The sequence below is a fragment of the Macaca nemestrina genome, chromosome 20 (genome assembly GCF_043159975.1).
Source record: "Macaca nemestrina isolate mMacNem1 chromosome 20, mMacNem.hap1, whole genome shotgun sequence".
Classification (NCBI taxonomy): Eukaryota; Metazoa; Chordata; class Mammalia; order Primates; family Cercopithecidae; genus Macaca; species Macaca nemestrina.
In genome coordinates, this window is record NC_092144.1 from 30120880 (window position 1) to 30265058 (window position 144179).

Genomic DNA, 144179 nt, shown 5'->3' on the forward strand with positions numbered 1-144179 from the left:
GAGAAACTGCTTAGTGTTCTGTTAATTCATCTCACAGAGTTACATCTGTATTTCGTGGATCTCTTTGCTAGCCTTATTTCTGTGGAATCTGAGAACAGATATTTCGGATCCCATTGAAGACAATAGGGCCAAAGGAAATATCCTCCGATAACAAAGAGAAAGAAGCTTTCTGAGAAACTTCTTTGTGTTCTGTGAAATCATCTCACAGAGTTACAGCTTTCCCCTCAAGAAGCCTTTCGCTAAGACAGTTCTTGTGGAATTGGCAAAGTGATATTTGGAAGCCCATAGAGGGCTATGGTGAAAAAGGAAATATCCTCAGATGATATCTGGAAAGAAGCTTTCTGAGAAACTGCTTAGTGTTCTGTTAATTCATCTCACAGAGTTACATCTGTATTTCGTGGATCTCTTTGCTAGCCTTATTTCTGTGGAATCTGAGAACAGATATTTCGGATCCCATTGAAGCCTATAGGGCCAAAGGAAATATCCTCCGATAACAAAGAGAAAGAAGCTTTCTGAGAAACTTCTTTGTGTTCTGTGAAATCATCTCACAGAGTTACAGCTTTCCCGTCAAGAAGCCTTTCGCTAAGACAGTTCTTGTGGAATTGGCAAAGTGATATTTGGAAGCCCATAGAGGGCTATGGTGAAAAAGGAAATATCCTCAGATGAAATCTGGAAAGAAGCTTTCTGAGAAACTGCTTAGTGTTCTGTTAATTCATCTCACAGAGTTACATCCGTATTTCGTGGATCTCTTTGCTAGCCTTATTTCTGTGGAATCTGAGAACAGATATTTCGGATCCCATTGAAGACTATAGGGCCAAAGGAAATATCCTCCGATAACAAAGAGAAAGAAGCTTTCTGAGAAACTTCTTTGTGTTCTCTGAAATCATCTCACAGAGTTACAGCTTTCCCCTCAAGAAGCCTTTCGCTAAGACAGTTCTTGTGGAATTGGCAAAGTGATATTTGGAAGTCCATAGAGGGCTATGGTGAAAAAGGAAATATCCTCAGATGAAATCTGGAAAGAAGCTTTCTGAGAAACTTCTCTGTGATGTGTGACTTCCACTCACAGAGTTACATCTGTATTTCGTGGATCTCTTTCTAGCCGTATTTCTGAGGAATCTGAGAACAGATATTTCGGATCCCTTTGAAGACTATACAGCCAAAGGAAATATCCTCCGATAACAAAGAGAAAGAAGCTTTCTGAGAAACTTCTTTGTGTTCTGTGAAATCATCTCACAGAGTTACAGCTTTCCCCTCAAGAAGCCTTTCGCTAAGACAGTTCTTGTGGAATTGGCAAAGTGATATTTGGAAGCCCATAGAGGGCTATGGTGAAAAAGGAAATATCCTCAGATGAAATCTGGAAAGAAGCTTTCTGAGAAACTGCTGAGTGTTCTGTTAATTCATCTCACAGAGTTACATCTGTATTTCGTGGATCTCTTTGCTAGCCTTATTTCTGTGGAATCTGAGAACAGATATTTCGGATCCCAATGAAGACTATAGGGCCAAAGGAAATATCCTCCTATAACAAAGAGAAAGAAGCTTTCTGAGAAACTTCTATGTGTTCTGTGAAATCATATCACAGAGTTACAGCTTTCCCCTCAAGAAGCCTTTCCCTAAGACAGTTCTTGTGGAATTGGCAAAGTGATATTTGGAAGCCCATAGAGGGCTATGGTGAAAAAGGAAATATCCTCAGATGATATCTGGAAAGAAGCTTTCTGAGAAACTGCTTAGTGTTCTGTTAATTCATCTCACAGAGTTACATCTGTATTTCGTGGATCTCTTTGCTAGCCTTATTTCTGTGGAATCTGAGAACAGATATTTCGGATCCCATTGAAGCCTATAGGGCCAAAGGAAATATCCTCCGATAACAAAGAGAAAGAAGCTTTCTGAGAAACTTCTTTGTGTTCTGTGAAATCATCTCACAGAGTTACAGCTTTCCCGTCAAGAAGCCTTTCGCTAAGATAGTTCTTGTGGAATTGGCAAAGTGATATTTGGAAGCCCATAGAGGGCTATGGTGAAAAAGGAAATATCCTCAGATGAAATCTGGAAAGAAGCTTTCTGAGAAACTTCTCTGTGATGTGTGACTTCCACTCACAGAGTTACATCTGTATTTCGTGGATCTCTTTCTAGCCTTATTTCTGTGGAATCTGAGAACAGATATTTCGGATCCCTTTGAAGACTATACGGCCAAAGGAAATATCCTCCGATAACAAAGAGAAAGAAGCTTTCTGAGAAACTTCTTTGTGTTCTGTGAAATCATAACACAGAGTTACAGCTTTCCCCTCAAGAAGCCTTTTGCTGAGACAGTTCTTGTGGAATTGGCATAGTGATATTTGGAAGCCCATAGAGGGCTATGGTGAAAAAGGAAATATCCTCAGATGAAATCTGGAAAGAAGCTTTCTGAGAAACTGCTGAGTGTTTTGTTAATTCATCTCACAGAGTTACATCTGTAATTTGTGGATCTCTTTGCTAGCCTTATTTCTGTGGATTCTGAGAACAGATATTTCGTATCCCATTGAAGACTATAGGGCCAAAGGAAATATCCTCCGATAACAAAGAGAAAGAAGCTTTCTGAGAAACTTCTTTGTGTTCTGTGAAATCATCTCACAGAGTTACAGCTTTCCCCTCAAGAAGCCTTTCGCTCAGACAGTTCTTGTGGAATTGGCAAAGTGATATTTGGAAGCCCATAGAGGGCTATGGTGAAAAAGGAAATATCCTCAGATGAAATCTGGAAAGAAGCTTTCTGAGAAACTGCTTAGTGTTCTGTTAATTCATCTCACAGAGTTACATCTGTATTTCGTGGATCTCTTTGCTAGCCTTATTTCTGTGGAATCTGAGAACAGATATTTCGGATCCCATTGAAGACTATAGGGCCAAAGGAAATATCCTCCGATAACAAAGAGAAAGAAGCTTTCTGAGAAACTTCTTTGTGTTCTGTGAAATCATCTCTCAGAGTTACAGCTTTCCCCTCAAGAAGCCTTTCGCTGACACAGTTCTTGTGGAATTGGCAAAGTGATATTTGGAAGCCCATAGAGGGCTATGGTGAAAAAGGAAATATCCTCAGATGAAATCTGGAAAGAAGCTTTCTGAGAAACTGCTTAGTGTTCTGTTAATTCATCTCACAGAGTTACATCTGTATTTCGTGGATCTCTTTGCTAGCCTTATTTCTGTGGAATCTGAGAACAGATATTTCAGATCCCATTGAAGACTATAGGGCCAAAGGAAATATCCTCCGATAACAAAGAGAAAGAAGCTTTCTGAGAAACTTCTTTGTGTTCTCTGAAATCATCTCACAGAGTTACAGCTTTCCCCTCAAGAAGCCTTTCGCTAAGACAGTTCTTGTGGAATTGGCAAAGTGATATTTGGAAACCAATAGAGGGCTATGGTGAAAAAGGAAATATCCTCAGATGAAATCTGGAAAGAAGCTTTCTGAGAAACTTCTCTGTGATGTGTGACTTCCACTCACAGAGTTACATCTCTATTTCGTGGATCTCTTTCTAGCCTTATTTCTGTGGAATCTGAGAACAGATATTTCGGATCCCTTTGAAGACTATACGGCCAAAGGAAATATCCTCCGATAACAAAGAGAAAGAAGCTTTCTGAGAAACGTCTTTGTGTTCTGTGAAATCATCTCACAGAGTTACAGCTTTCCCCTCAAGAAGCCTTTCGCTAAGACAGTTCTTGTTGAATTGGCAAAGTGATATTTGGAAGCCCATAGAGGGCTATGGTGAAAAAGGAAATATCCTCAGATGAAATCTGGAAAGAAGCTTTCTGAGAAACTGCTGAGTGTTCTGTTAATTCATCTCACAGAGTTACATTTGTATTTCGTGGATCTCTTTGCTAGCCTTATTTCTGTGGAATCTGAGAACAGATATTTCGGATTCCATTGAAGACTATAGGGCCAAAGGAAATATCCTCCGATAACAAAGAGAAAGAAGTTTTCCGAGAAACTTCTTTGTGTTCTGTGAAATCATCTCACAGAGTTACAGCTTTCCCCTCAAGAAGCCTTTCGCTAAGACAGTTCTTGTGGAATTGGCAAAGTGATATTTGGAAGCCCATAGAGGGCTATGGTGAAAAAGGAAATATCCTCAGATGAAATCTGGAAAGAAGCTTTCTGAGAAACTTCTCTGTGATGTGTGACTTCCACTCACAGAGTTACATCTGTATTTCGTGGATCTCTTTCTAGCCGTATTTCTGAGGAATCTGAGAACAGATATTTCGGATCCCTTTGAAGACTATACAGCCAAAGGAAATATCCTCCGATAACAAAGAGAAAGAAGCTTTCTGAGAAACTTCTTTGTGTTCTGTGAAATCATCTCACAGAGTTACAGCTTTCCCCTCAAGAAGCCTTTCGCTGAGACAGTTCTTGTGGAATTGGCAAAGTGATATTTGGAAGCCCATAGAGGGCTATGGTGAAAAAGGAAATATCCTCAGATGAAATCTGGAAAGAAGCTTTCTGAGAATCTGCTGAGTGTTCTGTTAATCCATCTCACAGAGTTACATCTGTATTTTGTGGATCTCTTTGCTAGCCTTATTTCTGTGGAATCTGAGAACAGATATTTCGGATCCCATTGAAGACTATAGGGCCAAAGGAAATATCCTCCGATAACAAAGAGAAAGAAGCTTTCTGAGAAACTTCTTTGTGTTCTGTGAAATCATCTCACAGAGTTACAGCTTTCCCCTCAAGAAGCCTTTCGCTAAGACAGTTCTTGTGGAATTGGCAAAGTGATATTTGGAAGCCCTTAGAGGGCTATGGTGAAAAAGGAAATATCCTCAGATGAAATCTGGAAAGAAGCTTTCTGAGAAACTTCTCTGTGATGTGTGACTTCCACTCGCAGAGTTACATCTGTATTTCGTGGATCTCTTTCTAGCCTTATTTCTGTGGAATCTGAGAACAGATATTTCGGATCCCTTTGAAGACTATACGGCCAAAGGAAATATCCTCCGATAACAAAGAGAAAGAAGCTTTCTGAGAGACTTCTTTGTGTTCTGTGAAATCATATCACAGAGTTACAGCTTTCCCCTCAAGAAGCCTTTCGCTGAGACAGTTCTTGTGGAATTAGCAAAGTGATATTTGGAAGCCCATAGAGGGCTATGGTGAAAAAGGAAATATCCTCAGATGAAATCTGGAAAGAAGCTTTCTGAGAAACTGCTTAGTGTTCTGTTAATTCATCTCACGGAGTTACATCTGTATTTTGTGGATCTCTTTGCTAGCCTTATTTCTGTGGAATCTGAAGACAGATATTTCGGATCCCATTGAAGACTATAGGGCCAAAGGAAATATCCTCCGATAACAAAGAGAAAGAAGCTTTCTGAGAAACGTCTTTGTGTTCTGTGAAATCATCTCACAGAGTTACAGCTTTCCCCTCAAGAAGCCTTTCGCTAAGACAGTTCTTGTTGAATTGGCAAAGTGATATTTGGAAGCCCATAGAGGGCTATGGTGAAAAAGGAAATATCCTCAGATGAAATCTGGAAAGAAGCTTTCTGAGAAACTGCTGAGTGTTCTGTTAATTCATCTCACAGAGTTACATTTGTATTTCGTGGATCTCTTTGCTAGCCTTATTTCTGTGGAATCTGAGAACAGATATTTCGGATTCCATTGAAGACTAGAGGGCCAAAGGAAATATCCTCCGATAACAAAGAGAAAGAAGTTTTCCGAGAAACTTCTTTGTGTTCTGTGAAATCATCTCACAGAGTTACAGCTTTCCCCTCAAGAAGCCTCTCGCTAAGACAGTTCTTGTGGAATTGGCAAAGTGATATTTGGAAGCCCATAGAGGGCTATGGTGAAAAAGGAAATATCCTCAGATGAAATCTGGAAAGAAGCTTTCTGAGAAACTTCTCTGTGATGTGTGACTTCCACTCACAGAGTTACATCTGTATTTCGTGGATCTCTTTCTAGCCGTATTTCTGAGGAATCTGAGAACAGATATTTCGGATCCCTTTGAAGACTATACGGCCAAAGGAAATATCCTCCAATAACAAAGAGAAAGAAGCTTTCTGAGAAACTTCTTTGTGTTCTGTGAAATCATCTCACAGAGTTACAGCTTTCCCCTCAAGAAGCCTTTCGCTGAGACAGTTCTTGTGGAATTGGCAAAGTGATATTTGGAAGCCCATAGAGGGCTATGGTGAAAAAGGAAATATCCTCAGATGAAATCTGGAAAGAAGCTTTCTGAGAATCTGCTGAGTGTTCTGTTAATCCATCTCACAGAGTTACATCTGTATTTTGTGGATCTCTTTGCTAGCCTTATTTCTGTGGAATCTGAGAACAGATATTTCGGATCCCATTGAAGACTATAGGGCCAAAGGAAATATCCTCCGATAACAAAGAGAAAGAAGCTTTCTGAGAAACTTCTTTGTGTTCTGTGAAATCATCTCACAGAGTTACAGCTTTCCCCTCAAGAAGCCTTTCGCTAAGACAGTTCTTGTGGAATTGGCAAAGTGATATTTGGAAGCCCATAGAGGGCTATGGTGAAAAAGGAAATATCCTCAGATGAAATCTGGAAAGAAGCTTTCTGAGAAACTTCTCTGTGATGTGTGACTTCCACTCGCAGAGTTACATCTGTATTTCGTGGATCTCTTTCTAGCCTTATTTCTGTGGAATCTGAGAACAGATATTTCGGATCCCTTTGAAGACTATACGGCCAAAGGAAATATCCTCCGATAACAAAGAGAAAGAAGCTTTCTGAGAGACTTCTTTGTGTTCTGTGAAATCATCTCACAGAGTTACAGCTTTCCCCTCAAGAAGCCTTTCGCTGAGACAGTTCTTGTGGAATTGGCAAAGTGATATTTGGAAGCCCATAGAGGGCTATGGTGAAAAAGGAAATATCCTCAGATGAAATCTGGAAAGAAGCTTTCTGAGAAACTGCTTAGTGTTCTGTTAATTCATCTCACAGAGTTACATCTGTATTTTGTGGATCTCTTTGCTAGCCTTATTTCTGTGGAATCTGAAGACAGATATTTCGGATCCCATTGAAGACTATAGGGCCAAAGGAAATATCCTCCGATAACAAAGAGAAAGAAGCTTTCTGAGAAACTTCTTTGTGTTCTGTGAAATCATCTCACAGAGTTACAGCTTTCCCCTCAAGAAGCCTTTCGCTACGACAGTTCTTGTGGAATTGGCAAAGTGATATTTGGAAGCCCATAGAGGGCTATGGTGAAAAAGGAAATATCCTCAGATGAAATCTGGAAAGAAGCTTTCTGAGAAACTTCTCTGTGATGTGTGACTTCCATTCACAGAGTTACATCTGTATTTCGTGGATCTCTTTGCTAGCCTTATTTCTGTGGAATCTGAGAACAGATATTTCGGATCCCTTTGAAGACTATACGGCCAAAGGAAATATCCTCCGATAACAAAGAGAAAGAAGCTTTCTGAGAAACTTCTTTGTGTTCTGTGAAATCATAACACAGAGTTACGGCTTTCCCCTCAAGAAGCCTTTTGCTGAGACAGTTCTTGTGGAATTGGCAAAGTGATATTTGGAAGCCCATAGAGGGCTATGGTGAAAAAGGAAATATCCTCAGATGAAATCTGGAAAGAAGCTTTCTGAGAAACTACTGAGTGTTCTGTTAATTCATCTCACAGAGTTACATCTGTATTTCGTGGATCTCTTTGCTAGCCTTATTTCTGTGGAATCTGAGAACAGATATTTCGGATCCCATTGAAGACTAGAGGGCCAAAGGAAATATCCTCCGATAACAAAGAGAAAGAAGTTTTCCAAGAAACTTCTTTGTGTTCTGTGAAATCATCTCACAGAGTTACAGCTTTCCCCTCAAGAAGCCTTTCGCTAAGACAGTTCTTGTGGAATTGGCAAAGTGATATTTGGAAGCCCATAGAGGGCTATGGTGAAAAAGGAAATATCCTCAGATGAAATCTGGAAAGAAGCTTTCTGAGAAACTTCTCTGTGATGTGTGACTTCCACTCACAGAGTTACATCTGTATTTCGTGGATCTCTTTCTAGCCGTATTTCTGAGGAATCTGAGAACAGATATTTCGGATCCCTTTGAAGACTATACAGCCAAAGGAAATATCCTCCGATAAAAAAGAGAAAGAAGCTTTCTGAGAAACTTCTTTGTGTTCTGTGAAATCATCTCACAGAGTTACAGCTTTCCCCTCAAGAATCCTTTCGCTGAGACAGTTTTTGTGGAATTGGCAAAGTGATATTTGGAAGCCCATAGAGGGCTATGGTGAAAAAGGAAATATCCTCAGATGAAATCTGGAAAGAAGCTTTCTGAGAAAATGCTGAGTGTTCTGTTAATTCATCTCACAGAGTTACATCTGTAATTTGTGGATCTCTTTGCTAGCCTTATTTCTGTGGAATCTGAGAACAGATATTTCGGATCCCATTGAAGACTATAGGGCCAAAGGAAATATCCTCCGATAACAAAGAGAAAGAAGCTTTCTGAGAAACTTCTTTGTGTTCTGTGAAATCATCTCACAGAGTTACAGCTTTCCCCTCAAGAAGCCTTTCGCTAAGACACTTCTTGTGGAATTGGCAAAGTGATATTTGGAAGCCCATAGAGGGCTATGGTGAAAAAGGAAATATCCTCAGATGAAATCTGGAAAGAAGCTTTCTGAGAAACTGCTTAGTGTTCTGTTAATTCATTTCACAGAGTTACATCTGTATTTCGTGGATCTCTTTGCTAGCCTTATTTCTGTGGAATCTGAGAACAGATATTTCGGATCCCATTGAAGACTATAGGGCCAAAGGAAATATCCTCCGATAACAAAGAGAAAGAAGCTTTCTGAGAAACTTCTTTGTGTTCTGTGAAATCATCTCACAGAGTTACAGCTTTCCCCTCAAGAAGCCTTTCGCTAAGACAGTTCTTGAGGAATTGGCAAAGTGATATTTGGAAGCCCATAGAGGGCTATGGTGAAAAAGGAAATATCCTCAGATGATATCTGGAAAGAAGCTTTCTGAGAAACTGCTTAGTGTTCTGTTAATTCATCTCACAGAGTTACATCTGTATTTCGTGGATCTCTTTGCTAGCCTTATTTCTGTGGAATCTGAGAACAGATATTTCGGATCCCATTGAAGCCTATAGGGCCAAAGGAAATATCCTCCGATAACAAAGAGAAAGAAGCTTTCTGAGAAACTTCTTTGTGTTCTGTGAAATCATCTCACAGAGTTACAGCTTTCCCCTCAAGAAGCCTTTCGCTAAGACAGTTCTTGTGGAATTGGCAAAGTGATATTTGGAAGCCCATAGAGGGCTATGGTGAAAAAGGAAATATCCTCAGATGAAATCTGGAAAGAAGCTTTCTGAGAAACTGCTTAGTGTTCTGTTAATTCATCTCACAGAGTTACATCCGTATTTCGTGGATCTCTTTGCTAGCCTTATTTCTGTGGAATCTGAGAACAGATATTTCGGATCCCATTGAAGACTATAGGGCCAAAGGAAATATCCTCCGATAACAAAGAGAAAGAAGTTTTCCGAGAAACTTCTTTGTGTTCTGTGAAATCATCTCACAGAGTTACAGCTTTCCCCTCAAGAAGCCTTTCGCTAAGACAGTTCTTGTGGAATTGGCAAAGTGATATTTGGAAGCCCATAGAGGGCTATGGTGAAAAAGGAAATATCCTCAGATGAAATCTGGAAAGAAGCTTTCTGAGAAACTTCTCTGTGATGTGTGACTTCCACTCACAGAGTTACATCTGTATTTCGTGGATCTCTTTCTAGCCGTATTTCTGAGGAATCTGAGAACAGATATTTCGGATCCCTTTGAAGACTATACAGCCAAAGGAAATATCCTCCGATAACAAAGAGAAAGAAGCTTTCTGAGAAACTTCTTTGTGTTCTGTGAAATCATCTCACAGAGTTACAGCTTTCCCCTCAAGAAGCCTTTCGCTGAGACAGTTCTTGTGGAATTGGCAAAGTGATATTTGGAAGCCCATAGAGGGCTATGGTGAAAAAGGAAATATCCTCAGATGAAATCTGGAAAGAAGCTTTCTGAGAATCTGCTGAGTGTTCTGTTAATCCATATCACAGAGTTACATCTGTATTTTGTGGATCTCTTTGCTAGCCTTATTTCTGTGGAATCTGAGAACAGATATTTCGGATCCCATTGAAGACTATAGGGCCAAAGGAAATATCCTCCGATAACAAAGAGAAAGAAGCTTTCTGAGAAACTTCTTTGTGTTCTGTGAAATCATCTCACAGAGTTACAGCTTTCCCCTCAAGAAGCCTTTCGCTAAGACAGTTCTTGTGGAATTGGCAAAGTGATATTTGGAAGCCCATAGAGGGCTATGGTGAAAAAGGAAATATCCTCAGATGAAATCTGGAAAGAAGCTTTCTGAGAAACTTCTCTGTGATGTGTGACTTCCACTCGCAGAGTTACATCTGTATTTCGTGGATCTCTTTCTAGCCTTATTTCTGTGGAATCTGAGAACAGATATTTCGGATCCCTTTGAAGACTATACGGCCAAAGGAAATATCCTCCGATAACAAAGAGAAAGAAGCTTTCTGAGAGACTTCTTTGTGTTCTGTGAAATCATCTCACAGAGTTACAGCTTTCCCCTCAAGAAGCCTTTCGCTGAGACAGTTCTTGTGGAATTGGCAAAGTGATATTTGGAAGCCCATAGAGGGCTATGGTGAAAAAGGAAATATCCTCAGATGAAATCTGGAAAGAAGCTTTCTGAGAAACTGCTTAGTGTTCTGTTAATTCATCTCACAGAGTTACATCTGTATTTTGTGGATCTCTTTGCTAGCCTTATTTCTGTGGAATCTGAAGACAGATATTTCGGATCCCATTGAAGACTATAGGGCCAAAGGAAATATCCTCCGATAACAAAGAGAAAGAAGCTTTCTGAGAAACTTCTTTGTGTTCTGTGAAATCATCTCACAGAGTTACAGCTTTCCCCTCAAGAAGCCTTTCGCTACGACAGTTCTTGTGGAATTGGCAAAGTGATATTTGGAAGCCCATAGAGGGCTATGGTGAAAAAGGAAATATCCTCAGATGAAATCTGGAAAGAAGCTTTCTGAGAAACTTCTCTGTGATGTGTGACTTCCATTCACAGAGTTACATCTGTATTTCGTGGATCTCTTTGCTAGCCTTATTTCTGTGGAATCTGAGAACAGATATTTCGGATCCCTTTGAAGACTATACGGCCAAAGGAAATATCCTCCGATAACAAAGAGAAAGAAGCTTTCTGAGAAACTTCTTTGTGTTCTGTGAAATCATAACACAGAGTTACGGCTTTCCCCTCAAGAAGCCTTTCGCTGAGACAGTTCTTGTGGAATTGGCAAAGTGATATTTGGAAGCCCATAGAGGGCTATGGTGAAAAAGGAAATATCCTCAGATGAAATCTGGAAAGAAGCTTTCTGAGAAACTACTGAGTGTTCTGTTAATTCATCTCACAGAGTTACATCTGTATTTCGTGGATCTCTTTGCTAGCCTTATTTCTGTGGAATCTGAGAACAGATATTTCGGATCCCATTGAAGACTATAGGGCCAAAGGAAATATCCTCCGATAACAAAGAGAAAGAAGTTTTCCAAGAAACTTCTTTGTGTTCTGTGAAATCATCTCACAGAGTTACAGCTTTCCCCTCAAGAAGCCTTTCGCTAAGACAGTTCTTGTGGAATTGGCAAAGTGATATTTGGAAGCCCATAGAGGGCTATGGTGAAAAAGGAAATATCCTCAGATGAAATCTGGAAAGAAGCTTTCTGAGAAACTTCTCTGTGATGTGTGACTTCCACTCACAGAGTTACATCTGTATTTCGTGGATCTCTTTCTAGCCGTATTTCTGAGGAATCTGAGAACAGATATTTCGGATCCCTTTGAAGACTATACAGCCAAAGGAAATATCCTCCGATAAAAAAGAGAAAGAAGCTTTCTGAGAAACTTCTTTGTGTTCTGTGAAATCATCTCACAGAGTTACAGCTTTCCCCTCAAGAATCCTTTCGCTGAGACAGTTCTTGTGGAATTGGCAAAGTGATATTTGGAAGCCCATAGAGGGCTATGGTGAAAAAGGAAATATCCTCAGATGAAATCTGGAAAGAAGCTTTCTGAGAAAATGCTGAGTGTTCTGTTAATTCATCTCACAGAGTTACATCTGTAATTTGTGGATCTCTTTGCTAGCCTTATTTCTGTGGAATCTGAGAACAGATATTTCGGATCCCTTTGAAGACTATAGGGCCAAAGGAAATATCCTCTGATAACAAAGAGAAAGAAGCTTTCTGAGAAACTTCTTTGTGTTCTGTGAAATCATATCACAGAGTTACAGCTTTCCCCTCAAGAAGCCTTTCGCTAAGACACTTCTTGTGGAATTGGCAAAGTGATATTTGGAAGCCCATAGAGGGCTATGGTGAAAAAGGAAATATCCTCAGATGAAATCTGGAAAGAAGCTTTCTGAGAAACTGCTTAGTGTTCTGTTAATTCATTTCACAGAGTTACATCTGTATTTCGTGGATCTCTTTGCTAGCCTTATTTCTCTAGAATCTGAGAACAGATATTTCGGATCCCATTGAAGACTATAGGGCCAAAGGAAATATCCTCCGATAACAAAGAGAAAGAAGCTTTCTGAGAAACTTCTTTGTGTTCTGTGAAATCATCTCACAGAGTTACAGCTTTCCCCTCAAGAAGCCTTTCGCTAAGACAGTTCTTGTGGAATTGGCAAAGCGATATTTGGAAGCCCATAGAGGGCTATGGTGAAAAAGGAAATATCCTCAGATGATATCTGGAAAGAAGCTTTCTGAGAAACTGCTTAGTGTTCTGTTAATTCATCTCACAGAGTTACATCTGTATTTCGTGGATCTCTTTGCTAGCCTTATTTCTGTGGAATCTGAGAACAGATATTTCGGATCCCTTTGAAGCCTATAGGGCCAAAGGAAATATCCTCCGATAACAAAGAGAAAGAAGCTTTCTGAGAAACTTCTTTGTGTTCTGTGAAATCATCTCACAGAGTTACAGCTTTCCCCTCAAGAAGCCTTTCGCTAAGACAGTTCTTGTGGAATTGGCAAAGTGATATTTGGAAGCCCATAGAGGGCTATGGTGAAAAAGGAAATATCCTCAGATGAAATCTGGAAAGAAGCTTTCTGAGAAACTGCTTAGTGTTCTGTTAATTCATCTCACAGAGTTACATCCGTATTTCGTGGATCTCTTTGCTAGCCTTATTTCTGTGGAATCTGAGAACAGATATTTCGGATCCCATTGAAGACTATAGGGCCAAAGGAAATATCCTCCGATAACAAAGAGAAAGAAGCTTTCTGAGAAACTTCTTTGTGTTCTCTGAAATCATCTCACAGAGTTACAGCTTTCCCCTCAAGAAGCCTTTCGCTAAGACAGTTCTTGTGGAATTGGCAAAGTGATATTTGGAAGTCCATAGAGGGCTATGGTGAAAAAGGAAATATCCTCAGATGAAATCTGGAAAGAAGCTTTCTGAGAAACTTCTCTGTGATGTGTGACTTCCACTCACAGAGTTACATCTGTATTTCGTGGATCTCTTTCTAGCCGTATTTCTGAGGAATCTGAGAACAGATATTTCGGATCCCTTTGAAGACTATACAGCCAAAGGAAATATCCTCCGATAACAAAGAGAAAGAAGCTTTCTGAGAAACTTCTTTGTGTTCTGTGAAATCATCTCACAGAGTTACAGCTTTCCCCTCAAGAAGCCTTTCGCTGAGACAGTTCTTGTGGAATTGGCAAAGTGATATTTGGAAGCCCATAGAGGGCTATGGTGAAAAAGGAAATATCCTCAGATGAAATCTGGAAAGAAGCTTTCTGAGAAACTGCTGAGTGTTCTGTTAATTCATCTCACAGAGTTACATCTGTATTTCGTGGATCTCTTTGCTAGCCTTATTTCTGTGGAATCTGAGAACAGATATTTCGGATCCCAATGAAGACTATAGGGCCAAAGGAAATATCCTCCTATAACAAAGAGAAAGAAGCTTTCTGAGAAACTTCTATGTGTTCTGTGAAATCATATCACAGAGTTACAGCTTTCCCCTCAAGAAGCCTTTCCCTAAGACAGTTCTTGTGGAATTGGCAAAGTGATATTTGGAAGCCCATAGAGGGCTATGGTGAAAAAGGAAATATCCTCAGATGATATCTGGAAAGAAGCTTTCTGAGAAACTGCTTAGTGTTCTGTTAATTCATCTCACAGAGTTACATCTGTATTTCGTGGATCTCTTTGCTAGCCTTATTTCTGTGGAATCTGAGAACAGATATTTCGGATCCCATTGAAGCCTATAGGGCCAAAGGAAATATCCTCCGATAACAAAGAGAAAGAAGCTTTCTGAGAAACTTCTTTGTGTTCTGTGAAATCATCTCACAGAGTTACAGCTTTCCCGTCAAGAAGCCTTTCGCTAAGATAGTTCTTGTGGAATTGGCAAAGTGATATTTGGAAGCCCATAGAGGGCTATGGTGAAAAAGGAAATATCCTCAGATGAAATCTGGAAAGAAGCTTTCTGAGAAACTTCTCTGTGATGTGTGACTTCCACTCACAGAGTTACATCTGTATTTCGTGGATCTCTTTCTAGCCTTATTTCTGTGGAATCTGAGAACAGATATTTCGGATCCCTTTGAAGACTATACGGCCAAAGGAAATATCCTCCGATAACAAAGAGAAAGAAGCTTTCTGAGAAACTTCTTTGTGTTCTGTGAAATCATAACACAGAGTTACAGCTTTCCCCTCAAGAAGCCTTTTGCTGAGACAGTTCTTGTGGAATTGGCATAGTGATATTTGGAAGCCCATAGAGGGCTATGGTGAAAAAGGAAATATCCTCAGATGAAATCTGGAAAGAAGCTTTCTGAGAAACTGCTGAGTGTTTTGTTAATTCATCTCACAGAGTTACATCTGTAATTTGTGGATCTCTTTGCTAGCCTTATTTCTGTGGATTCTGAGAACAGATATTTCGTATCCCATTGAAGACTATAGGGCCAAAGGAAATATCCTCCGATAACAAAGAGAAAGAAGCTTTCTGAGAAACTTCTTTGTGTTCTGTGAAATCATCTCACAGAGTTACAGCTTTCCCCTCAAGAAGCCTTTCGCTCAGACAGTTCTTGTGGAATTGGCAAAGTGATATTTGGAAGCCCATAGAGGGCTATGGTGAAAAAGGAAATATCCTCAGATGAAATCTGGAAAGAAGCTTTCTGAGAAACTGCTTAGTGTTCTGTTAATTCATCTCACAGAGTTACATCTGTATTTCGTGGATCTCTTTGCTAGCCTTATTTCTGTGGAATCTGAGAACAGATATTTCGGATCCCATTGAAGACTATAGGGCCAAAGGAAATATCCTCCGATAACAAAGAGAAAGAAGCTTTCTGAGAAACTTCTTTGTGTTCTGTGAAATCATCTCACAGAGTTACAGCTTTGCCCTCAAGAAGCCTTTCGCTAAGACAGTTCTTGTGGAATTGGCAAAGTGATATTTGGAAGCCCATAGAGGGCTATGGTGAAAAAGGAAATATCCTCAGATGAAATCTGGAAAGAAGCTTTCTGAGAAACTGCTTAGTGTTCTGTTAATTCATCTCACAGAGTTACATCTGTATTTCGTGGATCTCTTTGCTAGCCTTATTTCTGTGGAATCTGAGAACAGATATTTCGGATCCCATTGAAGACTATAGGGCCAAAGGAAATATCCTCCGATAACAAAGAGAAAGAAGCTTTCTGAGAAACTTCTTTGTGTTCTGTGAAATCATCTCTCAGAGTTACAGCTTTCCCCTCAAGAAGCCTTTCGCTGACACAGTTCTTGTGGAATTGGCAAAGTGATATTTGGAAGCCCATAGAGGGCTATGGTGAAAAAGGAAATATCCTCAGATGAAATCTGGAAAGAAGCTTTCTGAGAAACTGCTTAGTGTTCTGTTAATTCATCTCACAGAGTTACATCTGTATTTCGTGGATCTCTTTGCTAGCCTTATTTCTGTGGAATCTGAGAACAGATATTTCGGATCCCAATGAAGACTATAGGGCCAAAGGAAATATCCTCCGATAACAAAGAGAAAGAAGCTTTCTGAGAAACTTCTTTGTGTTCTCTGAAATCATCTCACAGAGTTACAGCTTTCCCCTCAAGAAGCCTTTCGCTAAGACAGTTCTTGTGGAATTGGCAAAGTGATATTTGGAAACCAATAGAGGGCTATGGTGAAAAAGGAAATATCCTCAGATGAAATCTGGAAAGAAGCTTTCTGAGAAACTTCTCTGTGATGTGTGACTTCCACTCACAGAGTTACATCTCTATTTCGTGGATCTCTTTCTAGCCTTATTTCTGTGGAATCTGAGAACAGATATTTCGGATCCCTTTGAAGACTATACGGCCAAAGGAAATATCCTCCGATAACAAAGAGAAAGAAGCTTTCTGAGAAACGTCTTTGTGTTCTGTGAAATCATCTCACAGAGTTACAGCTTTCCCCTCAAGAAGCCTTTCGCTAAGACAGTTCTTGTTGAATTGGCAAAGTGATATTTGGAAGCCCATAGAGGGCTATGGTGAAAAAGGAAATATCCTCAGATGAAATCTGGAAAGAAGCTTTCTGAGAAACTGCTGAGTGTTCTGTTAATTCATCTCACAGAGTTACATTTGTATTTCGTGGATCTCTTTGCTAGCCTTATTTCTGTGGAATCTGAGAACAGATATTTCGGATTCCATTGAAGACTATAGGGCCAAAGGAAATATCCTCCGATAACAAAGAGAAAGAAGTTTTCCGAGAAACTTCTTTGTGTTCTGTGAAATCATCTCACAGAGTTACAGCTTTCCCCTCAAGAAGCCTTTCGCTAAGACAGTTCTTGTGGAATTGGCAAAGTGATATTTGGAAGCCCATAGAGGGCTATGGTGAAAAAGGAAATATCCTCAGATGAAATCTGGAAAGAAGCTTTCTGAGAAACTGCTTAGTGTTCTGTTAATTCATCTCACGGAGTTACATCTGTATTTTGTGGATCTCTTTGCTAGCCTTATTTCTGTGGAATCTGAAGACAGATATTTCGGATCCCATTGAAGACTATAGGGCCAAAGGAAATATCCTCCGATAACAAAGAGAAAGAAGCTTTCTGAGAAACGTCTTTGTGTTCTGTGAAATCATCTCACAGAGTTACAGCTTTCCCCTCAAGAAGCCTTTCGCTAAGACAGTTCTTGTTGAATTGGCAAAGTGATATTTGGAAGCCCATAGAGGGCTATGGTGAAAAAGGAAATATCCTCAGATGAAATCTGGAAAGAAGCTTTCTGAGAAACTGCTGAGTGTTCTGTTAATTCATCTCACAGAGTTACATTTGTATTTCGTGGATCTCTTTGCTAGCCTTATTTCTGTGGAATCTGAGAACAGATATTTCGGATTCCATTGAAGACTAGAGGGCCAAAGGAAATATCCTCCGATAACAAAGAGAAAGAAGTTTTCCGAGAAACTTCTTTGTGTTCTGTGAAATCATCTCACAGAGTTACAGCTTTCCCCTCAAGAAGCCTTTCGCTAAGACAGTTCTTGTGGAATTGGCAAAGTGATATTTGGAAGCCCATAGAGGGCTATGGTGAAAAAGGAAATATCCTCAGATGAAATCTGGAAAGAAGCTTTCTGAGAAACTTCTCTGTGATGTGTGACTTCCACTCACAGAGTTACATCTGTATTTCGTGGATCTCTTTCTAGCCGTATTTCTGAGGAATCTGAGAACAGATATTTCGGATCCCTTTGAAGACTATACAGCCAAAGGAAATATCCTCCGATAACAAAGAGAAAGAAGCTTTCTGAGAAACTTCTTTGTGTTCTGTGAAATCATCTCACAGAGTTACAGCTTTCCCCTCAAGAAGCCTTTCGCTAAGACAGTTCTTGTGGAATTGGCAAAGTGATATTTGGAAGCCCATAGAGGGCTATGGTGAAAAAGGAAATATCCTCAGATGAAATCTGGAAAGAAGCTTTCTGAGAATCTGCTGAGTGTTCTGTTAATCCATCTCACAGAGTTACATCTGTATTTTGTGGATCTCTTTGCTAGCCTTATTTCTGTGGAATCTGAGAACAGATATTTCGGATCCCATTGAAGACTATAGGGCCAAAGGAAATATCCTCCGATAACAAAGAGAAAGAAGCTTTCTGAGAAACTTCTTTGTGTTCTGTGAAATCATCTCACAGAGTTACAGCTTTCCCCTCAAGAAGCCTTTCGCTAAGACAGTTCTTGTGGAATTGGCAAAGTGATATTTGGAAGCCCATAGAGGGCTATGGTGAAAAAGGAAATATCCTCAGATGAAATCTGGAAAGAAGCTTTCTGAGAAACTTCTCTGTGATGTGTGACTTCCACTCGCAGAGTTACATCTGTATTTCGTGGATCTCTTTCTAGCCTTATTTCTGTGGAATCTGAGAACAGATATTTCGGATCCCTTTGAAGACTATACGGCCAAAGGAAATATCCTCCGATAACAAAGAGAAAGAAGCTTTCTGAGAGACTTCTTTGTGTTCTGTGAAATCATATCACAGAGTTACAGCTTTCCCCTCAAGAAGCCTTTCGCTGAGACAGTTCTTGTGGAATTGGCAAAGTGATATTTGGAAGCCCATAGAGGGCTATGGTGAAAAAGGAAATATCCTCAGATGAAATCTGGAAAGAAGCTTTCTGAGAAACTGCTTAGTGTTCTGTTAATTCATCTCACAGAGTTACATCTGTATTTTGTGGATCTCTTTGCTAGCCTTATTTCTGTGGAATCTGAAGACAGATATTTCGGATCCCATTGAAGACTATAGGGCCAAAGGAAATATCCTCCGATAACAAAGAGAAAGAAGCTTTCTGAGAAACTTCTTTGTGTTCTGTGAAATCATCTCACAGAGTTACAGCTTTCCCCTCAAGAAGCCTTTCGCTACGACAGTTCTTGTGGAATTGGCAAAGTGATATTTGGAAGCCCATAGAGGGCTATGGTGAAAAAGGAAATATCCTCAGATGAAATCTGGAAAGAAGCTTTCTGAGAAACTTCTCTGTGATGTGTGACTTCCATTCACAGAGTTACATCTGTATTTCGTGGATCTCTTTCTAGCCTTATTTCTGTGGAATCTGAGAACAGATATTTCGGATCCCTTTGAAGACTATACGGCCAAAGGAAATATCCTCCGATAACAAAGAGAAAGAAGCTTTCTGAGAAACTTCTTTGTGTTCTGTGAAATCATAACACAGAGTTACGGCTTTCCCCTCAAGAAGCCTTTTGCTGAGACAGTTCTTGTGGAATTGGCAAAGTGATATTTGGAAGCCCATAGAGGGCTATGGTGAAAAAGGAAATATCCTCAGATGAAATCTGGAAAGAAGCTTTCTGAGAAACTACTGAGTGTTCTGTTAATTCATCTCACAGAGTTACATCTGTATTTCGTGGATCTCTTTGCTAGCCTTATTTCTGTGGAATCTGAGAACAGATATTTCGGATCCCATTGAAGACTATAGGGCCAAAGGAAATATCCTCCGATAACAAAGAGAAAGAAGTTTTCCAAGAAACTTCTTTGTGTTCTGTGAAATCATCTCACAGAGTTACAGCTTTCCCCTCAAGAAGCCTTTCGCTAAGACAGTTCTTGTGGAATTGGCAAAGTGATATTTGGAAGCCCATAGAGGGCTATGGTGAAAAAGGAAATATCCTCAGATGAAATCTGGAAAGAAGCTTTCTGAGAAACTTCTCTGTGATGTGTGACTTCCACTCACAGAGTTACATCTGTATTTCGTGGATCTCTTTCTAGCCGTATTTCTGAGGAATCTGAGAACAGATATTTCGGATCCCTTTGAAGACTATACAGCCAAAGGAAATATCCTCCGATAAAAAAGAGAAAGAAGCTTTCTGAGAAACTTCTTTGTGTTCTGTGAAATCATCTCACAGAGTTACAGCTTTCCCCTCAAGAATCCTTTCGCTGAGACAGTTCTTGTGGAATTGGCAAAGTGATATTTGGAAGCCCATAGAGGGCTATGGTGAAAAAGGAAATATCCTCAGATGAAATCTGGAAAGAAGCTTTCTGAGAAAATGCTGAGTGTTCTGTTAATTCATCTCACAGAGTTACATCTGTAATTTGTGGATCTCTTTGCTAGCCTTATTTCTGTGGAATCTGAGAACAGATATTTCGGATCCCATTGAAGACTATAGGGCCAAAGGAAATATCCTCCGATAACAAAGAGAAAGAAGCTTTCTGAGAAACTTCTTTGTGTTCTGTGAAATCATATCACAGAGTTACAGCTTTCCCCTCAAGAAGCCTTTCGCTAAGACACTTCTTGTGGAATTGGCAAAGTGATATTTGGAAGCCCATAGAGGGCTATGGTGAAAAAGGAAATATCCTCAGATGAAATCTGGAAAGAAGCTTTCTGAGAAACTGCTTAGTGTTCTGTTAATTCATTTCACAGAGTTACATCTGTATTTCGTGGATCTCTTTGCTAGCCTTATTTCTGTGGAATCTGAGAACAGATATTTCGGATCCCATTGAAGACTATAGGGCCAAAGGAAATATCCTCCGATAACAAAGAGAAAGAAGCTTTCTGAGAAACTTCTTTGTGTTCTGTGAAATCATCTCACAGAGATACAGCTTTCCCCTCAAGAAGCCTTTCGCTAAGACAGTTCTTGAGGAATTGGCAAAGTGATATTTGGAAGCCCATAGAGGGCTATGGTGAAAAAGGAAATATCCTCAGATGATATCTGGAAAGAAGCTTTCTGAGAAACTGCTTAGTGTTCTGTTAATTCATCTCACAGAGTTACATCTGTATTTCGTGGATCTCTTTGCTAGCCTTATTTCTGTGGAATCTGAGAACAGATATTTCGGATCCCATTGAAGCCTATAGGGCCAAAGGAAATATCCTCCGATAACAAAGAGAAAGAAGCTTTCTGAGAAACTTCTTTGTGTTCTGTGAAATCATCTCACAGAGTTACAGCTTTCCCCTCAAGAAGCCTTTCGCTAAGACAGTTCTTGTGGAATTGGCAAAGTGATATTTGGAAGCCCATAGAGGGCTATGGTGAAAAAGGAAATATCCTCAGATGAAATCTGGAAAGAAGCTTTCTGAGAAACTGCTTAGTGTTCTGTTAATTCATCTCACAGAGTTACATCCGTATTTCGTGGATCTCTTTGCTAGCCTTATTTCTGTGGAATCTGAGAACAGATATTTCGGATCCCATTGAAGCCTATAGGGCCAAAGGAAATATCCTCCGATAACAAAGAGAAAGAAGCTTTCTGAGAAACTTCTTTGTGTTCTGTGAAATCATCTCACAGAGTTACAGCTTTCCCCTCAAGAAGCCTTTCGCTAAGACAGTTCTTGTGGAATTGGCAAAGTGATATTTGGAAGCCCATAGAGGGCTATGGTGAAAAAGGAAATATCCTCAGATGAAATCTGGAAAGAAGCTTTCTGAGAAACTGCTTAGTGTTCTGTTAATTCATCTCACAGAGTTACATCCGTATTTCGTGGATCTCTTTGCTAGCCTTATTTCTGTGGAATCTGAGAACAGATATTTCGGATCCCATTGAAGACTATAGGGCCAAAGGAAATATCCTCCGATAACAAAGAGAAAGAAGCTTTCTGAGAAACTTCTTTGTGTTCTGTGAAATCATCTCACAGAGTTACAGCTTTCCCCTCAAGAAGCCTTTCGCTAAGACAGTTCTTGTGGAATTGGCAAAGTGATATTTGGAAGCCCATAGAGGGCTATGGTGAAAAAGGAAATATCCTCAGATGAAATCTGGAAAGAAGCTTTCTGAGAAACTTCTCTGTGATGTGTGACTTCCACTCACAGAGTTACATCTGTATTTCGTGGATCTCTTTCTAGGGGTATTTCTGAGGAATCTGAGAACAGATATTTCGGATCCCTTTGAAGACTATACAGCCAAAGGAAATATCCTCCGATAACAAAGAGAAAGAAGCTTTCTGAGAAACTTCTTTGTGTTCTGTGAAATCATCTCACAGAGTTACAGCTTTCCCCTCAAGAAGCCTTTCGCTGAGACAGTTCTTGTGGAATTGGCAAAGTGATATTTGGAAGCCCATAGAGGGCTATGGTGAAAAAGGAAATATCCTCAGATGAAATCTGGAAAGAAGCTTTCTGAGAATCTGCTGAGTGTTCTGTTAATTCATCTCACAGAGTTACATCTGTATTTTGTGGATCTCTTTGCTAGCCTTATTTCTGTGGAATCTGAGAACAGATATTTCGTATCCCATTGAAGACTATAGGGCCAAAGGAAATATCCTCCGATAACAAAGAGAAAGAAGCTTTCTGAGAAACTTCTTTGTGTTCTGTGAAATCATCTCACAGAGTTACAGCTTTCCCCTCAAGAAGCCTTTCGCTAAGACAGTTCTTGTGGAATTGGCAAAGTGATATTTGGAAGCCCATAGAGGGCTATGGTGAAAAAGGAAATATCCTCAGATGAAATCTGGAAAGAAGCTTTCTGAGAAACTTCTCTGTGATGTGTGACTTCCACTCGCAGAGTTACATCTGTATTTCGTGGATCTCTTTCTAGCCTTATTTCTGTGGAATCTGAGAACAGATATTTCGGATCCCTTTGAAGACTATACGGCCAAAGGAAATATCCTCCGATAACAAAGAGTAAGAAGCTTTCTGAGAGACTTCTTTGTGTTCTGTGAAATCATATCACAGAGTTACAGCTTTCCCCTCAAGAAGCCTTTCGCTGAGACAGTTCTTGTGGAATTGGCAAAGTGATATTTGGAAGCCCATAGAGGGCTATGGTGAAAAAGGAAATATCCTCAGATGAAATCTGGAAAGAAGCTTTCTGAGAAACTTCTCTGTGATGTGTGACTTCCACTCACAGAGTTACATCTGTATTTCGTGGATCTCTTTCTAGCCGTATTTCTGAGGAATCTGAGAACAGATATTTCGGATCCCTTTGAAGACTATAAAGCCAAAGGAAATATCCTCCGATAACAAAGAGAAAGAAGCTTTCTGAGAAACTTCTTTGTGTTCTGTGAAATCATCTCACAGAGTTACAGCTTTCCCCTCAAGAAGCCTTTCGCTGAGACAGTTTTTGTGGAATTGGCAAAGTGATATTTGGAAGCCCATAGAGGGCTATGGTGAAAAAGGAAATATCCTCAGATGATATCTGGAAAGAAGCTTTCTGAGAAACTGCTTAGTGTTCTGTTAATTCATCTCACAGAGTTACATCTGTATTTCGTGGATCTCTTTGCTAGCCTTATTTCTGTGGAATCTGAGAACAGATATTTCGGATCCCATTGAAGACAATAGGGCCAAAGGAAATATCCTCCGATAACAAAGAGAAAGAAGCTTTCTGAGAAACTTCTTTGTGTTCTGTGAAATCATCTCACAGAGTTACAGCTTTCCCCTCAAGAAGCCTTTCGCTAAGACAGTTCTTGTGGAATTGGCAAAGTGATATTTGGAAGCCCATAGAGGGCTACGGTGAAAAAGGTAATATCCTCAGATGATATCTGGAAAGAAGCTTTCTGAGAAACTGCTTAGTGTTCTGTTAATTCATCTCACAGAGTTACGTCTGTATTTCGTGGATCTCTTTGCTAGCCTTATTTCTGTGGAATCTGAGAACAGATATTTCGGATCCCATTGAAGACTATAGGGCCAAAGGAAATATCCTCCGATAACAAAGAGAAAGAAGCTTTCTGAGAAACTTCTTTGTGTTCTGTGAAATCATCTCACAGAGTTACAGCTTTCCCCTCAAGAAGCCTTTCGCTAAGACAGTTCTTGTGGAATTGGCAAAGTGATATTTGGAAGCCCATAGAGGGCTATGGTGAAAAAGGAAATATCCTCAGATGAAATCTGGAAAGAAGCTTTCTGAGAAACTGCTTAGTGTTCTGTTAATTCATCTCACAGAGTTACATCCGTATTTCGTGGATCTCTTTGCTAGCCTTATTTCTCTAGAATCTGAGAACAGATATTTCGGATCCCATTGAAGACTATAGGGCCAAAGGAAATATCCTCCGATAACAAAGAGAAAGAAGCTTTCTGAGAAACTTCTTTGTTTTCTCTGAAATCATCTCACAGAGTTACAGCTTTCCCCTCAAGAAGCCTTTCGGTAAGACAGTTCTTGTGGAATTGGCAAAGTGATATTTGGAAGCCCATAGAGGGCTATGGTGAAAAAGGAAATATCCTCAGATGAAATCTGGAAAGAAGCTTTCTGAGAAACTGCTTAGTGTTCTGTTAATTCATCTCCCAGAATTACATCTGTATTTTGTGGATCTCTTTGCTAGCCTTATTTCTGTGAAATCTGAGAACAGATATTTCCTATCCCATTGAAGACTATAGAGCCAAAGGAAATATCCTCCGATAACAAAGAGAAAGAAGCTTTCTGAGAAACGTCTTTGTGTTCTGTGAAATCATCTCACAGAGTTACAGCTTTCCCCTCAAGAAGCCTTTCGCTAAGACAGTTCTTGTGGAATTGGCAAAGTGATATTTGGAAGCCCATAGAGGGCTATGGTGAAAAAGGAAATATCCTCAGATGAAATCTGGAAAGAAGCTTTCTGAGAAACTGCTGAGTGTTCTGTTAATTCATCTCACAGAGTTACATCTGTATTTCATGGATATCTTTGCTAGCCTTATTTCTGTGGAATGTGAGAACAGATATTTCGGATCCCATTGAAGACTATAGGGCCAAAGGAAATATCCTCCGATAACAAAGAGAAAGAAGTTTTCCGAGAAACTTCTTTGTGTTCTGTGAAATCATCTCACAGAGTTACAGCTTTCCCCTCAAGAAGCCTTTCGCTAGGACAGTTCTTGTGGAATTGGCAAAGTGATATTTGGAAGCCCATAGAGGGCTATGGTGAAAAAGGAAATATCCTCAGATGAAATCTGGAAAGAAGCTTTCTGAGAAACTTCTCTGTGATGTGTGACTTCCACTCACAGAGTTACATCTGTATTTTGTGGATCTCTTTCTAGTCGTATTTCTGAGGAATCTGAGAACAGATATTTCGGATCCCATTGAAGACAATAGGGCCAAAGGAAATATCCTCTGATAACAAAGAGAAAGAAGCTTTCTGAGAAACTTCTTTGTGTTCTGTGAAATCATCTCACAGAGTTACAGCTTTCCCCTCAAGAAGCCTTTCGCTGAGACAGTTCTTGTGGAATTGGCAAAGTGATATTTGGAAGCCCATCGAGGGCTATGGTGAAAAAGGAAATATCCTCAGATGAAATCTGGAAAGAAGCTTTCTGAGAAACTGCTGAGTGTTCTGTTAATTCACCTCACAGAGTTACATCTGTATTTTGTGGATCTCTTTGCTAGCCTTATTTTTGTGGAATCTGAGAACAGATATTTCGGATCCCATTGAAGACTATAGGGCCAAAGGAAATATCCTCCGATAACAAAGAGAAAGAAGCTTTCTGAGAAACTTCTTTGTGTTCTGTGAAATCATCTCACAGAGTTACAGCTTTCCCCTCTAGAAACCTTTCGCTAAGACAGTTCTTGTGGAATTGGCAAAGTGATATTTGGAAGCCCATTGAGGGGTATGGTGAAAAAGGAAATATCCTCAGATGATATCTGGAAAGAAGCTTTCTGAGAAACTGCTTAGTGTTCTGTTAATTCATCTCACAGAGTTACATCTGTATTTCGTGGATCTGTTTGCTAGCCTTATTTCTGTGGAATCTGAGAACAGATATTTCAGATCCCATTGAAGACAATAGGGCCAAAGGAAATATCCTCCGATAACAAAGAGAAAGAAGCTTTCTGAGAAACTTCTTTGTGTTCTGTGAAATCATCTCACAGAGTTACAGCTTTCCCCTCAAGAAGCCTTTCGCTGAGACAGTTCTTGTGGAATTGGCAAAGTGATATTTGGAAGCCCATAGAGGGCTATGGTGAAAAAGGAAATATCCTCAGATGAAATCTGGAAAGAAGCTTTCTGAGAAACTGCTTAGTGTTCTGTTAATTCATCTCACAGAGTTACATCTGTATTTCGTGGATCTCTTTGCTAGCCTTATTTCTGTGGAATCTGAGAACAGATATTTCGGATCCCATTGAAGACTATAGGGCCAAAGGAAATATCCTCCGATAACAAAGAGAAAGAAGCTTTCTGAGAAACTTCTTTGTGTTCTCTGAAATCATCTCACAGAGTTACAGCTTTCCCCTCAAGAAGCCTTTCGCTAAGACAGTTCTTGTGGAATTGGCAAAGTGATATTTGGAAACCAATAGAGGGCTATGGTGAAAAAGGAAATATCCTCAGATGAAATCTGGAAAGAAGCTTTCTGAGAAAATTCTCTGTGATGTGTGACTTCCACTCACAGAGTTACATCTCTATTTCGTGGATCTCTTTCTAGCCTTATTTCTGTGGAATCTGAGAACAGATATTTCGGATCCCTTTGAAGACTATACGGCCAAAGGAAATATCCTCCGATAACAAAGAGAAAGAAGCTTTCTGAGAAACGTCTTTGTGTTCTGTGAAATCATCTCACAGAGTTACAGCTTTCCCCTCAAGAAGCCTTTCGCTAAGACAGTTCTTGTTGAATTGGCAAAGTGATATTTGGAAGCCCATAGAGGGCTATGGTGAAAAAGGAAATATCCTCAGATGAAATCTGGAAAGAAGCTTTCTGAGAAACTGCTGAGTGTTCTGTTAATTCATCTCACAGAGTTACATTTGTATTTCGTGGATCTCTTTGCTAGCCTTATTTCTGTGGAATCTGAGAACAGATATTTCGGATCCCATTGAAGACTATAGGGCCAAAGGAAATATCCTCCGATAACAAAGAGAAAGAAGTTTTCCGAGAAACTTCTTTGTGTTCTGTGAAATCATCTCACAGAGTTACAGCTTTCCCCTCAAGAAGCCTTTCGCTAAGACAGTTCTTGTGGAATTGGCAAAGTGATATTTGGAAGCCCATTGAGGGGTATGGTGAAAAAGGAAATATCCTCAGATGATATCTGGAAAGAAGCTTTCTGAGAAACTGCTGAGTGTTCTGTTAATTCATCTCACAGAGTTACATCTGTATTTCGTGGATCTGTTTGCTAGCCTTATTTCTGTGGAATCTGAGAACAGATATTTCAGATCCCATTGAAGACAATAGGGCCAAAGGAAATATCCTCCGATAACAAAGAGAAAGAAGCTTTCTGAGAAACTTCTTTGTGTTCTGTGAAATCATCTCACAGAGTTACAGCTTTCCCCTCAAGAAGCCTTTCGCTAAGACAGTTCTTGTGGAATTGGCAAAGTGATATTTGGAAGCCCATAGAGGGCTACGGTGAAAAAGGTAATATCCTCAGATGATATCTGGAAAGAAGCTTTCTGAGAAACTGCTTAGTGTTCTGTTAATTCATCTCACAGAGTTACGTCTGTATTTCGTGGATCTCTTTGCTAGCCTTATTTCTGTGGAATCTGAGAACAGATATTTCGGATCCCATTGAAGACTATAGGGCCAAAGGAAATATCCTCCGATAACAAAGAGAAAGAAGCTTTCTGAGAAACTTCTTTGTGTTCTGTGAAATCATCTCACAGAGTTACAGCTTTCCCCTCAAGAAGCCTTTCGCTAAGACAGTTCTTGTGGAATTGGCAAAGTGATATTTGGAAGCCCATAGAGGGCTATGGTGAAAAAGGAAATATCCTCAGATGAAATCTGGAAAGAAGCTTTCTGAGAAACTGCTGAGTGTTCTGTTAATTCATCTCACAGAGTTACATCTGTATTTCGTGGATATCTTTGCTAGCCTTATTTCTGTGGAATGTGAGAACAGATATTTCGGATCCCATTGAAGACTATAGGGCCAAAGGAAATATCCTCCGATAACAAAGAGAAAGAAGTTTTCCGAGAAACTTCTTTGTGTTCTGTGAAATCATCTCACAGAGTTACAGCTTTCCCCTCAAGAAGCCTTTCGCTAGGACAGTTCTTGTGGAATTGGCAAAGTGATATTTGGAAGCCCATAGAGGGCTATGGTGAAAAAGGAAATATCCTCAGATGAAATCTGGAAAGAAGCTTTCTGAGAAACTTCTCTGTGATGTGTGACTTCCACTCACAGAGTTACATCTGTATTTTGTGGATCTCTTTCTAGTCGTATTTCTGAGGAATCTGAGAACAGATATTTCGGATCCCATTGAAGACAATAGGGCCAAAGGAAATATCCTCTGATAACAAAGAGAAAGAAGCTTTCTGAGAAACTTCTTTGTGTTCTGTGAAATCATCTCACAGAGTTACAGCTTTCCCCTCAAGAAGCCTTTCGCTGAGACAGTTCTTGTGGAATTGGCAAAGTGATATTTGGAAGCCCATCGAGGGCTATGGTGAAAAAGGAAATATCCTCAGATGAAATCTGGAAAGAAGCTTTCTGAGAAACTGCTGAGTGTTCTGTTAATTCACCTCACAGAGTTACATCTGTATTTTGTGGATCTCTTTGCTAGCCTTATTTCTGTGGAATCTGAGAACAGATATTTCGGATCCCATTGAAGACTATAGGGCCAAAGGAAATATCCTCCGATAACAAAGAGAAAGAAGCTTTCTGAGAAACGTCTTTGTGTTCTGTGAAATCATCTCACAGAGTTACAGCTTTCCCCTCAAGAAGCCTTTCGCTAAGACAGTTCTTGTGGAATTGGCAAAGTGATATTTGGAAGCCCATAGAGGGCTATGGTGAAAAAGGAAATATCCTCAGATGAAATCTGGAAAGAAGCTTTCTGAGAAACTGCTGAGTGTTCTGTTAATTCATCTCACAGAGTTACATCTGTATTTCATGGATATCTTTGCTAGCCTTATTTCTGTGGAATGTGAGAACAGATATTTCGGATCCCATTGAAGACTATAGGGCCAAAGGAAATATCCTCCGATAACAAAGAGAAAGAAGTTTTCCGAGAAACTTCTTTGTGTTCTGTGAAATCATCTCACAGAGTTACAGCTTTCCCCTCAAGAAGCCTTTCGCTAGGACAGTTCTTGTGGAATTGGCAAAGTGATATTTGGAAGCCCATAGAGGGCTATGGTGAAAAAGGAAATATCCTCAGATGAAATCTGGAAAGAAGCTTTCTGAGAAACTTCTCTGTGATGTGTGACTTCCACTCACAGAGTTACATCTGTATTTTGTGGATCTCTTTCTAGTCGTATTTCTGAGGAATCTGAGAACAGATATTTCGGATCCCATTGAAGACAATAGGGCCAAAGGAAATATCCTCTGATAACAAAGAGAAAGAAGCTTTCTGAGAAACTTCTTTGTGTTCTGTGAAATCATCTCACAGAGTTACAGCTTTCCCCTCAAGAAGCCTTTCGCTGAGACAGTTCTTGTGGAATTGGCAAAGTGATATTTGGAAGCCCATCGAGGGCTATGGTGAAAAAGGAAATATCCTCAGATGAAATCTGGAAAGAAGCTTTCTGAGAAACTGCTGAGTGTTCTGTTAATTCACCTCACAGAGTTACATCTGTATTTTGTGGATCTCTTTGCTAGCCTTATTTTTGTGGAATCTGAGAACAGATATTTCGGATCCCATTGAAGACTATAGGGCCAAAGGAAATATCCTCCGATAACAAAGAGAAAGAAGCTTTCTGAGAAACTTCTTTGTGTTCTGTGAAATCATCTCACAGAGTTACAGCTTTCCCCTCTAGAAACCTTTCGCTAAGACAGTTCTTGTGGAATTGGCAAAGTGATATTTGGAAGCCCATTGAGGGGTATGGTGAAAAAGGAAATATCCTCAGATGATATCTGGAAAGAAGCTTTCTGAGAAACTGCTTAGTGTTCTGTTAATTCATCTCACAGAGTTACATCTGTATTTCGTGGATCTGTTTGCTAGCCTTATTTCTGTGGAATCTGAGAACAGATATTTCAGATCCCATTGAAGACAATAGGGCCAAAGGAAATATCCTCCGATAACAAAGAGAAAGAAGCTTTCTGAGAAACTTCTTTGTGTTCTGTGAAATCATCTCACAGAGTTACAGCTTTCCCCTCAAGAAGCCTTTCGCTGAGACAGTTCTTGTGGAATTGGCAAAGTGATATTTGGAAGCCCATAGAGGGCTATGGTGAAAAAGGAAATATCCTCAGATGAAATCTGGAAAGAAGCTTTCTGAGAAACTGCTTAGTGTTCTGTTAATTCATCTCACAGAGTTACATCTGTATTTCGTGGATCTCTTTGCTAGCCTTATTTCTGTGGAATCTGAGAACAGATATTTCGGATCCCATTGAAGACTATAGGGCCAAAGGAAATATCCTCCGATAACAAAGAGAAAGAAGCTTTCTGAGAAACTTCTTTGTGTTCTCTGAAATCATCTCACAGAGTTACAGCTTTCCCCTCAAGAAGCCTTTCGCTAAGACAGTTCTTGTGGAATTGGCAAAGTGATATTTGGAAACCAATAGAGGGCTATGGTGAAAAAGGAAATATCCTCAGATGAAATCTGGAAAGAAGCTTTCTGAGAAAATTCTCTGTGATGTGTGACTTCCACTCACAGAGTTACATCTCTATTTCGTGGATCTCTTTCTAGCCTTATTTCTGTGGAATCTGAGAACAGATATTTCGGATCCCTTTGAAGACTATACGGCCAAAGGAAATATCCTCCGATAACAAAGAGAAAGAAGCTTTCTGAGAAACGTCTTTGTGTTCTGTGAAATCATCTCACAGAGTTACAGCTTTCCCCTCAAGAAGCCTTTCGCTAAGACAGTTCTTGTTGAATTGGCAAAGTGATATTTGGAAGCCCATAGAGGGCTATGGTGAAAAAGGAAATATCCTCAGATGAAATCTGGAAAGAAGCTTTCTGAGAAACTGCTGAGTGTTCTGTTAATTCATCTCACAGAGTTACATTTGTATTTCGTGGATCTCTTTGCTAGCCTTATTTCTGTGGAATCTGAGAACAGATATTTCGGATCCCATTGAAGACTATAGGGCCAAAGGAAATATCCTCCGATAACAAAGAGAAAGAAGTTTTCCGAGAAACTTCTTTGTGTTCTGTGAAATCATCTCACAGAGTTACAGCTTTCCCCTCAAGAAGCCTTTCGCTAAGACAGTTCTTGTGGAATTGGCAAAGTGATATTTGGAAGCCCATTGAGGGGTATGGTGAAAAAGGAAATATCCTCAGATGATATCTGGAAAGAAGCTTTCTGAGAAACTGCTGAGTGTTCTGTTAATTCATCTCACAGAGTTACATCTGTATTTCGTGGATCTGTTTGCTAGCCTTATTTCTGTGGAATCTGAGAACAGATATTTCAGATCCCATTGAAGACAATAGGGCCAAAGGAAATATCCTCCGATAACAAAGAGAAAGAAGCTTTCTGAGAAACTTCTTTGTGTTCTGTGAAATCATCTCACAGAGTTACAGCTTTCCCCTCAAGAAGCCTTTCGCTAAGACAGTTCTTGTGGAATTGGCAAAGTGATATTTGGAAGCCCATAGAGGGCTACGGTGAAAAAGGTAATATCCTCAGATGATATCTGGAAAGAAGCTTTCTGAGAAACTGCTTAGTGTTCTGTTAATTCATCTCACAGAGTTACGTCTGTATTTCGTGGATCTCTTTGCTAGCCTTATTTCTGTGGAATCTGAGAACAGATATTTCGGATCCCATTGAAGACTATAGGGCCAAAGGAAATATCCTCCGATAACAAAGAGAAAGAAGCTTTCTGAGAAACTTCTTTGTGTTCTGTGAAATCATCTCACAGAGTTACAGCTTTCCCCTCAAGAAGCCTTTCGCTAAGACAGTTCTTGTGGAATTGGCAAAGTGATATTTGGAAGCCCATAGAGGGCTATGGTGAAAAAGGAAATATCCTCAGATGAAATCTGGAAAGAAGCTTTCTGAGAAACTGCTGAGTGTTCTGTTAATTCATCTCACAGAGTTACATCTGTATTTCGTGGATATCTTTGCTAGCCTTATTTCTGTGGAATGTGAGAACAGATATTTCGGATCCCATTGAAGACTATAGGGCCAAAGGAAATATCCTCCGATAACAAAGAGAAAGAAGTTTTCCGAGAAACTTCTTTGTGTTCTGTGAAATCATCTCACAGAGTTACAGCTTTCCCCTCAAGAAGCCTTTCGCTAGGACAGTTCTTGTGGAATTGGCAAAGTGATATTTGGAAGCCCATAGAGGGCTATGGTGAAAAAGGAAATATCCTCAGATGAAATCTGGAAAGAAGCTTTCTGAGAAACTTCTCTGTGATGTGTGACTTCCACTCACAGAGTTACATCTGTATTTTGTGGATCTCTTTCTAGTCGTATTTCTGAGGAATCTGAGAACAGATATTTCGGATCCCATTGAAGACAATAGGGCCAAAGGAAATATCCTCTGATAACAAAGAGAAAGAAGCTTTCTGAGAAACTTCTTTGTGTTCTGTGAAATCATCTCACAGAGTTACAGCTTTCCCCTCAAGAAGCCTTTCGCTGAGACAGTTCTTGTGGAATTGGCAAAGTGATATTTGGAAGCCCATCGAGGGCTATGGTGAAAAAGGAAATATCCTCAGATGAAATCTGGAAAGAAGCTTTCTGAGAAACTGCTGAGTGTTCTGTTAATTCACCTCACAGAGTTACATCTGTATTTTGTGGATCTCTTTGCTAGCCTTATTTCTGTGGAATCTGAGAACAGATATTTCGGATCCCATTGAAGACTATAGGGCCAAAGGAAATATCCTCCGATAACAAAGAGAAAGAAGCTTTCTGAGAAACTTCTTTGTGTTCTGTGAAATCATCTCACAGAGTTACAGCTTTCCCCTCTAGAAGCCTTTCGCTAAGACAGTTCTTGTGGAATTGGCAAAGTGATATTTGGAAGCCCATTGAGGGGTATGGTGAAAAAGGAAATATCCTCAGATGATATCTGGAAAGAAGCTTTCTGAGAAACTGCTTAGTGTTCTGTTAATTCATCTCACAGAGTTACATCTGTATTTCGTGGATCTGTTTGCTAGCCTTATTTCTGTGGAATCTGAGAACAGATATTTCAGATCCCATTGAAGACAATAGGGCCAAAGGAAATATCCTCCGATAACAAAGAGAAAGAAGCTTTCTGAGAAACTTCTTTGTGTTCTGTGAAATCATCTCACAGAGTTACAGCTTTCCCCTCAAGAAGCCTTTCGCTGAGACAGTTCTTGTGGAATTGGCAAAGTGATATTTGGAAGCCCATAGAGGGCTATGGTGAAAAAGGAAATATCCTCAGATGAAATCTGGAAAGAAGCTTTCTGAGAAACTGCTTAGTGTTCTGTTAATTCATCTCACAGAGTTACATCTGTATTTCGTGGATCTCTTTGCTAGCCTTATTTCTGTGGAATCTGAGAACAGATATTTCGGATCCCATTGAAGACTATAGGGCCAAAGGAAATATCCTCCGATAACAAAGAGAAAGAAGCTTTCTGAGAAACTTCTTTGTGTTCTGTGAAATCATCTCACAGAGTTACAGCTTTCCCCTCAAGAAGCCTTTCGCTAAGACAGTTCTTGTGGAATTGGCAAAGTGATATTTGGAAGCCCATAGAGGGCTATGGTGAAAAAGGAAATATCCTCAGATGAAATCTGGAAAGAAGCTTTCTGAGAAACTGCTTAGTGTTCTGTTAATTCTTCTCACAGAGTTACATCCGTATTTCGTGGATCTCTTTGCTAGCCTTATTTCTGTGGAATCTGAGAACAGATATTTCGGATCCCATTGAAGACTATAGGGCCAAAGGAAATATCCTCCGATAACAAAGAGAAAGAAGCTTTCTGAGAAACTTCTTTGTGTTCTCTGAAATCATCTCACAGAGTTACAGCTTTCCCCTCAAGAAGCCTTTCGCTAAGACAGTTCTTGTGGAATTGGCAAAGTGATATTTGGAAACCAATAGAGGGCTATGGTGAAAAAGGAAATATCCTCAGATGAAATATGGAAAGAAGCTTTCTGAGAAAATTCTCTGTGATGTGTGACTTCCACTCACAGAGTTACATCTCTATTTCGTGGATCTCTTTCTAGCCTTATTTCTGTGGAATCTGAGAACAGATATTTCGGATCCCTTTGAAGACTATACGGCCAAAGGAAATATCCTCCGATAACAAAGAGAAAGAAGCTTTCTGAGAAACGTCTTTGTGTTCTGTGAAATCATCTCACAGAGTTACAGCTTTCCCCTCAAGAAGCCTTTCGCTAAGACAGTTCTTGTTGAATTGGCAAAGTGATATTTGGAAGCCCATAGAGGGCTATGGTGAAAAAGGAAATATCCTCAGATGAAATCTGGAAAGAAGCTTTCTGAGAAACTGCTGAGTGTTCTGTTAATTCATCTCACAGAGTTACATTTGTATTTCGTGGATCTCTTTGCTAGCCTTATTTCTGTGGAATCTGAGAACAGATATTTCGGATCCCATTGAAGACTATAGGGCCAAAGGAAATATCCTCCGATAACAAAGAGAAAGAAGTTTTCCGAGAAACTTCTTTGTGTTCTGTGAAATCATCTCACAGAGTTACAGCTTTCCCCTCAAGAAGCCTTTCGCTAAGACAGTTCTTGTGGAATTGGCAAAGTGATATTTGGAAGCCCATTGAGGGGTATGGTGAAAAAGGAAATATCCTCAGATGATATCTGGAAAGAAGCTTTCTGAGAAACTGCTTAGTGTTCTGTTAATTCATCTCACAGAGTTACATCTGTATTTCGTGGATCTGTTTGCTAGCCTTATTTCTGTGGAATCTGAGAACAGATATTTCAGATCCCATTGAAGACAATAGGGCCAAAGGAAATATCCTCCGATAACAAAGAGAAAGAAGCTTTCTGAGAAACTTCTTTGTGTTCTGTGAAATCATCTCACAGAGTTACAGCTTTCCCCTCAAGAAGCCTTTCGCTGAGACAGTTCTTGTGGAATTGGCAAAGTGATATTTGGAAGCCCATAGAGGGCTATGGTGAAAAAGGAAATATCCTCAGATGAAATCTGGAAAGAAGCTTTCTGAGAAACTGCTTAGTGTTCTGTTAATTCATCTCACAGAGTTACATCTGTATTTCGTGGATCTCTTTGCTAGCCTTATTTCTGTGGAATCTGAGAACAGATATTTCGGATCCCATTGAAGACTATAGGGCCAAAGGAAATATCCTCCGATAACAAAGAGAAAGAAGCTTTCTGAGAAACTTCTTTGTGTTCTGTGAAATCATCTCACAGAGTTACAGCTTTCCCCTCAAGAAGCCTTTCGCTAAGACAGTTCTTGTGGAATTGGCAAAGTGATATTTGGAAGCCCATAGAGGGCTATGGTGAAAAAGGAAATATCCTCAGATGAAATCTGGAAAGAAGCTTTCTGAGAAACTGCTTAGTGTTCTGTTAATTCTTCTCACAGAGTTACATCCGTATTTCGTGGATCTCTTTGCTAGCCTTATTTCTGTGGAATCTGAGAACAGATATTTCGGATCCCATTGAAGACTATAGGGCCAAAGGAAATATCCTCCGATAACAAAGAGAAAGAAGCTTTCTGAGAAACTTCTTTGTGTTCTCTGAAATCATCTCACAGAGTTACAGCTTTCCCCTCAAGAAGCCTTTCGCTAAGACAGTTCTTGTGGAATTGGCAAAGTGATATTTGGAAACCAATAGAGGGCTATGGTGAAAAAGGAAATATCCTCAGATGAAATCTGGAAAGAAGCTTTCTGAGAAAATTCTCTGTGATGTGTGACTTCCACTCACAGAGTTACATCTCTATTTCGTGGATCTCTTTCTAGCCTTATTTCTGTGGAATCTGAGAACAGATATTTCGGATCCCTTTGAAGACTATACGGCCAAAGGAAATATCCTCCGATAACAAAGAGAAAGAAGCTTTCTGAGAAACGTCTTTGTGTTCTGTGAAATCATCTCACAGAGTTACAGCTTTCCCCTCAAGAAGCCTTTCGCTAAGACAGTTCTTGTTGAATTGGCAAAGTGATATTTGGAAGCCCATAGAGGGCTATGGTGAAAAAGGAAATATCCTCAGATGAAATCTGGAAAGAAGCTTTCTGAGAAACTGCTGAGTGTTCTGTTAATTCATCTCACAGAGTTACATTTGTATTTCGTGGATCTCTTTGCTAGCCTTATTTCTGTGGAATCTGAGAACAGATATTTCGGATCCCATTGAAGACTATAGGGCCAAAGGAAATATCCTCCGATAACAAAGAGAAAGAAGTTTTCCGAGAAACTTCTTTGTGTTCTGTGAAATCATCTCACAGAGTTACAGCTTTCCCCTCAAGAAGCCTTTCGCTAAGACAGTTCTTGTGGAATTGGCAAAGTGATATTTGGAAGCCCTTAGAGGGCTATGGTGAAAAAGGAAATATCCTCAGATGAAATCTGGAAAGAAGCTTTCTGAGAAACTTCTCTGTGATGTGTGACTTCCACTCAAAGAGTTACATCTGTATTTCGTGGATCTCTTTCTAGCCGTATTTCTGAGGAATCTGAGAACAGATATTTCGGATCCCTTTGAAGACTATACAGCCAAAGGAAATATCCTCCGATAACAAAGAGAAAGAACCTTTCTGAGAAACTTCTTTGTGTTCTGTGAAATCATCTCACAGAGTTACAGCTTTCCCCTCAAGAAGCCTTTCGCTGAGACAGTTCTTGTGGAATTGGCAAAGTGATATTTGGAAGCCCATAGAGGGCTATGGTGAAAAAGGAAATATCCTCAGATGAAATCTGGAAAGAAGCTTTCTGAGAATCTGCTGAGTGTTCTGTTAATTCATCTCACAGAGTTACATCTGTATTTTGTGGATCTCTTTGCTAGCCTTATTTCTGTGGAATCTGAGAACAGATATTTCGTATCCCATTGAAGACTATAGGGCCAAAGGAAATATCCTCCGATAACAAAGAGAAAGAAGCTTTCTGAGAAACTTCTTTGTGTTCTGTGAAATCATCTCACAGAGTTACAGCTTTCCCCTCAAGAAGCCTTTCGCTAAGACAGTTCTTGTGGAATTGGCAAAGTGATATTTGGAAGCCCATAGAGGGCTATGGTGAAAAAGGAAATATCCTCAGATGAAATCTGGAAAGAAGCTTTCTGAGAAACTTCTCTGTGATGTGTGACTTCCACTCGCAGAGTTACATCTGTATTTCGTGGATCTCTTTCTAGCCTTATTTCTGTGGAATCTGAGAACAGATATTTCGGATCCCTTTGAAGACTATACGGCCAAAGGAAATATCCTCCGATAACAAAGAGAAAGAAGCTTTCTGAGAGACTTCTTTGTGTTCTGTGAAATCATATCACAGAGTTACAGCTTTCCCCTCAAGAAGCCTTTCGCTGAGACAGTTCTTGTGGAATTGGCAAAGTGATATTTGGAAGCCCATAGAGGGCTATGGTGAAAAAGGAAATATCCTCAGATGAAATCTGGAAAGAAGCTTTCTGAGAAACTGCTGAGTGTTCTGTTAATTCATCTCACAGAGTTACATCTGTATTTTGTGGATCTCTTTGCTAGCCTTAATTCTGTGGAATCTGAGGACAGATATTTCGGATCCCATTGAAGACTATAGGGCCAAAGGAAATATCCTCCGATAACAAAGAGAAAGAAGCTTTCTGAGAAACTTCTTTGTGTTCTGTGAAATCATCTCACAGAGTTACAGCTTTCCCCTCAAGAAGCCTTTCGCTAAGACAGTTCTTGTGGAATTGGCAAAGTGATATTTGGAAGCCCATAGAGGGCTATAGTGAAAAAGGAAATATCCTCAGATGAAATCTGGAAAGAAGCTTTCTGAGAAACTGCTTAGTGTTCTGTTAATTCATCTCACAGAGTTACATCTGTATTTCGTGGATCTCTTTGCTAGCCTTATTTCTGTGGAATCTGAGAACAGATATTTCGGATCCCTTTGAAGACTATAGGGCCAGGAAATATCCTCCGATAACAAAGAGAAAGAAGCTTTCTGAGAAACTTGTTTGTGTTCTGTGAAATCATCTCACAGAGTTACAGCTTTCCCCTCAAGAAGCCTTTCGCTAAGACAGTTCTTGTGGAATTGGAAATCTGATATTTGGAAGCCCATAGAGGGCTATGGTGAAAAAGGAAATATCCTCAGATGAAATCTGGAAAGAAGCTTTCTGAGAAACTTCTCTGTGATGTGTGACTTCCATTCACAGAGTTACATCTGTATTTCATGGATCTCTTTCTAGCCTTATTTCTGTGGAATCTGAGAACAGATATTTCGGATCCCTTTGAAGACTATACGGCCAAAGGAAATATCCTCCGATAACAAAGAGAAAGAAGCTTTCTGAGAAACTACTTTGTGTTCTGTGAAATCATAACACAGAGTTACAGCTTTCCCCTCAAGAAGCCTTTTGCTGAGACAGTTCTTGTGGAATTGGCATAGTGATATTTGGAAGCCCATAGAGGGCTATGGTGAAAAAGGAAATATCCTCAGATGAAATCTGGAAAGAAGCTTTCTGAGAAACTGCTGAGTGTTCTGTTAATTCATCTCACAGAGTTACATCTGTATTTCGTGGATCTCTTTGCTAGCCTTATTTCTGTGGAATCTGAGAACAGATATTTCGGATCCCATTGAAGACTATAGGGCCAAAGGAAATATCCTCCGATAACAAAGAGAAAGAAGTTTTCCGAGAAACTTCTTTGTGTTCTGTGAAATCATCTCACAGAGTTACAGCTTTCCCCTCAAGAAGCCTTTCGCTAAGACAGTTCTTGGGGAATTGGCAAAGTGATATTTGGAAGCCCATAGAGGGCTATGGTGAAAAAGGAAATATCCTCAGATGAAATCTGGAAAGAAGCTTTCTGAGAAACTTCTCTGTGATGTGTGACTTCCACTCACAGAGTTACATCTGTATTTCGTGGATCTCTTTCTAGCCGTGTTTCTGAGTAATCTGAGAACAGATATTTCGGATCCCTTTGAAGACTATAAAGCCAAAGGAAATATCCTCCGATAACAAAGAGAAAGAAGCTTTCTGAGAAACTTCTTTGTGTTCTGTGAAATCATCTCACAGAGTTACAGCTTTCCCCTCAAGAAGCCTTTCGCTGAGACACTTCTTGTGGAATTGGCAAAGTGATATTTGGAAGCCCATAGAGGGCTATGGTGAAAAAGGAAATATCCTCAGATGATATCTGGAAAGAAGCTTTCTGAGAAACTGCTTAGTGTTCTGTTAATTCATCTCACAGAGTTACATCTGTATTTCGTGGATCTCTTTGCTAGCCTTATTTCTGTGGAATCTGAGAACAGATATTTCGGATCCCATTGAAGACAATAGGGCCAAAGGAAATATCCTCCGATAACAAAGAGAAAGAAGCTTTCTGAGAAACTTCTTTGTGTTCTGTGAAATCATCTCACAGAGTTACAGCTTTCCCCTCAAGAAGCCTTTCGCTAAGACAGTTCTTGTGGAATTGGCAAAGTGATATTTGGAAGTCCATAGAGGGCTACGGTGAAAAAGGTAATATCCTCAGATGATATCTGGAAAGAAGCTTTCTGAGAAACTGCTTAGTGTTCTGTTAATTCATCTCACAGAGTTACATCTGTATTTCGTGGATCTCTTTGCTAGCCTTATTTCTGTGGAATCTGAGAACAGATATTTCGGATCCCATTGAAGACTATAGGGCCAAAGGAAATATCCTCCGATAACAAAGAGAAAGAAGCTTTCTGAGAAACTTCTTTGTGTTCTGTGAAATCATCTCACAGAGTTACAGCTTTCCACTCAAGAAGCCTTTCGCTAAGACAGTTCTTGTGGAAATGGCAAAGTGATATTTGGAAGCCCATAGAGGGCTATGGTGAAAAAGGAAATATCCTCAGATGAAATCTGGAAAGAAGCTTTCTGAGAAACTGCTTAGTGTTCTGTTAATTCATCTCACAGAGTTACATCCGTATTTCGTGGATCTCTTTGCTAGCCTTATTTCTCTAGAATCTGAGAACAGATATTTCGGATCCCATTGAAGACTATAGGGCCAAAGGAAATATCCTCTGATAACAAAGAGAAAGAAGCTTTCTGAGAAACTTCTTTGTTTTCTCTGAAATCATCTCACAGAGTTACAGCTTTCCCCTCAAGAAGCCTTTCGGTAAGACAGTTCTTGTGGAATTGGCAAAGTGATATTTGGAAGCCCTTAGAGGGCTATGGTGAAAAAGGAAATATCCTCAGATGAAATCTGGAAAGAAGCTTTCTGAGAAAATTCTCTGTGATGTGTGACTTCCACTCACAGAGTTACATCTCTATTTCGTGGATCTTTTTCTAGCCTTATTTCTGTGGAATCTGAGAACAGATATTTCGGATCCCTTTGAAGACTATACGGCCAAAGGAAATATCCTCCGATAACAAAGAGAAAGAAGCTTTCTGAGAAACGTCTTTGTGTTCTGTGAAATCATCTCACAGAGTTACAGCTTTCCCCTCAAGAAGCCTTTCGCTAAGACAGTTCTTGTTGAATTGGCAAAGTGATATTTGGAAGCCCATAGAGGGCTATGGTGAAAAAGGAAATATCCTCAGATGAAATCTGGAAAGAAGCTTTCTGAGAAACTGCTGAGTGTTTTGTTAATTCATCTCACAGAGTTACATTTGTATTTCGTGGATCTCTTTGCTAGCCTTATTTCTGTGGAATCTGAGAACAGATATTTCGGATCCCTTTGAAGACTATAGGGCCAAAGGAAATATCCTCCGATAACAAAGAGAAAGAAGTTTTCCGAGAAACTTCTTTGTGTTCTGTGAAATCATCTCACAGAGTTACAGCTTTCCCCTCAAGAAGCCTTTCGCTAAGACAGTTCTTGTGGAATTGGCAAAGTGATATTTGGAAGCCCATAGAGGGCTATGGTGAAAAAGGAAATATCCTCAGATGAAATCTGGAAAGAAGCTTTCTGAGAAACTTCTCTGTGATGTGTGACTTCCACTCACAGAGTTACATCTGTATTTCGTGGATCTCTTTCAACCGTATTTCTGAGGAATCTGAGAACAGATATTTCGGATCCCTTTGAAGACTATACAGCCAAAGGAAATATCCTCCGATAACAAAGAGAAAGAAGCTTTCTGAGAAACTTCTTTGTGTTCTGTGAAATCATCTCACAGAGTTACAGCTTTCCCCTCAAGAAGCCTTTCGCTGAGACAGTTCTTGTGGAATTGGCAAAGTGATATTTGGAAGCCCATAGAGGGCTATGGTGAAAAAGGAAATATCCTCAGATGATATCTGGAAAGAAGCTTTCTGAGAAACTGCTTAGTGTTCTGTTAATTCATCTCACAGAGTTACATCTGTATTTCGTGGATCTCTTTGCTAGCCTTATTTCTGTGGAATCTGAGAACAGATATTTCGGATCCCATTGAAGACAATAGGGCCAAAGGAAATATCCTCCGATAACAAAGAGAAAGAAGCTTTCTGAGAAACTTCTTTGTGTTCTGTGAAATCATCTCACAGAGTTACAGCTTTCCCGTCAAGAAGCCTTTCGCTAAGACAGTTCTTGTGGAATTGGCAAAGTGATATTTGGAAGCCCATAGAGGGCTATGGTGAAAAAGGAAATATCCTCAGATGAAATCTGGAAAGAAGCTTTCTGAGAAACTGCTTAGTGTTCTGTTAATTCATCTCACAGAGTTACATCTGTATTTCGTGGATCTCTTTGCTAGCCTTATTTCTGTGGAATCTGAGAACAGATATTTCGGATCCCATTGAAGACAATAGGGCCAAAGGAAATATCCTCCGATAACAAAGAGAAAGAAGCTTTCTGAGAAACTTCTTTGTGTTCTCTGAAATCATCTCACAGAGTTACAGCTTTCCCCTCAAGAAGCCTTTCGCTAAGACAGTTCTTGTGGAATTGGCAAAGTGATATTTGGAAGCCCATAGAGGGCTATGGTGAAAAAGGAAATATCCTCAGATGAAATCTGGAAAGAAGCTTTCTGAGAAACTGCTTAGTGTTCTGTTAATTCATCTCACAGAGTTACATCCGTATTTCGTGGATCTCTTTGCTAGCCTTATTTCTGTGGAATCTGAGAACAGATATTTCGGATCCCATTGAAGACTATAGGGCCAAAGGAAATATCCTCCGATAACAAAGAGAAAGAAGCTTTCTGAGAAACTTCTTTGTGTTCTCTGAAATCATCTCACAGAGTTACAGCTTTCCCCTCAAGAAGCCTTTCGCTAAGACAGTTCTTGTGGAATTGGCAAGGTGATATTTGGAAACCAATAGAGGGCTATGGTGAAAAAGGAAATATCCTCAGATGAAATCTGGAAAGAAGCTTTCTGAGAAACTTCTCTGTGATGTGTGACTTCCACTCACAGAGTTACATCTCTATTTCGTGGATCTCTTTCTAGCCTTATTTCTGTGGAATCTGAGAACAGATATTTCGGATCCCTTTGAAGACTATACGGCCAAAGGAAATATCCTCCGATAACAAAGAGAAAGAAGCTTTCTGAGAAACGTCTTTGTGTTCTGTGAAATCATCTCACAGAGTTACAGCTTTCCCCTCAAGAAGCCTTTCGCTAAGACAGTTCTTGTTGAATTGGCAAAGTGATATTTGGAAGCCCATAGAGGGCTATGGTGAAAAAGGAAATATCCTCAGATGATATCTGGAAAGAAGCTTTCTGAGAAACTGCTGAGTGTTCTGTTAATTCATCTCACAGAGTTACATTTGTATTTCGTGGATCTCTTTGCTAGCCTTATTTCTGTGGAATCTGAGAACAGATATTTCGGATCCCATTGAAGACTATAGGGCCAAAGGAAATATCCTCCGATAACAAAGAGAAAGAAGCTTTCTGAGAAACTTCTTTGTGTTCTGTGAAATCATCTCACAGAGTTACAGCTTTCCCCTCAAGAAGCCTTTCGCTAAGACAGTTCTTGGGGAATTGGCAAAGTGATATTTGGAAGCCCATAGAGGGCTATGGTGAAAAAGGAAATATCCTCAGATGAAATCTGGAAAGAAGCTTTCTGAGAAACTTCTCTGTGATGTGTGACTTCCACTCACAGAGTTACATCTGTATTTCGTGGATCTCTTTCTAGCCGTATTTCTGAGGAATCTGAGAACAGATATTTCGGATCCCTTTGAAGACTATACAGCCAAAGGAAATATCCTCAGATAACAAAGAGAAAGAAGCTTTCTGAGAAACTTCTTTGTGTTCTGTGAAATCATCTCACAGAGTTACAGCTTTCCCCTCAAGAAGCCTTTCGCTGAGACAGTTCTTGTGGAATTGGCAAAGTGATATTTGGAAGCCCATAGAGGGCTATGGTGAAAAAGGAAATATCCTCAGATGAAATCTGGAAAGAAGCTTTCTGAGAATCTGCTGAGTGTTCTGTTAATTCATCTCACAGAGTTACATCTGTATTTTGTGGATCTCTTTGCTGGCCTTATTTCTGTGGAATCTGAGAACAGATATTTCGGATCCCATTGAAGACTATAGGGCCAAAGGAAATATCCTCCGATAACAAACAGAAAGAAGCTTTCTGAGAAACTTCTTTGTGTTCTGTGAAATCATCTCACAGAGTTACAGCTTTCCCAACAAGAAGCCTTTCGCTAAGACAGTTCTTGTGGAATTGGCAAAGTGATATTTGGAAGCCCATAGAGGGCTATGGTGAAAAAGGAAATATCCTCAGATGAAATCTGGAAAGAAGCTTTCTGAGAAACTTCTCTGTGATGTGTGACTTCCACTCACAGAGTTACATCTGTATTTCGTGGATCTCTTTCTAGCCTTATTTCTGTGGAATCTGAGAACAGATATTTCGGATCCCATTGAAGACTATAGGGCCAAAGGAAATATCCTCCGATAACAAAGAGAAAGACTTTCTGAGAAACTTCTTTGTGTTCTGTGAAATCATCTCCCAGAGTTACAGCTTTCCCCTCAAGAAGCCTTTCGCTAAGACAGTTCTTGTGGAATTGGCAAAGTGATATTTGGAAGCCCATAGAGGGCTATAGTGAAAAAGGAAATATCCTCAGATGAAATATGGAAAGAAGCTTTCTGAGAAACTGCTTAGTGTTCTGTTAATTCATCTCGCAGAGTTACATCTGTATTTCCTGGATCTCTTTGCTAGCCTTATGTCTGTGGAATCTGAGAACAGATATTTCGGATCCCATTGAAGACTATAGGGCCAAAGGAAATATCCTCCGATAACAAAGAGAAAGAAGCTTTCTGAGAAACTTCTTTGTGTTCTGTGAAATCATCTCACAGAGTTACAGCTTTCCCCTCAAGAAGCCTTTCGCTAAGACAGTTCTTGTGGAATTGGCAAAGTGATATTTGGAAGCCCATAGAGGGCAATGGTGAAAAAGGAAATATCCTCAGATGAAATCTGGAAAGCTTTCTGAGAAACTGCTTAGTGTTCTGTTAATTCATCTCACAGAGTTACATCCGTATTTCATGGATCTCTTTGGTAGCCTTATTTCTGTGGAATCTGAGAACCGATATTTCGGATCCCATTGAAGACTATAGGGCCAAAGGAAATATCCTCCGATAACAAAGAGAAAGACTTTCTGAGAAACTTCTTTGTGTTCTGTGAAATCATCTCACAGAGTTACAGCTTTCCCCTCAAGAAGCCTTTCGCTAAGACAGTTCTTGTGGAATTGGCAAAGTGATATTTGGAAGCCCATAGAGGGCTATGGTGAAAAAGGAAATATCCTCAGATGAAATCTGGAAAGAAGCTTTCTGAGAAAATTCTCTGTGATGTGTGACTTCCACTCACAGAGTTACATCTGTATTTCGTGGATCTCTTTCTAGCCTTATTTCTGTGGAATCTGAGAACAGATATTTCGGATCCCTTTGAAGACTATACGGCCAAAGGAAATATCCTCCGATAACAAAGAGAAAGAAGCTTTCTGAGAAACTTCTTTGTGTTCTGTGAAATCATCTCACAGAGTTACAGCTTTCCCCTCAAGAAGCCTTTCGCTGAGACAGTTCTTGTGGAATTGGCATAGTGATATTTGGAAGCCCATAGAGGGCTATGGTGAAAAAGGAAATATCCTCAGATGAAATCTGGAAAGAAGCTTTCTGAGAAATTGCTTAGTGTTCTGTTAATTCATCTCACAGAGTTACATCTGTATTTTGTGGATCTCTTTGCTAGCCTTATTTCTGTGGAATCTGAGAACAGATATTTCGAATCCCATTGAAGACTATAGGGCCAAAGGAAATATCCTCCGATAACAAAGAGAAAGAAGCTTTCTGAGAAACTTCTTTGTGTTCTGTAAAATCATCTCACAGAGTTACAGCTTTCCCCTCAAGAAGCCTTTCGCTAAGACAGTTCTTGTGGAATTGGCAAAGTGATATTTGGAAGCCCATAGAGGGCTATGGTGAAAAAGGAAATATCCTCAGATGAAATCTGGAAAGAAGCTTTCTGAGAAACTGCTTAGTGTTCTGTTAATTCATCTCACAGAGTTACATCTGTATTTCGTGGATCTCTTTGCTAGCCTTATTTCTGTGGAATCTGAGAACAGATATTTCGGATCCCATTGAAGACTATAGGGCCAAAGGAAATATCCTCCGATAACAAAGAGAAAGAAGTTTTCCGAGAAACTTCTTTGTGTTCTGTGAAATCATCTCACAGAGTTACAGCTTTCCCCTCAAGAAGCCTTTCGCTAAGACAGTTCTTGTGGAATTGGCAAAGTGATATTTGGAAGCCCATAGAGGGCTATGGTGAAAAAGGAAATATCCTCAGATGAAATCTGGAAAGAAGCTTTCTGAGAAACTGCTCTGTGATGTGTGACTTCCACTCACAGAGTTACATCTGTATTTCGTGGATCTCTTTGCTAGCCTTATTTCTGTGTAATCTGAGAACAGATATTTCGGATCCCTTTGAAGAGTATACAGCCAAAGGAAATCTCCTACGATAACAAAGAGAAAGAAGCTTTCTGAGAAACTTCTTTGTGTTCTGTGAAATCATCTCACAGAGTTACAGCTTTCCCCTCAAGAAGCCTTTCACTGAGACAGTTCTTGTGGAATTGGCAAAGTGATATTTGGAAGCCCATAGAGGGCTACGGTGAAAAAGGAAATATCCTCAGATGAAATCTGGAAAGAAGCTTTCTGAGAAACTGCTGAGTGTTCTGTTAATTCATCTCACAGAGTTACATCCGTAATTTATGGATCTCTTTGCTAGCCTTATTTCTGTGGAATCTGAAAACAGATATTTCGGATCCCTTTGAAGACTATAGGGCCAAAGGAAATATCCTCCGATAACAAAGAGAAAGAAGCTTTCTGAGAAACTTCTTTGTGTTCTGTAAAATCATCTCACAGAGTTACAGCGTTCCCCTCAAGAAGCCTTTCGCTAAGACAGTTCTTGTGGAATTGGCAAAGTGATATTTGGAAGCCCATAGAGGGCTACGGTGAAAAAGGAAATATCCTCAGAAGATAGCTGGAAAGAAGCTTTCTGAGAAACTGCTTAGTGTTCCGTTAATTCATCTCACAGAGTTACATCTGTATTTCGTGGATCTCTTTGCTAGCCTTATTTCTGTGGAATCTGAGAACAGATATTTCGGATCCCTTTGAAGACTATACAGCCAAAGGAAATATCCTCCGATAACTAAGAGAAAGAAGCTTTCTGAGAAACTTCATTGTGTTCTCTGAAATCATATCACAGAGTTACTGCTTTCCCCTCAAGAAGCCTTTCGCTGAGACAGTTCTTGTGGAATTGGCATAGTGATATTTGGAAGCCCATAGAGGGCTATGGTGAAAAAGGAAATATCCTCAGATGAAATCTGGAAAGAAGCTTTCTGAGAAACTGCTTAGTGTTCTGTTAATTCATCTCACAGAGTTACATCCGTATTTCGTGGATCTCTTTGCTAGCCTTATTTCTGTGGAATCTGAGAACCGATATTTCGGATCCCATTGAAGACTATAGGGCCAAAGGAAATATCCTCCGATAACAAAGAGAAAGACTTTCTGAGAAACTTCTTTGTGTTCTGTGAAATCATCTCACAGAGTTACAGCTTTCCCCTCAAGAAGCCTTTCGCTAAGACAGTTCTTGTGGAATTGGCAAAGTGATATTTGGAAGCCCATAGAGGGCTATGGTGAAAAAGGAAATATCCTCAGATGAAATCTGGAAAGAAGCTTTCTGAGAATCTTCTCTGTGATGTGTGACTTCCACTCACAGAGTTACATCTGTATTTCGTGGATCTCTTTCTAGCCTTATTTCTGTGGAATCTGAGAACAGATATTTCGGATCCCTTTGAAGACTATACGGCCAAAGGAAATATCCTCCGATAACAAAGAGAAAGAAGCTTTCTGAGAAACTTCTTTGTGTTCTGTGAAATCATATCACAGAGTTACAGCTTTCCCCTCAAGAAGCCTTTCGCTGAGACAGTTCTTGTGGAATTGGCATAGTGATATTTGGAAGCCCATAGAGGGCTATGGTGAAAAAGGAAATATCCTCAGATGAAATCTGGAAAGAAGCTTTCTGAGAAACTGCTTAGTGTTCTGTGAATTCATCTCACAGAGTTACATCTGTATTTTGTGGATCTCTTTGCTAGCCTTATTTCTGTGAAATCTGAGAACAGATATTTCGGATCCCATTGAAGACTATAGGGCCAAAGGAAATATCCTCCGATAACAAAGAGAAAGAATCTTTCAGAGAAACGTCTTTGTGTTCTGTGAAATCATCTCACAGAGTTACAGCTTTCCCCTCAAGAAGACTTTCGCTAAGACAGTTCTTGTGGAATTGGCAAATTGATATTTGGAAGCCCTTAGAGGGCTATGGTGAAAAAGGAAATATCCTCAGATGAAATCTGGAAAGAAGCCTTCTGAGAAACTCCTTAGTGTTCTGTTAATTCATCTCACAGAGTTACATCTGTATTTCGTGGATCTCTTTGCTAGCCTTATTTCTGTGGAATCTGAGAACAGATATTTCGGATCCCATTGAAGACTATAGGGCCAAAGGAAATATCCTCCGATAACAAAGAGAAAGAGGCTTACTGAGAACCTTCTTTGTGTTCTGTGAAATCATCTCACAGAGTTACAGCTTTCCCCTCAAGAAGCCTTTCGCTACGACAGTTCTTGTGGAATTGGCAAAGTGATATTTGGTAGCCCATAGAGGGCTATGGTGAAAAAGGAAATATCCTCAGATGAAATCTGGAAAGAAGCTTTCTGAGAAACTGCTTAGTGTTCTGTTAATTCATCTCGCAGAGTTACATCTGTATTTCTGGATCTCTTTGCTAGCCTTATTTCTGTGGAATCTGAGAACAGATATTTCGGATCCCATTGAAGACTATAGGGCCAAAGGAAATATCCTCTGATAACAAAGAGAAAGAAGCTTTCTGAGAAACTTCTTTGTGTTCTGTAAAATCATCTCACAGAGTTACAGCTTTCCCCTCAAGAAGCCTTTCGCTAAGACAGTTCTTGTGGAATTGGCAAAGTGATATTTGGAAGCCCATAGAGGGCTATGGTGAAAAAGGAAATATCCTCAGATGAAATCTGGAAAGAAGCTTTCTGAGAAACTGCTCTGTGATTTGTGACTTCCACTCACAGAGTTACATCTGTCTTTCGTGGATCTCTTTGCTAGCCTTATTTCTGTGTAAACTGAGAACAGATATTTCGGATCCCTTTGAAGACTATACGGCCAAAGGAAATATCCTCCGATAACAAAGAGAAAGAAGCTTTCTGAGAAACTTCTTTGTGTTCTCTGAAATCATCTCACAGAGTTACAGCTTTCCCCTCAAGAAGCCTTTCGCTGAGACAGTTCTTGTGGAATTGGCATAGTGATATTTGGAAGCCCATAGAGGGCTATGGTGAAAAAGGAAATATCCTCAGATGAAATCTGGAAAGAAGCTTTCTGAGAAATTGCTTAGTGTTCTGTTAATTCATCTCACAGAGTTACATCTGTATTTTGTGGATCTCTTTGCTAGCCTTATTTCTGTGGAATCTGAGAACAGATATTTCGAATCCCATTGAAGACTATAGGGCCAAAGGAAATATCCTCCGATAACAAAGAGAAAGAAGCTTTCTGAGAAACTTCTTTGTGTTCTGTAAAATCATCTCACAGAGTTACAGCTTTCCCCTCAAGAAGCCTTTCGCTAAGACACTTCTTGTGGAATTGGCAAAGTGATATTTGGAAGCCCATAGAGGGCTATGGTGAAAAAGGAAATATCCTCAGATGAAATCTGGAAAGAAGCTTTCTGAGAAACTGCTTAGTGTTCTGTTAATTCATCTCACAGAGTTACATCTGTATTTCGTGGATCTCTTTGCTAGCCTTATTTCTGTGGAATCTGAGAACAGATATTTCGGATCCCATTGAAGACTATAGGGCCAAAGGAAATATCCTCCGATAACAAAGAGAAAGAAGTTTTCCGAGAAACTTCTTTGTGTTCTGTGAAATCATCTCACAGAGTTACAGCTTTCCCCTCAAGAAGCCTTTCGCTAAGACAGTTCTTGTGGAATTGGCAAAGTGATATTTGGAAGCCCATAGAGGGCTATGGTGAAAAAGGAAATATCCTCAGATGAAATCTGGAAAGAAGCTTTCTGAGAAACTGCTCTGTGATGTGTGACTTCCACTCACAGAGTTACATCTGTATTTCGTGGATCTCTTTGCTAGCCTTATTTCTGTGTAATCTGAGAACAGATATTTCGGATCCCTTTGAAGACTATACGGCCAAAGGAAATCTCCTCCGATAACAAAGAGAAAGAAGCTTTCTGAGAAACTTCTTTGTGTTCTCTGAAATCATATCACAGAGTTACAGCTTTCCCCTCAAGAAGCCTTTCGCTGAGACAGTTCTTGTGGAATTGGCATAGTGATATTTGGAAGCCCATAGAGGGCTATGGTGAAAAAGGAAATATCCTCAGATGAAATCTGGAAAGAAGCTTTCTGAGAAATTGCTTAGTGTTCTGTTAATTCATCTCACAGAGTTACATCTGTATTTTGTGGATCTCTTTGCTAGCCTTATTTCTGTGGAATCTGAGAACAGATATTTCGAATCCCATTGAAGACTATAGGGCCAAAGGAAATATCCTCCGATAACAAAGAGAAAGAAGCTTTCTGAGAAACTTCTTTGTGTTCTGTGAAATCATCTCACAGAGTTACAGCTTTCCCCTCAAAAAGCCTTTCGCTAAGACAGTTCTTGTGGAATTGGCAAAGTGATATTTGGAAGCCCATAGAGGGCTATGGTGAAAAAGGAAATATCCTCAGATGAAATCTGGAAAGAAGCTTTCTGAGAAACTGCTTAGTGTTCTGTTAATTCATCTCACAGAGTTACATCTGTGTTTCCTGGATCTCTTTGCTAGCCTTATTTTTGTGGAATCTGAGAACAGATATTTCGGATCCATTTGAAGACTATAGGGCCCAAGGAAATATCCTCCGATAACAAAGAGAAAGAAGCTTTCTGAGAAACTTCTTTGTGTTCTGTGAAATCATCCACAGAGTTACAGATTTCCCCTCAAGAAGCTTTTCGCTAAGACAGTTCTTGTGCAATTGGCAAAGTGATATTTGGAAGCCCATACAGGGCTAGGTGAAAAAGGAAATATTCTCATCTGAAATCTGGAAAGAAGCTTTCTGAGAAACTGCTTAGTGTTCTGTTAATTCATCTCACAGAGTTACATCCGTATTTCGTGGATCTCTTTGCTAGCCTTATTTCTGTGGAATCTGAGAACAGATATTTCGGTTCCCATTGAAGACTATAGGGCCAAAGGAAATATCCTCCGATAACAAAGAGAAAGAAGCTTTCTGAGAAACTTCTTTGTGTTCTGTGAAATCATCTCACAGAGTTACAGCTTTCCCCTCAAGAAGTCTTTCGCTAAGACAGTTCTTGTGGAATTGGCAAAGTGATATTTGGAAGCCCATCGAGGGCTACGGTGAAAAAGGAAATATCCTCAGATGAAATCTGGAAAGAAGCTTTCTGAGAAACTTCTCTGTGATGTGTGACTTCCACTCACAGAGTTATATCTGTATTTCGTGGATCTCTTTCTAGCCTTATTTCTGCGGAATCTGAAAACAGATATTTCGGATCCCATTGAAGACTATAGGGCCAAAGGAAACACCCTCCGATAACAAAGAGAAAGAAGCTTTCTGAGAAACTTCTTTGTGTTCTGTAAAATCATCTCACAGAGTTACAGCTTTCCCCTCAAGAAGCCTTTCGCTAAGACAGTTCTTGTGGAATTGGCAAAGTGATATTTGGAAGCCCATAGAGGGCTACGGTGAAAAAGTAAATATCCTCAGATGAAATCTGGAAAGAAGCTTTCTGAGAAACTTCTCTGTGATGTGTTACTTCCACTCACAGAGTTACATCTGTATTTCGTGGATCTCTTTGCTAGCCTTATTTCTGTGGAATCTGAGAACAGATATTTCGGATCCCATTGAAGACTATAGGGCCAAAGGAAATATCCTCCGATAACAAAGAGAAAGAAGCTTTCTGAGAAACTTCTTTGTGTTCTGTGAAATCATCTCACAGAGTTACAGCTTTCCCCTCAAGAAGCCTTTCGCTAAGACAGTTCTTGTGGAATTGGCAAAGTGATATTTGGAAGCCCATAGAGGGCTATGGTGAAAAAGGAAATATCCTCAGATGAAATCTGGAAAGAAGCTTTCTGAGAAACTGCTTAGTGTTCTGTTAATTCATCTCACAGAGTTACATCTGTATTTCGTGGATCTCTTTGCTAGCCTTTTTTCTGTGGAATCTGAGAACAGATATTTCGGATCCCATTGAAGACTATAGGGCCAAAGGAAATATCCTCCGATAACAAAGAGAAAGAAGCTTTCTGAGAAACTTCTTTGTGTTCTGTGAAATCATCTCACAGAGTTACAGCTTTCCCCTCAAGAAGCCTTTCGCTAAGACAGTTCTTGTGGAATTGGCAAAGTGATATTTGGAAGCCCATAGAGGGCTATGGTGAAAAAGGAAATATCCTCAGATGAAATCTGGAAAGAAGCTTTCTGAGAAACTTCTCTGTGATGTGTGACTTCCACTCACAGAGTTACATCTGTATTTCGTGGATCTCTTTCTAGCCGTATTTCTGAGGAATCTGAGAACAGATACTTCGGATCCCTTTGAAGACTATACAGCCAAAGGAAATATCCTCCGATAACAAAGAGAAAGAAGCTTTCTGAGAAACTTCTTTGTGTTCTGTGAAATCATCTCACAGAGTTACAGCTTTCCCCTCAAGAAGCCTTTCGCTAAGACAGTTCTTGTGGAATTGGCAAAGTGATATTTGGAAGCCCATAGAGGGCTATGGTGAAAAAGGAAATATCCTCAGATGATATCTGGAAAGAAGCTTTCTGAGAAACTGCTTAGTGTTCTGTTAATTCATCTCACAGAGTTACATCTGTATTTCGTGGATCTCTTTGCTAGCCTTATTTCTGTGGAATCTGAGAACAGATATTTCGGATCCCATTGAAGACTATAGGGCCAAAGGAAATATCCTCCGATAACAAAGAGAAAGAAGCTTTCTGAGAAACTTCTTTGTGTTCTGTGAAATCATCTCACAGAGTTACAGCTTTCCCCTCAAGAAGCCTTTCGCTAAGACAGTTCTTGTGGAATTGGCAAAGTGATATTTGGAAGCCCATAGAGGGCTATGGTGAAAAAGGAAATATCCTCAGATGAAATCTGGAAAGAAGCTTTCTGAGAAACTGCTTAGTGTTCTGTTAATTCATCTCACAGAGTTACATCCGTATTTCGTGGATCTCTTTGCTAGCCTTATTTCTGTGGAATCCGAGAACAGATATTTCGAATCCCATTGAAGACTATAGGGCCAAAGGAAATATCCTCCGATAACAAAGAGAAAGAAGCTTTCTGTGAAACTTCTTTGTGTTCTGTGAAATCATCTCACAGAGTTACAGCTTTCCCCTCAAGAAGCCTTTCGCTAAGACAGTTCTTGTGGAATTGGCAAAGTGATATTAGGAAGCCCATAGTGGGCTATGGTGAAAAAGGAAATATCCTCAGATGAAATCTGGAAAGAAGCTTTCTGAGAAACTTCTCTGTGATGTGTGACTTCCACTCACAGAGTTACATCTGTATTTCCTGGATCTCTTTCTAGCCTTATTTCTGCGGAATCTGAGAACAGATATTTCGGATCCCATTGAAGACTATAGGGCCAAAGGAAATATCCTCCGATAACAAAGAGAAAGAACCTTTCTGAGAAACTTCTTTGTGTTCTGTGAAATCATCTCACAGAGTTACAGCTTTCCCCTCAAGAAGCCTTTCGCTAAGACAGTTCTTGTGGAATTGGCAAAGTGATATTTGGAAGCCCATAGAGGGCTATGGTGAAAAAGGAAATATCCTCAGATGAAATCTGGAAAGAAGCTTTCTGAGAAACTTCTCTGTGATGTGTGACTTCCACTCACAGAGTTACATCTGTATTTCGTGGATCTCTTTGCTAGCCTTATTTCTGTGGAATATGAGAACAGATATTTCGGATCCCTTTGAAGACTATACGGCCAAAGGAAATATCCTCCGATAACAAAGAGAAAGAAGCTTTCTGAGAAACTTCTTCGTGTTCTCTGAAATCATATCACAGAGTTACAGCTTTCCCCTCAAGATGCCTTTCGCTGAGACAGTTCTTGTGGAATTGGTATAGTGATATTTGGAAGCCCATAGAGGGCTATGGTGAAAAAGGAAATATCCTCAGATGAAATCTGGAAAGAAGCTTTCTGAGAAATTGCTTAGTGTTCTGTTAATTCATCTCACAGAGTTACATCTGTATTTTGTGGATCTCTTTGCTAGCCTTATTTCTGTGGAATCTGAGAACAGATATTTCGGATCCCATTGAAGACTATAGGGCCAAAGGAAATATCCTCCGATAACAAAGAGAAAGAAGCTTTCTGAGAAACTTCTTTGTGTTCTCTGAAATCATCTCACAGAGTTACAGCTTTCCGCTCAAGAAGCCTTTCGCTAAGACAGTTCTTGTGGAATTGGCAAAGTGATATTTGGAAGCCCATAGAGGGCTATGGTGAAAAAGGAATTATCCTCAGATGAAATCTGGAAAGAAGCCTTCTGAGAAACTGCTTAGTGTTCTGTTAATTCATCTCACAGAGTTACATCCGTATTTCGTGGATCTCTTTGCTAGCCTTATTTCTGTGGAATCTGAGAACAGATATTTCGGATCCCTTTGAAGACTATAGGGCCAAAGGAAATATCCTCCGATAACAAAGAGAAAGAAGCTTTCTGAGAAACTTCTTTGTGTTCTGTGAAATCATCTCACAGAGTTACAGCTTTCCCCTCAAGAAGCCTTTCGCTAAGACAGTTCTTGTGGAATTGGCAAAGTGATATTTGGAAGCCCATAGAGGGCTATGTTGAAAAAGGAAATATCCTCAGATGATATCTGGAAAGAAGCTTTCTGAGAAACTGCTTAGTGTTCTGTTAATTCATCTCACAGAGTTACATCTGTATTTCGTGGATCTCTTTGCTAGCCTTATTTCTGTGGAATCTGAGAACAGATATTTCGGATCCCATTGAAGACTATAGGGCCAAAGGAAATATCCTCCGATAACAAAGAGAAAGAAGCTTTCTGAGAAACTTCTTTGTGTTCTGTGAAATCATCTCACAGAGTTACAGCTTTCCCCTCAAGAAGCCTTTCGCTAAGACAGTTCTTGTGGAATTGGCAAAGTGATATTTGGAAGCCCATAGAGGGCTATGGTGAAAAAGGAAATATCCTCAGATGAAATCTGGAAAGAAGCTTTCTGAGAAACTGCTTAGTGTTCTGTTAATTCATCTCACAGAGTTACATCCGTATTTCGTGGATCTCTTTGCTAGCCTTATTTCTGTGGAATCTGAGAACAGATATTTCGGATCCCATTGAAGACTATAGGGCCAAAGGAAATATCCTCCGATAACAAAGAGAAAGAAGCTTTCTGTGAAACTTCTTTGTGTTCTGTGAAATCATCTCACAGAGTTACAGCTTTCCCCTCAAGAAGCCTTTCGCTAAGACAGTTCTTGTGGAATTGGCAAAGTGATATTAGGAAGCCCATAGTGGGCTATGGTGAAAAAGGAAATATCCTCAGATGAAATCTGGAAAGAAGCTTTCTGAGAAACTTCTCTGTGATGTGTGACTTCCACTCACAGAGTTACATCTGTATTTCCTGGATCTCTTTCTAGCCTTATTTCTGCGGAATCTGAGAACAGATATTTCGGATCCCATTGAAGACTATAGGGCCAAAGGAAATATCCTCCGATAACAAAGAGAAAGAAGCTTTCTGAGAACCTTCTTTGTGTTCTGTGAAATCATCTCACAGAGTTACAGCTTTCCCCTCAAGAAGCCTTTCGCTAAGACAGTTCTTGTGGAATTGGCAAAGTGATATTTGGAAGCCCATAGAGGGCTATGGTGAAAAAGGAAATATCCTCAGATGAAATCTGGAAAGAAGCTTTCTGAGAAACTTCTCTGTGATGTGTGACTTCCACTCACAGAGTTACATCTGTATTTCGTGGATCTCTTTGCTAGCCTTATTTCTGTGGAATCTGAGAACAGATATTTCGGATCCCTTTGAAGACTATACGGCCAAAGGAAATATCCTCCGATAACAAAGAGAAAGAAGCTTTCTGAGAAACTTCTTCGTGTTCTCTGAAATCATATCACAGAGTTACAGCTTTCCCCTCAAGATGCCTTTCGCTGAGACAGTTCTTGTGGAATTGGCATAGTGATATTTGGAAGCCCATAGAGGGCTATGGTGAAAAAGGAAATATCCTCAGATGAAATCTGGAAAGAAGCTTTCTGAGAAATTGCTTAGTGTTCTGTTAATTCATCTCACAGAGTTACATCTGTATTTTGTGGATCTCTTTGCTAGCCTTATTTCTGTGGAATCTGAGAACAGATATTTCGGATCCCATTGAAGACTATAGGGCCAAAGGAAATATCCTCCGATAACAAAGAGAAAGAAGCTTTCTGAGAAACTTCTTTGTGTTCTGTGAAATCATCTCACAGAGTTACAGCTTTCCGCTCAAGAAGCCTTTCGCTAAGACAGTTCTTGTGGAATTGGCAAAGTGATATTTGGAAGCCCATAGAGGGCTATGGTGAAAAAGGAATTATCCTCAGATGAAATCTGGAAAGAAGCCTTCTGAGAAACTGCTTAGTGTTCTGTTAATTCATCTCACAGAGTTACATCCGTATTTCGTGGATCTCTTTGCTAGCCTTATTTCTGTGGAATCTGAGAACAGATATTTCGGATCCCTTTGAAGACTATAGGGCCAAAGGAAATATCCTCCGATAACAAAGAGAAAGAAGCTTTCTGAGAAACTTCTTTGTGTTCTGTGAAATCATCTCACAGAGTTACAGCTTTCCCCTCAAGAAGCCTTTCGCTAAGACAGTTCTTGTGGAATTGGCAAAGTGATATTTGGAAGCCCATAGAGGGCTATGTTGAAAAAGGAAATATCCTCAGATGATATCTGGAAAGAAGCTTTCTGAGAAACTGCTTAGTGTTCTGTTAATTCATCTCACAGAGTTACATCTGTATTTCGTGGATCTCTTTGCTAGCCTTATTTCTGTGGAATCTGAGAACAGATATTTCGGATCCCATTGAAGACTATAGGGCCAAAGGAAATATCCTCCGATAACAAAGAGAAAGAAGCTTTCTGAGAAACTTCTTTGTGTTCTGTGAAATCATCTCACAGAGTTACAGCTTTCCCCTCAAGAAGCCTTTCGCTAAGACAGTTCTTGTGGAATTGGCAAAGTGATATTTGGAAGCCCATAGAGGGCTATGGTGAAAAAGGAAATATCCTCAGATGAAATCTGGAAAGAAGCTTTCTGAGAAACTGCTTAGTGTTCTGTTAATTCATCTCACAGAGTTACATCCGTATTTCGTGGATCTCTTTGCTAGCCTTATTTCTGTGGAATCTGAGAACAGATATTTCGGATCCCATTGAAGACTATAGGGCCAAAGGAAATATCCTCCGATAACAAAGAGAAAGAAGCTTTCTGTGAAACTTCTTTGTGTTCTGTGAAATCATCTCACAGAGTTACAGCTTTCCCCTCAAGAAGCCTTTCGCTAAGACAGTTCTTGTGGAATTGGCAAAGTGATATTAGGAAGCCCATAGTGGGCTATGGTGAAAAAGGAAATATCCTCAGATGAAATCTGGAAAGAAGCTTTCTGAGAAACTTCTCTGTGATGTGTGACTTCCACTCACAGAGTTACATCTGTATTTCCTGGATCTCTTTCTAGCCTTATTTCTGCGGAATCTGAGAACAGATATTTCGGATCCCATTGAAGACTATAGTGCCAAAGGAAATATCCTCCGATAACAAAGAGAAAGAAGCTTTCTGAGAACCTTCTTTGTGTTCTGTGAAATCATCTCACAGAGTTACAGCTTTCCCCTCAAGAAGCCTTTCGCTAAGACAGTTCTTGTGGAATTGGCAAAGTGATATTTGGAAGCCCATAGAGGGCTATGGTGAAAAAGGAAATATCCTCAGATGAAATCTGGAAAGAAGCTTTCTGAGAAACTTCTCTGTGATGTGTGACTTCCACTCACAGAGTTACATCTGTATTTCGTGGATCTCTTTGCTAGCCTTATTTCTGTGGAATCTGAGAACAGATATTTCGGATCCCTTTGAAGACTATACGGCCAAAGGAAATATCCTCCGATAACAAAGAGAAAGAAGCTTTCTGAGAAACTTCTTCGTGTTCTCTGAAATCATATCACAGAGTTACAGCTTTCCCCTCAAGATGCCTTTCGCTGAGACAGTTCTTGTGGAATTGGCAAAGTGATATTTGGAAGCCCATAGAGGGCTATGGTGAAAAAGGAAATATCCTCAGATGAAATCTGGAAAGAAGCTTTCTGAGAAACTGCTTAGTGTTCTGTTAATTCATCTCACAGAGTTACATCTGTATTTCGTGGATCTCATTGCTAGCCTTATTTCTGTGGAATCTGAGAACAGATATTTCGGATCCCACTGAAGACTATAGGGCCAATGGAAATATCCTCCGATAACAATGAGAAAGAAGCTTTCTGAGAAACGTCTTTGTGTTCTGTGAAATCATCTCACAGAGTTACAGCTTTCCCCTCAAGAAGCCTTTCGCTAAGACAGTTCTTGTGGAATTGGCAAAGTGATATTTGGAAGCCCATAGAGGGCTACGGAGAAAAAGGAAATATCCTCAGATGAAATCTGGAAAGAAGCTTTCTGAGAAACTGCTTAGTGTTCTGTTAATTCATCTCACAGAGTTACATCCGTATTTCGTGGATCTGTTTGCTAGCCTTATTTCTGTGGAATCTGAGAACAGATATTTCGGATCCCATTGAAGACTATAGGGCCAAAGGAAATATCCTCCGATAACAAAGAGAAAGAAGCTTTCTGAGAAACTTCTTTGTGTTCTGTGAAATCATCTCACAGAGTTACAGCTTTACCCTCAAGAAGCCTTTCGCTAAGACAGTTCTTGTGGAATTGGCAAAGTGATATTTGGAAGCCCATAGAGGGCTATGGTGAAAAAGGAAATATCCTCAGATGAAATCTGGAAAGAAGCTTTCTGAGAAACTGCTTAGTGTTCTGTTAATTCATCTCACAGAGTTACATATGTGTTTCGTGGATCTCTTTGCTAGCCTTATTTTTGTGGAATCTGAGAACAGATATTTCGGATCCATTTGAAGACTATAGGGCCAAGGGACATATCCTCCGATAACAAAGAGAAAGAAGCTTTCAGAGAAACTTCTTTGTGTTCTGTGAAATCATCTCACAGAGTTACAGCTTTCCCCTCAAGAAGCCTTTCGCTAAGACAGTTCTTGTGCAATTGGCAAAGTGATATTTGGAAGCCCATACAGGGCTAGGTGAAAAAGGAAATATCCTCATCTGAAATCTTGAAAGAAGCTTTCTGAGAAACTGCTTAGTGTTCTGTTAATTCATCTCACAGAGTTACATCTGTATTTCGTGGATCTCTTTGCTAGCCTTATTTCTGTGGAATCTGAGAACAGATATTTCGGATCCCATTGAAGACTATAGGGCCAAAGGAAATATCCTCCGATAACAAAGAGAAAGAAGTTTTCCGAGAAACTTCTTTGTGTTCTGTGAAATCATCTCACAGAGTTACAGCTTTCCCCTCAAGAAGCCTTTCGCTAAGACAGTTCTTGTGGAATTGGCAAAGTGATATTTGGAAGCCCATAGAGGGCTATGGTGAAAAAAGAAATATCCTCAGATGAAATCTGGAAAGAAGCTTTCTGAGAAACTTCTCTGTGATGTGTGACTTCCACTCACAGAGTTACATCTGTATTTCGTGGATCTCTTTCTAGCCGTATTTCTGAGGAAACTGAGAACAGATATTTCGGATCCCTTTGAAGACTATACAGCCAATGGAAATATCCTCTGATAACAAAAAGAAAGAAGCTTTCTGAGAAACTTCTTTGTGTTCTGTGAAATCATCTCACAGAGTTACAGCTTTCCCCTCAAGAAGCCTTTTCCTGAGACAGTTCTTGTGGAATTGGCAAAGTGATATTTGGAAGCCCATAGAGGGCTATGGTGAAAAAGGAAATATTCTCAGATGAAATCTGGAAAGAAGCTTTCTGAGAAACTGCTAAGTGTTCTGTTAATTCATCTCACAGAGTTACATCTGTATTTTGTGGATCTCTTTGCTAGCCTTATTTCTGTGGAATCTGAGAGCATATATTTCGGATCCCATTGAAGACTATAGGGCCAAAGGAAATATCCTCCGATAACAAAGAGAAAGAAACTTTCTGAGAAACTTCTTTGTGTTCTGTGAAATCATCTCACAGAGTTACAGCTTTCCCCTCAAGAAGCCTTTCGCTAAGACAGTTCTTGTGGAATTGGCAAAGTGATATTTGGAAGCCCATTGAGGGCTATGGTGAAAAAGGAAATATCCTCAGATTATATCCCGAAAGAAGCTTTCTGAGAAACTGCTTAGTGTTCTGTTAATTCATCTCACAGAGTTACATCTGTATTTCGTGGATCTCTTTGCTAGCCTTATTTCTGTGGAATCTGAGAACAGATATTTCGGATCCCATTGAAGAAAATAGGGCCAAATTAAATATCCTCCGATAACAAAGAGAAAGAAGCTTTCTGAGAAACTTCTTTGTGCTCTGTGAAATCATCTCACAGAGTTACCGCTTTCCACTCAAGAAGCCTTTCGCTACGACAGTTCTTGTGGAATTGGCAAAGTGATATTTGGAAGCCCATAGAGGGCTATGGTGAAAAAGGAAATATCCTCAGATGAAATCTGGAAAGAAGCTTTCTGAGAAACTTCTCTGTGATGTGTGACTTCCACTCACAGAGTTACATCTGTATTTCGTGGATCTCTTTCTAGCCGTATTTCTGAGGAATCTGAGAACAGATATTTCGGATCCCTTTGAAGACTATACAGCCAAAGGAAATATCCTCCGATAACAAAGAGAAAGAAGCTTTCTGAGAAACTTCTTTGTGTTCTGTGAAATCATCTCACAGAGTTACAGCTTTCCGCTCAAGAAGCCTTTCGCTGAGACAGTTCTTGTGGAATTGGCAAAGTGATATTTGGAAGCCCATAGAGGGCTATGGTGAAAAAGGAAATATCCTCAGATGAAATCTGGAAAGAAGCTTTCTGAGAAACTTCTCTGTGATGTGTGACTTCCACTCACAGAGTTACATCTGTATTTCATGGATCTATTTCTAGCCTTATTTCTGTGGAATCTGAGAACAGATATTTCGGATCCCTTTGAAGACTATACGGCCAAAGGAAATATCCTCCGATAACAAAGAGAAAGAAGCTTTCTGAGAAACTTCTTTGTGTTCTGTGAAATCATATCACAGAGTTACAGCTTTCCCCTCAAGAAGCCTTTCGCTGAGACAGTTCTTGTGGAATTGGCATAGTGATATTTGGAAGCCCATAGAGGGCTATGGTGAAAAAGGAAATATCCTCAGATGAAATCTGGAAAGAAGCTTTCTGAGAAACTGCTTAGTGTTCTGTTAATTCATCTCACAGAGTTACATCTGTATTTTGTGGATCTCTTTGCTAGCTTTATTTCTGTGGAATCTGAGAACAGATATTTCGGATCCCATTGAAGACTATAGGGCCAAAGGAAATATCCTCCGATAACAAAGAGAAAGAAGCTTTCTGAGAAACTTCTTTGTGTTCTGTGAAATCATCTCACAGAGTTACAGCTTTCCCCTCAAGAAGCCTTTCGCTAAGACAGTTATTGTGGAATTGGCAAAGTGATATTTGGAAGCCCATAGAGGGCTATGGTGAAAAAGGAAATATCCTCAGATGAAATCTGGAAAGAAGCTTTCTGAGAAACTGCTTAGTGTTCTGTTAATTCATCTCACAGAGTTACATCTGTATTTCGTGGATCTCTTTGCTAGCCTTTTTTCTGCGGAATCTGAGAACAGATATTTCGGATCCCATTTAAGACTATAGGGCCAAAGGAAATATCCTCCCATAACAAAGAGAAAGAAGCTTTCTGAGAAACTTCTTTGTGTTCTGTGAAATCATCTCAAAGAGTTACACCTTTCCCCTCAAGAAGCCTTTCGCTAAGACAGTTCTTGTGGAATTGGCAAAGTGATATTTGGAAGCCCATAGAGGGCTATGGTGAAAAAGGAAATATCCTCAGATGAAATCTGGAAAGAAGCTTTCTGAGAAACAGCTTAGTGTTCTGTTAATTCATCTCACAGAGTTACATCTGTATTTCGTGGATCTCTTTGCTAGCCTTATTTCTGTGGAATCTGAGAACAGATATTTCGGATCCCATTGAAGACTATAGGGCCAAAGGAAATATCCTCCGATAACAAAGAGAAAGAAGCTTTCTGAGAAACTTCTTTGTGTTCTGTGAAATCATCTCACAGAGTTACAGCTTTCCCCTCAAGAAGCCTTTCTCTAAGACAGTTCTTGTGGAATTGGCAAAGTGATATTTGGAAGCCCATAGAGGGCTATGGTGAAAAAGGAAATATCCTCAGATGAAATCTGGAAAGAAGCTTTCTGAGAAACTGCTTAGTGTTCTGTTAATTCATCCCACAGAGTGACATCCGTATTTCGTGGATCTCTTTGCTAGCCTTATTTCTGTGGAATCTGAGAACAGATATTTCGGATCCCTTTGAAGACTGTAGGGCCAAAGGAAATATCCTCCGATAACAAAGTGAAAGAAGCTTTCTGAGAAACTTCTTTGTGTTCTCTGAAATCATCTCACAGAGTTACAGCTTTCCTCTCAAGAAGCCTTTCGCTAAGACAGTTTTTGTGGAATTGGCAAAGTGATATTTTGAAGCCCATAGAGGGCTATGGTGAAAAAGGAAATATCCTCAGATGAAATCTGGAAAGAAGCTTTCTGAGAAACTGCTTAGTGTTCTGTTAATTCATCTCACAGAGTTACACCTGTATTTCGTGGATCTCTTTGCTAGCCTTATTTCTGTGGAATCTGAGAACAGATATTTCGGATTCCATTGAAGACTATAGGGCCAAAGGAAATATCCTCCGATAACAAAGAGAAAGAAGCTTTCTGAGAAACTTCTCTGTGATGTGTGACTTCCACTCACAGAGTTACATCTGTATTTCGTGGATCTCTTTGCTATCCTTATTTCTGTGGAATCTGAGAACAGATATTTCGGATCCCTTTGAAGACTATAGGGCCAAAGGAAATATCCTCCGATAACAAAGAGAAAGAAGCTTTCTGAGAAACTTCTTTGTGTTCTGTGAAATCATCTCACAGAGTTACAGCTTTGCCCTCAAGAAGCCTTTCGCTACGACAGTTCTTGTGGAATTGGCAAAGTGATATTTGGGAGCCCATAGAGGGCTATGTTGAAAAAGGAAATATCCTCAGATGAAATCTGGAAAGAAGCTTTCTGAGAAACTGCTTAGTGTTCTGCTAATTCATCTCACAGAGTTACATCTGTATTTCGTGGATCTCTTTGCTAGCCTTATTTCTGTGGAATCTGAGAACAGATATTTCGGATCCCATTGAAGACTATAGGGCCAAAGGAAATATCCTCCGATAACAAAGAGAAAGAAGCTTTCTGAGAAACTTCTTTGTGTTCTGTAAAATCATCTCACAGAGTTACAGCTTTCCCCTCAAGAAGCCTTTCGCTAAGACAGTTCTTGTGGAATTGGCAAAGTGATATTTGGAAGCCCATAGAGGGCTATGGTGAAAAAGGAAATATCCTCAGATGAAATCTGGAAAGAAGCTTTCTGAGAAACTGCTTAGTGTTCTGTTAATTCATCTCACAGAGTTACATCCGTATTTCGTGGATCTCTTTGCTAGCCTTATTTCTGTGGAATCTGAGAACAGATATTTCGGATCCCATTGAAGACTATAGGGCCAAAGGAAATATCCTCCGATAACAAAGAGAAAGAAGCTTTCTGAGAAACTTCTTTGTATTCTGTGAAATCATCTCGCAGAGTTACAGCTTTCCCCTCGAGAAGCCTTTCGCTGAGACAGTTCTTGTGGAATTGGCAAAGTGATATTTGGAAGCCCATAGAGGGCTATGGTGAAAAAGGAAATATCCTCAGATGAAATCTGGAAAGAAGCTTTCTGAGAAACTGCTGAGTGTTCTGTTAATTCATCTCACAGAGTTATATCTGTATTTTGTGGATCTCTTTGCTAGCCTTATTTCTGTGGAATCTGAGAACAGATATTTCGGATCCCATTGAAGACTATAGGGCCAAAGGAAATATCCTCCGATAACAAAGAGAAAGAAGCTTTCTGAGAAACTTCTTTGTGTTCTGTGAAATCATCTCACAGAGTTACAGCTTTCCCCTCAAGAAGCCTTTCGCTAAGACAGTTCTTGTGGAATTGGCAAAGTGATATTTGGAAGCCCATAGAGGGCTATGGTGAAAAGGGAAATATCCTCAGATGAAATCTGGAAAGAAGCTTTCTGAGAAACTGCTGAGTGTTCTGATAATTCATCTCACAGAGTTACATCTGTATTTCGTGGATCTCTTTGCTAGCCTTATATCTGTGGAATCTGAGAACAGATATTTCGGATCCCATTGAAGACTATAGGGCCAAAGGAAATATCCTCCGATAACAAAGAGAAAGAAGTTTTCCGAGAAACTTCTTTGTGTTCTGTGAAATCATCTCACAGAGTTACAGCTTTCCCCTCAAGAAGCCTTTCGCTAAGACAGTTCTTGTGGAATTGGCAAAGTGATATTTGGAAGCCCTTAGAGGGCTATGGTGAAAAAGGAAATATCCTCAGATGAAATCTGGAAAGAAGCTTTCTGAGAATCTTCTCTGTGATGTGTGACTTCCACTCACAGAGTTACATCTGTATTTCGTGGATCTCTTTCTAGCCGTATTTCTGAGGAATCTGAGAACAGATATTTCGGATCCCTTTGAAGACTACACAGCCAAAGGAAATATCCTCCGATAACAAAGAGAAAGAAGCTTTCTGAGAAACTTCTTTGTGTTCTGTGAAATCATCTCACAGAGTTACAGCTTTCCCCTCAAGAAGCCTTTCGCTGAGACAGTTCTTGTGGAATTGGCAAAGTGATATTTGGAAGCCCATACAGGGCTATGGTGAAAAAGGAAATATCCTCAGATGAAATCTGGAAAGAAGCTTTCTGAGAAACTTCTCTGTGATGTGTGACTTCCACTCACAGAGTTACATCTGTATTTCATGGATCTCTTTCTAGCCTTATTTCTGTGGAATCTGAGAACAGATATTTCGGATCCCTTTGAAGACTATACGGCCAAAGGAAATATCCTCCGATAACAAAGAGAAAGAAGCTTTCTGAGAAACTTCTTTGTGTTCTGTGAAATCATATCACAGAGTTACAGCTTTCCCCTCAAGAAGCCTTTCGCTGAGACAGTTCTTGTGGAATTGGCATAGTGATATTTGGAAGCCCATAGAGGGCTATGGTGAAAAAGGAAATATCCTCAGATGAAATCTGGAAAGAAGCTTTCTGAGAAACTGCTTAGTGTTCTGTTAATTCATCTCACAGAGTTACATCTGTATTTTGTGGATCTCTTTGCTAGCTTTATTTCTGTGGAATCTGAGAACAGATATTTCGGATCCCATTGAAGACTAGAGGGCCAAAGGAAATATCCTCCGATAACAAAGAGAAAGAAGCTTTCTGAGAAACTTCTTTGTGTTCTGTAAAATCATCTCACAGAGTTACAGCTTTCCCCTCAAGAAGCCTTTCGCTAAGACAGTTCTTGTGGAATTGGCAAAGTGATATTTGGAAGCCCATAGAGGGCTATGGTGAAAAAGGAAATATCCTCAGATGAAATCTGGAAAGAAGCTTTCTGAGAAACTGCTTAGTGTTCTGTTAATTCATCTCACAGAGTTACATCCGTATTTCGTGGATCTCTTTGCTAGCCTTATTTCTGTGGAATCTGAGAACAGATATTTCGGATCCCATTGAAGACTATAGGGCCAAAGGAAATATCCTCCGATAACAAAGAGAAAGAAGCTTTCTGAGAAACTTCTTTGTATTCTGTGAAATCATCTCGCAGAGTTACAGCTTTCCCCTCAAGAAGCCTTTCGCTGAGACAGTTCTTGTGGAATTGGCAAAGTGATATTTGGAAGCCCATAGAGGGCTATGGTGAAAAAGGAAATATCCTCAGATGAAATCTGGAAAGAAGCTTTCTGAGAAACTGCTGAGTGTTCTGTTAATTCATCTCACAGAGTTACATCTGTATTTTGTGGATCTCTTTGCTAGCCTTATTTCTGTGGAATCTGAGAACAGATATTTCGGATCCCATTGAAGACTATAGGGCCAAAGGAAATATCCTCCGATAACAAAGAGAAAGAAGCTTTCTGAGAAACTTCTTTGTGTTCTGTGAAATCATCTCACAGAGTTACAGCTTTCCCCTCAAGAAGCCTTTCGCTAAGACAGTTCTTGTGGAATTGGCAAAGTGATATTTGGAAGCCCATAGAGGGCTATGGTGAAAAAGGAAATATCCTCAGATGAAATCTGGAAAGAAGCTTTCTGAGAATCTTCTCTGTGATGTGTGACTTCCACTCACAGAGTTACATCTGTATTTCGTGGATCTCTTTCTAGCCGTATTTCTGAGGAATCTGAGAACAGATATTTCGGATCCCTTTGAAGACTATACAGCCAAAGGAAATATCCTCCGATAACAAAGAGAAAGAAGTTTTCCGAGAAACTTCTTTGTGTTCTGTGAAATCATCTCACAGAGTTACAGCTTTCCCCTCAAGAAGCCTTTCGCTAAGACAGTTCTTGTGGAATTGGCAAAGTGATATTTGGAAGCCCATAGAGGGCTATGGTGAAAAAGGAAATATCCTCAGATGAAATCTGGAAAGAAGCTTTCTGAGAAACTTCTCTGTGATGTGTGACTTCCACTCACAGAGTTACATCTGTATTTCGTGGATCTCTTTCTAGCCGTATTTCTGAGGAATCTGAGAACAGATATTTCGGATCCCTTTGAAGACTATACAGCCAAAGGAAATATCCTCCGATAACAAAGAGAAAGAAGCTTTCTGAGAAACTTCTTTGTGTTCTGTGAAATCATCTCACAGAGTTACAGCTTTCCCCTCAAGAAGCCTTTCGCTGAGACAGTTCTTGTGGAATTGGCAAAGTGATATTTGGAAGCCCATAGAGGGCTATGGTGAAAAAGGAAATAACCTCAGATGAAATCTGGAAAGAAGCTTTCTGAGAAACTGCTTAGTGTTCTGTTAATTCATCTCGCAGAGTTACATCTGTATTTCGTGGATCTCTTTGCTAGCCTTATTTCTGTGGAATCTGAGAACAGATATTTCGGATCCCTTTGAAGACTATAGGGCCAAAGGAAATATCCTCCGATAACAAAGAGAAAGAAGCTTTCTGAGAAACTTCTTTGTGTTCTGTAAAATCATCTCACAGAGTTACAGCTTTCCCCTCAAGAAGCCTTTCGCTAAGACAGTTCTTGTGGAATTGGCAAAGTGATATTTGGAAGCCCATAGAGGGCTATGGTGAAAAAGGAAATATCCTCAGATGAAATCTGGAAAGAAGCTTTCTGAGAAACTTCTCTGTCATGTGTGACTTCCACTCACAGAGTTACATCTGTATTTCGTGGATCTCTTTGCTAGCCTTATTTCTGTGGAATCTGAGAACAGATATTTCGGATCCCATTGAAGACTATAGGGCCAAAGGAAATATCCTCCGATAACAAAGAGAAAGAAGTTTTCCGAGAAACTTCTTTGTGTTCTGTGAAATCATCTCACAGAGTTACAGCTTTCCCGTCAAGAATCCTTTCGCTGAGACAGTTCTTGTGGAATTGGCAAAGTGATATTTGGAAGCCCATAGAGGGCTATGGTGAAAAAGGAAATATCCTCAGATGAAATCTGGAAAGAAGCTTTCTGAGAAACTTCTCTGTGATGTGTGACTTCCACTCACAGAGTTACATCTGTATTTCATGGATCTCTTTCTAGCCTTATTTCTGTGGAATCTGAGAACAGATATTTCGGATCCCTTTGAAGACTATACGGCCAAAGGAAATATCCTCCGATAACAAAGAGAAAGAAGCTTTCTGAGAAACTTCTTTGTGTTCTGTGAAATCATATCACAGAGTTACAGCGTTCCCCTCAAGAAGCCTTTCGCTGAGACAGTTCTTGTGGAATTGGCATGGTGATATTTGGAAGCCCATAGAGGGCTATGGTGAAAAAGGAAATATCCTCAGATGAAATCTGGAAAGAAGCTTTCTGAGAAACTGCTTAGTGTTCTGTTAATTCATCTCGCAGAGTTACATCTGTATTTCGTGGATCTCTTTGCTAGCCTTATTTCTGTGGAATCTGAGAACAGATATTTCGGATCCCATTGAAGACTATAGGGCCAAAGGAAATATCCTCCGATAACAAAGAGAAAGAAGCTTTCTGAGAAACTTCTTTGTGTTCTGTAAAATCATCTCACAGAGTTACAGCTTTCCCCTCAAGAAGCCTTTCGCTAAGACAGTTCTTGTGGAATTGGCAAAGTGATATTTGGAAGCCCATAGAGGGCTATGGTGAAAAAGGAAATATCCTCAGATGAAATCTGGAAAGAAGCTTTCTGAGAAACTGCTTAGTGTTCTGTTAATTCATCTCACAGAGTTACATCCGTATTTCGTGGATCTCTTTGCTAGCCTTATTTCTGTGGAATCTGAGAACAGATATTTCGGATTCCATTGAAGACTATAGGGCCAAAGGAAATATCCTCCGATAACAAAGAGAAAGAAGCTTTCTGAGAAACTTCTTTGTATTCTGTGAAATCATCTCGCAGAGTTACAGCTTTCCCCTCAAGAAGCCTTTCGCTGAGACAGTTGTTGTGGAATTGGCAAAGTGATATTTGGAAGCCCATAGAGGGCTATGGTGAAAAAGGAAATATCCTCAGATGAAATCTGGAAAGAAGCTTTCTGAGAAACTGCTTAGTGTTCTGTTAATTCATCTCACAGAGTTACATCTGTATTTTGTGGATCTCTTTGCTAGCCTTATTTCTGTGGAATCTGAGAACAGATATTTCGGATCCCATTGAAGACTATAGGGCCAAAGGAAATATCCTCCGATAACAAAGAGAAAGAAGCTTTCTGAGAAACGTCTTTGTGTTCTGTGAAATCATCTCACAGAGTTACAGCTTTCCCCTCAAGAAGCCTTTCGCTAAGACAGTTCTTGTGGAATTGGCAAAGTGATATTTGGAAGCCCATAGAGGGCTATGGTGAAAAAGGAAATATCCTCAGATGAAATCTGGAAAGAAGCTTTCTGAGAATCTTCTCTGTGATGTGTGACTTCCACTCACAGAGTTACATCTGTATTTCGTGGATCTCTTTCTAGCCGTATTTCTGAGGAATCTGAGAACAGATATTTCGGATCCCTTTGAAGACTATACAGCCAAAGGAAATATCCTCCGATAACAAAGAGAAAGAAGTTTTCCGAGAAACTTCTTTGTGTTCTGTGAAATCATCTCACAGAGTTACAGCTTTCCCCTCAAGAAGCCTTTCGCTAAGACAGTTCTTGTGGAATTGGCAAAGTGATATTTGGAAGCCCATAGAGGGCTATGGTGAAAAAGGAAATATCCTCAGATGAAATCTGGAAAGAAGCTTTCTGAGAAACTTCTCTGTGATGTGTGACTTCCACTCACAGAGTTACATCTGTATTTCGTGGATCTCTTTCTAGCCGTATTTCTGAGGAATCTGAGAACAGATATTTCGGATCCCTTTGAAGACTATACAGCCAAAGGAAATATCCTCCGATAACAAAGAGAAAGAAGCTTTCTGAGAAACTTCTTTGTGTTCTGTGAAATCATCTCACAGAGTTACAGCTTTCCCCTCAAGAAGCCTTTCGCTGAGACAGTTCTTGTGGAATTGGCAAAGTGATATTTGGAAGCCCATAGAGGGCTATGGTGAAAAAGGAAATAACCTCAGATGAAATCTGGAAAGAAGCTTTCTGAGAAACTGCTTAGTGTTCTGTTAATTCATCTCGCAGAGTTACATCTGTATTTCGTGGATCTCTTTGCTAGCATTATTTCTGTGGAATCTGAGAACAGATATTTCGGATCCCTTTGAAGACTATAGGGCCAAAGGAAATATCCTCCGATAACAAAGAGAAAGAAGCTTTCTGAGAAACTTCTTTGTGTTCTGTAAAATCATCTCACAGAGTTACAGCTTTCCCCTCAAGAAGCCTTTCGCTAAGACAGTTCTTGTGGAATTGGCAAAGTGATATTTGGAAGCCCATAGAGGGCTATGGTGAAAAAGGAAATATCCTCAGATGAAATCTGGAAAGAAGCTTTCTGAGAAACTTCTCTGTCATGTGTGACTTCCACTCACAGAGTTACATCTGTATTTCGTGGATCTCTTTGCTAGCCTTATTTCTGTGGAATCTGAGAACAGATATTTCGGATCCCATTGAAGACTATAGGGCCAAAGGAAATATCCTCCGATAACAAAGAGAAAGAAGTTTTCCGAGAAACTTCTTTGTGTTCTGTGAAATCATCTCACAGAGTTACAGCTTTCCCCTCAAGAAGCCTTTCGCTGAGACAGTTCTTGTGGAATTGGCAAAGTGATATTTGGAAGCCCATAGAGGGCTATGGTGAAAAAGGAAATATCCTCAGATGAAATCTGGAAAGAAGCTTTCTGAGAAACTTCTCTGTGATGTGTGACTTCCACTCACAGAGTTACATCTGTATTTCATGGATCTCTTTCTAGCCTTATTTCTGTGGAATCTGAGAACAGATATTTCGGATCCCTTTGAAGACTATACGGCCAAAGGAAATATCCTCCGATAACAAAGAGAAAGAAGCTTTCTGAGAAACTTCTTTGTGTTCTGTGAAATCATATCACAGAGTTACAGCGTTCCCCTCAAGAAGCCTTTCGCTGAGACAGTTCTTGTGGAATTGGCATAGTGATATTTGGAAGCCCATAGAGGGCTATGGTGAAAAAGGAAATATCCTCAGATGAAATCTGGAAAGAAGCTTTCTGAGAAACTGCTTAGTGTTCTGTTAATTCATCTCGCAGAGTTACATCTGTATTTCGTGGATCTCTTTGCTAGCCTTATTTCTGTGGAATCTGAGAACAGATATTTCGGATCCCATTGAAGACTATAGGGCCAAAGGAAATATCCTCCGATAACAAAGAGAAAGAAGCTTTCTGAGAAACTTCTTTGTGTTCTGTAAAATCATCTCACAGAGTTACAGCTTTCCCCTCAAGAAGCCTTTCGCTAAGACAGTTCTTGTGGAATTGGCAAAGTGATATTTGGAAGCCCATAGAGGGCTATGGTGAAAAAGGAAATATCCTCAGATGAAATCTGGAAAGAAGCTTTCTGAGAAACTGCTTAGTGTTCTGTTAATTCATCTCACAGAGTTACATCCGTATTTCGTGGATCTCTTTGCTAGCCTTATTTCTGTGGAATCTGAGAACAGATATTTCGGATCCCATTGAAGACTATAGGGCCAAAGGAAATATCCTCCGATAACAAAGAGAAAGAAGCTTTCTGAGAAACTTCTTTGTATTCTGTGAAATCATCTCGCAGAGTTACAGCTTTCCCCTCAAGAAGCCTTTCGCTGAGACAGTTGTTGTGGAATTGGCAAAGTGATATTTGGAAGCCCATAGAGGGCTATGGTGAAAAAGGAAATATCCTCAGATGAAATCTGGAAAGAAGCTTTCTGAGAAACTGCTTAGTGTTCTGTTAATTCATCTCACAGAGTTACATCTGTATTTTGTGGATCTCTTTGCTAGCCTTATTTCTGTGGAATCTGAGAACAGATATTTCGGATCCCATTGAAGACTATAGGGCCAAAGGAAATATCCTCCGATAACAAAGAGAAAGAAGCTTTCTGAGAAACTTCTTTGTGTTCTGTGAAATCATCTCACAGAGTTACAGCTTTCACCTCAAGAAGCCTTTCGCTAAGACAGTTCTTGTGGAATTGGCAAAGTGATATTTGGAAGCCCATTGAGGGCTATGGTGAAAAAGGAAATAGCCTCAGATGATATCTGGAAAGAAGCTTTCTGAGAAACTGCTTAGTGTTCTGTTAATTCATCTCACAGAGTTACATCTGTATTTCGTGGATCTCTTTGCTAGCCTTATTTCTGTGGAATCTGAGAACAGATATTTCGGATCCCATTGAAGACAATAGGGCCAAAGGAAATATCCTCCGATAACAAAGAGAAAGAAGCTTTCTGAGAAACTTCTTTGTGTTCTGTGAAATTATCTCACAGAGTTACAGCTTTCCCCTCAAGAAGCCTTTCGCTAAGACAGTTCTTGTGGAATTGGCAAAGTGATATTTGGAAGCCCATAGAGGGCTATGGTGAAAAGGGAAATATCCTCAGATGAAATCTGGAAAGAAGCTTTCTGAGAAACTTCTGAGTGTTCTGATAATTCATCTCACAGAGTTACATCTGTATTTCGTGGATCTCTTTGCTAGCATTATTTCTGTGGAATCTGAGAACAGATATTTCGGATCCCTTTGAAGACTATACGGCCAAAGGAAATATCCTCCGATAACAAAGAGAAAGAAGCTTTCTGAGAAACTTCTTTGTGTTCTGTGAAATCATCTCACAGAGTTACAGCTTTCCCCTCAAGAAGCCTTTCGCTAAGACAGTTCTTGTGGAATTGGCAAAGTGATATTTGGAAGCCCATAGAGGGCTATGGTGAAAAAGGAAATATCCTCAGATGAAATCTGGAAAGAAGCTTTCTGAGAAACTTCTCTGTGATGTGTGACTTCCACTCACAGAGTTACATCTGTATTTCGTGGATCTCTTTGCTAGCCTTATTTCTGTGGAATCTGAGAACAGATATTTCGGATCCCATTGAAGACTATAGGGCCAAAGGAAATATCCTCCGATAACAAAGAGAAAGAAGTTTTCCGAGAAACTTCTTTGTGTTCTGTGAAATCATCTCACAGAGTTACAGCTTTCCCCTCAAGAAGCCTTTCGCTAAGACAGTTCTTGTGGAATTGGCAAAGTGATATTTGGAAGCCCATAGAGGGCTATGGTGAAAAAGGAAATATCCTCAGATGAAATCTGGAAAGAAGCTTTCTGAGAAACTTCTCTGTGATGTGTGACTTCCACTCACAGAGTTACATCTGTATTTCGTGGATCTCTTTCTAGCCGTATTTCTGAGGAATCTGAGAACAGATATTTCGGATCCCTTTGAAGACTATACAGCCAAAGGAAATATCCTCCGATAACAAAGAGAAAGAAGCTTTCTGAGAAACTTCTTTGTGTTCTGTGAAATCATCTCACAGAGTTACAGCTTTCCCCTCAAGAAGCCTTTCGCTGAGACAGTTCTTGTGGAATTGGCAAAGTGATATTTGGAAGCCCATAGAGGGCTATGGTGAAAAAGGAAATAACCTCAGATGAAATCTGGAAAGAAGCTTTCTGAGAAACTGCTTAGTGTTCTGTTAATTCATCTCGCAGAGTTACATCTGTATTTCGTGGATCTCTTTGCTAGCATTATTTCTGTGGAATCTGAGAACAGATATTTCGGTTCCCTTTGAAGACTATAGGGCCAAAGGAAATATCCTCCGATAACAAAGAGAAAGAAGCTTTCTGAGAAACTTCTTTGTGTTCTGTAAAATCATCTCACAGAGTTACAGCTTTCCCCTCAAGAAGCCTTTCGCTAAGACAGTTCTTGTGGAATTGGCAAAGTGATATTTGGAAGCCCATAGAGGGCTATGGTGAAAAAGGAAATATCCTCAGATGAAATCTGGAAAGAAGCTTTCTGAGAAACTGCTTAGTGTTCTGTTAATTCATCTCACAGAGTTACATCCGTATTTCGTGGATCTCTTTGCTAGCCTTATTTCTGTGGAATCTGAGAACAGATATTTCGGATCCCATTGAAGACTATAGGGCCAAAGGAAATATCCTCCGATAACAAAGAGAAAGAAGCTTTCTGAGAAACTTCTTTGTATTCTGTGAAATCATCTCGCAGAGTTACAGCTTTCCCCTCAAGAAGCCTTTCGCTGAGACAGTTGTTGTGGAATTGGCAAAGTGATATTTGGAAGCCCATAGAGGGCTATGGTGAAAAAGGAAATATCCTCAGATGAAATCTGGAAAGAAGCTTTCTGAGAAACTGCTTAGTGTTCTGTTAATTCATCTCACAGAGTTACATCTGTATTTTGTGGATCTCTTTGCTAGCCTTATTTCTGTGGAATCTGAGAACAGATATTTCGGATCCCATTGAAGACTATAGGGCCAAAGGAAATATCCTCCGATAACAAAGAGAAAGAAGCTTTCTGAGAAACTTCTTTGTGTTCTGTGAAATCATCTCACAGAGTTACAGCTTTCACCTCAAGAAGCCTTTCGCTAAGACAGTTCTTGTGGAATTGGCAAAGTGATATTTGGAAGCCCATTGAGGGCTATGGTGAAAAAGGAAATAGCCTCAGATGATATCTGGAAAGAAGCTTTCTGAGAAACTGCTTAGTGTTCTGTTAATTCATCTCACAGAGTTACATCTGTATTTCGTGGATCTCTTTGCTAGCCTTATTTCTGTGGAATCTGAGAACAGATATTTCGGATCCCATTGAAGACAATAGGGCCAAAGGAAATATCCTCCGATAACAAAGAGAAAGAAGCTTTCTGAGAAACTTCTTTGTGTTCTGTGAAATTATCTCACAGAGTTACAGCTTTCCCCTCAAGAAGCCTTTCGCTAAGACAGTTCTTGTGGAATTGGCAAAGTGATATTTGGAAGCCCATAGAGGGCTATGGTGAAAAGGGAAATATCCTCAGATGAAATCTGGAAAGAAGCTTTCTGAGAAACTTCTGAGTGTTCTGATAATTCATCTCACAGAGTTACATCTGTATTTCGTGGATCTCTTTGCTAGCATTATTTCTGTGGAATCTGAGAACAGATATTTCGGATCCCTTTGAAGACTATACGGCCAAAGGAAATATCCTCCGATAACAAAGAGAAAGAAGCTTTCTGAGAAACTTCTTTGTGTTCTGTGAAATCATCTCACAGAGTTACAGCTTTCCCCTCAAGAAGCCTTTCGCTAAGACAGTTCTTGTGGAATTGGCAAAGTGATATTTGGAAGCCCATAGAGGGCTATGGTGAAAAAGGAAATATCCTCAGATGAAATCTGGAAAGAAGCTTTCTGAGAAACTTCTCTGTGATGTGTGACTTCCACTCACAGAGTTACATCTGTATTTCGTGGATCTCTTTGCTAGCCTTATTTCTGTGGAATCTGAGAACAGATATTTCGGATCCCATTGAAGACTATAGGGCCAAAGGAAATATCCTCCGATAACAAAGAGAAAGAAGTTTTCTGAGAAACTTCTTTGTGTTCTGTGAAATCATATCACAGAGTTACAGCGTTCCCCTCAAGAAGCCTTTCGCTGAGACAGTGTTTGTGGAATTGGCATAGTGATATTTGGAAGCCCATAGAGGGCTATGGTGAAAAAGGAAATATCCTCAGATGAAATCTGGAAAGAAGCTTTCTGAGAAACTGCTTAGTGTTCTGTTAATTCATCTCACAGAGTTACATCTGTATTTTGTGGATCTCTTTGCTAGCTTTATTTCTGTGGAATCTGAGAACAGATATTTCGGATCCCATTGAAGACTATAGGGCCAAAGGAAATATCCTCCGATAACAAAGAGAAAGAAGCTTTCTGAGAATCTTCCTTGTGTTCTGTGAAATCATCTCACAGAGTTACAGCTTTCCCCTCAAAAAGCCTTTCGCTAAGACAGTTATTGTGGAATTGGCAAAGTGATATTTGGAAGCCCATAGAGGGCTATGGTGAAAAAGGAAATATCCTCAGATGAAATCTGGAAAGAAGCTTTCTGAGAAACTGCTTAGTGTTCTGTTAATTCATCTCACAGAGTTACATCTGTATTTCGTGGATCTCTTTGCTAGCCTTTTTTCTGTGGAATCTCAGAACAGATATTTCGGATCCCATTGAAGACTATAGGGCCAAAGGAAATATCCTCCCATAACAAAGAGAAAGAAGCTTTCTGAGAAACTTCTTTGTGTTCTGTGAAATCATCTCACAGAGTTACAACTTTCCCCTCAAGAAGCCTTTCGCTAAGACAGTTCTTGTGGAATTGGCAAAGTGATATTTGGAAGCCCATAGAGGGCTATGGTGAAAAAGGAAATATCCTCAGATGAAATCTGGAAAGAAGCTTTCTGAGAAACAGCTTAGTGTTCTGTTAATTCATCTCACAGAGTTACATCTGTATTTCGTGGATCTCTTTGCTAGCCTTATTTCTGTGGAATCTGAGAACAGATATTTCGGATCCCATTGAAGACTATAGGGCCAAAGGAAATATCCTCCGATAACAAAGAGAAAGAAGCTTTCTGAGAAACTTCTTTGTGTTCTGTGAAATCATCTCACAGAGTTACAGCTTTCCCCTCAAGAAGCCTTTCGCTAAGACAGTTCTTGTGGCATTGGCAAAGTGATATTTGGAAGCCCATAGAGGGCTATGGTGAAAAAGGAAATATCCTCAGATGAAATCTGGAAAGAAGCTTTCTGAGAAACTGCTTAGTGTTCTGTTAATTCATCCCACAGAGTGACATCCGTATTTCGTGGATCTCTTTGCTAGCCTTATTTCTGTGGAATCTGAGAACAGATATTTCGGATCCCTTTGAAGACTATAGGGCCAAAGGAAATATCCTCCGATAACAAAGAGAAAGAAGCTTTCTGAGAAACTTCTTTGTGTTCTCTGAAATCATCTCACAGAGTTCCAGCTTTCCTCTCAAGAAGCCTTTCGCTAAGACAGTTCTTGTGGAATTGGCAAAGTGATATTTTGAAGCCCATAGAGGGCTATGGTGAAAAAGGAAATATCCTCAGATGAAATCTGGAAAGAAGCTTTCTGAGAAACTGCTTAGTGTTCTGTTAATTCATCTCACAGAGTTACACCTGTATTTCGCGGATCTCTTTGCTAGCCTTATTTCTGTGGAATCTGAGAACAGATATTTCGGATCCCATTGAAGACTATAGGGCCAAAGGAAATATCCTCCGATAACAAAGAGAAAGAAGCTTTCTGAGAAACTTCTTTGTGTTCTGTGAAATCATATCACAGAGTTACAGCTTTCCCCTCAAGAAGCCTTTCGCTGAGACAGTTCTTGTGGAATTGGCATAGTGATATTTGGAAGCCCATAGAGGGCTATGGTGAAAAAGGAAATATCCTCAGATGAAATCTGGAAAGAAGCTTTCTGAGAAACTGCTTAGTGTTCTGTTAATTCATCTCACAGAGTTACATCTGTATTTTGTGGATCTCTTTGCTAGCTTTATTTCTGTGGAATCTGAGAACAGATATTTCGGATCCCATTGAAGACTAGAGGGCCAAAGGAAATATCCTCCGATAACAAAGAGAAAGAAGCTTTCTGAGAAACTTCTTTGTGTTCTGTGAAATCATCTCACAGAGTTACAGCTTTCCCGTCAAGAAGCCTTTCGCTAAGACAGTTCTTGTGGAATTGGCAAAGTGATATTTGGAAGCCCATAGAGGGCTATGGTGAAAAAGGAAATATCCTCAGATGAAATCTGGAAAGAAGCTTTCTGAGAAACTGCTTAGTGTTCTGTTAATTCATCTCACAGAGTTACATCTGTATTTCGTGGATCTCTTTGCTAGCCTTATTTCTGTGGAATCTGAGAACAGATATTTCGGATCCCATTGAAGACTATAGGGCCAAAGGAAATATCCTCCGATAACAAAGAGAAAGAAGTTTTCCGAGAAACTTCTTTGTGTTCTGTGAAATCATCTCACAGAGTTACAGCTTTCCCGTCAAGAAGCCTTTCGCTAAGACAGTTCTTGTGGAATTGGCAAAGTGATATTTGGAAGCCCATAGAGGGCTATGGTGAAAAAGGAAATATCCTCAGATGAAATCTGGAAAGAAGCTTTCTGAGAAACTTCTCTGGATGTGTGACTTCCACTCACAGAGTTACATCTGTATTTCGTGGATCTCTTTCTAGCCGTATTTCTGAGGAATCTGAGAACAGATATTTCGGATCCCTTTGAAGACTATACAGCCAAAGGAAATATCCTCCGATAACAAAGAGAAAGAAGCTTTCTGAGAAACTTCTTTGTGTTCTGTGAAATCATCTCACAGAGTTACAGCTTTCCCCTCAAGAAGCCTTTCGCTGAGACAGTTCTTGTGGAATTGGCAAAGTGATATTTGGAAGCCCATAGAGGGCTATGGTGAAAAAGGAAATATCCTCAGATGAAATCTGGAAAGAAGCTTTCTCAGAAACTTCTCTGTGATGTGTGACTTCCACTCACAGAGTTACATCTGTATTTCATGGATCTCTTTCTAGCCTTATTTCTGTGGAATCTGAGAACAGATATTTCGGATCCCTTTGAAGACTATACGGCCAAAGGAAATATCCTCCGATAACAAAGAGAAAGAAGCTTTCTGAGAAACTTCTTTGTGTTCTGTGAAATCATATCACAGAGTTACAGCTTTCCCCTCAAGAAGCCTTTCGCTGAGACAGTTCTTGTGGAATTGGCATAGTGATATTTGGAAGCCCATAGAGGGCTATGGTGAAAAAGGAAATATCCTCAGATGAAATCTGGAAAGAAGCTTTCTGAGAAACTGCTTAGTGTTCTGTTAATTCATCTCACAGAGTTACATCTGTATTTTGTGGATCTCTTTGCTAGCTTTATTTCTGTGGAATCTGAGAACAGATATTTCGGATCCCATTGAAGACTAGAGGGCCAAAGGAAATATCCTCCGATAACAAAGAGAAAGAAGCTTTCTGAGAAACTTCTTTGTGTTCTGTGAAATCATCTCACAGAGTTACAGCTTTCCCGTCAAGAAGCCTTTCGCTAAGACAGTTCTTGTGAAATTGGCAAAGTGATATTTGGAAGCCCATAGAGGGCTATGGTGAAAAAGGAAATATCCTCAGATGAAATCTGGAAAGAAGCTTTCTGAGAAACTGCTTAGTGTTCTGTTAATTCATCTCACAGAGTTACATCTGTATTTCGTGGATCTCTTTGCTAGCATTATTTCTGTGGAATCTGAGAACAGATATTTCGGATCCCTTTGAAGACTATACGGCCAAAGGAAATATCCTCCGATAACAAAGAGAAAGAAGCTTTCTGAGAAACTTCTTTGTGTTCTGTGAAATCATCTCACAGAGTTACAGCTTTCCCCTCAAGAAGCCTTTCGCTAAGACAGTTCTTGTGGAATTGGCAAAGTGATATTTGGAAGCCCATAGAGGGCTATGGTGAAAAAGGAAATATCCTCAGATGAAATCTGGAAAGAAGCTTTCTGAGAAACTTCTCTGTGATGTGTGACTTCCACTCACAGAGTTACATCTGTATTTCGTGGATCTCTTTGCTAGCCTTATTTCTGTGGAATCTGAGAACAGATATTTCGGATCCCTTTGAAGACTATAGGGCCAAAGGAAATATCCTCCGATAACAAAGAGAAAGAAGTTTTCCGAGAAACTTCTTTGTGTTCTGTGAAATCATCTCACAGAGTTACAGCTTTCCCCTAAAGAAGCCTTTCGCTAAGACAGTTCTTGTGGAATTGGCAAAGTGATATTTGGAAGCCCATAGAGGGCTATGGTGAAAAAGGAAATATCCTCAGATGAAATCTGGAAAGAAGCTTTCTGAGAAACTTCTCTGTGATGTGTGACTTCCACTCACAGAGTTACATCTGTATTTCGTGGATCTCTTTCTAGCCGTATTTCTGAGGAATCTGAGAACAGATATTTCGGATCCCTTTGAAGACTATACAGCCAAAGGAAATATCCTCCGATAACAAAGAGAAAGAAGCTTTCTGAGAAACTTCTTTGTGTTCTGTGAAATCATCTCACAGAGTTACAGCTTTCCCCTCAAGAAGCCTTTCGCTGAGACAGTTCTTGTGGAATTGGCAAAGTGATATTTGGAAGCCCATAGAGGGCTATGGTGAAAAAGGAAATATCCTCAGATGAAATCTGGAAAGAAGCTTTCTGAGAAACTTCTCTGTGATGTGTGACTTCCACTCACAGAGTTACATCTGTATTTCATGGATCTCTTTCTAGCCTTATTTCTGTGGAATCTGAGAACAGATATTTCGGATCCCTTTGAAGACTATACGGCCAAAGGAAATATCTTCCGATAACAAAGAGAAAGAAGCTTTCTGAGAAACTTCTTTGTGTTCTGTGAAATCATATCACAGAGTTACAGCGTTCCCCTCAAGAAGCCTTTCGCTGAGACAGTTCTTGTGGAATTGGCATAGTGATATTTGGAAGCCCATAGAGGGCTATGGTGAAAAAGGAAATATCCTCAGATGAAATCTGGAAAGAAGCTTTCTGAGAAACTGCTTAGTGTTCTGTTAATTCATCTCGCAGAGTTACATCTGTATTTTGTGGATCTCTTTGCTAGCTTTATTTCTGTGGAATCTGAGAACAGATATTTCGGATCCCATTGAAGACTATAGGGCCAAAGGAAATATCCTCCGATAACAAAGAGAAAGAAGCTTTCTGAGAAACTTCTTTGTGTTCTGTGAAATCATCTCACAGAGTTACAGCTTTCCCCTCAAGAAGCCTTTCGCTAAGACAGTTCTTGTGGAATTGGCAAAGTGATATTTGGAAGCCCATAGAGGGCTATGGTGAAAAAGGAAATATCCTCAGATGAAATCTGGAAAGAAGCTTTCTGAGAAACTGCTTAGTGTTCTGTTAATTCATCTCACAGAGTTACATCTGTATTTCGTGGATCTCTTTGCTAGCCTTTTTTCTGTGGAATCTGAGAACAGATATTTCGGATCCCATTGAAGACTATAGGGCCAAAGGAAATATCCTCCCATAACAAAGAGAAAGAAGCTTTCTGAGAAACTTCTTTGTGTTCTGTAAAATCATCTCACAGAGTTACAGCTTTCCCCTCAAGAAGCCTTTCGCTAAGACAGTTCTTGTGGAATTGGCAAAGTGATATTTGGAAGCCCATAGAGGGCTATGGTGAAAAAGGAAATATCCTCAGATGAAATCTGGAAAGAAGCTTTCTGAGAAACAGCTTAGTGTTCTGTTAATTCATCTCACAGAGTTACATCTGTATTTCGTGGATCTCTTTGCTAGCCTTATTTCTGTGGAATCTGAGAACAGATATTTCGGATCCCTTTGAAGACTATAGGGCCAAAGGAAATATCCTCCGATAACAAAGAGAAAGAAGCTTTCTGAGAAACTTCTTTGTGTTCTGTGAAATCATCTCACAGAGTTACAGCTTTCCCCTCAAGAAGCCTTTCGCTAAGACAGTTCTTGTGGAATTGGCAAAGTGATATTTGGAAGCCCATAGAGGGCTATGGTGAAAAAGGAAATATCCTCAGATGAAATCTGGAAAGAAGCTTTCTGAGAAACTGCTTAGTGTTCTGTTAATTCATCCCACAGAGTGACATCCGTATTTCGTGGATCTCTTTGCTAGCCTTATTTCTGTGGAATCTGAGAACAGATATTTCGGATCCATTTGAAGACTATAGGGCCAAAGGAAATATCCTCCGATAACAAAGAGAAAGAAGCTTTCTGAGAAACTTCTTTGTGTTCTCTGAAATCATCTCACAGAGTTACAGCTTTCCTCTCAAGAAGCCTTTCGCTAAGACAGTTCTTGTGGAATTGGCAAAGTGATATTTTGAAGCCCATAGAGGGCTATGGTGAAAAAGGAAATATCCTCAGATGAAATCTGGAAAGAAGCTTTCTGAGAAACTGCTTAGTGTTCTGTTAATTCATCTCACAGAGTTACACCTGTATTTCGTGGATCTCTTTGCTAGCCTTATTTCTGTGGAATCTGAGAACAGATATTTCGGATCCCATTGAAGACTATAGGGCCAAAGGAAATATCCTCCGATAACAAAGAGAAAGAAGCTTTCTGAGAAACTTCTTTGTGTTCTGTGAAATCATCTCACAGAGTTACAGCTTTCCCCTCAAGAAGCCTTTCGCTAAGACAGTTCTTGTGGAATTGGCAAAGTGATATTTGGAAGCCCATTGAGGGCTATGGTGAAAAAGGAAATAGCCTCAGATGATATCTGGAAAGAAGCTTTCTGAGAAACTGCTTAGTGTTCTGTTAATTCATCTCCCAGAGTTACATCTGTATTTCGTGGATCTCTTTGCTAGCCTTATTTCTGTGGAATCTGAGAACAGATATTTCGGATCCCATTGAAGACAATAGGGCCAAAGGAAATATCCTCCGATAACAAAGAGAAAGAAGCTTTCTGAGAAACTTCTTTGTGTTCTGTGAAATTATCTCACAGAGTTACAGCTTTCCCCTCAAGAAGCCTTTCGCTAAGACAGTTCTTGTGGAATTGGCAAAGTGATATTTGGAAGCCCATAGAGGGCTATGGTGAAAAGGGAAATATCCTCAGATGAAATCTGGAAAGAAGCTTTCTGAGAAACTGCTGAGTGTTCTGATAATTCATCTCACAGAGTTACATCTGTATTTCGTGGATCTCTTTGCTAGCCTTATATCTGTGGAATCTGAGAACAGATATTTCGGATCCCATTGAAGACTATAGGGCCAAAGGAAATATCCTCCGATAACAAAGAGAAAGAAGTTTTCCGAGAAACTTCTTTGTGTTCTGTGAAATCATCTCACAGAGTTACAGCTTTCCCCTCAAGAAGCCTTTCGCTGAGACAGTTCTTGTGGAATTGGCAAAGTGATATTTGGAAGCCCATAGAGGGCTATGGTGAAAAAGGAAATATCCTCAGATGAAATCTGGAAAGAAGCTTTCTGAGAAACTTCTCTGTGATGTGTGACTTCCACTCACAGAGTTACATCTGTATTTCATGGATCTCTTTCTAGCCTTATTTCTGTGGAATCTGAGAACAGATATTTCGGATCCCTTTGAAGACTATACGGCCAAAGGAAATATCCTCCGATAACAAAGAGAAAGAAGCTTTCTGAGAAACTTCTTTGTGTTCTGTGAAATCATATCACAGAGTTACAGCTTTTCCCTCAAGAAGCCTTTCGCTGAGACAGTTCTTGTGGAATTGGCATAGTGATATTTGGAAGCCCATAGAGGGCTATGGTGAAAAAGGAAATTTCCTCAGATGAAATCTGGAAAGAAGCTTTCTGAGAAACTGCTTAGTGTTCTGTTAATTCATCTCACAGAGTTACATCTGTATTTTGTGGATCTCTTTGCTAGCTTTATTTCTGTGGAATCTGAGAATAGATATTTCGGATCCCATTGAAGACTAGAGGGCCAAAGGAAATATCCTCCGATAAGAAAGAGAAAGAAGCTTTCTGAGAAACTTCTTTGTGTTCTGTGAAATCATCTCACAGAGTTACAGCTTTCCCGTCAAGAAGCCTTTCGCTAAGACAGTTCTTGTGGAATTGGCAAAGTGATATTTGGAAGCCCATAGAGGGCTATGGTGAAAAAGGAAATATCCTCAGATGAAATCTGGAAAGAAGCTTTCTGAGAAACTGCTTAGTGTTCTGTTCATTCATCTCACAGAGTTACATCTGTATTTCGTGGATCTCTTTGCTAGCATTATTTCTGTGGAATCTGAGAACAGATATTTCGCATCTCTTTGAAGACTATACGGCCAAAGGAAATATCCTCCGATAACAAAGAGAAAGAAGCTTTCTGAGAAACTTCTTTGTGTTCTGTGAAATCATCTCACAGAGTTACAGCTTTCCCCTCAAGAAGCCTTTCGCTAAGACAGTTCTTGTGGAATTGGCAAAGTGATATTTGGAAGCCCATAGAGGGCTATGGTGAAAAAGGAAATATCCTCAGATGAAATCTGGAAAGAAGCTTTCTGAGAAACTTCTCTGTGATGTGTGACTTCCACTCACAGAGTTACATCTGTATTTCGTGGATCTCTTTGCTAGCCTTATTTCTGTGGAATCTGAGAACAGATATTTCGGATCCCATTGAAGACTATAGGGCCAAAGGAAATATCCTCCGATAACAAAGAGAAAGAAGTTTTCCGAGAAACTTCTTTGTGTTCTGTGAAATCATCTCACAGAGTTACAGCTTTCCCCTCAAGAAGCCTTTCGCTAAGACAGTTCTTGTGGAATTGGCAAAGTGATATTTGGAAGCCCATAGAGGGCTATGGTGAAAAAGGAAATATCCTCAGATGAAATCTGGAAAGAAGCTTTCTGAGAAACTTCTCTGTGATGTGTGACTTCCACTCACAGAGTTACATCTGTATTTCGTGGATCTCTTTCTGGCCGTATTTCTGAGGAATCTGAGAACAGATATTTCAGATCCCTTTGAAGACTCTACAGCCAAAGGAAATATCCTCCGATAACAAAGAGAAAGAAGCTTTCTGAGAAACTTCTTTGTGTTCTGTGAAATCATCTCACAGAGTTACAGCTTTCCCCTCAAGAAGCCTTTCGCTGAGACAGTTCTTGTGGAATTGGTAAAGTGATATTTGGAAGCCCATAGAGGGCTATGGTGAAAAAGGAAATATCCTCAGATGAAATCTGGAAAGAAGCTTTCTGAGAAACTTCTCTGTGATGTGTGACTTCCACTCACAGAGTTACATCTGTATTTCATGGATCTCTTTCTAGCCTTATTTCTGTGGAATCTGAGAACAGATATTTCGGATCCCTTTGAAGACTATACGGCCAAAGGAAATATCCTCCGATAACAAAGAGAAAGAAGCTTTCTGAGAAACTTCTTTTTGTTCTGTGAAATCATATCACAGAGTTACAGCGTTCCCCTCAAGAAGCCTTTCGCTGATACAGTTCTTGTGGAATTGGCATAGTGATATTTGGAAGCCCATAGAGGGCTATGAGGAAAAAGGAAATATCCTCAGATGAAATCTGGAAAGAAGCTTTCTGAGAAACTGCTTAGTGTTCTGTTAATTCATCTCACAGAGTTACATCTGTATTTTGTGGATCTCTTTGCTAGCTTTATTTCTGTGGAATCTGAGAACAGATATTTCGGATCCCATTGAAGACTATACGGCCAAAGGAAATATCCTCTGATAACAAAGAGAAAGAAGCTTTCTGAGAAACTTCTTTGTGTTCTGTGAAATCATATCACAGAGTTACAGCGTTCCCCTCAAGAAGCCTTTCGCTGAGACAGTTCTTGTGGAATTGGCATAGTGATATTTGGAAGCCCATAGAGGGCTATGGTGAAAAAGGAAATATCCTCAGATGAAATCTGGAAAGAAGCTTTCTGAGAAACTGCTTAGTGTTCTGTTAATTCATCTCGCAGAGTTACATCTGTATTTCGTGGATCTCTTTGCTAGCCTTATTTCTGTGGAATCTGACAACAGATATTTCGGATCCCATTGAAGACTATAGGGCCAAAGGAAATATCCTCCGATAACAAAGAGAAAGAAGCTTTCTGAGAAACTTCTTTGTGTTCTGTAAAATCATCTCACAGAGTTACAGCTTTCCCCTCAAGAAGCCTTTCGCTAAGACAGTTCTTGTGGAATTGGCAAAGTGATATTTGGAAGCCCATAGAGGGCTATGGTGAAAAAGGAAATATCCTCAGATGAAATCTGGAAAGAAGCTTTCTGAGAAACAGCTTAGTGTTCTGTTAATTCATCTCACAGAGTTACATCCGTATTTCGTGGATCTCTTTGCTAGCCTTATTTCTGTGGAATCTGAGAACAGATATTTCGGATCCCATTGAAGACTACAGGGCCAAAGGAAATATCCTCCGATAACAAAGAGAAAGAAGCTTTCTGAGAAACTTCTTTGTATTCTGTGAAATCATCTCGCAGAGTTACAGCTTTCCCCTCAAGAAGCCTTTCGCTGAGACAGTTGTTGTGGAATTGGCAAAGTGATATTTGGAAGCCCATTGAGGGCTATGGTGAAAAAGGAAATAGCCTCAGATGATATCTGGAAAGAAGCTTTCTGAGAAACTGCTTAGTGTTCTGTTAATTCATCTCACAGAGTTACATCTGTATTTCGTGGATCTCTTTGCTAGCCTAATTCTGTGGAATCTGAGAACAGATATTTCGGATCCCATTGAAGACAATAGGGCCAAAGGAAATATCCTCCGATAACAAAGAGAAAGAAGCTTTTTGAGAAACTTCTTTGTGTTCTGTGAAATTATCTCACAGAGTTACAGCTTTCCCCTCAAGAAGCCTTTCGCTAAGACAGTTCTTGTGGAATTGGCAAAGTGATATTTGGAAGCCCATACAGGGCTATGGTGAAAAGGGAAATATCCTCAGATGAAATCTGGAAAGAAGCTTTCTGAGAAACTGCTGAGTGTTCTGATAATTCATCTCACAGAGTTACATCTGTATTTCGTGGATCTCTTTGCTAGCCTTATATCTGTGGAATCTGAGAACAGATATTTCGGATCCCATTGAAGACTATAGGGCCAAAGGAAATATCCTCCGATAACAAAGAGAAAGAAGTTTTCCGAGAAACTTCTTTGTGTTCTGTGAAATCATCTCACAGAGTTACAGCTTTCCCGTCAAGAAGCCTTTCGCTAAGACAGTTCTTGTGGAATTGGCAAAGTGATATTTGGAAGCCCATAGAGGGCTATGGTGAAAAAGGAAATATCCTCAGATGAAATCTGGAAAGAAGCTTTCTGAGAATCTTCTCTGTGATGTGTGACTTCCACTCACAGAGTTACATCTGTATTTCGTGGATCTCTTTCTAGCCGTACTTCTGAGGAATCTGAGAACAGATATTTCGGATCCCTTTGAAGAGTATACAGCCAAAGGAAATATCCTCCGATAACAAAGAGAAAGAAGCTTTCTGAGAAACTTCTTTGTGTTCTGTGAAATCATCTCACAGAGTTACAGCTTTCCCCTCAAGAAGCCTTTCGCTGAGACAGTTCTTGTGGAATTGGCAAAATGATATTTGGAAGCCCATAGAGGGCTATGGTAAAAAAGGAAATATCCTCAGATGAAATCTGGAAAGAAGCTTTCTGAGAAACTTCTCTGTGATGTGTGACTTCCACTCACAGAATTACATCTGTACTTCATGGATCTCTTTCTAGCCTTATTTCTGTGGAATCTGAGAACAGATATTTCGGATCCCTTTGAAGACTATACGGCCAAAGGAAATATCCTCCGATAACAAAGAGAAAGAAGCTTTCTGAGAAACTTCTTTGTGTTCTGTGAAATCATATCACAGAGTTACAGCTTTCCCCTCAAGAAGCCTTTCGCTGAGACAGTTCTTGTGGAATTGGCATAGTGATATTTGGAAGCCCATAGGGGGCTATGGTGAAAAAGGAAATATCCTCAGATGAAATCTGGAAAGAAGCTTTCTGAGAAACTGCTTAGTGTTCTGTTAATTCATCTCACAGAGTTACATCTGTATTTTGTGGATCTCTTTGCTAGCTTTATTTCTGTGGAATCTGAGAACAGATATTTCGGATCCCATTGAAGACTAGAGGGCCAAAGGAAATATCCTCCGATAACAAAGAGAAAGAAGCTTTCTGAGAAACTTCTTTGTGTTCTGTGAAATCATCTCACAGAGTTACAGCTTTCCCGTCAAGAAGCCTTTCGCTAAGACAGTTCTTGTGGAATTGGCAAAGTGATATTTGGAAGCCCATAGAGGGCTATGGTGAAAAAGGAAATATCCTCAGATGAAATCTGGAAAGAAGCTTTCTGAGAAACTGCTTAGTGTTCTGTTAATTCATCTCACAGAGTTACATCTGTATTTCGTGGATCTCTTTGCTAGCATTATTTCTGTGGAATCTGAGAACAGATATTTCGGATCCCTTTGAAGACTATACGGCCAAAGGAAATATCCTCCGATAACAAAGAGAAAGAAGCTTTCTGAGAAACTTCTTTGTGTTCTGTGAAATCATCTCACAGAGTTACAGCTTTCCCCTCAAGAAGCCTTTCGCTAAGACAGTTCTTGTGGAATTGGCAAAGTGATATTTGGAAGCCCATAGAGGGCTATGGTGAAAAAGGAAATATCCTCAGATGAAATCTGGAAAGAAGCTTTCTGAGAAACTTCTCTGTGATGTGTGACTTCCACTCACAGAGTTACATCTGTATTTCGTGGATCTCTTTGCTAGCCTTATTTCTGTGGAATCTGAGAACAGATATTTCGGATCCCATTGAAGACTATAGGGCCAAAGGAAATATCCTCCGATAACAAAGAGAAAGAAGTTTTCCGAGAAACTTCTTTGTGTTCTGTGAAATCATCTCACAGAGTTACAGCTTTCCCCTCAAGAATCCTTTCGCTAAGACAGTTCTTGTGGAATTGGCAAAGTGATATTTGGAAGCCCATAGAGGGCTATGGTGAAAAAGGAAATATCCTCAGATGAAATCTGGAAAGAAGCTTTCTGAGAAACTTCTCTGTGATGTGTGACTTCCACTCACAGAGTTACATCTGTATTTCGTGGATCTCTTTCTAGCCGTATTTCTGAGGAATCTGAGAACTGATATTTCGGATCCCTTTGAAGACTATACAGCCAAAGGAAATATCCTCCGATAACAAAGAGAAAGAAGCTTTCTGAGAAACTTCTTTGTGTTTTGTGAAATCATCTCACAGAGTTACAGCTTTCCCCTCAAGAAGCCTTTCGCTAAGACAGTTCTTGTTGAATTGGCAAAGTGATATTTGGAAGCCCATAGAGGACTATGGTGAAAAAGGAAATATCCTCAGATGAAATCTGGAAAGAAGCTTTCTGAGAAACTTCTCTGTGATGTGTGACTTCCACTCACAGAGTTACATCTGTATTTCGTGGATCTCTTTGCTAGCCTTATTTCTGTGGAATCTGAGAACAGATATTTCGGATCCCATTGAAGACTATAGGGCCAAAGGAAATATCCTCCGATAACAAAGAGAAAGAAGTTTTCCGAGAAACTTCTTTGTGTTCTGTGAAATCATCTCACAGAGTTACAGCTTTCCCCTCAAGAAGCCTTTCGCTAAGACAGTTCTTGTGGAATTGGCAAAGTGATATTTGGAAGCCCATAGAGGGCTATGGTGAAAAAGGAAATATCCTCAGATGAAATCTGGAAAGAAGCTTTCTGAGAAACTGCTCTGTGATGTGTGACTTCCACTCACAGAGTTACATCTGTATTTCGTGGATCTCTTTGCTAGCCTTATTTCTGTGTAATCTGAGAACAGATATTTCGGATCCCTTTGAAGACTATACGGCCAAAGGAAATCTCCTCCGATAACAAAGAGAAAGAAGCTTTCTGAGAAACTTCTTTGTGTTCTCTGAAATCATATCACAGAGTTACAGCTTTCCCCTCAAGAAGCCTTTCGCTGAGACAGTTCTTGTGGAATTGGCATAGTGATATTTGGAAGCCCATAGAGGGCTATGGTGAAAAAGGAAATATCCTCAGATGAAATCTGGAAAGAAGCTTTCTGAGAAACTGCTTAGTGTTCTGTTAATTCATCTCACAGAGTTACATCTGTATTTCGTGGATCTCTTTGCTAGCCTTTTTTCTGTGGAATCTGAGAACAGATATTTCGGATCCCATTGAAGACTATAGGGCCAAAGGAAATATCCTCCCATAACAAAGAGAAAGAAGCTTTCTGAGAAACTTCTTTGTGTTCTGTAAAATCATCTCACAGAGTTACAGCTTTCCCCTCAAGAAGCCTTTCGCTAAGACAGTTCTTGTGGAATTGGCAAAGTGATATTTGGAAGCCCATAGAGGGCTATGGTGAAAAAGGAAATATCCTCAGATGAAATCTGGAAAGAAGCTTTCTGAGAAACAGCTTAGTGTTCTGTTAATTCATCTCACAGAGTTACATCTGTATTTCGTGGATCTCTTTGCTAGCCTTATTTCTGTGGAATCTGAGAACAGATATTTAGGATCCCTTTGAAGACTATAGGGCCAAAGGAAATATCCTCCGATAACAAAGAGAAAGAAGCTTTCTGAGAAACTTCTTTGTGTTCTGTGAAATCATCTCACAGAGTTACAGCTTTCCCCTCAAGAAGCCTTTCGCTAAGACAGTTCTTGTGGAATTGGCAAAGTGATATTTGGAAGCCCATAGAGGGCTATGGTGAAAAAGGAAATATCCTCAGATGAAATCTGGAAAGAAGCTTTCTGAGAAACTGCTTAGTGTTCTGTTAATTCATCCCACAGAGTGACATCCGTATTTCGTGGATCTCTTTGCTAGCCTTATTTCTGTGGAATCTGAGAACAGATATTTCGGATCCCTTTGAAGACTATACGGCCAAAGGAAATCTCCTCCGATAACAAAGAGAAAGAAGCTTTCTGAGAAACTTCTTTGTGTTCTCTGAAATCATATCACAGAGTTACAGCTTTCCCCTCAAGAAGCCTTTCGCTGAGACAGTTCTTGTGGAATTGGCATAGTGATATTTGGAAGCCCATAGAGGGCTATGGTGAAAAAGGAAATATCCTCAGATGAAATCTGGAAAGAAGCTTTCTGAGAAACTGCTTAGTGTTCTGTTAATTCATCTCACAGAGTTACATCTGTATTTCGTGGATCTCTTTGCTAGCCTTTTTTCTGTGGAATCTGAGAACAGATATTTCGGATCCCATTGAAGACTATAGGGCCAAAGGAAATATCCTCCCATAACAAAGAGAAAGAAGCTTTCTGAGAAACTTCTTTGTGTTCTGTAAAATCATCTCACAGAGTTACAGCTTTCCCCTCAAGAAGCCTTTCGCTAAGACAGTTCTTGTGGAATTGGCAAAGTGATATTTGGAAGCCCATAGAGGGCTATGGTGAAAAAGGAAATATCCTCAGATGAAATCTGGAAAGAAGCTTTCTGAGAAACAGCTTAGTGTTCTGTTAATTCATCTCACAGAGTTACATCTGTATTTCGTGGATCTCTTTGCTAGCCTTATTTCTGTGGAATCTGAGAACAGATATTTAGGATCCCTTTGAAGACTATAGGGCCAAAGGAAATATCCTCCGATAACAAAGAGAAAGAAGCTTTCTGAGAAACTTCTTTGTGTTCTGTGAAATCATCTCACAGAGTTACAGCTTTCCCCTCAAGAAGCCTTTCGCTAAGACAGTTCTTGTGGAATTGGCAAAGTGATATTTGGAAGCCCATAGAGGGCTATGGTGAAAAAGGAAATATCCTCAGATGAAATCTGGAAAGAAGCTTTCTGAGAAACTGCTTAGTGTTCTGTTAATTCATCCCACAGAGTGACATCCGTATTTCGTGGATCTCTTTGCTAGCCTTATTTCTGTGGAATCTGAGAACAGATATTTCGGATCCCTTTGAAGACTATAGGGCCAAAGGAAATATCCTCCGATAACAAAGAGAAAGAAGCTTTCTGAGAAACTTCTTTGTGTTCTCTGAAATCATCTCACAGAGTTACAGCTTTCCTCTCAAGAAGCCTTTCGCTAAGACAGTTCTTGTGGAATTGGCAAAGTGATATTTTGAAGCCCATAGAGGGCTATGGTGAAAAAGGAAATATCCTCAGATGAAATCTGGAAAGAAGCTTTCTGAGAAACTGCTTAGTGTTCTGTTAATTCATCTCACAGAGTTACACCTGTATTTCGTGGATCTCTTTGCTAGCCTTATTTCTGTGGAATCTGAGAACAGATATTTCGGATCCCATTGAAGACTATAGGGCCAAAGGAAATATCCTCCGATAACAAAGAGAAAGAAGCTTTCTGAGAAACTTCTTTGTGTTCTGTGAAATCATCTCACAGAGTTACAGCTTTCCCCTCAAGAAGCCTTTCGCTAAGACAGTTCTTGTGGAATTGGCAAAGTGATATTTGGAAGCCCATTGAGGGCTATGGTGAAAAAGGAAATAGCCTCAGATGATATCTGGAAAGAAGCTTTCTGAGAAACTGCTTAGTGTTCTGTTAATTCATCTCCCAGAGTTACATCTGTATTTCGTGGATCTCTTTGCTAGCCTTATTTCTGTGGAATCTGAGAACAGATATTTCGGATCCCTTTGAAGCCTATAGGGCCAAAGGAAATATCCTCCGATAACAAAGAGAAAGAAGCTTTCTGAGAAACTTCTTTGTGTTCTGTGAAATCATCTCACAGAGTTACAGCTTTCCCCTCAAGAAGCCTTTCGCTAAGACAGTTCTTGTGGAATTGGCAAAGTGATATTTGGAAGCCCATAGAGGGCTATGGTGAAAAGGGAAATATCCTCAGATGAAATCTGGAAAGAAGCTTTCTGAGAAACTGCTGAGTGTTCTGATAATTCATCTCACAGAGTTACATCTGTATTTCGTGGATCTCTTTGCTAGCCTTATATCTGTGGAATCTGAGAACAGATATTTCGGATCCCATTGAAGACTATAGGGCCAAAGGAAATATCCTCCGATAACAAAGAGAAAGAAGTTTTCCGAGAAACTTCTTTGTGTTCTGTGAAATCATCTCACAGAGTTACAGCTTTCCCCTCAAGAAGCCTTTCGCTAAGACAGTTCTTGTGGAATTGGCAAAGTGATATTTGGAAGCCCGTAGAGGGCTATGGTGAAAAAGGAAATATCCTCAGATGAAATCTGGAAAGAAGCTTTCTGAGAATCTTCTCTGTGATGTGTGACTTCCACTCACAGAGTTACATCTGTATTTCGTGGATATCTTTCTAGCCGTATTTCTGAGGAATCTGAGAACAGATATTTCGGATCCCTTTGAAGACTATACAGCCAAAGGAAATATCCTATGATAACAAAGAGAAAGAAGCTTTCTGAGAAACTTCTTTGTGTTCTGTGAAATCATCTCACAGAGTTACAGCTTTCCCCTCAAGAAGCCTTTCGATGAGACAGTTCTTGTGGAATTGGCAAAGTGATATTTGGAAGCCCATAGAGGGCTATGGTGAAAAAGGAAATATCCTCAGATGAAATCTGGAAAGAAGCTTTCTGAGAAACTTCTCTGTGATGTGTGACTTCCACTCACAGAGTTACATCTGTATTTCATGGATCTCTTTCTAGCCTTATTTCTGTGGAATCTGAGAACAGATATTTCGGATCCCTTTGAAGACTATACGGCCAAAGGAAATATCCTCCGATAACAAAGAGAAAGAAGCTTTCTGAGAAACTTCTTTGTGTTCTGTGAAATCATATCACAGAGTTACAGCTTTTCCCTCAAGAAGCCTTTCGCTGAGACAGTTCTTGTGGAATTGGCATAGTGATATTTGGAAGCCCATAGAGGGCTATGGTGAAAAAGGAAATTTCCTCAGATGAAATCTGGAAAGAAGCTTTCTGAGAAACTGCTTAGTGTTCTGTTAATTCATCTCACAGAGTTACATCTGTATTTTGTGGATCTCTTTGCTAGCTTTATTTCTGTGGAATCTGAGAATAGATATTTCGGATCCCATTGAAGACTAGAGAGCCAAAGGAAATATCCTCCGATAAGAAAGAGAAAGAAGCTTTCTGAGAAACTTCTTTGTGTTCTGTGAAATCATCTCACAGAGTTACAGCTTTCCCGTCAAGAAGCCTTTCGCTAAGACAGTTCTTGTGGAATTGGCAAAGTGATATTTGGAAGCCCATAGAGGGCTATGGTGAAAAAGGAAATATCCTCAGATGAAATCTGGAAAGAAGCTTTCTGAGAAACTGCTTAGGGTTCTGTTCATTCATCTCACAGAGTTACATCTGTATTTCGTGGATCTCTTTGCTAGCATTATTTCTGTGGAATCTGAGAACAGATATTTCGCATCTCTTTGAAGACTATACGGCCAAAGGAAATATCCTCCGATAACAAAGAGAAAGAAGCTTTCTGAGAAACTTCTTTGTGTTCTGTGAAATCATCTCACAGAGTTACAGCTTTCCCCTCAAGAAGCCTTTCGCTAAGACAGTTCTTGTGGAATTGGCAAAGTGATATTTGGAAGCCCATAGAGGGCTATGGTGAAAAAGGAAATATCCTCAGATGAAATCTGGAAAGAAGCTTTCTGAGAAACTTCTCTGTGATGTGTGACTTCCACTCACAGAGTTACATCTGTATTTCGTGGATCTCTTTGCTAGCCTTATTTCTGTGGAATCTGAGAACAGATATTTCGGATCCCATTGAAGACTATAGGGCCAAAGGAAATATCCTCCGATAACAAAGAGAAAGAAGTTTTCCGAGAAACTTCTTTGTGTTCTGTGAAATCATCTCACAGAGTTACAGCTTTCCCCTCAAGAAGCCTTTCGCTAAGACAGTTCTTGTGGAATTGGCAAAGTGATATTTGGAAGCCCATAGAGGGCTATGGTGAAAAAGGAAATATCCTCAGATGAAATCTGGAAAGAAGCTTTCTGAGAAACTTCTCTGTGATGTGTGACTTCCACTCACAGAGTTACATCTGTATTTCGTGGATCTCTTTCTGGCCGTATTTCTGAGGAATCTGAGAACAGATATTTCAGATCCCTTTGAAGACTATACAGCCAAAGGAAATATCCTCCGATAACAAAGAGAAAGAAGCTTTCTGAGAAACTTCTTTGTGTTCTGTGAAATCATCTCACAGAGTTACAGCTTTCCCCTCAAGAAGCCTTTCGCTGAGACAGTTCTTGTGGAATTGGCAAAGTGATATTTGGAAGCCCATAGAGGGCTATGGTGAAAAAGGAAATATCCTCAGATGAAATCTGGAAAGAAGCTTTCTGAGAAACTTCTCTGTGATGTGTGACTTCCACTCACAGAGTTACATCTGTATTTCATGGATCTCTTTCTAGCCTTATTTCTGTGGAATCTGAGAACAGATATTTCGGATCCCTTTGAAGACTATACGGCCAAAGGAAATATCCTCCGATAAAAAAGAGAAAGAAGCTTTCTGAGAAACTTCTTTTTGTTCTGTGAAATCATCTCACAGAGTTACAGCTTTCCCCTCAAGAAGCCTTTCGCTGATACAGTTCTTGTGGAATTGGCAAAGTGATATTTGGAAGCCCATAGAGGGCTATGGTGAAAAAGGAAATATCCTCAGATGAAATCTGGAAAGAAGCTTTCTGAGAAACTGCTTAGTGTTCTGTTAATTCATCTCACAGAGTTACATCTGTATTTCGTGGATCTCTTTACTAGCCTTATTTCTGTGGAATCTGAGAACAGATATTTCGGATCCCATTGAAGACTATAGGGCCAAAGGAAATATCCTCCGATAAGAAAGAGAAAGAAGCTTTCTCAGAAACTTCTTTGTGTTCTGTGAAATCATCTCACAGAGTTACAGCTTTCCCCTCAAGAAGCCTTTCGCTAAGACAGTTCTTGTGGAATTGGCAAAGTGATATTTGGAAACCCAAAGAGGGCTATGGTGAAAAAGGAAATATCCTCAGATGAAATCTGGAAAGAAGCTTTCTGAGAAACTTCTCTGTGATGTGTGACTTCCACTCACAGAGTTACATCTGTATTTCGTGGATCTCCTTGCTAACCTTATTTCTGTGGAATCTGAGAAAAGATATTTCGGATCCCTTTGAAGACTATACGGCCAAAGGAAATATCCTCCGATAACAAAGAGAAAGAAGCTTTCTGAGAAACTTCTTTGTGTTCTGTGAAATCATATCACAGAGTTACAGCTTTCCCCTAAAGAAGCCTTTCGCTGAGACAGTTCTTGTGGAATTGGCATAGTGATATTTGGAAGCCCATAGAGGTCTATGGTGAAAAAGGAAATATCCTCAGATGAAATCTGGAAAGAAGCTTTCTGAGAAACTGCTTAGTGTTCTGTTAATTCATCTCACAGAGTTACATCTGTATTTCGTGGATCTCTTTGCTAGCCTTATTTCTGTAGAATCTTAGAACAGATATTTCGGATCCCTTTGAAGACTATGGGGCCAAAGGAAATATCCTCCGATAACAAAGAGAAAGAAGCTTTCTGAGAAACTTCTTTGTGTTCTGTGAAATCATATCACAGAGTTACAGCTTTCCCCTCAAGAAGCCTTTCGCTAAGACAGTTCTTGTGGAATTGGCAAAGTGATATTCGGAAGCCCATAGAGGGCTATGGTGAAAAAGGAAATATCCTCAGATGAAATCTGGAAAGAAGCTTTCTGAGAAACTGCTTAGTGTTCTGTTAATTCATCTCACAGAGTTACATCTGTATTTCGTGGATCTCTTTGCTAGCCTTATTTCTGTGGAATCTGAGAACAGATATTTCGGATCCCATTGAAGACTATAGGGCCAAAGGAAATATCCTTCGATAACAAAGAGAAAGAAGCTGTTTGAGGAACTTCTTTGTGTTCTGTAAAATCATCTCACAGAGTTACAGCTTTCCCCTCAAGAAGTCTTTCGCTAAGACAGTTCTTGTGGAATTGGCAAAGTGATATTTGGAAGCCCATAGAGGGCTAAGGTGAAAAAGGAAATATCCTCAGATGAAATCTGGAAAGAAGCTTTCTGAGAAACTGCTTAGTGTTCTGTTAATTCATCTCACAGAGTTACATCTGTATTTTGTGGATCTCTTTGCTAGCCTTATTTCTGTGGAATCTGAGAACAGATATTTCGGATCCCATTGAAGACTATAGGGCCAAAGGAAATATCCTTCGATAACAACGAGAAAGAAGCTGTGTGATAAACTTCTTTGTGTTCTGTGAAATCATCTCACAGAGTTACAGCTTTCCCCTCAAGAAGCCTTTCGCTAAGACAGTTCTTGTGGAATTGGTAAAGTGATATTCGGAAGCCCATAGAGGGCTATGGTGAAAAAGGAAATATCCTCAGATGAAATCTGGAAAGAAGCTTTCTGAGAAACTGCTTAGTGTTCTGTTAATTCATCTCACAGAGTTACATCTGTATTTCGTGGATCTCTTTGCTAGCCTTATTTCTGTGGAATCTGAGAACAGATATTTCGGATCCCATTGAAGACTATAGGGCCAAAGGAAATATCCTCCGATAACAAAGAGAAAGAAGCTTTCCGAGAAAATTCTTTGTGTTCTGTGAAATCATCTCACAGAGTTACAGCTTTCCCCTCAAGAAGTCTTTCGCTAAGACAGTTCTTGTGGAATTGGCAAAGTGATATTTGGAAGCCCATAGAGGGCTATGGTGAAAAAGGAAATATCCTCAGATGAAATCTGGAAAGAAGCTTTCTGAGAAACTGCTTAGTGTTCTGTTAATTCATCTCACAGAGTTACATCTGTATTTCGTGGATCTCTTTGCTAGCCTTATTTCTGTGGAATCTGAGAACAGATATTTCGGATCCCATTGAAGACTAGTGGGCCAAAGGAAATATCCTTCGATAACAAAGAGAAAGAAGCTGTTTGAGGAACTTCTTTGTGTTCTGTAAAATCATCTCACAGAGTTACAGCTTTCCCCTCAAGAAGCCTTTCGCTAAGACAGTTCTTGTGGAATTGGCAAAGTGATATTTGGAAGCCCATAGAGGGCTAAGGTGAAAAAGGAAATATCCTCAGATGAAATCTGGAAAGAAGTTTTCTGAGAAACTGCTTAGTGTTCTGTTAATTCATCTCACAGAGTTACATCTGTATTTTGTGGATCTCTTTGCTAGCCTTATTTCTGTGGAATCTGAGAACAGATATTTCGGATCCCATTGAAGACTATAGGGCCAAAGGAAATATCCTTCGATAACAACGAGAAAGAAGCTGTGTGAGAAACTTCTTTGTGTTCTGTAAAATCATCTCAGAGAGTTACAGCTTTCCCCTCAAGAAGCCTTTCGCTAAGACAGTTCTTGTGGAATTGGCAAAGTGATATTTGGAAGCCCATAGAGGGCTATGGTGAAAAAGGAAATATCCTCAGATGAAATCTGGAAAGAAGCTTTCTGAGAAACTGCTTAGTGTTCTGTTAATTCATCTCACAGAGTTACATCTGTATTTCGTGGATCTCTTTGCTATCCTTATTTCTGTGGAATCTGAGAACAGATATTTCGGTTCCCATTGAACACTATAGGGCCAAAGGAAATATCCTTCGATAACAAAGAGAAAGAAGCGTCTGAGGAACTTCTTTGTGTTCTGTGAAATCATCTCACAGAGTTACAGCTTTCCCCTCATGAAGCCTTTCGCTGAGACAATTGTTGTGGAATTGGCATAGTGATATTTGGAAGCCCATAGAGGGCTATGGTGAAAAAGGAAATATCCTCAGATGAAAACTGAAAAGACGCTTTCTGAGATACTGCTTAGTGTTCTGCTAATTCATCTCACAGAGTTACATCTGTATTTTGTGGATCTCTTTGCTAGCCTTATTTCTGTGGAATCTGAGAACAGATATTTCGGATCCCATTGAAGACTATAGGGCCAAAGGAAATATCCTCTGATAACAAAGAGAAAGAAGCTTTCTGAGAAACTTCTTAGTGTTCTGTGAAATCATCTCACAGAGTTACAGCTTTCCCCTCAAGAAGCCTTTCGCTAAGACAGTTCTTGTGGAATTGGCAAAGTGATATTTGGAAGCCCATAGAGGGCTATGGTGAAAAAGGAGATATCCTCAGATGAAATCTGGAAAGAAGCTTTCTGAGAAAATTCTCTGTGATGTGTGACTTCCATTCACAGAGTTACATCTGTATTTCGTGGATCTCTTTGCTATCATTATTTCTGCGGAATCTGAGAACAGATATTTCGGACCCCTTTGAAGACTATACGGCCAAAGGAAATATCCTCCGATAACAAAGAGAAAGAAACTTTCTGAGAAACTTCTTTGTGTTCTGTGAAATCATCTCACAGAGTTACAGCTTTCCCCTCAAGAAGCCTTTCGCTAAGACGGTTCTTGTGGAATTGGCAAAGTGATATTTGGAAGCCCATAGAGGGCTATGGTGAAAAAGGAAATATCCTCAGATGAAATCTGGAAAGAAGCTTTCTGAGAAACTGCTTAGTGTTCTGTTAATTCATCTCACAGAGTTACATCTGTATTTCGTGGATCTCTTTGCTAGCCTTATGTCTGTGGAATCTGAGAACAGATATTTCGGATCCCATTGAAGACTATAGGGCCATAGGAAATATCCTCCGATAACAAAGAGAAAGAAGCTTTCTGAGAAACTTCTTTGTGTTCTGTGAAATCATCTCACAGAGTTACAGCTTTCCCCTCAAGAAGCCTTTCGCTGAGACAATTCTTGTGGAATTGGCATAGTGATATTTGGAAGGATATAGAGGGCTATGGTGAAAAAGGAAATATCCTCAGATGAAATCTGGAAAGAAGCTTTCTGAGAAACTGCTTAGTGTTCTGCTAATTCATCTCACAGAGTTACATCTGTATTTTGTGGATCTCTTTGCTAGCCTTATTTCTGTGGAATCTGAGAACAGATATTTCGGATCCCATTGAAGACTATAGGGCCAAAGGAAATATCCTCCGATAACAAAGAGAAAGAAGCTTTCTGAGAAACTTCTTTGTTTTCTGTGAAATCATCTCACAGAGTTACAGCTTTCCCCTCAAGAAGCCTTGCGCTAAGACAGTTCTTGTGGAATTGGCAAAGTGATATTCGGAAGCCCATAGAGGGCTATGGTGAAAAAGGAAATATCCTCAGATGAAATCTGGAAAGAAACTTTCTGAGAAACTGCTTAGTGTTCTGTTAATTCATCTCACAGAGTTACATCTGTATTTCGTGGATCTCTTTGCTAGCCTTATTTCTGTGGAATCTGAGAACAGATATTTCGGATCCCATTGAAGACTATAGGGCCAAAGGAAATATCCTCCGATAACAAAGAGAAAGAAGCTGTTTGAGGAACTTCTTTGTGTTCTGTAAAATCATCTCACAGAGTTACAGCTTTCCCCTCAAGAAGCCTTTCGCTAAGACAGTTCTTGTGGAATTGGCAAAGTGATATTTGGAAGCCCATAGAGGGCTAAGGTGAAAAAGGAAATATCCTCAGATGAAATCTGGAAAGAAGCTTTCTGAGAAACTGCTTAGTGTTCTGTTAATTCATCTCACAGAGTTACATCTGTATTTTGTGGATCTCTTTGCTAGCCTTATTTCTGTGGAATCTGAGAACAGATATTTCGGATCCCTTTGAAGACTATAGGGCCAAAGGAAATATCCTTCGATAACAACGAGAAAGAAGCTGGTGAGAAACTTCTTTGTGTTCTGTAAAATCATCTCCCAGAGTTACAGCTTTCCCCTCAAGAAGCCTTTCGCTAAGACAGTTCTTGTGGAATTGGCAAAGTGATATTTGGAAGCCCATAGAGGGCTATGGTGAAAAAGGAAATATCCTCAGATGAAATCTGGAAAGAAGCTTTCTGAGAAACTGCTTAGTGTTCTGTTAATTCATCTCACAGAGTTACATCTGTATTTCGTGGTTCTCTTTGCTAGCCTTATTTCTGTGGAATCTGAGAACAGATATTTCGGATCCCATTGAACACTATAGGGCCAAAGGAAATATCCTTCGATAACAAAGAGAAAGAAGCGTCTGAGGAACTTCTTTGTGTTCTGTGAAATCATCTCACAGAGTTACAGCTTTCCCCTCATGAAACCTTTCGCTGAGACAATTGTTGTGGAATTGGCATAGTGATATTTGGAAGCCCATAGAGGGCTATGGTGAAAAAGGAAATATCCTCAGATGAAAACTGAAAAGACGCTTTCTGAGATACTGCTTAGTGTTCTGCTAATTCATCTCACAGAGTTACATCTGTATTTTGTGGATCTCTTTGCTAGCCTTATTTCTGTGGAATCTGAGAACAGATATTTCGTATCCCATTGAAGACTATAGGGCCAAAGGAAATATCCTCCGATAACAAAGAGAAAGAAGCTTTCTGAGAAACTTCTTTGTGTTCTGTGAAATCATCTCACAGAGTTACAGCTTTCCCCTCAAGAAGCCTTTCGCTAAGACAGTTCTTGTGGAATTGGCAAAGTGATATTTGGAAGCCCATAGAGGGCTATGGTGAAAAAGGAGATATCCTCAGATGAAATCTGGAAAGAAGCTTTCTGAGAAAATTCTCTGTGATGTGTGACTTCCATTCACAGAGTTACATCTGTATTTCGTGGATCTCTTTGCTATCATTATTTCTGTGGAATCTGAGAACAGATATTTCGGACCCCTTTGAAGACTATACGGCCAAAGGAAATATCCTCCGATAACAAAGAGAAAGAAGCTGTTTGAGGAACTTCTTTGTGTTCTGTGAAATCATCTCACAGAGTTACAGCTTTCCCCTCAAGAAGCCTTTCGCTGAGACAATTCTTGTGGAATTGGCATAGTGATATTTGGAAGGCCATAGAGGGCTATGGTGAAAAAGGAAATATCCTCAGATGAAATCTGGAAAGAAGCTTTCTGAGAAACTGCTTAGTGTTCTGCTAATTCATCTCACAGAGTTACATCTGTATTTTGTGGATCTCTTTGCTAGCCTTATTTCTGTGGAATCTGAGAACAGATATTTCGGATCCCATTGAAGACTATAGGGCCAAAGGAAATATCCTCCGATAACAAAGAGAAAGAAGCTTTCTGAGAAACTTCTTTGTTTTCTGTGAAATCATCTCACAGAGTTACAGCTTTCCCCTCAAGAAGCCTTGCGCTAAGACAGTTCTTGTGGAATTGGCAAAGTGATATTCGGAAGCCCATAGAGGGCTATGGTGAAAAAGGAAATATCCTCAGATGAAATCTGGAAAGAAACTTTCTGAGAAACTGCTTAGTGTTCTGTTAATTCATCTCACAGAGTTACATCTGTATTTCGTGGATCTCTTTGCTAGCCTTATTTCTGTGGAATCTGAGAACAGATATTTCGGATCCCATTGAAGACTATAGGGCCAAAGGAAATATCCTCCGATAACAAAGAGAAAGAAGCTGTTTGAGGAACTTCTTTGTGTTCTGTAAAATCATCTCACAGAGTTACAGCTTTCCCCTCAAGAAGCCTTTCGCTAAGACAGTTCTTGTGGAATTGGCAAAGTGATATTTGGAAGCCCATAGAGGGCTAAGGTGAAAAAGGAAATATCCTCAGATGAAATCTGGAAAGAAGCTTTCTGAGAAACTGCTTAGTGTTCTGTTAATTCATCTCACAGAGTTACATCTGTATTTTGTGGATCTCTTTGCTAGCCTTATTTCTGTGGAATCTGAGAACAGATATTTCGGATCCCTTTGAAGACTATAGGGCCAAAGGAAATATCCTTCGATAACAACGAGAAAGAAGCTGGTGAGAAACTTCTTTGTGTTCTGTAAAATCATCTCCCAGAGTTACAGCTTTCCCCTCAAGAAGCCTTTCGCTAAGACAGTTCTTGTGGAATTGGCAAAGTGATATTTGGAAGCCCATAGAGGGCTATGGTGAAAAAGGAAATATCCTCAGATGAAATCTGGAAAGAAGCTTTCTGAGAAACTGCTTAGTGTTCTGTTAATTCACCTCACAGAGTTACATCTGTATTTCGTGGTTCTCTTTGCTAGCCTTATTTCTGTGGAATCTGAGAACAGATATTTCGGATCCCATTGAACACTATAGGGCCAAAGGAAATATCCTTCGATAACAAAGAGAAAGAAGCGTCTGAGGAACTTCTTTGTGTTCTGTGAAATCATCTCACAGAGTTACAGCTTTCCCCTCATGAAACCTTTCGCTGAGACAATTGTTGTGGAATTGGCATAGTGATATTTGGAAGCCCATAGAGGGCTATGGTGAAAAAGGAAATATCCTCAGATGAAAACTGAAAAGACGCTTTCTGAGATACTGCTTAGTGTTCTGCTAATTCATCTCACAGAGTTACATCTGTATTTTGTGGATCTCTTTGCTAGCCTTATTTCTGTGGAATCTGAGAACAGATATTTCGTATCCCATTGAAGACTATAGGGCCAAAGGAAATATCCTCCGATAACAAAGAGAAAGAAGCTTTCTGAGAAACTTCTTTGTGTTCTGTGAAATCATCTCACAGAGTTACAGCTTTCCCCTCAAGAAGCCTTTCGCTAAGACAGTTCTTGTGGAATTGGCAAAGTGATATTTGGAAGCCCATAGAGGGCTATGGTGAAAAAGGAGATATCCTCAGATGAAATCTGGAAAGAAGCTTTCTGAGAAAATTTTCTGTGATGTGTGACTTCCATTCACAGAGTTACATCTGTATTTCGTGGATCTCTTTGCTATCATTATTTCTGTGGAATCTGAGAACAGATATTTCGGACCCCTTTGAAGACTATACGGCCAAAGGAAATATCCTCCGATAACAAAGAGAAAGAAGCTGTTTGAGGAACTTCTTTGTGTTCTGTAAAATCATCTCACAGAGTTACAGCTTTCCCCTCAAGAAGTCTTTCGCTAAGACAGTTCTTGTGGAATTGGCAAAGTGATATTTGGAAGCCCATAGAGGGCTAAGGTGAAAAAGGAAATATCCTCAGATGAAATCTGGAAAGAAGCTTTCTGAGAAACTGCTTAGTGTTCTGTTAATTCATCTCACAGAGTTACATCTGTATTTTGTGGATCTCTTTGCTAGCCTTATTTCTGTGGAATCTGAGAACAGATATTTCGGATCCCATTGAAGACTATAGGGCCAAAGGAAATATCCTTCGATAACAACGAGAAAGAAGCTGTGTGATAAACTTCTTTGTGTTCTGTGAAATCATCTCACAGAGTTACAGCTTTCCCCTCAAGAAGCCTTTCGCTAAGACAGTTCTTGTGGAATTGGTAAAGTGATATTCGGAAGCCCATAGAGGGCTATGGTGAAAAAGGAAATATCCTCAGATGAAATCTGGAAAGAAGCTTTCTGAGAAACTGCTTAGTGTTCTGTTAATTCATCTCACAGAGTTACATCTGTATTTCGTGGATCTCTTTGCTAGCCTTATTTCTGTGGAATCTGAGAACAGATATTTCGGATCCCATTGAAGACTATAGGGCCAAAGGAAATATCCTCCGATAACAAAGAGAAAGAAGCTTTCCGAGAAAATTCTTTGTGTTCTGTGAAATCATCTCACAGAGTTACAGCTTTCCCCTCAAGAAGCCTTTCGCTAAGACAGTTCTTGTGGAATTGGCAAAGTGATATTTGGAAGCCCATAGAGGGCTAAGGTGAAAAAGGAAATATCCTCAGATGAAATCTGGAAAGAAGTTTTCTGAGAAACTGCTTAGTGTTCTGTTAATTCATCTCACAGAGTTACATCTGTATTTTGTGGATCTCTTTGCTAGCCTTATTTCTGTGGAATCTGAGAACAGATATTTCGGATCCCATTGAAGACTATAGGGCCAAAGGAAATATCCTTCGATAACAACGAGAAAGAAGCTGTGTGAGAAACTTCTTTGTGTTCTGTAAAATCATCTCACAGAGTTACAGCTTTCCCCTCAAGAAGCCTTTCGCTAAGACAGTTCTTGTGGAATTGGCAAAGTGATATTTGGAAGCCCATAGAGGGCTATGGTGAAAAAGGAAATATCCTCAGATGAAATCTGGAAAGAAGCTTTCTGAGAAACTGCTTAGTGTTCTGTTAATTCATCTCACAGAGTTACATCTGTATTTCGTGGATCTCTTTGCTATCCTTATTTCTGTGGAATCTGAGAACAGATATTTCGGTTCCCATTGAAGACTATGGGGCCAAAGGAAATATCCTCCGATAACAAAGAGAAAGAAACTTTCTGAGAAACTTCTTTGTGTTCTGTGAAATCATCTCACAGAGTTACAGCTTTCCCCTCAAGAAGCCTTTCGCTAAGACAGTTCTTGTGGAATTGGCAAAGTGATATTCGGAAGCCCATAGAGGGCTATGGTGAAAAAGGAAATATCCTCAGATGAAATCTGGAAAGAAGCTTTCTGAGAAACTGCTTAGTGTTCTGCTAATTCATCTCACAGAGTTACATCTGTATTTCGTGGATCTCTTTGCTAGCCTTATTTCTGTGGAATCTGAGAACAGATATTTCGGATCCCATTGAAGACTATAGGGCCAAAGGAAATATCCTCCGATAACAAAGAGAAAGAAGCTTTCCGAGAAAATTCTTTGTGTTCTGTGAAATCATCTCACAGAGTTACAGCTTTCCCCTCAAGAAGTCTTTCGCTAAGACAGTTCTTGTGGAATTGGAAAAGTGATATTTGGAAGCCCATAGAGGGCCATGGTGAAAAAGGAAATATCCTCAGATGAAATCTGGAAAGAAGCTTTCTGAGAAACTGCTTAGTGTTCTGTTAATTCATCTCACAGAGTTACATCTGTATTTCGTGGATCTCTTTGCTAGCCTTATTTCTGTGGAATCTGAGAACAGTTATTTCGGATCCCATTGAACACTATAGGGCCAAAGGAAATATCCTTCGATAACAAAGAGAAAGAAGCGTCTGAGGAACTTCTTTGTGTTCTGTGAAATCATCTCACAGAGTTACAGCTTTCCCCTCATGAAGCCTTTCGCTGAGACAATTGTTGTGGAATTGGCATAGTGATATTTGGAAGCCCATAGAGGGCTATGGTGAAAAAGGAAATATCCTCAGATGAAAACTGAAAAGACGCTTTCTGAGATACTGCTTAGTGTTCTGCTAATTCATCTCACAGAGTTACATCTGTATTTTGTGGATCTCTTTGCTAGCCTTATTTCTGTGGAATCTGAGAACAGATATTTCGTATCCCATTGAAGACTATAGGGCCAAAGGAAATATCCTCCGATAACAAAGAGAAAGAAGCTTTCTGAGAAACTTCTTAGTGTTCTGTGAAATCATCTCACAGAGTTACAGCTTTCCCCTCAAGAAGCCTTTCGCTAAGACAGTTCTTGTGGAATTGGCAAAGTGATATTTGGAAGCCCTTAGAGGGCTATGGTGAAAAAGGCGATATCCTCAGATGAAATCTGGAAAGAAGCTTTCTGAGAAAATTCTCTGTGATGTGTGACTTCCATTCACAGAGTTACATCTGTATTTCGTGGATCTCTTTGCTATCATTATTTCTGCGGAATCTGAGAACAGATATTTCGGACCCCTTTGAAGACTATACGGCCAAAGGAAATATCCTCCGATAACAAAGAGAAAGAAACTTTCTGAGAAACTTCTTTGTGTTCTGTGAAATCATCTCACAGAGTTACAGCTTTCCCCTCAAGAAGCCTTTCGCTAAGACGGTTCTTGTGGAATTGGCAAAGTGATATTTGGAAGCCCATAGAGGGCTATGGTGAAAAAGGAAATATCCTCAGATGAAATCTGGAAAGAAGCTTTCTGAGAAACTGCTTAGTGTTCTGTTAATTCATCTCACAGAGTTACATCTGTATTTCGTGGATCTCTTTGCTAGCCTTATGTCTGTGGAATCTGAGAACAGATATTTCGGATCCCATTGAAGACTATAGGGCCATAGGAAATATCCTCCGATAACAAAGAGAAAGAAGCTTTCTGAGAAACTTCTTTGTGTTCTGTGAAATCATCTCACAGAGTTACAGCTTTCCCCTCAAGAAGCCTTTCGCTGAGACAATTCTTGTGGAATTGGCATAGTGATATTTGGAAGGCCATAGAGGGCTATGGTGAAAAAGGAAATATCCTCAGATGAAATCTGGAAAGAAGCTTTCTGAGAAACTGCTTAGTGTTCTGCTAATTCATCTCACAGAGTTACATCTGTATTTTGTGGATCTCTTTGCTAGCCTTATTTCTGTGGAATCTGAGAACAGATATTTCGGATCCCATTGAAGACTATAGGGCCAAAGGAAATATCCTCCGATAACAAAGAGAAAGAAGCTTTCTGAGAAACTTCTTTGTTTTCTGTGAAATCATCTCACAGAGTTACAGCTTTCCCCTCAAGAAGCCTTGCGCTAAGACAGTTCTTGTGGAATTGGCAAAGTGATATTCGGAAGCCCATAGAGGGCTATGGTGAAAAAGGAAATATCCTCAGATGAAATCTGGAAAGAAACTTTCTGAGAAACTGCTTAGTGTTCTGTTAATTCATCTCACAGAGTTACATCTGTATTTCGTGGATCTCTTTGCTAGCCTTATTTCTGTGGAATCTGAGAACAGATATTTCGGATCCCATTGAAGACTATAGGGCCAAAGGAAATATCCTCCGATAACAAAGAGAAAGAAGCTGTTTGAGGAACTTCTTTGTGTTCTGTAAAATCATCTCACAGAGTTACAGCTTTCCCCTCAAGAAGCCTTTCGCTAAGACAGTTCTTGTGGAATTGGCAAAGTGATATTTGGAAGCCCATAGAGGGCTAAGGTGAAAAAGGAAATATCCTCAGATGAAATCTGGAAAGAAGCTTTCTGAGAAACTGCTTAGTGTTCTGTTAATTCATCTCACAGAGTTACATCTGTATTTTGTGGATCTCTTTGCTAGCCTTATTTCTGTGGAATCTGAGAACAGATATTTCGGATCCCTTTGAAGACTATAGGGCCAAAGGAAATATCCTTCGATAACAACGAGAAAGAAGCTGGTGAGAAACTTCTTTGTGTTCTGTAAAATCATCTCCCAGAGTTACAGCTTTCCCCTCAAGAAGCCTTTCGCTAAGACAGTTCTTGTGGAATTGGCAAAGTGATATTTGGAAGCCCATAGAGGGCTATGGTGAAAAAGGAAATACCCTCAGATGAAATCTGGAAAGAAGCTTTCTGAGAAACTGCTTAGTGTTCTGTTAATTCATCTCACAGAGTTACATCTGTATTTCGTGGTTCTCTTTGCTAGCCTTATTTCTGTGGAATCTGAGAACAGATATTTCGGATCCCATTGAACACTATAGGGCCAAAGGAAATATCCTTCGATAACAAAGAGAAAGAAGCGTCTGAGGAACTTCTTTGTGTTCTGTGAAATCATCTCACAGAGTTACAGCTTTCCCCTCATGAAACCTTTCGCTGAGACAATTGTTGTGGAATTGGCATAGTGATATTTGGAAGCCCATAGAGGGCTATGGTGAAAAAGGAAATATCCTCAGATGAAAACTGAAAAGACGCTTTCTGAGATACTGCTTAGTGTTCTGCTAATTCATCTCACAGAGTTACATCTGTATTTTGTGGATCTCTTTGCTAGCCTTATTTCTGTGGAATCTGAGAACAGATATTTCGTATCCCATTGAAGACTATAGGGCCAAAGGAAATATCCTCCGATAACAAAGAGAAAGAAGCTTTCTGAGAAACTTCTTTGTGTTCTGTGAAATCATCTCACAGAGTTACAGCTTTCCCCTCAAGAAGCCTTTCGCTAAGACAGTTCTTGTGGAATTGGCAAAGTGATATTTGGAAGCCCATAGAGGGCTATGGTGAAAAAGGAGATATCCTCAGATGAAATCTGGAAAGAAGCTTTCTGAGAAAATTCTCTGTGATGTGTGACTTCCATTCACAGAGTTACATCTGTATTTCGTGGATCTCTTTGCTATCATTATTTCTGTGGAATCTGAGAACAGATATTTCGGACCCCTTTGAAGACTATACGGCCAAAGGAAATATCCTCCGATAACAAAGAGAAAGAAACTTTCTGAGAAACTTCTTTGTGTTCTGTGAAATCATCTCACAGAGTTACAGCTTTCCCCTCAAGAAGCCTTTCGCTAAGACGGTTCTTGTGGAATTGGCAAAGTGATATTTGGAAGCCCATAGAGGGCTATGGTGAAAAAGGAAATATCCTCAGATGAAATCTGGAAAGAAGCTTTCTGAGAAACTGCTTAGTGTTCTGTTAATTCATCTCACAGAGTTACATCTGTATTTCGTGGATCTCTTTGCTAGCCTTATGTCTGTGGAATCTGAGAACAGATATTTCGGATCCCATTGAAGACTATAGGGCCATAGGAAATATCCTCCGATAACAAAGAGAAAGAAGCTTTCTGAGAAACTTCTTTGTGTTCTGTGAAATCATCTCACAGAGTTACAGCTTTCCCCTCAAGAAGCCTTTCGCTGAGACAATTCTTGTGGAATTGGCATAGTGATATTTGGAAGGCCATAGAGGGCTATGGTGAAAAAGGAAATATCCTCAGATGAAATCTGGAAAGAAGCTTTCTGAGAAACTGCTTAGTGTTCTGCTAATTCATCTCACAGAGTTACATCTGTATTTTGTGGATCTCTTTGCTAGCCTTATTTCTGTGGAATCTGAGAACAGATATTTCGGATCCCATTGAAGACTATAGGGCCAAAGGAAATATCCTCCGATAACAAAGAGAAAGAAGCTTTCTGAGAAACTTCTTTGTTTTCTGTGAAATCATCTCACAGAGTTACAGCTTTCCCCTCAAGAAGCCTTGCGCTAAGACAGTTCTTGTGGAATTGGCAAAGTGATATTCGGAAGCCCATAGAGGGCTATGGTGAAAAAGGAAATATCCTCAGATGAAATCTGGAAAGAAACTTTCTGAGAAACTGCTTAGTGTTCTGTTAATTCATCTCACAGAGTTACATCTGTATTTCGTGGATCTCTTTGCTAGCCTTATTTCTGTGGAATCTGAGAACAGATATTTCGGATCCCATTGAAGACTATAGGGCCAAAGGAAATATCCTCCGATAACAAAGAGAAAGAAGCTTTCTGAGAAACTTCTTTGTATTCTGTAAAATCATCTCACAGAGTTACAGCTTTCCCCTCAAGAAGCCTTTCGCTAAGACAGTTCTTGTGGAATTGGCAAAGTGATATTTGGAAGCCCATAGAGGGCTATGGTGAAAAAGGAAATATCCTCAGATGAAATCTGGAAAGAAGCTTTCTGAGAAACTGCTTAGTGTTCTGTTAATTCATCTCACAGAGTTACATCTGTATTTCGTGGATCTCTTTGCTAGCCTTATTTCTGTGGAATCTGAGAACAGATATTTCGGATCCCATTGAAGACTATAGGGCCAAAGGAAATATCCTTCGATAACAAAGAGAAAGAAGCTGTCTGAGGAACTTCTTTGTGTTCTCTAAAATCATCTCACAGAGTTACAGCTTTCCCCTCAAGAAGCTTTTCGCTAAGACAGTTCTTGTGGAATTGGCAAAGTGATATTTGGAAGCCCATAGACGGCTATGGTGAAAAAGGAAATATCCTCAGATGAAATCTGGAAAGAAGCTTTCTGAGAAACTTCTCTGTGATGTGTGACTTCCACTCACAGAGTTACATCTGTATTTCGTGGATCTCTTTGCTAGCCTTATTTCTGTGGTATCTGAGAACAGATATTTCGGATCCCTTTGAAGACTATACGGCCAAAGGAAATATCCTCCGATAACAAAGAGAAAGAAGCTTTCTGAGAAACTTCTTTGTGTTCTGTGAAATCATCTCACAGAGTTACAGCTTTCCCCTCAAGAAGCCTTTCGCTAAGACGGTTCTTGTGGAATTGGCAAAGTGATATTTGGAAGCCCATAGAGGGCTACAGTGAAAAAGGAAATATCCTCAGATGAAAGCTGGAAAGAAGCTTTCTGAGAAACTGCTTAGTGTTCTGCTAATTCATCTCACAGAGTTACATCTGTATTTTGTGGATCTCTTTGCTAGCCTTATTTCTGTGGAATCTGAGAACAGATATTTCGGATCCCATTGAAGATTATACGGCCAAAGGAAATATCCTCCGATAACAAAGAGAAAGAAGCTTTCTGAGAAACTTCTTTGTGTTCTGTGAAATCATCTCACAGAGTTACAGCTTTCCCCTCAAGAAGCCTTTCGCTAAGACAGTTCTTGTGGAATTGGCAAAGTGATATTTGGAAGCCCATAGAGGGCTATGGTGAAAAAGGAAATATCCTCAGATGAAATCTGGAAAGAAGCTTTCTGAGAAACTGCTTAGTGTTCTGTTAATTCATCTCACAGAGTTACATCTGTATTTCGTGGATCTCTTTGCTAGCCTTATTTCTGTGGAATCTGAGAACAGATATTTCGGATCCCATTGAAGACTATAGGGCCAAAGGAAATATCCTCCGATAACAAAGAGAAAGAAGCTTTCTGAGAAACTTCTTTGTGTTCTGTGAAATCATCTCACAGAGTTACAGCTTTCCCCTCAAGAAGCCTTTCGGTAAGACAGTTCTTGTGGAATTGGCAAAGTGATATTTGGAAGCCCATAGAGGGCTATGGTGAAAAAGGAAATATCCTCAGATGAAATCTGGAAAGAAGCTTTCTGAGAAACTTCTCTATGATGTGTGACTTCCACTCACAGAGTTACATCTGTATTTCGTGGATCTCTTTGCTATCCTTATTTCTGTGGAATCTGAGAACAGATATTTCGGATCCCTTTGAAGACTATAGTGCCAAAGGAAATATCCTCCGATAACAAAGAGTAAGAAGCTTTCTGAGAAACTTCTTTGTGTTCTGTGAAATCATCTCACAGAGTTACAGCTTTCCCCTCAAGAAGCCTTTCGCTGAGACAATTCTTGTGGAATTGGCATAGTGATATTTGGAAGCCCATAGAGGGCTATGGTGAAAAAGGAAATATCCTCAGATGAAATCTGGAAAGAAGCTTTCTGAGAAACTGCTTAGTGTTCTGTTAATTCATCTCACAGAGTTACATCTGTATTTTGTGGATCTCTTTGCTAGCCTTATTTCTGTGGAATCTGAGAACAGATATTTCGGATCCCATTGAAGACTATAGGGCCAAAGGAAATATCCTCCGAAAACAAAGAGAAAGAAGCTTTCTGAGAAACTTCTTTGTGTTCTGTGAAATCATCTCACAGAGTTACAGCTTTCCCCTCAAGAAGCCTTTCGCTAAGACAGTTCTTGTGGAATTGGCAAAGTGATATTTGGAAGCCCATAGAGGGCTATGGTGAAAAAGGAAATATCCTCAGATGAAATCTGGAAAGAAGCTTTCTGAGAAACTGCTTAGTGTTCTGTTAATTCATCTCACAGAGTTACATCTGTATTTCGTGGATCTCTTTGCTAGCCTTATTTCTGTGGAATCTGAGAACAGATATTTCGGATCCCATTGAAGACTATAGGGCCAAAGGAAATATCCTCCGACAACAAAGAGAAAGAAGCTTTCTGAGAAACTTCTTTGTATTCTGTGAAATCATCTCACAGAGTTACAGCTTTCCCCTCAAGAAGCCTTTCGCTAAGACAGTTCTTGTGGAATTGGCAAAGTGATATTTGGAAGCCCATAGAGGGCTATGGTGAAAAAGGAAATATCCTCAGATGAAATCTGGAAAGAAGCTTTCTGAGAAACTGCTTAGTGTTCTGTTAATTCATCTCACAGAGTTACATCTGTATTTCGTGGATCTCTTTGCTAGCCTTATTTCTGTGGAATCTGAGAACAGATATTTCGGATCCCATTGAAGACAATAGGGCCAAAGGAAATATCCTCCGATAACAAAGAGAAAGAAGCTTTCTGAGAAACTTCTTTGTGTTCTGTAAAATCATCTCACAGAGTTACAGCTTTCCCCTCAAGAAGCCTTTCGCTAAGACAGTTCTTGTGGAATTGGCAAAGTGATATTTCGAAGCCCATAGAGGGCTATGGTGAAAAAGGAAATATCCTCAGATGAAATCTGGAAAGAAGCTTTCTGAGAAACTGCTGAGTGTTCTGTTAATTCATCTCACAGAGTTACATCTGTATTTTGTGGATCTCTTTGCTAGCCTTATTTCTGTGGAATCTGAGAACAGATATTTCGGATCCCATTGAAGACTATAGGGCCAAAGGAAATATCCTCCGATAACAAAGAGAAAGAAGCTTTCTGAGAAACTTCTTTGTGTTCTGTGAAATCATCTCACAGAGTTACAGCTTTCCCCTCAAGAAGCCTTTCGCTAAGACAGTTCTTGTGGAATTGGCAAAGTGATATTTGGAAGCCCATAGAGGGCTATGGTGAAAAAGGAAATATCCTCAGATGAAATCTGGAAAGAAGCTTTCTGAGAAACTGCTTAGTGTTCTGTTAATTCATCTCACAGAGTTACATCTGTATTTCGTGGATCTCTTTCCTAGCCTTATTTCTGTGGAATCTGAGAACAGATATTTCGGATCCCATTGAAGACTATAGGGCCAAAGGAAATATCCTCCGATAACAAAGAGAAAGAAGCTTTCTGAGAAACTTGTGTTCTGTAAAATCATCTCACAGAGTTACAGCTTTCCCCTCAAGAAGCCTTTCGCTAAGACAGTTCTTGTGGAATTGGCAAAGTGATATTTGGAAGCCCATAGAGGGCTATGGTGAAAAAGGAAATATCCTCAGATGAAATCTGGAAAGAAGCTTTCTGAGAAACTTCTCTGTGATGTGTGACTTCCACTCACAGAGTTACATCTGTATTTCGTGGATCTCTTTGCTTTCCTTATTTCTGTGGAATCTGAGAACAGATATTTCGGATCCCTTTGAAGACTATACGGCCAAAGGAAATATCCTCCCATAACAAAGAGAAAGAAGCTTTCTGAGAAACTTCTTTGTGTTCTGTGAAATCATCTCACAGAGTTACAGCTTTCCCCTCAAGAAGCCTTTCGCTAAGACAGTTCTTGTGGAATTGGCAAAGTGATATTTGGAAGCCCATAGAGGGCTACGGTGAAAAAGGAAATATCCTCAGATGAAATCTGCAAAGAAGCTTTCTGAGAAACTGCTTAGTGTTCTGTTATTTCATCTCACAGAGTTACATCTGTATTTCGTGGATCTCTTTGCTAGCCTTATTTCTGTGGAATCTGAGAACAGATATTTCGGATCCCATTGAAGACTATAGGGCCAAAGGAAATATCCTCCGATAACAAAGAGAAAGAAGCTTTCTGAGAAACTTCTTTGTGTTCTGTGAAATCATCTCACAGAGTTACAGCTTTCCCCTCAAGAGGCCATTCGCTGAGACAATTCTTGTGGAATTGGCATAGTGATATTTGGAAGCCCATAGAGGGCTATGGTGAAAAAGGAAATATCCTCAGATGAAATCTGGAAAGAAGCTTTCTGAGAAACTGCTTAGTGTTCTGCTAATTCATCTCACAGAGTTACATCTGTATTTTGTGGATCTCTTTGCTAGCCTTATTTCTGTGGAATCTGAGAACAGATATTTCGGATCCCATTGAAGACTATAGGGCCAAAGGAAATATCCTCCGATAACAAAGAGAAAGAAGCTTTCTGAGAAACTTCTTTGTGTTCTGTAAAATCATCTCTCAGAGTTACAGCTTTCCCCTCAAGTAACCTTTCGCTAAGACAGTTCTTGTGGAATTGGCAAAGTGATATTTGGAAGCCCATAGAGGGCTATGGTGAAAAAGGAAATATCCTCAGATGAAATCTGGAAAGAAGCCTTCTGAGAAACTGCTTAGTATTCTGTTAATTCATCTCACAGAGTTACATCTGTATTTTGTGGATCTCTTTGCTAGCCTTATTTCTGTGGAATCTGAGAACAGATATTTCGGATCCCATGGAAGACTATAGGGACAAAGGAAATATCCTCCGATAACAAAGAGAAAGAAGCTTTCTGAGAAACTTCTTTGTGTTCTGTGAAATCATCTCACAGAGTTACAGCTTTCCCCTCAAGAAGCCTTTCGCTAAGACAGTTCTTGTGGAATTGGCAAAGTGATATTTCGAAGCCCATAGAGGGCTATGGTGAAAAAGGAAATATCCTCAGATGAAATCTGGAAAGAAGCTTTCTGAGAAACTTCTCTGTGATGTGTGACTTCCACTCACAGAGTTACATCTGTATTTCGTGGATCTCTTTGCTTTCCTTATTTCTGTGGAATCTGAGAACAGATATTTCGGATCCCTTTGAAGACTATACGGCCAAAGGAAATATCCTCCCATAACAAAGAGAAAGAAGCTTTCTGAGAAACTTCTTTGTGTTCTGTGAAATCATCTCACAGAGTTACAGCTTTCCCCTCAAGAAGCCTTTCGCTAAGACAGTTCTTGTGGAATTGGCAAAGTGATATTTGGAAGCCCATAGAGGGCTACGGTGAAAAAGGAAATATCCTCAGATGAAATCTGGAAAGAAGCTTTCTGAGAAACTGCTTAGTGTTCTGTTATTTCATCTCACAGAGTTACATCTGTATTTCATGGATCTCTTTGCTAGCCTTATTTCTGTGGAATCTGAGAACAGATATTTCGGATCCCATTGAAGACTATAGGGCCAAAGGAAATATCCTCCGATAACAAAGAGAAAGAAGCTTTCTGAGAAACTTCTTTGTGTTCTGTGAAATCATCTCACAGAGTTACAGCTTTCCCCTCAAGAAGCCTTTCGCTAAGACAGTTCTTGTGGAATTGGCAAAGTGATATTTGGAAGTCCATAGAGGGCTATGGTGAAAAAGGAAATATCCTCAGATGAAATCTGGAAAGAAGCTTTCTGAGAAACTGCTTAGTGTTCCGTTAATTCATCTCACAGAGTTACATCTGTATTTCGTGGATCTCTTTGCTAGCCTTATTTCTCTGGAATCTGAGAACAGATATTTCGGATCCCATTGAAGACTATAGGGCCAAAGGAAAAATCCTCCAATAACAAAGAGAAAGAAGCTTTCTGAGAAACTTCTTTGTGTTCTGTGAAATCATATCACAGAGTTACAGCTTTCCCCTCAAGAAGCCTTTCGCTAAGACAGTTCTTCTGGAATTGGCAAAGTGATATTTGGAAGCCCTTAGAGGGCTATGGTGAAAAAGGAAATATCCTCAGATGAAATCTGGAAAGAAGCTTTCTGAGAAACTTCTCTGTGATGTGTGACTTCCACTCACAGAGTTACATCTGTATTTCGTGGATCTCTTTGCTTTCCTTATTTCTGTGGAATCTGAGAACTGATATTTCGGATCCATTTGAAGACTATACGGCCAAAGGAAATATCCTCCGATAACAAAGAGAAAGAAGCTTTTTGAGAAACTGCTTTGTGTTCTGTGAAATCATCTCACAGAGTTACAGCTTTCCCCTCAAGAAGCCTTTCGCTAAGACGGTTCTTGTGGAATTGGCAAAGTGATATTTGGAAGCCCATAGAGGGCTACGGTGAAAAAGGAAATATCCTCAGATGAAATCTGGAAAGAAGCTTTCTGAGAAACTGCTTAGTGTTCTGTCAATTCATCTCACAGAATTACATCTGTATTTCGTGGATCTCTTTGCTAGCCTTATTTCTGTGGAATCTGAGAACAGATATTTCGGATCCCATTCAACACTATAGGGCCAAAGGAAATATCCTCCGATAACAAAGAGAAAGAAGCTTTCTGAGAAACTTCTTTGTGTTCTGTGAAATCATCTCACAGAGTTACAGCTTTCCCCTCAAGAAGCCTTTCGCTAAGACAGTTCTTGTGGAATTGGCGTAGTGATATTTGGAAGCCCATAGAGGGCTATGGTGAAAAAGGAAATATCCTCAGATGAAATCTGGAAAGAAGCTTTCTGAGAAACTGCTTAGTGTTCTGTTAATTCATCTCACAGAGTTACATCTGTATTTTGTGGATCTCTTTGCTAGCCTTATTTCTGTGGAATCTGAGAACAGATATTTCGGATCCCATTGAAGACTATAGGGCCAAAGGAAATATCCTCCGATAACAAAGAGAAAGAAGCTTTCTGAGAAACTTCTTTGTGTTCTGTGAAATCATCTCACAGAGTTACAGCTTTCCCCTCAAGAAGCCTTTCGCTAAGACAGTTCTTGTGGAATTGGCAAAGTGATATTTGGAAGCCCATAGAGGGCTATGGTGAAAAAGGAAATATCCTCAGATGAAATCTGGAAAGAAGCTTTCTGAGAAACTGCTTAGTGTTCTGTTAATTCATCTCACAGAGTTACATCTGTATTTCGTGGATCTCTTTGCTAGCCTTATTTCTGTGGAATCTGAGAACAGATATTTCGGATCCCATTGAAGACTATAGGGCCAAAGGAAATATCCTCCGATAACAAAGAGAAAGAAGCTTTCTGAGAAACTTCTTTGTGTTCTGTAAAATCATCTCACAGAGTTACAGCTTTCCCCTCAAGTAACCTTTCGCTAAGACAGTTCTTGTGGAATTGGCAAAGTGATATTTGGAAGCCCATAGAGGGCTATGGTGAAAAAGGAAATATCCTCAGAAGAAATCTGGAAAGAAGCTTTCTGAGAAACTGCTTAGTATTCTGTTAATTCATCTCACAGAGTTACATCTGTATTTTGTGGATCTCTTTGCTAGCCTTATTTCTGTGGAATCTGAGAACAGATATTTCGGATCCCATGGAAGACTATAGGGACAAAGGAAATATCCTCCGATAACAAAGAGAAAGAAGCTTTCTGAGAAACTTCTTTGTGTTCTGTGAAATCATCTCACAGAGTTACAGCTTTCCCCTCAAGAAGCCTTTCGCTAAGACAGTTCTTGTGGAATTGGCAAAGTGATATTTCGAAGCCCATAGAGGGCTATGGTGAAAAAGGAAATATCCTCAGATGAAATCTGGAAAGAAGCTTTCAGAGAAACTTCTCTGTGATGTGTGACTTCCACTCACAGAGTTACATCTGTATTTCGTGGATCTGTTTGCTAGCCTTATTTCTGTGGAATCTGAGAACAGATATTTCGGATCCCTTTGAAGACTATACGGCCAAAGGAAATATCCTCCGATAACAAAGAGAAAGAAGCTTTCTGAGAAACTTCTTTGTGTTCTGTGAAATCATCTCACAGAGTTACAGCTTTCCCCTCAAGAAGCCTTTCGCTGAGACAGTTCTTGTGGAATTGGCATAGTGATATTTGGAAGCCCATAGAGGGCTAGGGTGAAAAAGGAAATATCCTCAGATGAAATCTGGAAAGAAGCTTTCTGAGAAACTGCTTAGTGTTCTGTTAATTCATCTCACAGAGTTACATCTGTATTTTGTGGATCTCTTTGCTAGCCTTATTTCTGTGGAATCTGAGAACAGATATTTCGGATCCCTTTGAAGACTATAGGGCCAAAGGAAATATCCTCCGATAACAAAGAGAAAGAAGCTGTCTGAGAAACTTCTTTGTGTTCTGTGAAATCATCTCACAGAGTTACAGCTTTCCCCTCAAGAAGCCTTTCGCTAAGACAGTTCTTGTGGAATTGGCAAAGTGATATTTGGAAGCCCATAGAGGGCTATGGTGAAAAAGGAAATATCCTCAGATGAAATCTGGAAAGAAGCTTTCTGAGAAACTGCTTATTGTTCTGTTAATTCATCTCACAGAGTTACATCTGTATTTCGTGGATCTCTTTGCTAGCCTTATTTCTGTGGAATCTGAGAACAGATATTTCGGATCCCATTGAAGACTATAGGGCCAAAGGAAATATCCTCCGATAACAAAGAGAAAGAAGCTTTCTGAGAAACTTGTGTTCTGTAAAATCATCTCACAGAGTTACAGCTTTCCCCTCAAGAAGCCTTTCGCTAAGACAGTTCTTGTGGAATTGGCAAAGTGATATTTGGAAGCCAATAGAGGGCTATGGTGAAAAAGGAAATATCCTCAGATGAAATCTGGAAAGAAGCTTTCTGAGAAACTTCTCTGTGATGTGTGACTTCCACTCACAGAGTTACATCTGTATTTCGTGGATCTCTTTGCTTTCCTTATTTCTGTGGAATCTGAGAACAGATATTTCGGATCCCTTTGAAGACTATACGGCCAAAGGAAATATCCTCCCATAACAAAGAGAAAGAAGCTTTCTGAGAAACTTCTTTGTGTTCTGTGAAATCATCTCACAGAGTTACAGCTTTCCCCTCAAGAAGCCTTTCGCTAAGACAGTTCTTGTGGAATTGGCAAAGTGATATTTGGAAGCCCATAGAGGGCTACGGTGAAAAAGGAAATATCCTCAGATGAAATCTGGAAAGAAGCTTTCTGAGAAACTGCTTAGTGTTCTGTTATTTCATCTCACAGAGTTACATCTGTATTTCATGGATCTCTTTGCTAGCCTTATTTCTGTGGAATCTGAGAACAGATATTTCGGATCCCATTGAAGACTATAGGGCCAAAGGAAATATCCTCCGATAACAAAGAGAAAGAAGCTTTCTGAGAAACTTCTTTGTGTTCTGTAAAATCATCTCACAGAGTTACAGCTTTCCCCTCAAGAAGCCTTTCGCTAAGACAGTTCTTGTGGAATTGGCAAAGTGATATTTGGAAGCCCATAGAGGGCTAGGGTGAAAAAGGAAATATCCTCAGATGAAATCTGGAAAGAAGCTTTCTGAGAAACTGCTTAGTGTTCTGTTAATTCATCTCACAGAGTTACATCTGTATTTTGTGGATCTCTTTGCTAGCCTTAATTCTGTGGATTCTGAGAACAGATATTTCGGATCCCATTGAAGACTATAGGGCCAAAGGAAATATCCTCCGATAACAAAGAGAAAGAAGCTTTCTGAGAAACTTCTTTGTGTTCTGTGAAATCATCTCACAGAGTTACAGCTTTCCCCTCAAGAAGCCTTTCGCTAAGACAGTTCTTGTGGAATTGGCAAAGTGATATTTGGAAGTCCATAGAGGGCTATGGTGAAAAAGGAAATATCCTCAGATGAAATCTGGAAAGAAGCTTTCTGAGAAACTGCTTAGTGTTCCGTTAATTCATCTCACAGAGTTACATCTGTATTTCGTGGATCTCTTTGCTAGCCTTATTTCTCTGGAATCTGAGAACAGATATTTCGGATCCCATTGAAGACTATAGGGCCAAAGGAAAAATCCTCCAATAACAAAGAGAAAGAAGCTTTCTGAGAAACTTCTTTGTGTTCTGTGAAATCATATCACAGAGTTACAGCTTTCCCCTCAAGAAGCCTTTCGCTAAGACAGTTCTTCTGGAATTGGCAAAGTGATATTTGGAAGCCCTTAGAGGGCTATGGTGAAAAAGGAAATATCCTCAGATGAAATCTGGAAAGAAGCTTTCTGAGAAACTTCTCTGTGATGTGTGACTTCCACTCACAGAGTTACATCTGTATTTCGTGGATCTCTTTGCTTTCCTTATTTCTGTGGAATCTGAGAACTGATATTTCGGATCCATTTGAAGACTATACGGCCAAAGGAAATATCCTCCGATAACAAAGAGAAAGAAGCTTTTTGAGAAACTGCTTTGTGTTCTGTGAAATCATCTCACAGAGTTACAGCTTTCCCCTCAAGAAGCCTTTCGCTAAGACGGTTCTTGTGGAATTGGCAAAGTGATATTTGGAAGCCCATAGAGGGCTACGGTGAAAAAGGAAATATCCTCAGATGAAATCTGGAAAGAAGCTTTCTGAGAAACTGCTTAGTGTTCTGTCAATTCATCTCACAGAATTACATCTGTATTTCGTGGATCTCTTTGCTAGCCTTATTTCTGTGGAATCTGAGAACAGATATTTCGGATCCCATTCAACACTATAGGGCCAAAGGAAATATCCTCCGATAACAAAGAGAAAGAAGCTTTCTGAGAAACTTCTTTGTGTTCTGTGAAATCATCTCACAGAGTTACAGCTTTCCCCTCAAGAAGCCTTTCGCTAAGACAGTTCTTGTGGAATTGGCGTAGTGATATTTGGAAGCCCATAGAGGGCTATGGTGAAAAAGGAAATATCCTCAGATGAAATCTGGAAAGAAGCTTTCTGAGAAACTGCTTAGTGTTCTGTTAATTCATCTCACAGAGTTACATCTGTATTTTGTGGATCTCTTTGCTAGCCTTATTTCTGTGGAATCTGAGAACAGATATTTCGGATCCCATTGAAGACTATAGGGCCAAAGGAAATATCCTCCGATAACAAAGAGAAAGAAGCTTTCTGAGAAACTTCTTTGTGTTCTGTGAAATCATCTCACAGAGTTACAGCTTTCCCCTCAAGAAGCCTTTCGCTAAGACAGTTCTTGTGGAATTGGCAAAGTGATATTTGGAAGCCCATAGAGGGCTATGGTGAAAAAGGAAATATCCTCAGATGAAATCTGGAAAGAAGCTTTCTGAGAAACTGCTTAGTGTTCTGTTAATTCATCTCACAGAGTTACATCTGTATTTCGTGGATCTCTTTGCTAGCCTTATTTCTGTGGAATCTGAGAACAGATATTTCGGATCCCATTGAAGACTATAGGGCCAAAGGAAATATCCTCCGATAACAAAGAGAAAGAAGCTTTCTGAGAAACTTCTTTGTGTTCTGTAAAATCATCTCACAGAGTTACAGCTTTCCCCTCAAGTAACCTTTCGCTAAGACAGTTCTTGTGGAATTGGCAAAGTGATATTTGGAAGCCCATAGAGGGCTATGGTGAAAAAGGAAATATCCTCAGAGGAAATCTGGAAAGAAGCTTTCTGAGAAACTGCTTAGTATTCTGTTAATTCATCTCACAGAGTTACATCTGTATTTTGTGGATCTCTTTGCTAGCCTTATTTCTGTGGAATCTGAGAACAGATATTTCGGATCCCATGGAAGACTATAGGGACAAAGGAAATATCCTCCGATAACAAAGAGAAAGAAGCTTTCTGAGAAACTTCTTTGTGTTCTGTGAAATCATCTCACAGAGTTACAGCTTTCCCCTCAAGAAGCCTTTCGCTAAGACAGTTCTTGTGGAATTGGCAAAGTGATATTTCGAAGCCCATAGAGGGCTATGGTGAAAAAGGAAATATCCTCAGATGAAATCTGGAAAGAAGCTTTCTGAGAAACTTCTCTGTGATGTGTGACTTCCACTCACAGAGTTACATCTGTATTTCGTGGATCTGTTTGCTAGCCTTATTTCTGTGGAATCTGAGAACAGATATTTCGGATCCCTTTGAAGACTATACGGCCAAAGGAAATATCCTCCGATAACAAAGAGAAAGAAGGTTTCTGAGAAACTTCTTTGTGTTCTGTGAAATCATCTCACAGAGTTACAGCTTTCCCCTCAAGAAGCCTTTCGCTGAGACAGTTCTTGTGGAATTGGCATAGTGATATTTGGAAGCCCATAGAGGGCTAGGGTGAAAAAGGAAATATCCTCAGATGAAATCTGGAAAGAAGCTTTCTGAGAAACTGCTTAGTGTTCTGTTAATTCATCTCACAGAGTTACATCTGTATTTTGTGGATCTCTTTGCTAGCCTTATTTCTGTGGAATCTGAGAACAGATATTTCGGATCCCATTGAAGACTATAGGGCCAAAGGAAATATCCTCCGATAACAAAGAGAAAGAAGCTGTCTGAGAAACTTCTTTGTGTTCTGTGAAATCATCTCACAGAGTTACAGCTTTCCCCTCAAGAAGCCTTTCGCTAAGACAGTTCTTGTGGAATTGGCAAAGTGATATTTGGAAGCCCATAGAGGGCTATGGTGAAAAAGGAAATATCCTCAGATGAAATCTGGAAAGAAGCTTTCTGAGAAACTGCTTATTGTTCTGTTAATTCATCTCACAGAGTTACATCTGTATTTCGTGGATCTCTTTGCTAGCCTTATTTCTGTGGAATCTGAGAACAGATATTTCGGATCCCATTGAAGACTATAGGGCCAAAGGAAATATCCTCCGATAACAAAGAGAAAGAAGCTTTCTGAGAAACTTGTGTTCTGTAAAATCATCTCACAGAGTTACAGCTTTCCCCTCAAGAAGCCTTTCGCTAAGACAGTTCTTGTGGAATTGGCAAAGTGATATTTGGAAGCCAATAGAGGGCTATGGTGAAAAAGGAAATATCCTCAGATGAAATCTGGAAAGAAGCTTTCTGAGAAACTTCTCTGTGATGTGTGACTTCCACTCACAGAGTTACATCTGTATTTCGTGGATCTCTTTGCTTTCCTTATTTCTGTGGAATCTGAGAACAGATATTTCGGATCCCTTTGAAGACTATACGGCCAAAGGAAATATCCTCCCATAACAAAGAGAAAGAAGCTTTCTGAGAAACTTCTTTGTGTTCTGTGAAATCATCTCACAGAGTTACAGCTTTCCCCTCAAGAAGCCTTTCGCTAAGACAGTTCTTGTGGAATTGGCAAAGTGATATTTGGAAGCCCATAGAGGGCTACGGTGAAAAAGGAAATATCCTCAGATGAAATCTGGAAAGAAGCTTTCTGAGAAACTGCTTAGTGTTCTGTTAATTCATCTCACAGAGTTACATCTGTATTTCGTGGATCTCTTTGCTAGCCTTATTTCTGTGGAATCTGAGAACAGATATTTCGGATCCCATTGAAGACTATAGGGCCAAAGGAAATATCCTACGATAACAAAGAGAAAGAAGCTTTCTGAGAAACTTCTTTGTGTTCTGTGAAATCATCTCACAGAGTTACAGCTTTCCCCTCAAGAAGCCTTTCGCTAAGACAGTTCTTGTGGAATTGGCAAAGTGATATTCGGAACCCATAGAGGGCTATGGTGAAAAAGGAAATATCCTCAGATGAAATCTGGAAAGGAGCTTTCTGAGAAACTGCTTAGTGTTCTGTTAATTCATCTCACAGAGTTACATCTGTATTTTGTGGATCTCTTTGCTAGCCTTATTTCTGTGGAATCTGAGAACAGATATTTCGGATCCCTTTGAAGACTATAGGGCCAAAGGAAATATCCTCCGATAACAAAGAGAAAGAAGCTTTCTGAGAAACTTCTTTGTGTTCTGTGAAATCATCTCACAGAGTTACAGCTTTCCCCTCAAGAAGCCTTTCGCTAAGACAGTTCTTGTGGAATTGGCAAAGTGATATTTGGAAGCCCGTAGAGGGCTATAGTGAAAAAGGAAATATCCTCAGATGAAATCTGGAAAGAAGCTTTCTGAGAAACTGCTTAGTGTTCTGTTAATTCATCTCACAGAGTTACATCTGTATTTCGTGGATCTCTTTACTACCCTTATTTCTGTGGAATCTGAGAACAGATATTTCGGATGCCATTGAAGACTATAGGGCTAAAGGAAATATCCTCCGATAACAAAGAGAAAGAAGCTTTCTGAGAAACTTCTTGGTGTTCTGTAAAATCATCTCACAGAGTTACAGCTTTCCCCTCAAGAAGCCTTTCGCTAAGACAGTTCTTGTGGAATTGGCAAAGTGATATTTGGAAGCCCATAGAGGGCTATGGTGAAAAAGGAAATATCCTCAGATGAAATCTGGAAAGAAGCTTTCTGAGAAACTTCTCTGTGATGTGTGACTTCCACTCACAGAGTTACATCTGTATTTCGTGGATCTCTTTGATAACCTTATTTCTGTGGAATCTGAGAACAGATATTTCGGATCCCTTTGAAGACTATACGGCCAAAGGAAATATCCTCCGATAACAAAGAGAAAGAAGCTTTCTGAGAAACTTCTTTGTGTTCTGTGAAATCATATCACAGAGTTACAGCTTTCCCCTCAAGAAGCCTTTCGCTGAGACAGTTCCTGTGGAATTGGCATAGTGATATTTGGAAGCCCATAGAGGGCTATGGTGAAAAAGGAAATATCCTCAGATGAAATCTGGAAAGAAGCTTTCTGAGAAACTGCTTAGTGTTCTGTTAATTCATCTCACAGAGTTACATCTGTATTTTGTGGATCTCTTTGCTAGCCTTATTTCTGTGGAATCTGAGAACAGATATTTCGGATCCCATTGAAGACTATAGGGCCAAAGGAAATATCCTCCGATAACAAAGAGAAAGAAGCTTTCTGAGAAACTTCTTTGTGTTCTGTGAAATCATCTCACAGAGTTACAGCTTTCCCCTCAAGAAGCCTTTCGCTAAGACAGTTCGTGTGGATTTGGCAAAGTGATATTTGGAAGCCCATAGAGGGCTATGGTGAAAAAGGAAATATCCTCAGATGAAATCTGGAAAGAAGCTTTCTGAGAAACTGCTTAGTGTTCTGTTAATTCATCTCACAGAGTTACATCTGTATTTCGTGGATCTCTTTGCTAGCCTTATTTCTGTGGAATCTGAGAACAGATATTTCGGATCCCATTGAAGACTATAGGGCCAAAGGAAATATCCTCCGATAACAAAGAGAAAGAAGCTTTCTGAGAAACTTCTTTGTGTTCTGTGAAATCATCTCACAGAGTTACAGCTTTCCCCTCAAGAAGCCTTTCGCTAAGACAGTTCTTGTGGAATTGGCAAAGTGATATTTGGAAGCCCATAGAGGGCTATGGTGAAAAAGGAAATATCCTCAGATGAAATCTGGAAAGAAGCTTTCTGAGAAACTGCTTAGTGTTCTGTTAATTCATCTCACAGAGTTACATCTGTATTTCATGGATCTCTTTGCTAGCCTTATTTCTGTGGAATCTGAGAACAGATATTTCGGATCCCATTGAAGACTATAGGGCCAAAGGAAATATCCTCCGATAACAAAGAGAAAGAAGCTTTCTGAGAAACTTCTTAGTGTTCTGTGAAATCATCTCACAGAGTTACAGCTTTCCCCTCAAGAAACCTTTCGCTAAGACAGTTCTTGTGGAATTGGCAAAGTGATATTTGGAAGCCCATAGAGGGCTATGGTGAAAAAGGAAATATCCTCAGATGAAATCTGGAAAGAAGCTTTCTGAGAAACTGCTTAGTATTCTGTTAATTCATCTCACAGAGTTACATCTGTATTTTGTGGATCTCTTTGCTAGCCTTATTTCTGTGGAATCTGAGAACAGATATTTCGGATCCCATGGAAGACTATAGGGACAAAGGAAATATCCTCCAATAACAAAGAGAAAGAAGCTTTCTGAGAAACTTCTTTGTGTTCTGTGAAATCATCTCACAGAGTTACAGCTTTCCCCTCAAGAAGCCTTTCGCTAAGACAGTTCTTGTGGAATTGGCAAAGTGATATTTCGAAGCCCATAGAGGGCTATGGTGAAAAAGGAAATATCCTCAGATGAAATCTGGAAAGAAGCTTTCTGAGAAACTTCTCTGTGATGTGTGACTTCCACTCACAGAGTTACATCTGTATTTCGTGGATCTGTTTGCTAGCCTTATTTCTGTGGAATCTGAGAACAGATATTTCGGATCCCTTTGAAGACTATACGGCCAAAGGAAATATCCTCCGATAACAAAGAGAAAGAAGCTTTCTGAGAAACTTCTTTGTGTTCTGTGAAATCATATCACAGAGTTACAGCTTTCCCCTCAAGAAGCCTTTCGCTGAGACAGTTCTTGTGGAATTGGCATAGTGATATTTGGAAGCCCATAGAGGGCTAGGGTGAAAAAGGAAATATCCTCAGATGAAATCTGGAAAGAAGCTTTCTGAGAAACTGCTTAGTGTTCTGTTAATTCATCTCACAGAGTTACATCTGTATTTTGTGGATCTCTTTGCTAGCCTTATTTCTGTGGAATCTGAGAACAGATATTTCGGATCCCATTGAAGACTCTAGGGCCAAAGGAAATATCCTCCGATAACAAAGAGAAAGAAGCTGTCTGAGAAACTACTTTGTGTTCTGTGAAATCATTTCACAGAGTTACAGCTTTCCCCTCAAGAAGCCTTTCGCTAAGACAGTTCTTGTGGAATTGGCAAAGTGATATTTGGAAGCCCATAGAGGGCTATGGTGAAAAAGGAAATATCCTCAGATGAAATCTGGAAAGAAGCTTTCTGAGAAACTGCTTATTGTTCTGTTAATTCATCTCACAGAGTTACATCTGTATTTCGTGGATCTCTTTGCTAGCCTTATTTCTGTGGAATCTGAGAACAGATATTTCGGATCCCATTGAAGACTATAGGGCCAAAGGAAATATCCTCCGATAAAAAAGAGAAAGAAGCTTTCTAAGAAACTTCTTTGTGTTCTGTGAAATCATCTCACAGAGTTACAGCTTTCCCCTCAAGAAGCCTTTCGCTAAGACAGTTCTTGTGGAATTGGCAAAGTGATATTTGGAAGCCCATAGAGGGCTATGGTGAAAAAGGAAATATCCTCAGATGAAATCTGGAAAGAAGCTTTCTGAGAAACTGCTTAGTGTTCTGTTAATTTATCTCACAGTGTTACATCTGTATTTCGTGGATCTCTTTGCTAGCCTTATTTCTGTGGAATCTGAGAACAGATATTTCGGATCCCATTGAAGACTATAGGGCCAAAGGAAATATCCTCCCATAACAAAGAGAAAGAAGCTTTCTGAGAAACTTCTTTGTGTTCTGTGAAGTCATCTCACAGAGTTACAGCTTTCCCCTCAAGAAGCCTTTCGCTAAGACAGTTCTTGTGGAATTGGCAAAGTGATATTTGGAAGCCCATAGAGGGCTATGGTGAAAAAGGAAATATCCTCAGATGAAATCTGGAAAGAAGCTTTCTGAGAAACTGCTTAGTGTTCTGTTAATTCATCTCACAGAGTTACATCTGTATTTCGTGGATCTCTTTGCTAGCCTTATTTCTGTGGAATCTGAGAACAGATATTTCGGATCCCATTGAAGACTATAGGGCCAAAGGAAATATCCTCCGATAACAAAGAGAAAGAAGCTTTCTGAGAAACTTCTTTGTGTTCTGTGAAATCATCTCACAGAGTTACAGCTTTCCCCTCAAGAAGCCTTTCGCTAAGACAGTTCTTGTGGAATTGGCAAAGTGATATTCGGAAGCCCATAGAGGGCTATGGTGAAAAAGGAAATATCCTCAGATGAAATCTGGAAAGAAGCTTTCTGAGAAACGGCTTAGTGTTCTGTTAATTCATCTCACAGAGTTACATCTGTATTTTGTGGATATCTTTGCTAGCCTTATTTCTGTGGAATCTGAGAACAGATATTTCGGATCCCATTGAAGACTATAGGGCCAAAGGAAATATCCTCCGATAACAAAGAGAAAGAAGCTTTCTGAGAAACTTCTTTGTGTTCTGTGAAATCATCTCACAGAGTTACAGCTTTCCCCTCAAGAAGCCTTTCGCTGAGACAGTTCTTGTGGAATTGGCAAAGTGATATTTGGAAGCCCATAGAGGGCTATGGTGAAAAAGGAAATATCCTCAGATGAAATCTGGAAAGAAGCTTTCTGAGAAACTGCTTAGTGTTCTGTTAATTCATCTCACAGAGTTACATCTGTATTTCGTGGATCTCTTTGCTAGCCTTATTTCTGTGGAATCTGAGAACAGATATTTCGGATCCCATTGAAGACTATAGGGCCAAAGGAAATATCCTCCGATAACAAAGAGAAAGAAGCTTTCTGAGAAACTTCTTTGTGTTCTGTAAAATCATCTCACAGAGTTACAGCTTTCCCCTCAAGAAGCCTTTCGCTAAGACAGTTCTTGTGGAATTGGAAAAGTGATATTTGGAAGCCCATAGAGGGCTATGGTGAAAAAGGAAATATCCTCAGATGAAATCTGGAAAGAAGCTTTCTGAGAAACTGCTTAGTGTTCTGTTAATTCATCTCACAGAGTTACATCTGTATTTTGTGGATCTCTTTGCTAGCCTTATTTCTGTGGAATCTGAGAACAGATATTTCGGATCCCTTTGAAGACTATAGGGCCAAAGGAAATACCTCCGATAACAAAGAGAAAGAAGGTTTCTGAGAAACTTCTTTGTGTTCTGTGAAATCATCTCACAGAGTTACAGCTTTCCCCTCAAGAAGCCTTTCGCTAAGACAGTTCTTGTGGAATTGGCAAAGTGATATTTGGAAGCCCATAGACGGCTATGGTGAAAAAGGAAATATCCTCAGATGAAATCTGGAAGGAAGCTTTCTGAGAAACTGCTTAGTGTTCTGTTAATTCATCTCACAGCGTTACATCTGTATTTCGTGGATCTCTTTGCTAGCCTTATTTCTGTGGAATCTGAGAACAGATATTTCGGATCCCATTGAAGACTATAGGGCCAAAGGAAATATCCTCCGATAACAAAGAGAAAGAAGCTTTCTGAGAAACTTCTTTGTGTTCTGTGAAATCATCTCACAGAGTTACAGCTTTCCCCTCAAGAAGCCTTTCGCTAAGACAGTTCTTGTGGAATTGGCAAAGTGATATTTGGAAGCCCATAGAGGGCTATGGTGAAAAAGGAAATATCCTCAGATGAAATCTGGAAAGAAGCTTTCTGAGAAACTGCTTAGTGTTCTGTTAATTCATCTCACAGAGTTACATCTGTATTTCGTGGATCTCTTTGCTAGCCTTATTTCTGTGGAATCTGAGAACAGATATTTCGGATCCCATTGAAGACTATAGGGCCAAAGGAAATATCCTCCGATAACAAAGAGAAAGAAGCTTTCTGAGAAACTTCTTTGTGTTGTGTAAAATCATCTCACAGAGTTACAGCTTTCCCCTCAAGAAGCCTTTCGCTAAGACAGTTCTTGTGGAATTGGCAAAGTGATATTTGGAAGCCCATAGAGGGCTATGGTGAAAAAGGAAATATCCTCAGATGAAATCTGGAAAGAAGCTTTCTGAGAAACTGCTTAGTGTTCTGTTAATTCATCTCACAGAGCTACATCTGTATTTTGTGGATCTTCTTGCTAGCCTTATTTCTGTGGAATCTGAGAACAGATATTTCAGATCCCATTGAAGACTATAGGGCCAAAGGAAATATCCTCCGATAACAAAGAGAAAGAAGCTTTCTGAGAAACTTCTTTGTGTTCTGTGAAATCATCTCACAGAGTTACAGCTTTCCCCTCAAGAAGCCTTTCGCTGAGACAGTTCTTGTGGAATTGGCATAGTGATATTTGGAAGCCCAAAGAGGGCTATGGTGAAAAAGGAAATATCCTCAGATGAAATCTGGAAAGAAGCTTTCTGAGAAACTGCTTATTGTTCTGTTAATTCATCTCACAGAGTTACATCTGTATTTTGTGGATCTCTTTGCTAGCCTTATTTCTGTGGAATCTGAGAACAGATATTTCGGATCCCATTGAAGACTATAGGGCCAAAGGAAATATCCTCCGATAACAAAGAGAAAGAAGCTTTCTGAGAAACTTCTTTGTGTTCTGTGAAATCATCTCACAGAGTTACAGCTCTCCCCTCAAGAAGCCTTTCGCTAAGACAGTTCTTGTGGAATTGGCAAAGTGATATTTGGAAGCCCATAAAGGGCTATGGTGAAAAAGGAAATATCCTCAGATGAAATCTGGAAAGAAGCTTTCTGAGAAACTGCTTAGTGTTCTGTTAATTCATCTCACAGAGTTACATCTGTATTTCGTGGATCTCTTTGCTAGCCTTATTTCTGTGGAATCTGAGAACAGATATTTCGGATCCCATTGAAGACTATAGGGTCAAAGGAAATATCCTCCGATAACAAAGAGAAAGAAGCTTTCTGAGAAACTTCTTTGTGTTCTGTAAAATCATCTCACAGAGTTACAGCTTTCCCCTCAAGAAGCCTTTCGCTAAGACAGTTCTTGTGGAATTGGCAAAGTGATATTTGGAAGCCCATAGAAGGCTATGGTGAAAAAGGAAATATCCTCAGATGAAATCTGGAAAGAAGCTTTCTGAGAAACTGCTTAGTGTTCTGTTAATTCATCTCACAGAGTTACATCTGTATTTTGTGGATCTCTTTGCTAGCCTTATTTCTGTGGAATCTGAGAACAGATATTTCGGATCCCATTGAAGACTATAGGGCCAAAGGAAATATCCTCCGATAACAAAGAGAAAGAAGCTTTCTGAGAAACTTCTTTGTGTTCTGTGAAATCATCTCACAGAGTTACAGCTTTCCCCTCAAGAAGCCTTCGCTAAGACAGTTCTTGTGGATTGGCAAAGTGATATTTGGAAGCCCATAGAGGGCTATGGTGAAAAAGGAAATATCCTCAGATGAAATCTGGAAATGTTTCTGAGAAACTGCTTAGTGTTCTGTTAATTCAACTCACAGAGTTACATCTGTATTTCGTGGATCTCTTTGCTAGCCTTATTTCTGTGGAATCTGAGAACAGATATTTCGGATCCCATTGAAGACTATAGGGCCAAAGGAAATATCCTCCGATAACAAAGAGAAAGAAGCTTTCTGAGAAACTTCTTTGTGTTCTGTAAAATCATCTCACAGAGTTACAGCTTTCCCCTCAAGAAGCCTTTCGCTAAGACAGTTCTTGTGGAATTGGCAAAGTGATATTTGGAAGCCCATAGAGGGCTATGGTGAAAAAGGAAGTATCCTCAGATGAAATCTGGAAAGAAGCTTTCTGAGAAACTGCTTAGTGTTCTGTTAATTCATCTCAAAGAGTTACATCTGTATTTCGTGGATCTCTTTGCTAGCCTTATTTCTGTGGAATCTGAGAACAGATATTTCGGATCCCATTGAAGACTATAGAGCCAAAGGAAATATCCTCCGATAACAAAGAGAAAGAAGCTTTCTGAGAAACTTCTTTGTGTTCTGTGAAATCATCTCACAGAGTTACAGCTTTCCCCTCAAGAAGCCTTTCGCTAAGACAGTTCTTGTGGAATTGGCAAAGTGATATTTGGAAGCCCATAGAAGGCTATGGTGAAAAAGGAAATATCCTCAGATGAAATCTGGAAAGAAGCTTTCTGAGAAACTGCTTAGTGTTCTGTTAATTCATCTCACAGAGTTACATCTGTATTTCGTGGATCTCTTTGCTAGCCTTATTTCTGTGGAATCTGAGAACAGATATTTCGGATCCCATTGAAGACTATAGGGCCAAAGGAAATATCCTCCAATAACAAAGAGAAAGAAGCTTTCTGAGAAACTTCTTTGTGTTCTGTAAAATCATCTCACAGAGTTACAGCTTTCCCCTCAAGAAGCCTTTCGCTAAGACAGTTCTTGTGGAATTGGCAAAGTGATATTTGGAAGCCCATAGAGGGCTATGGTGAAAAAGGAAATATCCTCAGATGAAATCTGGAAAGAAGCTTTCTGAGAAACTTCTCTGTGATGTGTGAGTTCCACTCACAGAGTTACATCTGTATTTCGTGGATCTCTTTGCTTTCCTTATTTCTGTGGAATCTGAGAACAGATATTTCGGATACCTTTGAAGACTATACGGCCAAAGGAAATATCCTCCGATAACAAAGAGAAAGAAGCTTTCTGAGAAACTTCTTTGTGTTCTGTGAAATCATCTCACAGAGTTACAGCTTTCCCCTCAAGAAGCCTTTCGCTAAGACGGTTCTTGTGGAATTGGCAGAGTGATATTTGGAAGCCCATAGAGGGCTACGGTGAAAAAGGAAATATCCTCAGATGAAATCTGGAAAGAAGCTTTCTGAGAAACTGCTCAGTGTTCTGTTAATTCATCTCACAGAGTTACATCTGTAATTCGTGGATCTCTTTGCTAGCCTTATTTCTGTGGAATCTGAGAACAGATATTTCGGATCCCAATGAAGACTATAGGGCCAAAGGAAATATCCTCCGATAACAAAGAGAAAGAAGCTTTCTGAGAAACTTCTTTGTGTTCTGTGAAATCATCTCACAGAGTTACAGCTTTCCCCTCAAGAAGCCTTTCGCTGAGACAATTCTTGTTGAATTGGCGTAGTGATATTTGGAAGCCCATAGAGGGCTATGGTGAAAAAGGAAATATCCTCAGATGAAATCTGGAAGGACGCTTTCTGAGAAACTGCTTAGTGTTCTGCTAATTCATCTCACAGAGTTACATCTGTATTTTGTGGATCTCTTTGCTAGCCTTATTTCTGTGGAATCTGAGAACAGATATTTCGGATCCCAATGAAGACTATAGGGCCAAAGGAAATATCCTCCGATAACAAAGAGAAAGAAGCTTTCTGAGAAACTTCTTTGTGTTCTGTGAAATCATCTCACAGAGTTACAGCTTTCCCCTCAAGAAGCCTTCGCTAAGACAGTTCTTGTGGAATTGGCAAAGTGATATTTGGAAGCCCATAGAGGGCTATGGTGAAAAAGGAAATATCCTCAGATGAAATCTGGAAAAGCTTTCTGAGAAACTGCTTAGTGTTCTGTTAATTCAACTCACAGAGTTACATCTGTATTTCGTGGATCTCTTTGCTAGCCTTATTTCTGTGGAATCTGAGAACAGATATTTCGGATCCCATTGAAGACTATAGGGCCAAAGGAAATATCCTCCGATAACAAAGAGAAAGAAGCTTTCTGAGAAACTTCTTTGTGTTCTGTAAAATCATCTCACAGAGTTACAGCTTTCCCCTCAAGAAGCCTTTCGCTAAGACAGTTCTTGTGGAATTGGCAAAGTGATATTTGGAAGCCCATAGAGGGCTATGGTGAAAAAGGAAATATCCTCAGATGAAATCTGGAAAGAAGCTTTCTGAGAAACTGCTTAGTGTTCTGTTAATTCATCTCACAGAGTTACATCTGTATTTCGTGGATCTCTTTGCTCTCCTTATTTCTGTGGAATCTGAGAACAGATATTTCGGATCCCATTGAAGACTATAGGGCCAAAGGAAATATCCTCCAATAACAAAGAGAAAGAAGCTTTCTGAGAAACTTCTTTGTGTTCTGTAAAATCATCTCACAGAGTTACAGCTTTCCCCTCAAGAAGCCTTTCGCTAAGACAGTTCTTGTGGAATTGGCAAAGTGATATTTGGAAGCCCATAGAGGGCTATGGTGAAAAAGGAAATATCCTCAGATGAAATCTGGAAAGAAGCTTTCTGAGAAACTTCTCTGTGATGTGTGACTTCCACTCACAGAGTTACATCTGTATTTCGTGGATCTCTTTGCTTTCCTTATTTCTGTGGAATCTGAGAACAGATATTTCGGATACCTTTGAAGACTATACGGCCAAAGGAAATATCCTCTGATAACAAAGAGAAAGAAGCTTTCTGAGAAACTTCTTTGTGTTCTGTGAAATCATCTCACAGAGTTACAGCTTTCCCCTCAAGAAGCCTTTCGCTAAGACGGTTCTTGTGGAATTGGCAGAGTGATATTTGGAAGCCCATAGAGGGCTACGGTGAAAAAGGAAATATCCTCAGATGAAATCTGGAAAGAAGCTTTCTGAGAAACTGCTTAGTGTTCTGTTAATTCAACTCACAGAGTTACATCTGTATTTCGTGGATCTCTTTGCTAGCCTTATTTCTGTGGAATCTGAGAACAGATATTTCGGATCCCATTGAAGACTATAGGGCCAAAGGAAATATCCTCCGATAACAAAGAGAAAGAAGCTTTCTGAGAAACTTCTTTGTGTTCTGTGAAATCATCTCACAGAGTTACAGCTTTCCCCTCAAGAAGCCTTTCGCTAAGACAGTTCTTGTGGAATTCGCAAAGTGATATTTGGAAGCCCATAGAGGGCTATGGTGAAAAAGGAAATATCCTCAGATGAAATCTGGAAAGAAGCTTTCTGAGAAACTGCTTAGTGTTCTGTTAATTCATCTCACAGAGTTACATCTGTATTTCGTGGATCTCTTTGCTAGCCTTATTTCTGTGGAATCTGAGAACAGATATTTCGGATCCCATTGAAGAAAATAGGGCCAAAAGAAATATCCTCCGATAAAAAAGAGAAAGAAGCTTTCTGAGAAACTTCTTTGTGTTGTGTAAAATCATCTCACAGAGTTACAGCTTTCCCCTCAAGAAGCCTTTCGCTAAGACAGTTCTTGTGGAATTGGCAAAGTGATATTTGGAAGCCCATAGGGCTATGGTGAAAAAGGAAATATCCTCAGATGAAATCTGGAAAGAAGCTTTCTGAGAAACTGCTTAGTGTTCTGTTAATTCATCTCACAGAGTTACATCTGTATTTCGTGGATCTCTTTGCTAGCCTTATTTCTGTGGAATCTGAGAACAGATATTTCGGATCCCATTGAAGACTATAGGGCCAAAGGAAATATCCTCCGATAACAAAGAGAAAGAAGCTTTCTGAGAAACTTCTTGGTGTTCTGTAAAATCATCTCACAGAGTTACAGCTTTCCCCTCAAGAAGCCTTTCGCTAAGACAGTTCTTGTGGAATTGGCAAAGTGATATTTGGAAGCCCATAGAGGGCTATGGTGAAAAAGGAAATATCCTCAGATGAAATCTGGAAAGAAGCTTTCTGAGAAACTTCTCTGTGATGTGTGACTTCCACTCACAGAGTTACATCTGTATTTCGTGGATCTCTTTGCTTTCCTTATTTCTGTGGAATCTGAGAACAGATATTTCGGATACCTTGAAGACTATACGGCCAAAGGAAATATCCTCCGATAACAAAGAGAAAGAAGCTTTCTGAGAAACTTCTTTGTGTTCTGTGAAATCATCTCACAGAGTTACAGCTTTCCCCTCAAGAAGCCTTTCGCTAAGACGGTTCTTGTGGAATTGGCAGAGTGATATTTGGAAGCCCATAGAGGGATACGGTGAAAAAGGAAATATCCTCAGATGAAATCTGGAAAGAAGCTTTCTGAGAAACTGCTTAGTGTTCTGTTAATTCAACTCACAGAGTTACATCTGTATTTCGTGGATCTCTTTGCTAGCCTTATTTCTGTGGAATCTGAGAACAGATATTTCGGATCCCATTGAAGACTATAGGGCCAAAGGAAATATCCTCCGATAACAAAGAGAAAGAAGCTTTCTGAGAAACTTCTTTGTGTTCTGTGAAATCATCTCACAGAGTTACAGCTTTCCCCTCAAGAAGCCTTTCGCTAAGACAGTTCTTGTGGAATTGGCAAAGTGATATTTGGAAGCCCATAGAGGGCTATGGTGAAAAAGGAAATATCCTCAGATGAAATCTGGAAAGAAGCTTTCTGAGAAACTGCTTACTGTTCTGTTAATTCATCTCACAGAGTTACATCTGTATTTCGTGGATCTCTTTGCTAGCCTTATTTCTGTGGAATCTGAGAACAGATATTTCGGATCCCATTGAAGACAATAGGGCCAAAAGAAATATCCTCCGATAACAAAGAGAAAGAAGCTTTCTGAGAAACTTCTTTGTGTTGTGTAAAATCATCTCACAGAGTTACAGCTTTCCCCTCAAGAAGCCTTTCGCTAAGACAGTTCTTGTGGAATTGGCAAAGTGATATTTGGAAGCCCATAGAGGGCTATGGTGAAAAAGGAAATATCCTCAGATGAAATCTGGAAAGAAGCTTTCTGAGAAACTGCTTAGTGTTCTGTTAATTCATCTCACAGAGTTACATCTGTATTTTGTGGATCTCTTTGCTAGCCTTATTTCTGTGGAATCTGAGAACAGATATTTCGGATCCCATTGAAGACTATGGGGCCAAAGGAAATATCCTCCGATAACAAAGAGAAAGAAGCTTTCTGAGAAACTTCTTTGTGTTCTGTGAAATCATCTCACAGAGTTACAGCTTTCCCCTCAAGAAGCCTTTCGCTAAGACAGTTCTTGTGGAATTGGCAAAGTGATATTTGGAAGCCCATAGAGGGCTATGGTGAAAAAGGAAATATCCTCAGATGAAATCTGGAAAGAAACTTTCTGAGAAACTTCTCTGTGATGTGTGACTTCCACTCACAGCGTTACATCTGTATTTCGTGGATCTCTTTGCTATCCTTATTTCTGTGGAATCTGAGAACAGATATTTCGGATCCCTTTGAAGACTATACGGCCAAAGGAAATATCCTCCGATAACAAAGAGAAGGAAGCTTTCTGAGAAACTTCTTTGTGTTCTGTGAAATCATCTCACAGAGTTACAGCTTTCCCCTCAAGAAGCCTTTCGCTGAGACAGTTCTTGTGGAATTGGCATAGTGATATTTGGAAGCCCATAGAGGGCTATGGTGAAAAAGGAAATATCCTCAGATGAAATCTGGAAAGAAGCTTTCTGAGAAACTGCTTAGTGTTCTGTTAATTCATCTCACAGAGTTACATCTGTATTTTGTGGATCTCTTTGCTAGCCTTATTTCTGTGGAATCTGAGAACAGATATTTCGGATCCCATTGAAGACTATAGGGCCAAAGGAAATATCCTCCGATAACAAAGAGAAAGAAGCTTTCTGAGAAACTTCTTTGTGTTCTGTGAAATCATCTCACAGAGTTACAGCTTTCCCCTCAAGAAGCCTTTCGCTAAGACAGTTCTTGTGGAATTGGCAAAGTGATATTCGGAATCCCATAGAGGGCTATGGTGAAAAAGGAAATATCCTCAGATGAAATCTGGAAAGAAGCTTTCTGAGAAACTGCTTAGTGTTCTGTTAATTCATCTCACAGAGTTACATCTGTATTTCGTGGATCTCTTTGCTAGCCTTATTTCTGTGGAATCTGAGAACAGATATTTCGGATCCCATGGAAGACTATAGGGCCAAAGGAAATATCCTCCGATAACAAAGAGAAAGAAGCTTTCTGAGAAACTTCTTTGTGTTCTGTGAAATCATCTCACAGAGTTACAGCTTTCCCCTCAAGAAGCCTTTCGCTAAGACAGTTCTTGTGGAATTGGCAAAGTGATATTTGTAAGCCTGTAGAGGGCTATGGTGAAAAAGGAAATATCCTCAGATGAAATCTGGAAAGAAGCTTTCAGAGAAACTGCTTAGTGTTCTGTTAATTCATCTCACAGAGTTACATCTGTATTTCGTGGATCACTTTGCTAGCCTTATTTCTGTGGAATCTGAGAACAGATATTTCGGAACCATTTGAAGACTATAGGGCCAAAGGAAATATCCTCCGATAACAAAGAGAAAGAAGCTTTCTGAGAAACTTCTTTGTGTTCTGTAAAATCATCTAACAGAGTTACAGCTTTCCCCTCAAGAAGCCTTTCGCTAAGACAGTTCTTGTGGAATTGGCAAAGTGATATTTGGAAGCCCATAGAGGGCTATGGTGAAAAAGGAAATATCCTCAGATGAAATCTGGAAAGAAGCTTTCTGAGAAACTTCTCTGTGATGTGTGACTTCCACTCACAGAGTTACATCTGTATTTCGTGGATGTCTTTGCTATCCTTATTTCTGTGGAATCTGAGAACAGATATTTCGGATCCCATTGAAGACAATAGGGCCAAAGGAAATATCCTCCGATAACAAAGAGAAAGAAGCTTTCTGAGAAACTTCTTTGTGTTCTGTAAAATCATCTCACAGAGTTACAGCTTTCCCCTCAAGAAGCCTTTCGCTAAGACAGTTCTTGTGGAATTGGCAAAGTGATATTTGGAAGCCCATAGAGGTCTATGGTGAAAAAGGAAATATCCTCAGATGAAATCTGGAAAGAAGCTTTCTGAGAAACTGCTTAGTGTTCTGTTAATTCATCTCACAGAGTTACATCTGTATTTTGTGGATCTCTTTGCTAGCCTTATTTCTGTGGAATCTGAGAACAGATATTTCGGATCCCATTGAAGACTATAGGGCCAAAGGAAATATCCTCCGATAACAAAGAGAAAGAAGCTTTCTGAGAAACTTCTTTGTGTTCTGTGAAATCATCTCACAGAGTTACAGCTTTCCCCTCAAGAAGCCTTTCGCTAAGACAGTTCTTGTGGAATTGGGAAAGTGATATTTGGAAGCCCATAGAGGGCTATGGTGAAAAAGGAAATATCCTCAGATGAAATCTGGAAAGAAGCTTTCTGAGAAACTGCTTAGTGTTCTGTTAATTCATCTCACAGAGTTACATCTGTATTTCGTGGATCTCTTTGCTAGCCTTATTTCTGTGGAATCTGAGAACAGATATTTCGGATCCCATTGAAGACTATAGGGCCAAAGGAAATATCCTCCGATAACAAAGAGAAAGAAGCTTTCTGAGAAACTTCTTTGTGTTCTGTAAAATCATCTCACAGAGTTACAGCTTTCCCCTCAAGAAGCCTTTCGCTAAGACAGTTCTTGTGGAATTGGCAAAGTGATATTTGGAAGCCCATAGAGGGCTATGGTGAAAAAGGAAATATCCTCAGATGAAATCTGGAAAGAAGCTTTCTGAGAAACTGCTTAGTGTTCTGTTAATTCATCTCACAGAGTTACATCTGTATTTCGTGGATCTCTTTGCTAGCCTTATTTCTGTGGAATCTGAGAACAGATATTTCGGATCCAATTGAAGACTATGGGGCCAAAGGAAATATCCTCCGATAACAAAGAGAAAGAAGCTTTCTGAGAAACTTCTTTGTGTTCTGTGAAATCATCTCACAGAGTTACAGCTTTCCCCTCAAGAAGCCTTTCGCTGAGACAGTTCTTGTGGAATTGGCATAGTGATATTTGGAAGCCCATAGAGGGCTATGGTGAAAAAGGAAATATCCTCAGATGAAATCTGGAAAGAAGCTTTCTGAGAAACTGCTTAGTGTTCTGTTAATTCATCTCACAGAGTTACATCTGTATTTTGTGGATCTCTTTGCTAGCCTTATTTCTGTGGAATCTGAGAACAGATATTTCGGATCCCATTGAAGACTATAGGGCCAAAGGAAATATCCTCCGATAACAAAGAGAAAGAAGCTTTCTGAGAAACTTCTTTGTGTTCTGTGAAATCATCTCACAGAGTTACAGCTTTCCCCTAAAGAAGCCGTTCGCTAAGACAGTTCTTGCGGAATTGGCAAAGTGATATTTGGAAGCCCATAGAGGGCTATGGTGAAAAAGGAAATATCCTCAGATGAAATCTGGAAAGAAGCTTTCTGAGAAACTGCTTAGTGTTCTGTTAATTCATCTCACAGAGTTACATCTGTATTTCGTGGATCTCTTTGCTAGCCTTATTTCTGTGGAATCTGAGAACAGATATTTCGGATCCCATTGAAGACTATAGGGCCAAAGGAAATATCCTCCGATAACAAAGAGAAAGAAGCTTTCTGAGAAACTTCTTTGTGTTCTGTGAAATCATCTCACAGAGTTACAGCTTTCCCCTCAAGAAGCCTTTCGCTAAGACAGTTCTTGTGGAATTGGCAAAGTGATATTTGGAAGCCCATAGAGGGCTATGGAGAAAAAGGAAATATCCTCAGATGAAATCTGGAAAGAAGCTTTCTGAGAAACTGCTTAGTGTTCTGTTAATTCATCTCACAGAGTTACATCTGTATTTCGTGGATCTCTTTGCTAGCCTTATTTCTGTGGAATCTGAGAACAGATATTTCGGATCCCATTGAGGACTATAGGGCCAAAGGAAATATCCTACGATAACAAAGAGAAAGAAGCTTTCTGAGAAACTTCTTTGTGTTCTGTAAAATCATCTCACAGAGTTACAGCTTTCACCTCAAGAAGCCTTTCGCTAAGACAGTTCTTGTGGAATTGGCAAAGTGATATTTTGTAGCCCATAGAGGGCTATGGTGAAAAAGGAAATATCCTCAGATGAAATCTGGAAAGAAGCTTTCTGAGAAACTTCTCTGTGATGTGTGACTTCCACTCACAGAGTTACATCTGTATTTCGTGGATCTCTTTGCTATCCTTATTTCTGTGGAATCTGAGAACAGATATTTCGGATCCCTTTGAAGACTATAGGGCCAAAGGAAATATCCTCCGATAACAAAGAGAAAGAAGCTTTCTGAGAAACTTCTTTGTGTTCTGTGAAATCATATCACAGAGTTACTGCTTTCCCCTCAAGAAGCCTTTCGCTGAGACAGTTCTTGTGGAATTGGCATAGTGATATTTGCAAGCCCATAGAGGGCTATGGTGAAAAAGGAAATATCCTCAGATGAAATCTGGAAAGAAGCTTTCTGAGAAACTGCTTAGTGTTCTGTTAATTCATCTCACAGAGTTACATCTGTATTTCGTGGATCTCTTTGCTAGCCTTATTTCTGTGGAATCTGAGAACAGATATTTCGGATCCCATTGAAGACTATAGGGCCAAAGGAAATATCCTCCGATAACAGAGAGAAAGAAGCTTTCTGAGAAACTTCTTTCTGTTCTGTGAAATCATCTCACAGAGTTACAGCTTTCCCCTCAAGAAGCCTTTCGCTAAGACAGTTCTTGTGGAATTGGCAAAGTGATATTTGGAAGCCCATAGAGGGCTATGGTGAAAAAGGAAATATCCTCAGATGAAATCTGGAAAGAAGCTTTCTGAGAAACTGCTTAGTGTTCTGTTAATTCATCTCACAGAGTTACATCTGTATTTCGTGGATCTCTTTGCTAGCCTTATTTCTGTGGAATCTGAGAACAGATATTTCGGATCCCATTGAAGACTATAGGGCCAAAGGAAATATCCTCCGATAACAAAGAGAAAGAAGCTTTCTGAGAAACTTCTTTGTGTTCTGTAAAATCATCTCACAGAGTTACAGCTTTCCACTCAAGAAGCCTTTCGCTAAGACAGTTCTTGTGGAATTGGCAATGTGATATTTGGAAGCCCATAGAGGGCTATGGTGAAAAAGGAAATATCCTCAGATGAAATCTGGAAAGAAGCTTTCTGAGAAACTGCTTAGTGTTCTGTTAATTCATCTCACAGAGTTACATCTGTATTTTGTGAATCTCTTTGCTAGCCTTATTTCTGTGGAATCTGAGAACAGATATTTCGGATCCCATTGAAGACTATAGGGCCAAAGGAAATATCCTCCGATAACAAAGAGAAAGAAGCTTTCTGAGAAACGTCTTTGTGTTCTGTGAAATCATCTCACAGAGTTACAGCTTTCCCCTCAAGAAGCCTTTCGCTAAGACAGTTCTTGTGGAATTGGCAAAGTGATATTTGGAAGCCCATAGAGGGCTATGGTGAAAAAGGAAATATCCTCAGATGAAATCTGGAAAGAAGCTTTCTGAGAAACTGCTTAGTGTTCTGTTAATTCATCTCACAGAGTTACATCTGTATTTCGTGGATCTCTTTGCTCGCCTTATTTCTGTGGAATCTGAGAACAGATATTTCGGATCCCATTGAAGACTATAGGGCCAAAGGAAATATTCTCCGATAACAAAGAGAAAGAAGCTTTCTGAGAAACTTCTTTGTGTTCTGTGAAATCATCTCACAGAGTTACAGCTTTCCCCTCAAGAAGCCTTTCGCTAAGACAGTTCTTGTGGAATTGGCAAAGTGATATTTGGAAGCCCATAGAGGGCTATGGTGAAAAAGGAAATATCCTCAGATGAAATCTGGAAAGAAGCTTTCTGAGAAACTGCTTAGTGTTCTGTTAATTCATCTCACAGAGTTACATCTGTATTTCGTGGATCTCTTTGCTAGCCTTATTTCTGTGGAATCTGAGAACAGATATTTCGGATCCCATTGAAGACTATAGGGCCAAAGGAAATATCCTCCGATAACAAAGAGAAAGAAGCTTTCTGAGAAACTTCTTTGTGTTCTGTGAAATCATCTCACAGAGTTACAGCTTTCCCCTCAAAAAGCCTTTCGCTAAGACAGTTCTTGTGGAATTGGCAAAGTGATATTTGGAAGCCCATAGAGGGCTATGGTGAAAAAGGAAATATCCTCAGATGAAATCTGGAAAGAAGCTTTCTGAGAAACTGCTTAGTGTTCTGTTAATTCATCTCACAGAGTTACATCTGTATTTCGTGGATCTCTTTGCTAGCCTTATTTCTGTGGAATCTGAGAACAGATATTTCGGATCCCATTGAAGACTATAGGGCCAAAGGAAATATCCTCCGATAACAAAGAGAAAGAAGCTTTCTGAGAAACTTCTTTGTGTTCTGTGAAATCATCTCACAGAGTTACAGCTTTCCCCTCAAGAAGCCTTTCGCTAAGACAGTTCTTGTGGAATTGGCAAAGTGATATTTGGAAGCCCATAGAGGGCTATGGTGAAAAAGGAAATATCCTCAGATGAAATCTGGAAAGAAGCTTTCTGAGAAACTGCTTAGTGTTCTGTTAATTCATCTCACAGAGTTACATCCGTATTTCGTGGATCTCTTTGCTAGCCTTATTTCTGTGGAATCTGAGAACAGATATTTCGGATCCCTTTGAAGACTATAGTGCCAAAGGAAATATCCTCCGATAACAAAGAGAAAGAAGCTTTCTGAGAAACTTCTTTGTGTTCTGTGAAATCATCTCACAGAGTTACAGCTTTCCCCTCAAGAAGCCTTTCGCTAAGACAGTTCTTGTGGAATTGGCAAAGTGATATTTGGAAGCCCATAGAGGGCTATGGTGAAAAAGGAAATATCCTCAGATGAAATCTGGAAACAAGCTTTCTGAGAAACTGCTTAGTGTTCTGTTAATTCATCTCACAGAGTTACATCTGTATTTCGTGGATCTCTTTGCTAGCCTTATTTCTGTGGAATCTGAGAACAGATATTTCGGATCCCATTGAAGACTATAGGGCCAAAGGAAATATCCTCCGATAACAAAGAGAAAGAAGCTTTCTGAGAAACTTCTTTGTGTTCTGTGAAATCATCTCACAGAGTTACAGCTTTCCCCTCAAGAAGCCTTTCGCTAAGACAGTTCTTGTGGAATTGGCAAAGTGATATTTGGAAGCCCATAGAGGGCTATGGTGAAAAAGGAAATATCCTCAGATGAAATCTGGAAAGAAGCTTTCTGAGAAACTGCTTAGTGTTCTGTTAATTCATCTCACAGAGTTACATCCGTATTTCGTGGATCTCTTTGCTAGCCTTATTTCTGTGGAATCTGAGAACAGATATTTCGGATCCCTTTGAAGACTATAGTGCCAAAGGAAATATCCTCCGATAACAAAGAGAAAGAAGCTTTCTGAGAAACTTCTTTGTGTTCTGTGAAATCATCTCACAGAGTTACAGCTTTCCCCTCAAGAAGCCTTTCGCTAAGACAGTTCTTGTGGAATTGGCAAAGTGATATTTGGAAGCCCATAGAGGGCTATGGTGAAAAAGGAAATATCCTCAGATGAAATCTGGAAAGAAGCTTTCTGAGAAACTGCTTAGTGTTCTGTTAATTCATCTCACAGAGTTACATCTGTATTTCGTGGATCTATTTGCTAGCCTTATTTCTGTGGAATCTGAGAACAGATATTTCGGATCCCATTGAAGACTATAGGGCCAAAGGAAATAAACTCCGATAACAAAGGGAAAGAAGCTTTCTGAGAAACTTCTTTGTGTTCTGTGAAATCATCTCACAGAGTTACAGCTTTCCCCTCAAGAAGCCTTTCGCTAAGACAGTTCTTGTGGAATTGGCAAAGTGATATTTGGAAGCCCATAGAGGGCTATGGTCAAAAAGGAAATATCCTCAGATGAAATCTGGAAAGAAGCTTTCTGAGAAACTGCTTAGTGTTCTGTTAATTCATCTCACAGTGTTACATCTGTATTTCTTGGATATCTTTGCTAGCCTTATTTCTGTGGAATCTGAGAACAGATATTTCGGATCCCATTGAAGACTATAGGGCCAAAGGAAATATCCTCCGATAACAAAGAGAAAGAAGCTTTCTGAGAAACTTCTTTGTGTTCTGTGAAATCATCTCACAGAGTTACAGCTTTCCCCTCAAGAAGCCTTTCGCTAAGACAGTTCTTGTGGAATTGGCAAAGTGATATTTGGAAGCCCATAGAGGGCTATGGTGAAAAAGGAAATATCCTCAGATGAAATCTGGAAAGAAGCTTTCTGAGAAACTGCTTAGTGTTCTGTTAATTCATCTCACAGAGTTACATCTGTATTTCGTGGATCTCTTTGCTAGCCTTATTTCTGTGGAATCTGAGAACAGATATTTCGGATCCCTTTGAAGACTATAGGGCCAAAGGAAATATCCTCCGATAACAAAGAGAAAGAAGCTTTCTGAGAAACTTCTTTGTGTTCTGTGAAATCATCTCACAGAGTTACAGCTTTCCCCTCAAGAAGCCTTTCGCTAAGACAGTTCTTGTGGAATTGGCAAAGTGATATTTGGAAGCCCATAGAGGGCTATGGTGAAAAAGGAAATATCCTCAGATGAAATCTGGAAAGAAGCTTTCTGAGAAACTGCTTAGTGTTCTGTTAATTCATCTCACAGAGTTACAACCGTATTTCGTGGATCTCTTTGCTAGCCTTATTTCTGTGGAATCTGAGAACTGATATTTCGGATCCCTTTGAAGACTATAGTGCCAAAGGAAATATCCTCCGATAACAAAGAGAAAGAAGCTTTCTGAGAAACTTCTTTGTGTTCTGTGAAATCATATCACAGAGTTACAGCTTTCCCCTCAAGAAGCCTTTCGCTAAGACAGTTCTTGTGGAATTGGCAAAGTGATATTCGGAAGCCCATAGAGGGCTATGGTGAAAAAGGAAATATCCTCAGATGAAATCTGGAAAGAAGCTTTCTGAGAAACTGCTTAGTGTTCTGTTAATTCATCTCACAGAGTTAAATCTGTATTTCGTGGATCTCTTTGCTAGCCTTATTTCTGTGGAATCTGAGAACAGATATTTCGGATCCCATTGAAGACTATAGGGCCAAAGGAAATATCCTTCGATAACAAAGAGAAAGAAGCTGTCTGAGAAACTTCTTTGTGTTCTGTAAAATCATCTCACCGAGTTACACCTTTCCCCTCAAGAAGCCTTTCGCTAAGACAGTTCTTGTGGAATTGGCAAAGTGATATTTGGAAGCCCATAGAGGGCTACGGTGAAAAAGGAAATATCCTCAGATGAAATCTGGAAAGAAGCTTTCTGAGAAACTTCTCTGTGATGTGTGACTTCCACTCACAGAGTTACATCTGTATTTCGTGGATCTCTTTGCTATCCTTATTTCTGTGGAATCTGAGAACAGATATTTCGGATCCCTTTGAAGACTATAGGGCCAAAGGAAATATCCTCCGATAACAAAGAGAAAGAAGCTTTCTGAGAAACTTCTTTGTGTTCTGTGAAATCATCTCACAGAGTTACAGCTTTCCACTCAAGAGGCCTTTCGCTAAGACGGTTCTTGTGGAATTGGCAAAGTGATATTTGGAAGCCCATAGAGGGCTATGGTGAAAAAGGAAATATCCTCAGATGAAATCTGGAAAGAAGCTTTCTGAGAAACTGCTTAGTGTTCTGTTAATTCATCTCACAGAGTTACATCTGTATTTCGTGGATCTCTTTGCTAGCCTTATTTCTGTGGAATCTGAGAACAGATATTTCGGATCCCATTGAAGACTATGGGGCCAAAGGAAATATCCTCCGATAACAAAGAGAAAGAAGCTTTCTGAGAAACTTCTTTGTGTTCTGTGAAATCATCTCAGAGAGTTACAGCTTTCCCCTCAAGAAGCCTTTCGATAAGACAGTTCTTGTGGAATTGGCAAAGTGATATTCGGAAGCCCATAGAGGGCTATGGTGAAAAAGGAAATATCCTCAGATGAAATCTGGAAAGAAGCTTTCTGAGAAACTGCTTAGTGTTCTGTTAATTCATCTCACAGAGTTACATCTGTATTTCGTGGATCTCTTTGCTAACCTTATTTCTGTGGAATCTGAGAACAGATATTTCGGATCCCATTGAAGACTATAGGGCCAAAGGAAATATCCTCCGATAAAAAGAGAAAGAAGCTTTCTAAGAAACTTCTTTGTGTTCTGTGAAATCATCTCACAGAGTTACAGCTTTCCCCTCAAGAAGCCTTTCGCTAATACAGTTCTTGTGGAATTGGCAAAGTGATATTTGGAAGCCCATAGAGGGCTATGGTGAAAAAGGAAATATCCTCAGATGAAATCTGGAAAGAAGCTTTCTGAGAAACTGCTTAGTGTTCTGTTAATTCATCTCACAGAGTTACATCTGTATTTCGTGGATCTCTTTGCTGGCCTTATTTCTGTGGAATCTGAGAACAGATATTTCGGATCCCATGGAAGACTATAGGGCCAAAGGAAATATCCTTCGATAACAAAGAGAAAGAAGCTGTCTGATGAACTTCTTTGTGTTCTGTAAAATCATCTCACAGAGTTACAGCTTTCCCCTCAAGAAGCCTTTCGCTAAGACAGTTCTTGTGGAATTGGCAAAGTGATATTTGGAAGCCCATAGAGGGCTATGGTGAAAATGGAAATATCCTCAGATGAAATCTGGAAAGAAGCTTTCTGAGAAACTGCTTAGTGTTCTGTTAATTCATCTCACAGAGTTACATCTGTATTTCGTGGATCTCTTTGCTAG